This window comes from Rosa chinensis, chromosome 1 (assembly GCF_002994745.2).
Source record: "Rosa chinensis cultivar Old Blush chromosome 1, RchiOBHm-V2, whole genome shotgun sequence".
NCBI lineage: Eukaryota > Viridiplantae > Streptophyta > Magnoliopsida > Rosales > Rosaceae > Rosa > Rosa chinensis.
Window position 1 is genome coordinate 49,974,181 of NC_037088.1, and position 121,896 is coordinate 50,096,076.

At 37.8% G+C, this 121,896-nt stretch overlaps 19 protein-coding genes, 1 non-coding gene and 1 pseudogene across 23 annotated transcripts; 13 read left to right on the top strand and 8 right to left on the bottom strand.

The window, feature by feature from the left end:
* Positions 1 to 6,896: 6,896 nt before the first annotated feature.
* Positions 6,897 to 10,937, bottom strand: LOC112181804. The gene is made up of 9 exons (XM_024320206.2): positions 10,721 to 10,937; positions 10,351 to 10,609; positions 9,871 to 9,993; positions 9,688 to 9,770; positions 9,401 to 9,517; positions 9,065 to 9,200; positions 8,337 to 8,982; positions 8,014 to 8,210; positions 6,897 to 7,756 (listed from the first exon to the last, which is right to left on the bottom strand). The coding sequence occupies exons 1-9, from the start codon at positions 10,840 to 10,842 to the stop codon at positions 7,640 to 7,642; spliced, it is 1,800 nt and encodes a 599-aa protein (XP_024175974.1). The 5' UTR covers positions 10,843 to 10,937; the 3' UTR covers positions 6,897 to 7,639.
* Positions 10,938 to 11,731: 794 nt separating this feature from the next.
* On the bottom strand, positions 11,732 to 21,171 carry LOC112181803 (exocyst complex component SEC10b). 2 transcript variants are annotated; one of them, XM_024320204.2, is made up of 25 exons: positions 21,021 to 21,171; positions 20,227 to 20,322; positions 19,870 to 20,127; positions 19,707 to 19,781; positions 19,056 to 19,157; positions 18,873 to 18,923; positions 18,684 to 18,789; positions 18,104 to 18,214; positions 17,629 to 17,720; positions 17,147 to 17,315; positions 16,994 to 17,070; positions 16,814 to 16,912; positions 16,633 to 16,723; positions 16,000 to 16,085; positions 15,740 to 15,913; positions 15,066 to 15,119; positions 14,849 to 14,977; positions 14,635 to 14,727; positions 14,385 to 14,531; positions 14,086 to 14,183; positions 13,366 to 13,450; positions 12,858 to 12,916; positions 12,666 to 12,764; positions 12,498 to 12,581; positions 11,732 to 12,257 (listed from the first exon to the last, which is right to left on the bottom strand). In XM_024320204.2, exons 2-25 carry the CDS (start codon positions 20,320 to 20,322, stop codon positions 12,179 to 12,181), a joined length of 2,514 nt encoding a protein of 837 aa, XP_024175972.1. In that variant the 5' UTR covers positions 21,021 to 21,171; the 3' UTR covers positions 11,732 to 12,178. The 2 variants fall into 2 exon arrangements, with proteins under 2 accessions (XP_024175972.1, XP_040365395.1); XM_040509461.1 differs by having other exon boundaries at positions 20,227 to 20,336; positions 21,021 to 21,108.
* An 18,267-nt stretch (positions 21,172 to 39,438) lies between these two features.
* LOC112181808 (WRKY transcription factor 22-like) lies at positions 39,439 to 41,214 on the top strand. The gene is given in 4 exon segments (XM_024320209.2): positions 39,439 to 40,044; positions 40,149 to 40,259; positions 40,381 to 40,751; positions 40,754 to 41,214. Coding segments are annotated over 4 exon segments (960 nt in total). The 5' UTR covers positions 39,439 to 39,646; the 3' UTR covers positions 40,834 to 41,214.
* A 1,096-nt stretch (positions 41,215 to 42,310) lies between these two features.
* Positions 42,311 to 44,845, bottom strand: LOC112181807 (pentatricopeptide repeat-containing protein At3g61520, mitochondrial). The gene has a single exon (XM_024320208.2). It carries the CDS (start codon positions 44,843 to 44,845, stop codon positions 42,311 to 42,313), a length of 2,535 nt encoding a protein of 844 aa, XP_024175976.1.
* Positions 44,846 to 45,717: 872 nt separating this feature from the next.
* Positions 45,718 to 48,464, bottom strand: LOC112182973 (3-methyl-2-oxobutanoate hydroxymethyltransferase 2, mitochondrial). The gene is made up of 5 exons (XM_024321555.2): positions 47,870 to 48,464; positions 47,427 to 47,633; positions 47,199 to 47,345; positions 46,402 to 46,455; positions 45,718 to 46,317 (listed from the first exon to the last, which is right to left on the bottom strand). The coding sequence occupies exons 1-5, from the start codon at positions 48,272 to 48,274 to the stop codon at positions 46,078 to 46,080; spliced, it is 1,053 nt and encodes a 350-aa protein (XP_024177323.1). The 5' UTR covers positions 48,275 to 48,464; the 3' UTR covers positions 45,718 to 46,077.
* Positions 48,465 to 55,552: 7,088 nt separating this feature from the next.
* LOC112168960 (3-methyl-2-oxobutanoate hydroxymethyltransferase 2, mitochondrial) lies at positions 55,553 to 57,738 on the bottom strand. Its single transcript, XM_024305895.2, has 5 exons — positions 57,214 to 57,738; positions 56,670 to 56,876; positions 56,455 to 56,601; positions 55,877 to 55,930; positions 55,553 to 55,786 (listed from the first exon to the last, which is right to left on the bottom strand). Exons 1-5 carry the CDS (start codon positions 57,607 to 57,609, stop codon positions 55,553 to 55,555), a joined length of 1,038 nt encoding a protein of 345 aa, XP_024161663.1. The 5' UTR covers positions 57,610 to 57,738.
* Positions 57,739 to 60,250: 2,512 nt separating this feature from the next.
* On the top strand, positions 60,251 to 69,591 carry LOC112168980 (annotated as a pseudogene).
* On the bottom strand, positions 61,510 to 62,455 carry LOC121051020. 2 transcript variants are annotated; one of them, XM_040512811.1, is made up of 5 exons: positions 62,335 to 62,455; positions 62,095 to 62,202; positions 61,911 to 61,980; positions 61,726 to 61,815; positions 61,510 to 61,627 (listed from the first exon to the last, which is right to left on the bottom strand). In XM_040512811.1, the coding sequence occupies exons 1-5, from the start codon at positions 62,412 to 62,414 to the stop codon at positions 61,532 to 61,534; spliced, it is 444 nt and encodes a 147-aa protein (XP_040368745.1). In that variant the 5' UTR covers positions 62,415 to 62,455; the 3' UTR covers positions 61,510 to 61,531. The 2 variants fall into 2 exon arrangements, with proteins under 2 accessions (XP_040368745.1, XP_040368744.1); XM_040512810.1 differs by having other exon boundaries at positions 61,726 to 61,824.
* Positions 69,592 to 72,076: 2,485 nt separating the features above from the next.
* Positions 72,077 to 75,653, top strand: LOC112182230 (proline iminopeptidase). The gene is made up of 10 exons (XM_024320674.2): positions 72,077 to 72,435; positions 72,924 to 73,060; positions 73,145 to 73,318; positions 73,648 to 73,884; positions 73,990 to 74,090; positions 74,177 to 74,249; positions 74,336 to 74,404; positions 74,528 to 74,635; positions 74,975 to 75,100; positions 75,265 to 75,653. The coding sequence occupies exons 1-10, from the start codon at positions 72,114 to 72,116 to the stop codon at positions 75,457 to 75,459; spliced, it is 1,542 nt and encodes a 513-aa protein (XP_024176442.1). The 5' UTR covers positions 72,077 to 72,113; the 3' UTR covers positions 75,460 to 75,653.
* A 179-nt stretch (positions 75,654 to 75,832) lies between these two features.
* LOC112168983 (mitogen-activated protein kinase kinase kinase 20-like) lies at positions 75,833 to 76,471 on the bottom strand (the record flags this gene model as incomplete). Its single annotated transcript, XM_024305922.2, has 1 exon — positions 75,833 to 76,471. A coding segment is annotated over one exon (639 nt), but the record flags the coding sequence as incomplete, so codon positions are not given.
* A 2,955-nt stretch (positions 76,472 to 79,426) lies between these two features.
* Positions 79,427 to 80,895, top strand: LOC112182626 (probable WRKY transcription factor 24). The gene is made up of 2 exons (XM_024321134.2): positions 79,427 to 79,955; positions 80,619 to 80,895. The coding sequence occupies exons 1-2, from the start codon at positions 79,453 to 79,455 to the stop codon at positions 80,794 to 80,796; spliced, it is 681 nt and encodes a 226-aa protein (XP_024176902.1). The 5' UTR covers positions 79,427 to 79,452; the 3' UTR covers positions 80,797 to 80,895.
* Positions 80,896 to 84,656: 3,761 nt separating this feature from the next.
* Positions 84,657 to 86,847, top strand: LOC112182484 (desiccation protectant protein Lea14 homolog). Its single transcript, XM_024320976.2, has 2 exons — positions 84,657 to 85,214; positions 86,279 to 86,847. The coding sequence occupies exons 1-2, from the start codon at positions 84,790 to 84,792 to the stop codon at positions 86,625 to 86,627; spliced, it is 774 nt and encodes a 257-aa protein (XP_024176744.1). The 5' UTR covers positions 84,657 to 84,789; the 3' UTR covers positions 86,628 to 86,847.
* A 4,090-nt stretch (positions 86,848 to 90,937) lies between these two features.
* On the top strand, positions 90,938 to 91,790 carry LOC112181814 (desiccation protectant protein Lea14 homolog). The gene is made up of 2 exons (XM_024320213.2): positions 90,938 to 91,230; positions 91,342 to 91,790. The coding sequence occupies exons 1-2, from the start codon at positions 91,025 to 91,027 to the stop codon at positions 91,592 to 91,594; spliced, it is 459 nt and encodes a 152-aa protein (XP_024175981.1). The 5' UTR covers positions 90,938 to 91,024; the 3' UTR covers positions 91,595 to 91,790.
* A 183-nt stretch (positions 91,791 to 91,973) lies between these two features.
* LOC112181813 (desiccation protectant protein Lea14 homolog) lies at positions 91,974 to 93,708 on the top strand. The gene is made up of 2 exons (XM_024320211.2): positions 91,974 to 92,691; positions 93,242 to 93,708. The coding sequence occupies exons 1-2, from the start codon at positions 92,408 to 92,410 to the stop codon at positions 93,516 to 93,518; spliced, it is 561 nt and encodes a 186-aa protein (XP_024175979.1). The 5' UTR covers positions 91,974 to 92,407; the 3' UTR covers positions 93,519 to 93,708.
* Positions 93,709 to 94,115: 407 nt separating this feature from the next.
* TRNAA-AGC lies at positions 94,116 to 94,188 on the top strand. The gene has a single exon. It is a non-coding gene; the product is annotated as a tRNA-Ala (tRNA).
* A 506-nt stretch (positions 94,189 to 94,694) lies between these two features.
* LOC112198093 lies at positions 94,695 to 95,333 on the top strand. The gene has a single exon (XM_024339142.2). The coding sequence runs from the start codon at positions 94,695 to 94,697 to the stop codon at positions 95,331 to 95,333; it is 639 nt and encodes a 212-aa protein (XP_024194910.1).
* Positions 95,334 to 99,867: 4,534 nt separating this feature from the next.
* Positions 99,868 to 100,793, top strand: LOC112197626. The gene has a single exon (XM_024338378.2). It carries the CDS (start codon positions 99,921 to 99,923, stop codon positions 100,578 to 100,580), a length of 660 nt encoding a protein of 219 aa, XP_024194146.1. The 5' UTR covers positions 99,868 to 99,920; the 3' UTR covers positions 100,581 to 100,793.
* Positions 100,794 to 103,758: 2,965 nt separating this feature from the next.
* LOC112186831 (RING-H2 finger protein ATL67) lies at positions 103,759 to 105,409 on the top strand. 2 transcript variants are annotated; one of them, XM_040505852.1, is made up of 2 exons: positions 103,759 to 104,628; positions 105,197 to 105,409. In XM_040505852.1, exons 1-2 carry the CDS (start codon positions 103,955 to 103,957, stop codon positions 105,273 to 105,275), a joined length of 753 nt encoding a protein of 250 aa, XP_040361786.1. In that variant the 5' UTR covers positions 103,759 to 103,954; the 3' UTR covers positions 105,276 to 105,409. The 2 variants fall into 2 exon arrangements, with proteins under 2 accessions (XP_040361786.1, XP_024181135.2); XM_024325367.2 differs by having other exon boundaries at positions 103,761 to 104,628; positions 105,192 to 105,384.
* A 212-nt stretch (positions 105,410 to 105,621) lies between these two features.
* LOC112186821 (probable methyltransferase At1g29790) lies at positions 105,622 to 107,672 on the top strand. The gene is made up of 2 exons (XM_040505835.1): positions 105,622 to 105,683; positions 105,837 to 107,672. The coding sequence occupies exons 1-2, from the start codon at positions 105,656 to 105,658 to the stop codon at positions 107,309 to 107,311; spliced, it is 1,503 nt and encodes a 500-aa protein (XP_040361769.1). The 5' UTR covers positions 105,622 to 105,655; the 3' UTR covers positions 107,312 to 107,672.
* Positions 107,673 to 109,716: 2,044 nt separating this feature from the next.
* LOC112181815 (reticulon-like protein B5) lies at positions 109,717 to 111,810 on the top strand. Its single transcript, XM_024320214.2, has 5 exons — positions 109,717 to 110,040; positions 110,487 to 110,667; positions 110,758 to 110,899; positions 111,147 to 111,216; positions 111,317 to 111,810. The coding sequence occupies exons 1-5, from the start codon at positions 109,818 to 109,820 to the stop codon at positions 111,481 to 111,483; spliced, it is 783 nt and encodes a 260-aa protein (XP_024175982.1). The 5' UTR covers positions 109,717 to 109,817; the 3' UTR covers positions 111,484 to 111,810.
* Positions 111,811 to 112,212: 402 nt separating this feature from the next.
* On the bottom strand, positions 112,213 to 118,509 carry LOC112181816 (golgin candidate 4). Its single transcript, XM_024320215.2, has 14 exons — positions 118,158 to 118,509; positions 117,162 to 117,260; positions 116,898 to 117,026; positions 116,275 to 116,436; positions 115,885 to 115,981; positions 115,729 to 115,793; positions 115,358 to 115,513; positions 115,046 to 115,252; positions 114,130 to 114,426; positions 113,976 to 114,041; positions 113,472 to 113,674; positions 113,231 to 113,285; positions 112,885 to 113,064; positions 112,213 to 112,785 (listed from the first exon to the last, which is right to left on the bottom strand). The coding sequence occupies exons 1-14, from the start codon at positions 118,389 to 118,391 to the stop codon at positions 112,468 to 112,470; spliced, it is 2,268 nt and encodes a 755-aa protein (XP_024175983.1). The 5' UTR covers positions 118,392 to 118,509; the 3' UTR covers positions 112,213 to 112,467.
* Between the last annotated feature and the right edge of the window lie 3,387 nt (positions 118,510 to 121,896).

Genomic DNA, 121,896 nt, shown 5'->3' on the forward strand with positions numbered 1-121,896 from the left:
CTTACGGTTTTTAGAGCAAAATATTTAGAGAGTAAACCCAGAAGCATGCATCGATCAAATGGACCTGGAACTTTCTAACCAAAAAAATCAACCTGAAAACAGGAAAAATGAGACCCGTCGTCGGCGGCCTGTAGCTGGAATAATAATTTTGGAAACCCTTGGGCGATGCAGACCTTGTAATGTTTGTTGGGAAACATGCACGTGAAACCACCCTGCCATTATGTTCTTCAACATAATGGACCACAATTATCGCCTACACTAATTAATCATATATTCAGTAATTCATATAATGTTCATGTGAGTCTCGTAGTTGAAAGTTTTAAAAGTTACTGGACTCGACCATTAACACATTACTTTAGGCAATTAGAGTTCCATCATGCATGACACAAACACAATCATATATAAGTAGTGAATACATGCAATAAAACTAAGATAGTGAAATTGGAATCATTCTTCCATATATATATATATATATATATATATGTATGTATATATATATATATTTTTTTTTTTTTGCAAACTACACACCCTCTTTCTTTTTGCACAATTACACCAGTATTAAACACTCAGGCCATGTTCTTAACATGTAGGTAGTGTGGTTTGCAAAAACTAATTAAGGATAGCTCGATTATGATCTTTGGGAAGAAAGAAATGAAACAGAGGGAAAATCAGAGCGCGAAGCATGTATATTCTTACTTCTCATTATTCTAGGATTTCAATCGAATTTCATGATAGATATGTTACCACATTTTCATAGAGATTGAAAAATGAACTACATACCCATATCGATCATGCAATATACATTCACAATGTGGGTGACAAGGAACGTTGTGACCATTCGGTTTTCACACGTCATCCGTTCTATCATGATGAAAAATTCTGAATGGCCAACCCAAAACTAATTAACAATAGGTGGAGGAGAAAGTCTTGTGTCCGGCAGACGCAAGGAATATGTGGTACGGGCTGATCAATCAGACCCTTAGTAGGAGGTATTTTGGGTATTTCACTTTAAAAAGCAGGGGCAGTTTCAGAATGAAAGAAATTTTTGGTGGGTTCTAATTGGTCGACAGCCGCACGGCCACATGGTGTAGCTGCCGTATGTAAGAATTTTTCTAGGTGGAGAGGTTTAAATTATTGTAAACTCTTAGACAAAGTCACATTTCTCCGATGTCGTCAGACAACACTCTACAGTTCGACAATAGTGGCTGCCAAACTTCTAGGTGGAGAGGTCTAAATTCTTGTAAACTCTTAGACAAAGTCAAATTTTTCCGATGTCGTCGGATAACACTTTACAGTTCGATAATAGCGACTGCCGTATGTAAGAATTTTTCTAGGTGGAGAGGTCTAAATTCTTGTAAACTTTTTAGACAAAGTCACATTTCTCCAATATCGTCGGACAACACTCTACAGTTTGACAATAGCGGCTATCGTATGTAAGAATTTTTCTAGGTGGAGAGGTCTAAATTCTTGTAAACTCTTAGACAAAGTCACATTTCTCGCTCCGATGTCATCGGAGAACACTCTACAGTTCGACAATAGCGGCTGCCAAACTTCTAGGTGGAGAGGTCTAAATTCTTGTAAACTCTTAGACAAATAAGTCACATTTCTCCGATATCGTCGGACAACACTCTACAGTTTGACAATAGCGGTTGCCGTATGCAAGAATTTTTCTAGGTGGAGAGGTCTAAATTCTTGTAAACTCTCTACAATTCGACAATAGCGGCTGCCGTATGTAAGAATTTTTCTACGTAGAGAGGTCTAAATTCTTGTAAACTCTTAAACAAAGTCACATTTCTCCGATGTCGTCGGACAACACTCTACAGTTTGACAATAGCGGCTGCCCTCTGTAAGAATTTTTCTAGGTGGAGAGGTCTAAATTCTTGTAAACTCTTAGACAAAGTCACATTTCTCCGATGTCGTCAGAAAACACTCTACAGTTCGACAATAGCAGCTGCAAAACTTCTAGGTGGAGAGGTCTAAATTCTCTTAAACTCTTAGACAAATAAGTCACATTTCTCCAATGTCGTCGGAGAACACTCTACAGTTCGACAATAGCGGCTACCAAACTTCTAGGTGAAGAGGTCTAAATTCTTGTAAACTCTTAGACAAATAAGTCACATTTCTCTGATATTGTCGGACAACACTCTACAATTTGACATTAGCGGCTGCCGTATGTAAAAATTTTTCTACGTGGAGAGGTCTAAATTTTTGTAAACTCTTGAATAAAGTCACATTTCTCCGATTTCGTCTAACAACACTCTACAGTTTTTGACAATATTACGCAATCGTTGCGAATTGATTTCATTAAAATCATGTGTCATATATTCCGTACAGATGGGTCCGCACTCTATTGGTGTGCATATATCAAAATATATTCAAAGGGAGACCAGTACTAGACCAAAAAACAATGTGCTGCCTGCTTGCCTGCTACGGATGCATGCATGCATATAATGCAGGTCGTCGGGTGACTATCATTATCAGCTACCGGCTTCCTTTCTTCTTCTTCTCCATGATTGTAGCTTTTTTCTTTCTTAGATATCTACTGTACGTGTAGAATTTGTGATCTTGACTCCTGAACCGAGCTCGCGTCAAGCATTTTGAACTTTGAAGCTAAGTTAGCTAGCTCCAGCTGCATATGCACCTGCACCAGAGAAATTAAGTAGCGCAGATTCAATCTACTACTGATGTCAAAGCATGCATAGCTTTTACACCTAAGCAATTAACTCATATATCACAAATTTTCAACAAACAGTACAATCGAGTCGTGCGAAAACAAAAAACAAACTGATCGTCTTAACGTGCTATGCAGGCTGGGACTGCTCTTCATTAAATCTTCTCAGAGTATGTGGTTGAGAAACTAGTAAACAGTTAAGACCAGTAGTGTTGAAAAGAGAAGCAATCGTAGTTATTGATCTTTAATAATCTGTACTACTGGGTTTTTAAAAAAAAAGTAATCTGTACTACTGGTACTTGTAATTGATTTACAGGTAACTTCTAACTCTTTCCCTTTTATGATTATTTTCCTTTTTTGCCTTTTGAGAATCCCATGCAATCAACATTAATCTCACACAGAAAAGTGGGTGGGATCAGATTTTACGGTTTCCCATTAACTTGAGGACTTTTGGGCGATCAATTGACCACGAATCTGTTGAGAAGTACGTGAGAAATATTTGTTCAGAAGTACATGAGAAAAATTTGACATTGTCTATGAGTTTAAGAGCATCTTTAGCAGATTCTCTACTTTGATTCCTTAGCTATTTTGGACTGCATGTTTAGCTTTTTATCTATTTTTGCAGCTGCACCAGACTCCTAAGTGGATCTCTATGATAACTTTTAGCTATCTCGCTCCTAAATATAGAGAGCGAGATAAGGCTCTCTATAATTTAAAACATTCATTTTGAGTTATTTTATGTAGTTTGTAAATACATTTAAACTATTGAATCTTTATTTAAAAAATAATATAAATTCAAAACTAGCTAAAATAGAGAGTAATGATACAGACGTATTTCTAAAATGGCTAACCAAAATGATTTTTTAGCTATTTTGGCTCAAATTTGACTCAAAAATATCTAGCATTGCTAAAGATGCTCTAAAAGTTTGAGCCACTCCATCCATTGTCAATCAGTTTTGGATGTGAACCTCATATTACTTTATCATGGTATCAGTGCGGATTTTCCCACGTGTGCATACCTCACGTCTACACGGACTTCACATCATCCAAAGTTCTCCATGTATATGCCTTGAAAATTCGCCACACGTGAGAGGGCGTGTTGAGAATATATATATATTTTATATGAAAAAAATGGGACATTGCCTATGGGTTTATAAAAGTTTGAGCCACTCCATCTATTGTTAATTAGTTTTGGATGTGAACCTCAGATTACTTTATCATAATCAACATGCAATGTGTATCCGGCCAACTATTGTTTTACACATGATCAATGTTAATACGAAGTTGATTATTTGGTCATATCCGAAAACTTTGGAATTGAATCCTAATCCTTAAGCAACGAATGAAATAACAACAAAACATACATCCGATACACAACTAAATATTGTCAACGGAATTTTCAGTATGTTTCATGGCAGAGAAAATAGGAGAGGTGTGGCCGGCAGCCCAGATGACCTCTAAGGCTTGAACTGGTTCCAGGAAGTTGCAGAGGCCGTTGATTTCTAACTTCAAAGGTTGAAAGCATAGACTAGAGTGGTCTAAAATCACGAAAAAAGGGTAAATCCATCGATAAGGACTGTTTGATTCCAAATCCTTGTTATCGTTGGACTCACATGAAATCGTCATTGTATAAGATTATTTGTAATTGTGTATACATAAGAGAAAAGCCTTTTAGGATTTGATTGTAACCCAAAAAAACAAAAGAGGGTACTGATCTGAAAACTTGTCAGTCAAATATATAGACACCAATTATTTACGGTGGCAAATTAAGACTTGCTTGCTATCATGGTCTGCCAAAGAAATTGTCATCTGAGTTGCACTTTTTTTTTGGAAGTGAAGGGTTTCACTTGGACCCGCTAAGTCTGGTTGTCTTCCACTAACTGCACAATTGACATTGTTTCTAATTTTGTGTTTTCTGATTAGAAAAAAAAGTTAGATCCCTACATTTCTTGACATCTGTGATTTGTAAGGTGAGAAACAATTCCATAAATTTCTTGAACAGCATGCCAATTAAAGTTAGATAAGCACTTCTAAGTGAAATGAGCTCTTATCAATCCATGATAGAAAACAAAACGTGTCTTTCATAAAAATTGACACATTATCTTCTAATTTACATTACAGAGAGATTATTCAGTGCACCGCTGTGCACTTGCACCAACATAAATGAACATAGAATAATTTCCATACATTACACGCATCAACTAGTTAGTTTTGAAAATAATGATTTTTTCTATTGGCCGAATGTATAATATCGGATATAAGTGTAAGCGACAACTCATTTAAACTCAAATGTAAAGGTAAGAAAATAAAATGCACTCTTATTTCTAAAAACCTAGATGTTCCTAAACAAATAACATGGGGATTGACAAACCGAATGCCCACAAATGATTAGAAGAAGTGAAAACATGTATTGTCTTCACTTATTCTTATCTAGAAATAAAGGCAAATGGCTTTCTAGACGAAAAATTTTTGCCTAGAGATTTTTTGATGAACAATTACTCTCCTAAGGTTTTTGAGAAGAAGTTAAAGTCCAAAGAGTTTTCTTTGCCCGTTGAGATTAATAGTTTATCTGAAGAAAAGTCAGAAGAATTTCTAATGGAAGATGCTCCACAAGAAATCATCCGTCATGACCAAGAAGAGGTTAAAGATGAAATTGTTCATGTAGACATGGTTATTAATAATGAAGAAGTCTTGGAGCCTGAAATAAATCACTCAGAACTAGATATCATTCAAGAATGCAACCTTGAGAGCCGAGATGAATCTACTAAGGTTGTGTATGAGAGCCAAAATGCATATGATAGACTCATCTTTGGGGTTGGGTTCATGATTGTGCCATCAAAATTTGCAGAGGATCAGGCCAATAATCCACAGGTTCAATTGTCTAATTTTTTCTCAGGTTTTTTATCTACCTATTCTTGTTCTTTATTAAAGAGGAACTCGAGGGCGAATTCTTTCATAGTGGAGGGGAATGAGGTAGGACGAGAATGGGTCTGGTTTAGCCGGAAAACTAGAAAAATAAAGAAGCGGCGTGGAATCAAGAAGAGTGATTGGAAAATAGGTAATTCACACATATTGAGGTTACTAGCCGTTGCAATATCCAAGAAAATTTGGTTTTGGATTTTTCGGGTTTCTCGTGCGAAAAGTCAGGTTCTGGATTGTGAATCAGATTGGAGTAAAATTTGGCTAGAATGTCCATTTGAGACGCATGATACATTTTCAGAATAGGAACGACGAGATCTTCAAGACTTACTTTAGTGAGCCCTAACGGATTTAGGTCAAAATATGTCGTTTTAATTATCCGATTCGGGATTTAATATTTTTAGGCTAGTTTTACATTTGTTTTAGAATTCTTTTATTTTAGGTTTTAGTTTCTTTTTAAATTTGGATTCTTTAGGATTTCTTGTTAGATTATGATTTTAGGTCTTGGATGCCTATATAAGCACCATCATGTTTTGTATTAGGATCAGTTTATCATATCAAATTTAATAAAAATTAGAGATTTTTCTCTCTTTCTCTGGTGGATTCCAGAACTATATCTTTTAGGGTTTATCGCTTTTAAACCCAGATTACTTCCGACTGCGTCACTAAAACTCAGTAAGGCAAAACTCTAAATGAAGAGTAGCGTTTCAACATCAATCTTGGACTTGCCATTATCTATCAGTTGTTGAAAAGAAACAGAAAAGCTACACTAGCTAGTTGGCATCTAATGAAGTTGTCTCTCTTCTCAGAAAAATAATAATAAGTCCGAAGTTGTATCCAAACATACCTTACAATTTTAGAATAATATGATAAGTTGGAAGAACAAAGATGAAGTATTAGTTATTTTAATTACCCAATTTCTAATTTATGAAACCAACTAGCTAGGTTCTCTTCAATTACCAAAAAGCTCGTGTCAAGCATGACATTTTTCCGGTCAAAAATCCAGAACGAACGTGCCTTTTTGGATCAAACTCGCCCAAAAGACTGAATTCTGCCCGTTTACTAATCCTGTTGGACCTAGCAATATTTTCCAACCATCTAATATAAGCAAAATATAACAACTCTAAATTGTAGTCTTCGAAGTTGAATTTGAATATATCCATTCCTCTCCTAGAGGAAATTAAAAAGAATCGAGGTATGTAAGAAACACAACCATGACAATTAGGCCTGCCTAAAGAAACTTCAAAACTGGTGCGCAAAGCATATGATAAAATAGTATACCAAAGCATCATGCTTTAAGCATGTAAATCACTTGTGGGTAATTGCATCATTACTTACATCATTAGCCAGCATGCAGACAGCAAGTCAGCAAGTGCTACACTGTAATCTTCAAATCATAATTCACGAATTCGATCATAAGACATAATGAAAAGTATTCATCAATCATCATTCTTACATGAAGCTAGAAGTCTCAACATCTACAGGAAGACGCGGGGTTACAACAGAAGAAAGGTGATTCCATCAGCTACTTATTACTTGATGTACAAAGCTCCCTTTTCTGAGTTGTTCTGACCAAAATCTATCACATTCACTTCACCAACTGGAAGGATGCAAGACAAAGTCCATTTTCAACAGAAGAATTCCATTTGCAATAGTTCAAGAAATTTGTTTGGCCTTAACTTCAACACTAAGCAATAATACCAGATCCAAAGAAAGATTCATGATAAATGGCTTTCTGGAAACCTGAATAGGTTCTGTTTAGGCTAACTACTAGGATAGCAAGGCGAGCCTAATAAGAAACATGATTTTCTTCAAGAAGACGGAGGGGGGAATTAAGACAAAAATCAGAACTAGCAAAACTCAAAGTTCAAAAGCAGGAAGTACAAAAAATGCCATCAGCTTCTTCCATTTGATAGTCTCTTAGCATACGTTGGTTGGGGCATAACAACTGAACTTTTTTTTTTCTCTCTTCTTGGCTCTAATAAATCCTAGAAACTAGAGCATTACAATCTTGCAGATATATAATATGCACACCTCTAAACACTTTGATTATTGACCAGATCTTCCGAAGAAGTGTTCCATTTGCAAGCACCCTTGGGACTGCAGTCTATTTGTCTTAGCTCCATATTTGCATCTCTTTGGTCCCCGTGAATTTGACTTACTATCCTGCAATAATAAAAAAACAATGCTTACATGCTTAGCACCTGAAACATTGGTAAAAGATATACCACTATAACATTAAAATTTCATTACAAGCAAATTTTCCTGGTTCCAAGTAAATATGAGCAAAAACAATCAAATGACTTATTAGAAAAGAACTGTGATTAGAACTACAAAAATAAACTTTTATATGCAGTTAGCTACTACCAATCTGATAAAGCATTTTGGACCAGAATAAAACAAATAACACTTGATGACCTCACCAATGTTGATTGATTATGAGATCTCAGAACTTTGATTCTTCCACCTCTTCCGTCAGTTCCTACAGCAATCAAATCACTTTTATTTGCCGTTGAGTCTTGCCTTGTTACAGATCCATTGTTTACAGTCTGCTTGCACCATTTTCCCAACCTGTTTGCTCCATCAAGACCAAGCAAGCCACCAGAAGAGCCTGCAACCCCTGCATTTTAAGAGAGGAACTCAAAATCAAAGTTAAAATTTTATCTGGTAATGTTATTCAGGTTAATGTAACTCATCTGTACGTGAAGGAATCAAACTCAATTGACAATATGCATCAGTGATATACCTTGTCTGGGAAGTGCTTGTGTGATGGGAGATTCCTGTATAATGTTAAGCACCGGGGAGACTTCTTCTACATCATCAAGAATCACAACATCAGCAGCAGGAGACTTGGAAATATGAGTCATTTTACCAGTTATTGAGCCCAAAGGCTCGTCCAGATTTCTTAGTCTACAGACTGAAGTTTCATTGATTGAATCAGAAGCAGCCCCTGGTCTCAACATACTAGACTTCTGGCTAGTTCTATGCTCACAGAGTGGGTTTTTCACATTGGCATTTGAAAGTTCATGTCTAGTTGTGGAAAATTTTGAAGCATCATCATCAATTAAGGAGTAGGGATCTCTTTCTTCATCATCAGCACTGGTACTTGTACCATCTTTAGTAGAATTTGCATCCATAGGGCTAATGAAATTGAAGTGTACTGTCTGGCACAGTAGATCATTTGGCAAGCTTCCTATCCTATCAAATTTATGCATTGGAGCAAACTGTTTGCTTTGATCTTCTGATGAATTGTTGACGGATACAGAATCAGATTTACAACTAACATTATTCTGAATAACTCTTTGCCCTCGAGTTTCCCTTGAAGCTTTTAAAGCCCTCAAAACTTCATTGTCCTTGACTTCAACCGCACTCTCCAATTCTTGTACCCTTGTCTGATAAAGGGCACAAAATCACTAATCAGGATTCACTCATCTATACGAGAGTTACTTTAGATGATCTCATCACAAAACTCACCTTTAATGTATTCATCTTTTCTTTAGCCTTCTCTAGTTCTTCACTAGAACGAGCCTTTTCATGTGCCAGATCTCTGTGCTTTTTCATCAATTCATTGTATCTAGCCGTCATTTTTTTGGCATGGACCTGGTAAACCCTATTAGAAGTATGTGTACACAGAAACCAACATCAAACTTGAGGGAAAAAAAATAAAGGTATACAAGAGTGAAATGAGTAGGCAATAACTGCTTAAGTTATATTTGAGATACGATAACTCAAACACAAGTTAAACAGGTTGCTTCATCCACACAAAAAAAATGATATATCTATATAAAGTTTGAAGGTCATATGGCTAACCTTTCACGCGACAACAAGGACTTTTTTAGGCTATCTATCGATTCTTTGTTGTTCACCCCATTACCAAGAGCTGCATAGTTTAAGACATCCTCTTCTTTTAGATCAAAGTCAGATACCCTACAGTTAAATCCATGTAGCTATGTTAGGGGTGGAAAAGAAACAGATAATTGAGAGATTAATCTGATTACAATAGCTGTTGGGGCTTGGGTAATAGCCTTCAGGTAAATGTTACATTCAAATTCTTCAGTATACACAACCGAAATAACTAATAACGCAAAAGCACTCACAATTTGAATGCTGCAAGCTCCTTGGCCAATTTCATATTCTTTTCTTGCAACCTCAAGCACTCCATAGTTACCTTATCAAGCTCCTATGAAAAGATGACAAAAAACTTCATAAGATTTTCCTTCTTCATAACTTGATCTACAGTATTTCATAATACAAGTAAAGAACCACAATTGACAATTCACCCCAGATTTCATACGAAGCATCCGTTCCATGGATGCTTGTTGTTTCAAGGCTTCATTCTTTGATGCCACTGCATCATTCTTTGATGCTACTTCTTTCTTTGCCTGCTCCTTGCACAAACAAAGCTGAAAAAGAAAATTGCTGCCCAAGTAAGAGCCACATGAAGGAAAAGCAAGATGCTTCAATCTTAAAGAATATTGTTATATGACCTTCCACTTGATTTTAACAGTTAAGTCTCAGCTCATATTAGAGGTTCCCATCATATTAGAGGTTCCCATTTCCTATACAAAAAACATTCAAGAAACCACAATTTCAACCCTTTTCTGCCTTCCAGCTCAAATTCGGAAATTCCACAGATCAAGAGAGTAAAACGAAAACCCCTAATGTGTGATCTATCAATAACATCAGCAATGGCACACAAAAAAAATTGAAATCAAAATTTCTCAAAAATCCTAACCCCCAGCATAATGAGAATCCAATACCTCGTCGGTGAGATCCTTGAGACTCTGCCCCTGCCGGTCCAATGCCGAAGTAAGCACAATCGTCTTGGACTCCAACCTCTGCACCTCTTGGCGCAATGCCGCGGCGTCCTCGTCCTCACACTCAACAACCGGTCGCTGAGTGCTACTCGGATCCACCGACTGGAAATAAAGCCGGCCGGCATCGCTCGCCTTGCAGCTCTGCTTGCACACCGGGCAACTACACTTGTTGTTCGACGAGTACTCGAACCACTGCTGCAAACTAGGGTTTTACAGACAGAAAAGAAAGAAGAAAAAATCCGAAAATTCAGTACTGAAAATTAACGATTCGATGACGAAGGGAGAAGATTTGATGATGTGGAAGAGATGTTACCAGAGCTCGTGGAAGACGTGGCCGCAGAGGGAGATGGATTGGAGATCCTCGGAGACGGGGTTGAGGTCTTCGTAGCAGATGGAGCAGATGGTTTTGGCGAAGGCGGTGTTGGAATTGGTCATATCGCTGTGGGGAGGTCTACGGCTCTCTCTCTGGTTCCGCCATCAGGTCTGCTTCTGGGTTTTCGGGATTTTTTTTTGTCGGGAAAATGGAGCGGATTTTGAAATCGTGAGCGGGAAGGCGATGGAAGGGGAGGGAAAAACATTTTGAGAGAATTTGACATTTGAGAACACGGTAATATATTTTCGCCCGTCTCCGAAGCACGTGCAAACCACGTGAATTTCTGGGGGGAAAAAATCACAGGTTTGGTTCAGAAATGTGATGAATGAAAACTCTCAAAGAGAATTTTTAGCAAAAATTTGCCTATACACCCCCAGTGTAAGTGACCTAGTATTTATTCGGTGATCTGAGTTCATGACATTTGAAGTTTACTTTTTTTTTTTTTTTAATAACTAAAAAGTGGACTTGACGTTATTCAGTTATGCATTCCTCTTTGTGTAAGTGCATGTCGGTGCTTTGAATCCCTTCTCACTTTTGAGGGACTGTAAGGGACAAGTGCATCTAACAACTGAGGTTAAGTTGCACATTTAAAGTTGTTATAATCTCACAATTTAGATTTAATATATATGACTGAAATGCATTTATTCCTTACAATATCTAAAAAAACTGTCTTGACATATAAACACTACACTCAATATAAAGGTGGTCTATAATTGAAGGTCCAGATTGATGACCTGTTAGTCTGTTACCTGGATCGTAACTAATTAGTAATTACCTGGATGTTAGTCTGTTACATACATATTTTTTTAACAATTATTAAGTTATTATCCAATCTATTTTTGGCTTAACCTTTTACGTTGCTACATATATGTAAAATTTAAGAGGTAATGTGCAAGACAAAAAATTGATGCATGAATGCACATGGAACGCTAATACCGTAATGCCGTTCCCAATGACTTCCTCCACAAAGCAGTGCAAGGAACAAACTAGTGATTTCAGAATAATACTATTCGGACTGCAATCAAGCAACACAACTCTGTGCAACAAATTCATCACTGGTACCATTTACAAAAGGGCAAAAACCATCAAATCATCGAATGAAACTTGCAACCCTAGCAAATAAATTAGAGACCTAAAAACGAGTCTTCCAGGTCCTCCTATTTGTACCTTCAAAATATACACTCAACAAAATGGAAAAGAGAAACAATATGCAGTTCAATGATCTGTCCAAAGATCAGCTCTTTAACCAGACCAATAATGCAATTTAAACCGGTTCCCCTGCTTGATGTCTGTGCCTCCAAATAATTTCAACTCGGTGTGTCAGTTTCCTCATCTCTGGAGCAACTTGATGCCACACAACATTGGGAGGTCATATTTAGTCAACATACAGCTCCTGAATCAACCTGAGCTTGCCCACAAGGAACTAAGTCTGGCAGCAAGTTTTGCACTCTTGTAGTCATCTCTAAGCTCAATAAACCTGATTTAGTATCCAAATCAAAATTGTATCAGAACAAATGGATTATTTTCTGAAAAAAAAAAAAAAAGACGAGACATCATTAAGAAATAAAGCTTCATGCTTATCACCATGTTTTGAAAAAAGAGAAATTTGGAAAATTCTTCAATCAACTGCAAATTATTCATCGTCTTTAATGGGAAGATAAACTGAGCTTCAATATGTGTGTGGTCTACACTTTTTTTTAAGAGTGAAGTGTGTTACCTCTGTGCATCTTTCCGTATACTGGGGGTACCCTCAAACAGAGTTGAGAGACTTTCAGGAGCAACAATAAAGACATTGGCCATTCTGCAGATGAAAGCTCATCATACATTCATGTTCAAAAACCAAAATGGGTGGAACTGGAAATACAGCAATTTCAAGGAAACTCACATGCCAAGCAATTCAAATTTTTCATCAACAGAAGGAGCATTAAAACTGCGCACAAATTCTCCATATTCAGTTATGTCACGCTTCAGCCGTAATCCTCCACTGAGAAAGGGAAACAAATTGAACTCATCAATTAATGTGAACATTCAACTGAACTAGTTTCGCAGGTCAAGAATCATGAGAAAGTCCATTTACCTGGGATTGAAAGTGAACTTCTGCCAATGTGTTAGTAGCCCTTTATGCAAGCGATTTCCCTGGCAAACATTCAACATAATTTAAGTTCAAATGTGTTGGTGTCATCATAACCATCTTTATTCAAAATGCCTAACCCCTATTCAGCCCAAAGATATCAAGTTAAAATCACATGAACTAAAATACAGGTGTGACGAAAATGAAAAATATCATCTATGACTTATATCTTAATTGATCCAAGTCATCCAGCAGTTGCTGCAGATAGTGTTAAAGGCCTTGTATCATGCAAGCATTATGCACTTTTGTCCGCTAGAAATGTTGATACAAATTTATCATTGTATCAAGCCAGTTGAAAGCATTCATCGTTGTATTCATGCCCTTGCAATTATATGCAAACAAGCAATTGCACAGTGAGTTGTGCACTTGCCCGCTATTCTACAATAATCAAGTCTAGTTCTAACTCAGCGACCGCAACACATAAAAACCATCAGGAGAGACAGCAAGTACTTACTAATTCAGTCAAAAATGCTTGCTTGTTAAGACCCTCAAGTGCTGAGAATGCAGATTCTAGTATACGGGAAAGATAAGCTACAACTCTAGCCAAAAGAAAAGAAACACATTATCAACAGCAATCATTTTATTGATCAGGGTAACATATAAACACATTAGAAAAGAAAGAACAAGGATAAAAAATATATATATATAAAAAATTAAAAAATTAAAAAAACTCGCTCGTTAAAATGATGTGGTCACGAACCAGAATTATGATCCTGAATTGTAAACCTATCCAGTTCAGTTGGTATCGACCAAGAAATTCTTGTTTGAATAGTCCAAAAATGGAAGCAATTACTAATCCAGTATACAGGATACTCTTGCAAGGGAAAGGAAGAATGAGAGAAGCCCCTATATAGTTGGCTGATCATTAATTATTGTAGAACTGGTTGAGAAATTAGCATACATGCCACTAAATATCCCATAAAGACAGTTCAATAGTTTGACCCCAAAAAAAAAAAAAAAATCAAAAACATCAGACAGACAGCTAAATGCAGGTGTCAAATTGTGGACTACAGAGCTTACTGTTAACTTCCTAAATCTCTGGTTTTCGTTCATGCCAAGCTCCATCTCCATTTAAAAAGTATAAAAAATAAAATAAAAAAAATAAAAAGAGATCAAACGACTCATTTTGCAGAAGTCCTAAAAATGCAGGCTTTAATTATTCATTGATTGTAACCTCGTGCAGGCATTTGTCGGCCGATGATCAGGAGCAAATCCATCTTCTGGTGATCTGTAATCTGTTGCCTTCTGTTCAGAAGAAAGTAATCGCTCCACCTGAATAGCAGGGGTTTCAAATGAAAAACATTAGAACATTGGGCAAATGACAGAGTGAGAAGATGCACATACAGGACCCACATACATATAACCCAGCAGCCACCAAGAAGCCAAGTCATGACTATACTTAATTGTTACTAAAAGGTGGAATCATTAACCAATCTACAAGCTACATAGTAGGTCAAAAATTTAGTAACTGACCTCAGCCATCACAGTTTCAATACATTGTTGAAGCCCTTTATATGCAGCACCCTCCGCACTTGACATAGCTGTTGCCATTTCTTCACATGAAGCAGCATGCGCTCCATCAACAGGGAGTAGAAGCCGAGAGATAGAATTTGAAAAATACTGACGAGTAAAATCCCAATCAATTTAAGTGCTCAAAACATATCAGGTCATTCCATCAAGAACAACATATACACATTTAGACAATGGCAAATGGCCAACATACTTGCTGAACTATAGCCACACTGCTACCACAACGTTGTACAGCAACCATGAAAGATCTGAAACTGCTTTCACCAGCAGCAGCAGCAGCTTCTGCCTACACATCAGCCATTCATATTCCTTAGTCTACCGTATTGGAAAAACTGTGCATTTAGTTGAATCAAGTATTCTATAGTTCACAATTTAGAATGCATCAAAAAGTATGATCAGGTACGTACAGCAGAAGCAGCTGCAGCAGCCACCCTTCTACTCATACTAGTACCCAATACAAATCTTTCCCTTAAAGATGCAGCTTCAGTCAAGCTGTCTCTTGCTCGTTCAAGACCTTCTGTTATATATTTACTGACCTATAAAGGAAAGAAAAAGAATATCATGAATTTCATTTAAATAAAAAATCCTCAATGTGTATGTTATTTTAATGAGCAACCAACTTACTTGGCCTAGGAGGGAAGTGAACACCAATTTTACATTTGCTGCAAGGGTTGCAGGCTGAAGGGGAAAAAAATTATATTATATAAATCTATAAAGAATAAAAATGAAAAAACTAGTAATATATCTGCAACATAAAAATCTAGAATAATTGAAACCCTAAATGTATACCTAAAAGAGCAGAGTAATATATTGTTTAACCACCGTTCATATTATATTGCCCATCTCCCAATCAGTTTTATGAGGCATGTCAAAATTTCATACTTAACAATCTGCTATAACATGTATGCACCCATGCAGGTGAATTTCCCACTCATCCACAGGGGAATGATACCTGTGTCCTTGAAGTCATTTTCTATGAATATAGGTATTTAAGATACCTCATAAGAATCTCCAATTTCAAGTTAAACAAAGTAACTTTATGAATGCATGTTAATGAGATATAATAAAGAGTTGAAGTGTAAACACCAACCCACATAGAGGAGAACAGAGAAAATACTAGACAACAATGGCAAACATTCAAAAGAAAACTTGGGAAAAAAAAAATATATATATATATATATAATAACTTTAGAAGATACTGAGCAAATAATTTCCTCAATCCCAAGTGAATCAGATTATCAGATACGTATTTAAAACTCCTGAGTAGAAAATGTATATAGTGCAAGAACAGATATTACTTGGGATGAGAACAGAGTGCATCTGGTAATTGCTTCTTCATTCCAACGAACAAACTCTGTCACAACAGTGACAGATATTTGCTGGTTGGAAGATGCTACTGCTGCCCCTTTTGAGCGCCCGATTGTTCCACTTGATTCAGATGTCTGCTGGCTTTCAGCGCGTAGTTCTGCCATCTGCGCAGCATATACATGTTAATCATTGTTACCAACACAGAATGATAGCTGGAGCTTGATTGAATAATAATGCATTTGATGCAAACCTTAGCTTGATATAGTTGTTTAAGAGAGGCCTGCTCATGTTCAGGATATCCATCCTTGTGAGCAGAAAACAAAGACTCTGTGAGGCCTGAAACATCAGATAAAGTTTCTATGAAGATCCCATAGTTGATAAGTAGAAAAAAGCAGTTTCATTGAACCAAAGCAAATATGAATAGTAACTAAAAATGCTAATATTCCTATTTTGTAAGAACCGGCTAGTTAAAATTTGTCAGCCGTGAGACTAGAATTTGTTACATAATGTGATTTCTGATCTTTTTATTAAAATTAAACATAGAAATTTTTTGGAAGAAAAAAGGCAAAAGGCAGGTTCATTTGAGGTACAGGAACCCCAATACAGAACCATCAAATTAGAACCCCGCTGCCCCTAACCACAGCAAAAGTAGACATGTAAATTCCTAAAAAACCCTGGCATCTTGAGGTAATGCCTATTTCCCAAACACTTGCTCTTTTTCCCTTTTTGTTTTTGCTTTGTTTTGTCTTTTTTATTTTTTCAGCTGGTAAAAAACATTGTCGACATCATGACCCTTCATTCACCATCACCATAATATCCACACTAGTATTCCCATGAGAAGCAAATCCACTTATAGAGAGACCGCAAAAGGTTAATTCATTACCCTCGACATCCAAGTCACCACATCCCACGGCTCGCAGGTCCTTAGCAAGATCTTGCGTCTTCTCATATGCCACCGCTAGCATTCTAAGATACTGCAGTCACAGGTAAAAAAATAAGTAAAATGAAGAACTACACGAACATTTTGTAAGCAAGGAAGGAACTGCCCAAGTAGTTTTACTCACTAATAGAAGGCCCCCTTCTTCCATAGGAGGTAGGTTCACGAGAGATGGTTTTACCAATAATTTGTCCAATAAAGCTGTAATTCTCTGCTCTAAAACTCGCTGCACCAAAAAACAGAATATTAAAAACATGGAGCTGAAAATGGAGAAGAAATATAAAATAGAAGGGGTCCTGCATGGTACCTGGACTAAGATTGACATAACTTCATTAGGAGAAGGGAATACAGCCATAATTGTTGCTGCTTCCTTCCGTACAGTATCTGCAAAAGAAACAAAAATATAACAAATATATTGAAGAATTCCACCTCTCGATTTCAATCAATGACATTCTTTAACCTGTGATTTCTTTGTACAAGGAAGAAAGTCCACGAGAAACATTGCTAGGACTAGCCTGGGAACCCTCGTCACCAAGAACCAATCTGGTATCTGCATTCATGACTTCCACATCAATAAACATTGGACGTGTTGCCACATAATGTTGCATGGCACTAGTTCCCCTGTTAAACTGCATCGCAATATAAATTAACAATATAAGGAAAATGGATTCATGAAATGAATAAAATCCTTAGACCAAATCTCATTCACTGTGACATTTGGTTTTATGTGTGGGTGTGTGTGTGAGAGATAGATAGAGAGAGAGAGAGAGAGAGAGAGAGAGAGAGAGAGAGAGAGAAAGGCCATATGTTTAGGATTTTTTTTTTTAATTTTTTTTTTACAATATATGTTTAGGAGTTCAATGCTAAATACGATGGTACATGTTTAGCGCATTCTATATACTAGGCATATTTAGGTGTTTAGGCCATGGAGTTTAGGTCTACCTGAGATAAAATTTTAGCACATTCTGCCATGGTAGACAAATCTCTTCTCTGTGATGCGGCATCAAATCGAGCTAGCAGTCTGTTCTCCAATTCTATTACGGTAAAAATAGTAACAAAGAAAAATAAAAATAAAGAACTTGATTAAAATATATTCCATAAAGTTTGTAAGAGACTGAACGAAGAGCTTCCCCTACCAAGACTTTTAACTGTAATCCCAGAAATTTTTGATGAAATCATTAAAGAGGTGAGCCATCCATAGGTTTTTTTTTTCTAATAAAATACCGGGAAGGGTTGTTGAATAAGGAAACCATAAAATAATAATAATAAATAAAAAAGAACGAAAGAAATAGGCTAGAGACCAGAAAATAACTGCTGTGGGGACACAAAGAATTCAAAGATTGCATGTAGACCATGGTACAAAATTACTCAGTGAAATGAGACATAGCATGTTTAAGACTAGTCTATGTAATCATACCGTTACAGTACTCCTGAAGATTAGCAACTGCAACTTCTAATCCTCTGCTAGCGGCTGCATTGCCCATGACCGATGGTACAGTTCTTCCAATATCTTCCTCAGCAAATGCCCCTATCATCAACAGAGGCAAGCAAGGTAATTATCACATATTGGCATATTTCCCTGAACGTTATTTGGCAGTATGAGCCTTATCTACGATTTTATAGGCTGCTAGACACTCATGGGGGAATGTTATATTTACATATACTCATAAGGTAAAAAGGCAGCACAACTTGATGGCCACTTACCAGATTACATATTATATGATTGCATAGGAAATAACAAGTAACAGTTAAAACTTCACTGATTCAGTTCATGGAACCTACTAGCATGAGTTAGATACAAATTCATTACGGTTTCATCTACCCAAACATATATCATGGCCACAACTAAAAACAAATGACAGCTACTCAGTGCCATTACTCCCCTTTCCAGAGAAAAGAGGAACAGAACAGGGGGAGAGACAGTGAAAGAGAGATGATCTTAATATTTTGCCATAATAAAATAACAACAGCTGTTTGATAAAATAATGTCATCTTACGCAGTTTTTGTGCAATTTTAGCAGCCTCTGCAACACGACTGTCATCGGAAAATAGAGGTGAAAGTTCCATTAGATCGCCTGGGCTGCTATTAAACTCCATCAAGTACTGCAAGAATAAGTGGCAACATTGTGTTAACTGTTAACTTACTACCAAAAAAGGGTAGAACAGACCAAATGTTCCGTGACTACCTTTATGAGCTCTATTGATTGACTAGCAGTTTCCCGCTGAGCATCTGCACTCTGACAAGGAAAATCCAAATAATTACAAACATAAATTACTAAACTGTAATGAAATAATGGTACTAGAGTGATCTCAATTACAACTTTGGAAGCAAACAGTCCATTAGCAATCAAGCATAGGACAAACTTCACCTGCAGATGATCTCCTATTTTTGCAGCAGTCTGTCCAACACTTGATATACGTGAATCCAACCTGGCAAAGCTACCAAACAAGCCGTCTACTCCTTTTTCAAGCTGACAAATAATATGTAATCTAATACAGTCAAATTTGTAATTCAATATCCAAGTCAGATGCATCTAATGCTTGAAACTGAAACCACTGAATAGATATCCTCACTTAACTTGTAGATAGCTTAAATGTTTTTGCACTAGGATTGGTAGAATACCACATTAAAAAGCTTGTTATAGTGGTATACAATCAGTTTTATCAGACTAGAATGAGAAACATTTTATCTTAGTTTCATGAATTCCTCACATATCATACTCATTGAATAAAGACAGGTGAAGGGCCAGGTGCAATAATTTCCATATCACTAAAGATGGGAAACATTATTCACAGAGCTACAATGTTATTGCTGGAGAGTGCATGAAGTCCAACCCCAATATGCAAGCAGTGATAAAATATTGTATGAGCTCTGACAATAACAGCCTAGTTAGAAAGATGTGGTGGAAACTATTGCAACTTTAGATCTTTGGTAAGGACCACTGCCTTTTCTTGGAATGCAGTGTGAAGAACATTTTTGAGATATATTAACATAAAATGTAAGGCCCCTGCTAACTAACCTCAGTAAGTGTCTTGCGGTGCTTAGAATCTTGTACAGAAACATCCTTCTTAAGATTTAATAGCTTTCCATCAATCTTCAACAGGAAGAATGGCAAATCAGCAACTTCAAAAAAAGATGGAAATGAACTTGGAAGTCCCATATTTACACTGTTCCTGAAATACCTGTGTCTGGAGATCAACCAACTCCTTACAAGAATCCTTGAACAGAGATAAGATCTTATCTACTTCTGGAAATAAAGGGTCAGACACTCCCTGCGCAAATCTTGTTGCATCTGACGGAGCTCGCATATGTCCATTTGGCAAAGAGTCAGTCCCGCTGATGTTGCTATGACCCTCAGATGAATCTGTTTCATCTTCTTGAAAGGATGGGAGGAGATCATTTACCAGGTTTCCAAACAATGCATCAAATGAAAATTCACCCTACAAGTTTAAAGAATTTTAGTCCTCAGTTTACCTAAATTCCCAGCTGTAAAACAAAAATTACAAAAATCTCATATTTTCATTCTTCTTTTTTCCCACCTTAAAGTCGTCTATGTCCAAGATGAGTGGAAGTGAGCTAACTGATGAATTTTTCGCACGTCTGTCGCTCTTGATTCCATCTCTACTCTCTTTCATCTAGTTCAAGAAAAACTAAACAATGTAACAGAATGAATAAATTCACCATTCAAACTCACAACATACAGCCAACATCCAGCAAAAACTTCCATCCATTACAGGCAGACTAACCACAATATTCAGTCAATAGCCAAAGTTCAGTAGCTCAAACAACAAAGTAACTCAACGCTACAATATACCCGACTCTTAAGCTAAGCTCAACTCAAATGTGCATATTTCTGCAGTCACATAATATAAGAATCCCTACTTTTACGCACTATATAGCATCTAGGCTAAAAGCTAATCACTTTAACTGTCAATGGAGCACAAAGACCAAAATTTCGGTGCCACCATTGTGACGAAATGAATTTGAAAACTGAAACATCAAAACCCTAAGAACACATTAATTCAATTAGCGTAGACTTTTCTAATGACTCCATTCCAGTTTTACATTGGTTTCCTTCACAGATTAAAAAAAAGTAAAAATCACAAAACTCACCATGCGATTCAATTCAGAGCTCAATTGACACAGTAAACTCTCATTCAAACCCCGAAAATCAAACAAATTACTAAACATTTTCTACATTTCGCTCCAAGCTAAAGCTCAAATCGATAACTTCAGCTCCTAATTTTGCAGTTTCTAAAATTTAAAAAAAAAAAAATACAGAAATATCAAATCCAAAGAAAAATCAAAACAAATCCGGAAACGAATAGTGCACCTCTATTGGAATTGAGAGAGTAGCAGAGACTCCAAGTTCGCCTCTTTCTTCTTCGCTTGGTTTTTGGTTGGGCTAGATCGAGAGCCAGAGAGAGAAATAGTTCTTGGAACGAAGACTACGATGAATATTAAAGACCTAAAGTGACGATTTTACCCTAGTAATGTGGTACAGATATGGAATTGATCGAGGGTGAAATTGAGAATTCGAATACTTCCGGACAAACAGAGCTGGAACAAGGTAGCTTTGGATTTTTATTTTTATTATTTTGCCAATGTTTTTGTATTTTGGTTTCTTGTGTTTAACTGGCTCGGTTACCTGCCCGTCCTCTATTGCAGCTTGCGCGGTTGAGAAAAATTACTAGTGTTTGTGCTTCCTTGAAAGCAAAGAATTATTTGCCTTGATCAAGCGAAGTTGTCAATTTGTATCTAATCGTTGTCGATTTGATTTTTACTCCGCAACATGATAGAAATATTGTTACAATTTATGGATTAAGACGCAAGTTAGAATAATGCTATATGGTAGGGTTTTCGATTCAGTTAATGGACTAAAGCCCAATTTGGGACTAAGCAAGCAACTTATTGCAAGCTACTACAAGGTGCCCAATGTTTTATGCTATAGAACATGGGCAAATTCTACAATATGTTAGCGTATGACATGCATACAATTGCCTTAAAGTGGTAAAATGAGTCATCAAAATAGTAATATTAGTCCTCAAAGTGGTAACATGAGTCCTTAAAGTGGTAAATTTTCTTAGTTACAACATGAGTTCTCAAGTGATAAAATGAGTCCTCAAACCGGTAAAATGAGTCCTCAAAGTGGTAAAAAAAAGTTTATGTATGAGAAACATTAACATACCATAGCCTTACCCATAGAACATGATGCTAGGTGGTGTTTCTATATTGGTTCTTATATGTGACTCATGTCATCTTGTTATATTCTCATTCAAGGGAGTCATTCTAATAAATGAGGACTACTTGAAAACTTTTGTGTTAGACCCACTTTTTTATCACATTTCTGCATATCAACTGTTAGATATTTAGATATTTATGTGTAGATCATTTATGCAATTTTTCAACCAACTTGAAAATCGTTAAGGCATGCATAATTGTGATTTATCAGTTATGAACATGAACGGTTCATGCTTGATAGATTTAGTCCGTCCATTGATTTGATCTAGTTCGGTACCTTAATGATTATCAATTTGAAAGAAATTTTTTAAAAGTGATCTACTCATGCATACAAAAACATCTAACGGTTGATTTGTCGTAATGTAATCGAAAAATGGGTCTCTTAATCCGTTGCTTTTTCTCCTTTTTTTAAAAAAGAGGATCAAAGGGTTTCACTCTTGCCCCCATGGTGACACTCGAACCCACGTCTGTACGTATGCAATTGAAAGTCCTCAACTGGTCCTCATTATAGTGGGAAAATTGTTGTTGTGGTTGGTTTCGAGTCTCCATATTCAAGCATATCGCACTACAAGCTCACAACTTTGAGAATCAATGGCAATGTTGTTCCTCACAAAAAATAACAAATTTAATGTATTTGGTTTACCAACAAACTACAAAAGAAGCTTGTAAAATTATACCGAAACAATAAATTTGACAGTAAATGATCGAACAATCGTTCATTGACCAATTTTGATAGACATGTTTGGTGCTTTGGTGATATAGGTTGCAAGGACCTAGAAATTTGGTGCTTCCAATCAGTAAATTGAATAGTTGAAACTGGAAAAGATTTACAATAGACTAGTAGTTTAGTTTGTTTTTTGTAAGACATTTTTATTCAAACTTTTTGAGTAATATGTTTTATGTTTCTTTTTCTTTTTCTTTTTTTAAGAAACTCAGGTGCTTTGAACGTGCTATGGAGACGTGTACTACATTTTTTGAAATTCACCATTTGTTCTTTCTCCAATCTTAAATTCTATTTTCCTCTTCTATCGTTTTCTTGCTCATTTCGCTCTACTTTTCAAATGTCACTCCGTTTTCCTCGAAAAATTCTCAAGAATACATAAATACAAACAATTGTGGCATAAGTGAAACTTGTATCTTAAGGGCAAGGAGAAAATTTAGTTTATTATCTTTTGAACTATGCCTATTTACTTGTCTTTGTAACATAGTTTATAGGCTTTCTTGAATAAGTGAGCATGAGTACCGTCAAATGATCTGACCTAATCTATATATCGATGTGGTTTAAACTCTTTATCTACCCATAGAGGGTAGAGGAATGATATGTAATGATTCTTTCTGGCTTGAGTTTTAATATATCGACATGATATTCTTAAAAAAAAAAAAATAGATAAAAAAGTGAAACTTGTATCTATTTTTTTTTTAAGGGCAATGGAAGAGTATTCCATTGATATAAAATCATACCACATTACACGGTCAAGCTAGAGTGATCCAAAGAGGACCTCTCAATATACATCACAATGCTTAATCATTCATCAACTAAAATACAAAAAAATAAAAAGCTACTCCTACACTACCATAAATCAAAACAAATATTTTCTAGGTCTAACAGCGAGACTGTGAATACTATTTATGTTTTGAGATGACACTATCGTGAACAAAAGTATGTACTATTCTGGGTACCAAATGCTTATGAGAATGTGTAGAGACTAGAAAATATTTGGTATAGAGCTGAATCAGGTTACCCGCCACATCTAGTTGAAGGGGGCTTGAAGGGGCAGAAGATAGAGATCGATATAGAAACAAATGCAGTTGCGGAATTCGCATTTAAAGGTTTGGTACATACTGCACTAAACAATCGATACAATGATAGAATGCTTATAGTTTTTTGTATTCTCAAAGGAGGAATTAGGACAACTAGTATCCTGGAAAAATAGAGAGCTAGTGTCAATGTTTGAAGAAACTAACATTTGAGAGTCCTCCCAGCCGCTTTCTAAAATAGAGAGTTTAACCATTCATGGCTGACGAATCAGACTGCTAAATGCCCCACCGCAACATTCAGTGTGAGGAGATGTTAAGGGTTTCTTTCGGGATGGAGAAGTTCGACGGAGTCTCGAAGGAGATGGCGTCGTCAGACTAGGAGATCGAGGAGTCGTCGATAGACTTGAACAAACTAGGGGTGGAGCTCCGCCGCGTCATTGGACCAACTGGCCATATGATCTGCCTCGGTCTGCTGTGGCATCAACTGGGACTCGGACCCATGATCCACAATCTCATCCACAATCAGAAAAGCATTGGAAAAGCCTTGGGGGAAGTTGCAATGGGCGGCTTGATTGAGTCGGGTACCACCGTTTTTGAGGTTCTATTGTCACGAACGAACTCAGAATATGATGGCTCAAAAATGCTCATCATTACTATGAGTGTTATGAGCTTTCTAGTTTGCTTGCAGGTGTAGGTAACACATCCTCCTCAGCTCAAGCTCGAGGTTGTTTTTGAGTTTGTCGCTAGACTGTTCAATCTTGTCCAACTTAGATACATGTACAAGGCGTATCCAAATACCAATAAAATGAAGTTGTGTGAGCTGATTTCCAAGGTGGCTTTTATGTATGGGGGAAAATTTTCTCATGCGAGCTAGTAACCGACTCCACATGCACTACCGAAACAGGAATTCTAGCCAAACGTGGATTCCGACTAAACCATCTCTACTAATCCAATCCTACTCCCAGTAGCCTAACATTAGCTCTAGTAGTAGTAGTTACATGAATTCATTTATTGCTACTGTTATTTAATTTTAAAGAACACTGTAATTCAGTAGGTGTTGTTTTGAACTTCTTGCTTTTATTAAAAAAAATGACTTTTTGATTGGTCAGGATAAGGAGAAGATAGTCTTCTTGATAGTTGATAAAGTCCATGAACAATTAATCCTAACTCATAATGACTTTCTGGATCGCCTAAACAAGCAACATCTACAAGGTAGGGATCTCCTAATACTACATTTGTTAATTGGCTCGGAGTAAGAGAAGTTTTGACGGCAAGTGGAAAAACAGAATGGTTGGTGTATCAAATTATGTTCGACAAAGTTGAAGATGCTAAAAAATGATTTTCTTATTGTGCAAAGTTGAATCTCATTCGGCGTTTCCAATTTACTATAAAGTTAAATATGAAGCAATAACTTCAACTGTTTATGCAACGGATTCGGGATCAGAACTTACAGCCCACAATTTGTTCGTTGAATTACGAAAGCAGTACATGGAGAAGAAAAACTCTGGTATTGAGTTAACTCTCAAAGAAATTGCGGATTATGGTTTGAAGCATGCCCGGACAATGAAGAATACTAGTAACTCGGCTTATGTTTTTATTGGAATTGAAAATGAGAGGCCTGAAGCTTATGGTTTTGTTGTTAATGAATATTACACGGATAGTAGTGATCATATCGAGACATGGTGGGCAACTGGCAGTGGTTCAAAGTATGTTAAGCTAATACTCCAAGCTAATTACAAAGATAACTTGTCTGAGCAACCTACATTGCAATTGGCTGAAGTGTCTTTATTAACTTCAGCCTGGGCGATTCCTACGTGTATTTGTATTTGACTCAAATGGATTAAGAGATGTGTATTCCAAGCCTACATTGGAGGTGTATTTGAGTTACCACAAACACTCGGATGAGTTCCATTCATGAACATTTTACATCTTTTTTATCGGCCAGATTGGTGACACTGTAGTGACTCGGTGGTTTAGTTTTGGATGTCTTATTCAACCAGTTGATGTGATGGTTGTACATCCTATGAGACATGTTAGGGGATATATTATTCGTCGTGTGGTTTTGAAGAACAAAAATGCTTCAACCATAATTGAAGAAGTGTGAGACCAATGTGGAAGATATGGATGTCATAATCGAACCAATGAAAAAATTACTGATTTTCCATGTCTTCAAATTGTTAATGAGAGATTTTATTTCGCATAGTTAACAAAAAAGGAGCTAAGTGATCTTTTGGGATATAGCATTGATGATTGACTTTGTATGGATAGTTTGTTTAGATCGTATTTTGTTGATTATAAAAGATCAATTTTTTCTGTAAAAAAGAAAAAGAAAAAAGGAAAGGTCTTGCTAGACGTTACATGAGGTGTGCCTCTCGAATCTTAGCAAGTAGCATAAATACCATGAACTTTTTCAAGGACTTATATGAGTTAGCATAGCTATTGACAATTGATTTGATTGCGTTACGCGATCAAACATGGATTTGATTTCATGAATATTGTTTTAGATTTTTGGTTGGAGTAAACATTATCTTAAATTTATGAATACTATTTGTATTGTTTCATGTCGTATTTTTTATTTTTTTAAGCATACATATTAAAAACCATAAAATATATGAGAGTTTATAATTTAAACCTCAAACGATTGAAGTTGGAAAAATTATAGATCTTACTATTTGGATGAATAATACTTTTTAAAGGTTTAAAAATTTAGACTATAGTCTATTTTAGACCACAAAGATTAGAGATGGCCCTACATCCGCCATTTGTTCATGTGTATCTTTGTGGTTTTGTATAATCAAATTACCATATAATGAAAAACAAATAAGTGAAACGCATAAGTCAAGAGTACCGATCAAAGCAACTTGTATAAATGAATAGAATATTTCAACTATTCCTACCACAATTGAAAACAAAAATGTCAATTTTGAACATTTGTATGATTGGAGATCAGGATACATGGAAAGTTTAAGAGCAGGAGGAGCACAAACATCCCTTTTAACTTTTCATCTTGTGCAAAGGATGGATGTTGACAAGTTAAGTCTAGTTTGAAAAACAATTTTACTGAGGGGCCTAACAATTGTTTGTAAAATTCAACTAATTTAGTTTATTATATTTGGAGAGTTCAAAAGAAAAAAAGATAACAAATGATCAAACGATCTATCGTTCTTCGTGGTAGTCATGTGGAAAAATCTTAGTTGGCCTGGGGAAAAAAGATTAGCAAACTCTAGTCGTGCGGATCAAATGATCAAACGGGATCGTTCTTCTTGATGTTTCCTATATAGTAGAGGAATATTATCCCAAAAAAAAAAAATTGATTGAACGATCGTTCATTAATCAATTTTAATCATGAACATGATTGCTGACAGAGGTTGCTATCGGTCCAAAAGCGATCTAGTGATTCCAATAATTAAATTGTATAGTTAGTAAACCATCAAAATTTGCAATGCTTTATTTTGTTTTTTGATTGAATGATTCAATTTATCACATTTTTGAAAATAAAATATTTTGTGCTTCATTTTTTTTCTTTTCAAAAACTCACATGGTTTGTACGATAGTGAATTCGTGTTTTTAGGATAGCAAATTGAGGTCGATTCACCTAATTTGATGTCTTTGATTTATGAAACTCTAGTTGCGATTTGGATCGAAATCTCTAGTTCATGAGGATTTACAATCGAGTGATCTTATTAAGAATAAGTGGTTGGAAATAGTAGTTTTTGAAATACTGAGGAGGCATACAAGCACCCTAGAAGTAGGTTTTGATGATTTGGTTACAAATTTTAAGCAGGATGATTTGCAAATGATGTTTACTTTATGGGATATAATTGATGAGGGCTTGGAAGTGTTTTTTGAGAAGTCTAGTACGATGTCTGAACAACTCAAACACATATGGATTTTGGCCGGTAGAGATGGAATAGGGTTGTGTATATTTGTTTTGATAATCATCCTATCTTCCAATTAAAAAGTTGTGTGTCCCAACTTAAGGTATTTGCAGGAAAGTGTAAAGTAAGAGTTCTAAGTCATCGAAACTCATCGTTGCTGCAAACCGCTACAAAAAAAAAAAAAAAAAAAACTTATGTGCAAATCCTTATTGATCTTCATGATCAAATCTCATTATAAGTTACCAATCAGTTTGTTAAAGCTTTCAAAGATGCAAATATACAACTCATGCAAGTTTTCTGTACATGGGAAGTTTTTTGACAGTCTTAGTTGTAGGTTTATGTGACAAGATGATCCAAAAGAGTGGGGAAAGTAGAATGAGTAATAAGGAGGAGATGGGAAAACTTAAGAAGGCTTTGAGCTTGCTTCATACATCAAATGTTAAATTAGTGGATTGAATTTGCGTGTATAATTGACCTATTACTTGTCAAGGTTGAAAAATGCTTGAAAAGGGAGATGACATGGATAAAGTTTCTAAATACTTACATTCGATCAACCACTAAGCAAAAGTTGTCGGACACAGTGCAACATCAGTTGGTGGTGAATCATGCACGCCAATTCTTTAACCAAAGGTATTATGGATGTCTTACTGATTTGCTTAGAAATAATAAGGTGGCTGATTTGACGTGTATGGTGTATAGGTTTTACTATATGATACCTAATGGCTTGGATGTTAGGTTTAGGGCTGGCCTTAGTACTAAACTGAGGCATTTTTGTGCCAACAGTTTGGCGAACGAACTTTTATCGGTAATAAAATATGAAACCATTACCAATTCGACATAACTGGTATACCGATCCGACTAGTTGGGGTTCACGCTCCGAGCCCAGCATCAAGACTTTAACACTGATCCCCACTAGTACCACCACTCCGCACCTAGCTCCGTGCATTCTCGAATTGACCCACATCGAAACTCATTGTTTTCTCACTAAATTTGAAAGCTTTGTTAGTATTCCAAATCTAATAGAGCTTCTTCATTCATAAGTTGAAAGTCTGAAACGAAGAAGAAGAAGAAATGGTTAAACAACGAGAGAGATGTGTTTTCACAAAAAGGATGAAGATAGATTAGTTAAAGGAGAAGACTCTTTTGGCTATATGTAATAAATTTTGGCTATATATTAATTTGTTTCAGATGTACCAACATTCTGCAAGTGGCTTGGTGGTTGGGCTCTTGCAGTGCACATACGAGTTATGGGTTTGAGCCTCCCCAACCTCATATTTGATGTTTATTTTTCATTTATCAGTACTCATGGCACGTTTACTTAATTGGAATGGAAAATAATCATGAATCGGAGACAAGTGGAATGGGAGAAGAAAGGAATCAGTATTAATTCCTGAGGATTGATTCCTAAACTCATCTCCCCCATTCGTAATCAAATTCCTGAGTATTCAGGAATCGATTCCTGATAAGGAGGTGAGACCTATATCCATTCTGATTCCTTCATGTGTTAGTAAATGCATGAATTCTTTTACCCGAAATCATTCTGATTTCTTTACGTGTTAGTAAACGCATGAATGCTTTTACCCTGTAATCATTCCTTCCCATTCCAAGTAAGTAAACGTGCCATCAGTTTGGTTCTGCAAAACTAAGATCTGGGAAATATTAAACTGTTGCTAAACGGTTTAGTGCATACTCTATCATTGGAGGAAATATTTTGCATGTGATGAATGCGTGTTATTAATGGTGAAACCTCATGCATGAAAAAAAAATGCATGGTTATGTGTATGCATAGGGACTCAATGCGTGGTGAAGGACTCATGGTTCATTAATGGTGGAAGATTCGTGAATGGTTCGAAGTCTAGAAGGATCATGAATGGATGGATGTTGTAGAGTGTTCATGAATAGATACTAATAGGAGGTTGTACAAGGTTTCATGAATGAATTAATGAAGGGTTCTAGGAAGTTTCATCTCTGCCTATATAAGGAGGAAACTTTGGCCTCATTTGGAAAGAAGAAAGAGTGAGGGAACAATTTTTTACAGGTCTTCAAGTTATAGAAACACTGTAAGTTGTGTTCAAGAGTGTGTATAGCTCTTCGAGTAGAGTGATCTGCTAAGTTATGTTGGAGATGAAAGCTCCCACATTAGAAAAGTGACAAAAGAAAATATAATTTATAAGTGGGTGACTCTTACCCAATTGTACCGAGACATTTTGTAATTAAAACCTAACACCTAACAGGTGGTTAAGTTGGAACAGTATCGGTACAATGGTCGGCCACGAGCCACGCTTGTCGCTGTTTAACAAGTTGCATATCGGATGTATAAGGGGTATCTCATTTGGTACAAAGGCTCGAATTAGGAATAAACTTGAGTCACCAGTGGCGGACCTACTTCAAGGCCCGACGCCCCCCCCCACCCCTCCCCCCCCCCCCCCCCCCCCAACGTTTTGCTATACAATTAACTGAGTTTATCAATATGGCTTCCAAGGTCCAATACAATGGCTTAATTGGACCTCTCTCCATTCTTCCAAACTGAAATGAATATTTTTAAGAAACCAAAGTTACTTCTTTTGTTGAATTTGTTCTTGCAATGAGGTTTGATTGTAATTAAACCAAAACTTCATTACTCAGTTCTTTAAAGATCATTATCAAGTATTAAATTTGTCTGTTCGATCTTTACTATTATTGATATTGAGTTCATTTATAAAAAATTCAAAATCGTTGAGTTAAAAATTAGATCTCTATAAATAAATAAAAAATTATTAATTTCACCTATAAAATTTTGTATATATAAATTTTATTTCTCGACCCCCCAAGCTTCAAATCCTGTTCCGCCCTTGCTTGAGTGCTCGGTTTGTGTATAAATTTGAGCGTAATCATGTACTAATTGTGTATATCGCTCGTAGTGCAGATGAAAACTCTCCGTTTATAACTACGTACGTACTTTCAAGACCACTGAGTCTTTCAATCTTTCGCAAGGCTCTAATAGAGGCCTTTGACGTCTTTTACAATAAATCTGTTCAATCTCGGAATTACTTGCTGTTTTCTTTGACAATATCATCAAGAAATGTGGGAAAGGTGGGAATGGTACCACTTGAAGCTTTGAATGGAAAGCCCGGTAAACGGTGGCAGTAACTCTTAACTGTCCTAAGGATCGAAAGCGCAATTCCTTGTCGCATAAGTAGCAACCGGCACGAGTGGTGTAACGAGATCACCGCTGTCTCCTACTTATGAGGACACAGAAGAAACTATTCAGAAGGCTCTGAACTTGCTCCCTTGTATCAATGGAAAATACCTCTTTTGTAGAGTTCTTCTGGGAAAAACTTACCCTTAGACCGCTCTTTGATCGGAGTACGTTGTTGCAATCACGAGAACCGTATGATATCAAATCTGAAGCGGCAATGTGGTCAACTGCTTAAACTTACCTAGCTATAAGATGGAAATGATGGTTAGTTCACTATTTTTTTTTTGTTGTTGGTCGTCTTTGTGCATGTTATTCTGGTGTTAATATATGTTGCAGGTGACAGATACAATCACCTTCTGCAACCACACAGTGGTTTGCTCTGAGCATTCTTCCGTTCAGTAGCAGAAGTATTGGTATTTGAGTATGGTTGAGAGAAGCAGAAACCCAGGTTCAAAAACATGCTTAATTATTCTATCATTTCCAGATGAACCGGCACGTGAAAACAAAAGGATTGCACCAACTAAAACCATTAAGTACTTTACCTGAGCAATATAGCTGTGCATTTAACCATCACCAATTCATATGAAAGGTGTTTTGGACTGCATTAGGCCGATGGACTCAGATCTAGGAAAGTTTGGGGATACCTGATTTATCGATAGTCAACTTTTGCTTGGCCCTTTGAGCATTAGTCTACTCCAGTTTTGGGGATCGAAGCCTGATTCCTCTTTTTCTTTTTTCAAAACATCGTAAAGGTGGAAAGACCATAACGTTGATTAAACGTAAAGTGCTGTTTTCTCTTACTAGCATCTTTTCATTTTTGCTGCTTGTATCTAGTAATTTGAAAGGTCTAGTTAAAGAGCTCAACTTCTGACAGATTACTGAAATACAGAACTGCTTTCCATTTTGTCAAGTGTATATTTTGAAGGGACAAATACTAGGACCTGAACGATTTGTACGTAGTCTTTTTAATAGCTTTATTTATTTGCTAGGAATACAAACTTGGATCCGATGATTTGAGGATATGATACGCTGTAAGTGTTTCCCCTGGCCTATTTTAAATAATACCAAAAATGATTTGGTTGAACCAAGTTCTGTTTCTTTATTGCATTTGAAATCATGTTGAGGAACTGTTCTTTTTCTTACTATTGATTAGTTACTGGTTTTCAACTTATATAGCATCTACACTATTCCTAAAGAAAATCCGTTTTACCATTATCGTTTCAAGTTGATTACTATTGGCAAATGAATCAACATCAACTTCTTTCAGAACTTGATCAACTAGTAGTGGTGTTGATTCTATTTTGTAAGGGTGAAAATGGTTCAACTCATTATTGGTTGAGTATGAATTGGTTTTCACTCACAACTTATGCTACTTATAATGGACTCTGTTAATACCAGAGGCCACAATTGCTTCTAATAATAAGAGGTACAAAAAGGAAGGTCCAGAATTTAAGTGGCTGTGGAGTAAAATACCCTAAAATAAAATAACATGTAGGAATGAAGCAAAAGGTAAAGCAAGTGATGGAGATGCATGGCAATACCCCTTTGTGGTGGGCTTTCTCCTATAAATTTTGCTGGCTATAGGCACCTCCCTCCCTTATAAAGTGCTGTCTTTCTATCTCTTTCTCTTAGATTAGGGTTCTAAATAGAAATAGTGATTGATGTAGAAAGTTCAGTGGGGGGTGGCTGCTGCTAATACCATCTTCATATTTGGTTGCAAAGCTACCTGCCTATCTATCTATCACACATGTCACTATTTGTGCCAAACCCATTATAAATTAACCCTCTCCTCTTCTCTTAGGATGGACCTAGTGAAAGCAACCAAAGATCAAAGAACTGGTGCAAAGATATTGAAAATGCCACATTCATATCATATCAGATACTTGTGGCCCTGGGGTTTGCTCTTGTTTCTCTTCAGCCTTGCATTTACACGGAGAATCAAACATTTTTATAGAGCTCACGAGAAGCATTTCGAATAAGTCTTTTGTTTTCATTCCTCTATATAGCGACTTCAATTCATACCGATCGAGATTAGCCTCATTTGTTTACAATGATCCAAAGACACCCTAAATAATTTCCATGTTCTTTGATATTCATAGACACCTATGTAAATCTACTCAATTCCGGACGGTAGTAGTCTTAATAGGAATGATTCATGTTCACCATATTTTCATTTCACCATTTCTTCTCCACTTTTCTACGTGATTCAAATTTAATAAACGCACCCTAAATAGTAAATCCGCGTAGTACAAGCTTAGCAACTGAGGATCCCTACATCCCTTTCAATATAATCAAATGGATAGAAACGAATACAGCACAGCGGATCCGATGATTGACCATTGACAAACCCAAAATGGAGAATGAACTGAAAAATGTTCTAGTCAGCCGTGTGTATATATATATATATATACAGATTCTATCCAGAGCGGAGCTCCGCTTTGAAAATTAACGTGTGAAGTTCAAGTTTTGGGTCACTTTTCGGTCGCATATCCACATCTCGACCGTTCAGTTTTTAGGTCCTAGTGTATAGATCGTCTCTGCAAATTTTCAGCCAAAATGATGATCGTTAAGGCATTGATAACTGCCTTAAAGCTAGTATGGTTTAGGTTGACAGATTCAGTCCGTCCATTGGTTTAAGTGAGTTAGATACCTTAACGATCATCAATTTAGCTGAAAATTTGCAGAGATGATCTATACACTAGTACCTAAAAACTGAACGGTCGAGATGTGGATATGTGACTGAAAAGTGACCCAAAACTCGAACTTCACACGTTAATTTCAAAGCGGAGCTCCGCTCTGGATCGGATCTGTATATATATATATATATATATATATACAAGAAGTCAATCTAACTAGGGTAGTGGCTAAAATAAAAGTAGATTATATCTCTGGCAGCCAAACCCAAACCCAATTCTAATTCATAGTGCTTAACAGCTCTCAATCAAGATTATCAAGTTTTAGGAGCAAAGAAGAATATTGACGGCAGGCATTGTGTCATTATTAAGTTGTGGTGGCGGTGGTGGTCCAAGTCTAAAATGCTTCCCCATCCTTGAATATGAACCGTCATCATCAGAACTCTCCCTTTGCTTCTTTTTCTTAGCCAAAAAAACGGTGCTGTTGACACCATTTGATCTTTTCAGTTTGATACCAATCCCTTCAAAAAAGAAAGGGAGAAAGGAGGAGGAACCTGGTTTGGACTTTGGATGAGTGAGACTTTCATTCAAATCCAATCAATAGCGCTAGATCTCAATCAAAGTCATTTATACTGTCAAAGTAGGAAATTAAGAGGATTTGACCTCATATTGCTAGAAAAGAATTGAGGACTATATACGACGACATTTCAAAAAAATAAAATACGACAACATATACTAGTAATTGAATCAATAGTTTAAAGTTGCATATATATGCCGTATATGTATTTCAGAACTTCAAATTTATATTTTTCCGGGGATTGGATAAAGAGGTTTAGCAAAGTATAACATTTTTGTAAAACTTGTAATAAACCTCACATTAATCAAAAGTTTAGAGTAATATGTGTATAAGCGATCACATCTCGAACTTATTTTTATAGTTTTTTCATGAGGGACTAATTAAGAACTTTTGGTTTTTTTTAACTCTTCTAAGTCTTCTAGCTCAAGCTGGAAAAAAAAGAAATGGTTTTTTCACTTGGCAAATTTAAGTCCAAATTTCACCCAAAAGATTTCTCTATAACTCCTATCCTGTAAGATAATAACTTAAATTTAAGTCATCTCACTTCAACTTCTACTGGCCACCTGGTACAGAGTAAGAAGTATGATTACATGTTCAACTTATTAGGTTCTGTTGTTTTTCCAAGATTAGTCAAAAGATCATTTGCCCAAAATTGTATGGCCAAAAGGAGCTTTTCCCAGACTGTGATTATTATTTATTAGCATTAATTAGCCTACACATGTAAATAAGGTGTGCATTGGAGCTTTTATAGATTTGTCCCCATGGCATGTGGGTATGCATATTTATACAAGTATCTAGCTCTATGTCTACACAAAAACAACAAAATGAGATAATGTATTTTATACCACTTCTGGGTCTTCCCCATAACTTGCTGGAATTGAGGGGAGGCAGGCAATAGCAAATGTCAAAGTCAAACAATTATCAAATTGTCTTAAAGAAGAAATACAAGCCAGTTCGGCTTTAATATTTTAGTGATGTAAGCCTGACCAAATTGCTCACACACTGGCATAGTGGCATAGATAAGAGTCCCTCAAAGCTTGGGGTCTTTTTGTTTGTAAAATAACCTAATATCTCAGGTGGACTTCTGGGTTTGGGTACTCTTAGGCTGGTTTTCCATAAACCAAAAGAGAAATTACATGTATAATTTTGTAAAGAAAAAAAAAGAAGAAGAAGACTGTTTTTACATTTTAAATTTGCTTATCTTTACATTTTGGTATTGTCATTGCTTAGTTGCATAAGGAACAGTGATTGTCGGAGAAAGCCTGCAAATTTGGTGGTTAATTCGATAGCGTTTGAAAAGAAGACAATAAGAAAAGTAATGTGGTGGAGAATCATTTTGACGGCATTTATTTGATTTTGATGAAGCAAAATATTCTCTTTCGATAATTTCAAAAGAATGAGTCAATTGTTCTTTTTTTTTTTAACCTTTCATAGTGAGAAATAGTTTCCGTCATATTATCCCATTTTGGACTTATTTACCCTTCTCATTGATTATGTTAACTCCGACGGACACAAGGTTTATTTTTTATTTGTTTCCTTTTCCTTGGTCACAAAAAAGAGTTGGCTGACTTGTAAGTAAACACTATGGAGACTTCAAAGGATACATTTGTCAACATTAATAAGAGGTGAGATTGACATATTTCTCAACCATATCCATATATATATTGCTTGAAAAGACTACACAAAAATAGATATGTAAAAGAGTAATGCTTATTGAATCACTTTTTAGAATACCACATACATCTCATCTTATGCTAGGTGACATGATATAACTATATATGTAGAAAATGAGATATTTTCACATCCATTCTAGTGTTTAATTTGGTTTCTCCATTTCTTTTCCAAATCCAAAAATAGATTCTTCGATCTGTGATGTTTAAGTTGTTCACCTCCCATTAATCATATCGAAGATTTTTGAGACAAAATTTGTACTAGATTTAAATGGCATTTAATCCATTTATAACCTCAAGTAGGCGGCCTAGATTGTTAAGGTAAAATCTATATCAGAAGGATAAATGATAACACTAAACTTAAGCTTGCCTTAAAAACAAACACCACCAATAAGACTTCAGATATACATACTCTAATGATGTTTTTCTTTCCTTAAAATAATTTGTCACATGCCTCTCATTTTCTTATTTTTTTAATTCTATATTTTATTTTATATAAATTCTTCTTAGTCTCATACTTGTAATGGGGGAATGACACTATTTCTTCCCCTAAAATAGTTTGTCACATGCCTCTCATTTTCCTATTTTTTAATTTTTTTTTCTTTCTATTTTATATGAATTTCTTCTTAGTCTCATTTCCCCCATCATTTTCTTTAACTACAATTTGAGCCATTTGACCCCACACGCTTGCAAATTCAATGCCTCGTGCCACCCACGTCGACCCATCGTCAACCTCACATGTCCTCACTCACCTCGCACCACCTCACTCACTCAAAATCAACGGTGCAGATCAAACCACAAAGGCCATATTAATCCGGGACCACAAAATCCGCTGCCGTCACACCACGTCACCCTCACCCCTTGCGCCGTCGATTCTCGGGAACGCTCTGAGCCGTTCCTTTTTCTTTCCGCGTTTATTTTTGTCCTTCCAGCCGTTAGATCACCGCTTTGACTTTTTCCAAAAACTTTGACATCCCCATCGGGCCTTGTCAACGGTGCGTGTATCATACGCGCTGACGCAAAATAAACAGCCTAATCGCCGCGGCCGCCCGACACGTGGAGGCTGTGGAATCGGAAGTTCAAATCACGTGCCGGTCACGAGGGATTCTGGCGCCGCGTGCTGGTGGTGGCTTTTGCTTTTTTATGAATAAAGTGGGGGAAGGTGGAGACAGGGACTACAAGAAGGGAGACGTAGGGAATCGAAACCCCAAAAGAGGGAACAGATGCCTTTCTCCTTTATCAATGGGAATTTAAATTTGCCAATGCACAAAAACAGATGAATTGTTTCCTTAAGAGTGTTTTAAGTGAGTGATTATGAAAGCCTAATTCATTCTCCAAAAAAAAAAAATGCATCGTGTGTTTTGTTTAATGAGGGTTCGTTTGTGTGTTTAAAATTGAGTTTTTCCTTAAGTAGAAATTGACAAATAACCGCCATTAGTTAAGGAAAAAACATAATCTATGGCTTCCATTATCAAATTTCCATATTTAGAGGTGTATACCCCTTGACTGATTCCATCTGACATGCAAGTGATCAAGTAGTTTCTAATTTTTAGCATAATTTAAAGGGAAGAAAATATGAGTAAGATATTCAATTTTGTGAATCACAAGTTAAGGCAATATGATATCAAATGCATTATTTAGTCACGAAATTGTATCATAAAAATAGTCACTCGTTTAGTACTTCCTTATATCTCGTTTTTTCTCTATTTAAAGAAAAATATAGGTTTTTTTTTTTTTTTTGCTCAAACAGCTTTCCTTTACCTATCTCTATTTTAGAAAAAAGTGAAGAGAGAGAAAATAAAAATTTATATATTTACAGAATTACAGTAAACCCTCAAAACTTTAGGGGATATGATTTTTTTTACTATTTTCTCTCCTCTATGTTCAAATTATATTTATTTACATAATTAATTACATGATTACATTCATGAGATTTAAAAAATATTACTATATTTAATCATGCATAATAAATTACAGAGAATATAATGAGAAGCTGTTGGAATTGAGGAAAAAAAAAATTATAGAGATTTTAACTTTTAAATCCGCATAATAGAGATTTTATAAGGAAGTTGTTGGAGATGCTCTAACATTTCGATTCTCATGACAAGTGATTATATTTGTTTTATATAATGATATAACTAAACGATTTTCAATTTACATTAAATGTTATCTTTATAAAATAAAAGCCAATTGAAATTGTTGATTATGCAGGCCTACAAGTTAACATCATTGGCTATGACTTGAGTTTTAAGTGATGAGAAAAAAGAAATTACTAGTTGATGTGTACTGGATAAAAATTATGTGCTTGAAAAAAGAAGAAGACAAGATTGGAAGTTTTGTACGAATTTTAGAAGGGGAGGTCCAAATGCTAATTTAGGAGGTATGAATAGAAGCTCCCTATTGTATAATGTGAATAGAGAAGAATAATGAAAAGTTGAAAGAAAAAATAAAGAAAAAAAAATTTAAAAAGAATAACTCAAGCGAGAGAGAAGTTATTAATATATTTTCGACAATTACCTCGGGCCTTTAGAGACACTCCACGACTTGATCCTATATCAGGATTGAGCAATTTTGAATCAAAGTATAAAACTCATGAATCTTCATTGATTTGTAAACATTGCTCCAATTAATCCAACTTGCAATTGGAATTCAATCTAATTTCCCTTGACTTGATGGTATTGGATGATCCATATTTTAGAAACTTCAACCCAACTATAGTGTGAATATGTGATCTAACTCAAATTCAAACACAAATTGTAATGGAGTCAAGTATAACAAGAAATATTGAAGAGTAAGAGAAAGTGCATTGGTTGTAAAGTCATGTATCAAATCATAACTCTGCCCAGGTTAATACCCACCAATTTTCTCAACCAAAAAAAAAAAAAAAAGAAGAAGAATAAGAAGAAGAAAACATAGATATTTGACTTGGCATTCAACTTGGATTGATTCAACTTGGAATTCTGCTTGAATTGATTCAAGTATGTCATTTAGTGATCCCTTGGTGGCTAGCTCGATCGTTTGGTCCACTCAGTTTAAGAAGTCCTAAGTTTGACTAAAATACATAAGTATTCAAAGTTTTCTTTTTATTTTTTATAATTTGTAGCCAATTAAGAAAATAAAATCTGTCAATTATTGCTCATTCATAAATAAATTGATAGTCGTTTATTACAACAAAAAACAATCGTGCAAACCAAAAAATATTACGGTACACATAATATTGAAACGCTGTCCGAAATCCATCAAAAAACAATAATAAAATGGATCAAAACTCATTAATTTAATTATTTATAATTCATTAAATCATCATCTCCCAAAAGGATTAAGTCCATCCTAATCCAAAAAAATAATCAAAAAGGTCATCAATTCGGCCACAAATTCATCCCTTAAAAGTTTCTAATTGTCATTTGCCAACCTAACGAGAACGAGAATTAGGCACTAAAACTTTGTTACCTACCCACTAAAAAAATCTCCGGCAAAAAAGCATATTTTGACAGCAACCCCCCTAATTTACTGGCTTCCACTTTTTATCTAATTTCTTTTTCTTTTTTTTTATAAAAAAAATCCCCCTATTATCTCTACTCTTCTTTTTGTCGGTATAACTCACGAGCACCACTCCCTATAACACCGTGTGGAAGAACCACTTTTCATTTAATTAATCAAAGCCCCTCCTTTGACATTTCCCCAATAGTCAACCCCAAAACCAGAAACCACTCTAGTAAAGCATAGAGATGCCAAGCCCCTCTCTCTCTCTCTCTATCCCTAAATCCCCCCACTCTTTCTCTCTCTATAAATATACATCGTCTTCAACTCTTTATATAAATTCCTCCCCTCACCTCATTACACCCCTATCAGGCTATCACTCACCTCTCTCTCTCTCTCTCTCTCTCTCTCTCGATCTTTAACAAGTGAAAAAAAAGTCAGCGCCTTCTTTTGTCTGTCTTTCTTTCTTTGTGTACAGTGATAGGCAAAAGAAGGAGCAGAGACACAAGGTACAGATTCACAAGCCTTGTCTCTTCTTTATCAAATGGAAGACGATTGGGATCTCACCGCCGTGGTCAGAGGTTGCTCCACCGTCCCAACCACCACCACCAACAAGCCAACCAACCCTTTCATCACAGATCACTTCCACACAAGCCCTCTCCTGTCTTCATTTGGTCAACAGGGTTATGTCTCCGACAACACTACTCAGACCTTCTCTGTTCTTCCTCTTCCTCCAGATCCCATTAAACCCACAAGTACAATTGAGGAACTGCATGATCTTTACAAGCCATTCTTCCCCAAATCTCAACAAACCCCTTCTCTTCTTTCTCCACCCCCACAAATCACACCACAGCCCAGTTTCTCTTCCCCTCAACCTCTCCACAGACACCAACAACATCAGCCGAAGCTTTCTGCTACTAATCCCCAGCGCTCCAAAAAGAGGTACATGATTGCAACTTTGCTCTTAGATCACTACTTTTCTGTTTGCTTTGCTTCATGAAGTTGGTTTATTTATGGTTTCTGAATCTTTTCCATTTCTTTTGCAGAAAGAACCAGCTTAAGAAGGTGTGCCAAGTACCAGCGGAGTCTTTGTCTTCTGATGTGTGGGCATGGCGTAAATACGGACAGAAACCCATCAAGGGCTCACCATATCCGAGGTGGGTTTTCATTTTCATTTACTAATTTTAAATCTTTCATGAAAAAAAAGTTAAAAAAATTTCGGAGAATTTTGTAGTGGGTTTTTGGCTTTAATGGTTTTATGGCTTTTGAATCCTACAGAGGTTACTACAGATGCAGCAGCTCAAAGGGTTGTATGGCCCGGAAGCAAGTGGAGCGGAACAGATCCGACCCGGGAATGTTCATAGTCACCTACACGGCGGAGCACAACCATCCTGCACCGACTCACCGCAACTCGCTTGCTGGGTCCACGCGTCACAAGCCCGTCTCTTCTCCCCAGTCGGGCTCCGTCACAGGCGGTGACAATACCAAACCCAAGGGCTACTCTCCGTCGCCGGCCACGTCGGCGGAGGAGGAGCTTGGTCGGAGCACGACAAGGATGGAAGCGAAAGAAGAAAAACAGAGTCCTACGGCGGATGAAGACGAAACAGAGTACTTTGGGGTGTGTGATACGATTGTGAGCGATGATTTCTTTGTGGGTTTGGAAGGTCTCGCCGGAGATTACTTTTCCGATCACTTTACGGCCAGCTTCGGCGGCCCATGGAGTTCTGGTAATGCTGCCACCGCCGCCAGTAGTATCTGATGCTCATAGAAAAGTCAGCTATTTGGACAAAAACAACTGTTTTTTTTTTTTTTTTTTTGGGGTGTCTTTTTTGGGTTAGAGAGAGAAAGGGTGTAACTATGGGTGGAATCTTTTGATTTAACAGTGGTTAATTATGAGGGTTATTAGTAGGGTAAAAAGGGGCTTCTAATTTTAGATGAAACATCTTTTCTTTAATTATTGGTTTATTTTTGGTTTGAGACTTTTGGAGTAAAGTTAATGGTAGTGATTAACTACTACAAAGAATAGTGGAACTTTGTTCATCGCTCTTGCTGTTCATTTGTTCTCATGTGTATCTATTTTGTGATAAGCAAATTTTGTAATTGGTTGGTTAATATGATCCCAGTCCTTTTCTTTGACAAATATAATTAGAGTTGAGCTATATTTAAACGAACTATCAACATCATGTTACTGTCCGTAGCTAGTTGGTGTCATGAGGGGGAAAGGACTTAGAGTTCCTTTGTGATTAATACACAAAAATCAACTTAGAGTTAAGGGTGAATAGTTTTAACTCCAAGGTATGATTGTTATTACTCAAGTTACATTAAACTGCAATAGTAAAGTTTTTTGGATTCAACCAACATGTTGCAGCTTCTCATTTGAAACGGCTTCTTTAATCAATTGCCTATCCAATGAATGCATGGTAAAATAGTTAATGAGATAAATGTGCCGATTCTGTATTGTAATCAGTGTCGCAACCCTGCTTTTCAATGATCACTTACCCATGTTGCACAAAATGATATGATGATATGCAGAAGGGAATCTTGCTCCTTTACCGTGTTGCTAGGTAAAATCGGTGATGAAAAAGTTATCATGTTAGTTAGGAATATGATGACATGAGGGTTTCTAGAACTCAAACTTCTATTGACTTGTAACAAAAGCACTGTTGGGCAAAAACGCCTCACATAAAAGCACTCTCAAAACAGTCACTGATTATGACACAAGATTTAAGAACATATAGATTTCACAAAACTACGAGATTTTAAAAAAGCTACCAGCAATGGAACATCGAAAAGTAGATTCAAACAAGGAAATAAACAAACTCATTCTCTGCATTTTGCTGTTCTGTTTCGTTGTAAAAAAAAACAGATTTCCTGCCGCAGTTTAGCATACGTGACGAGTACCTAATCTCCAAACTGGAAGGATGGAAGCAATCAATTAGCATAGACTCGGATAAAGCACACTCATGTGAAGTCAGGGTTCTCCAATCACATACTCCAAACAAGCTAACATAATGGAAACCAGAACATAACCACAAGGCTTGAAGATTAGAATCATCTATGCTTTTCTCTGACCATGAACAACTTAAATAATGTTAGCATTGCCTTTTGTCAGCACCGCAAAGTTGCCTTCTGTTGGCACAATGGCTTTGCCTTCTGTCGCTTTGAAATCAGCGGGTTTCTCTTCTGTCGCTTTGAAACCATGAACAACTTAAATAATGTTAGCGTTGCCTTCTGTCGCTTTGAAACCAGCGGGTTTCCCTTCTGTTGCTTTAAAACCAGCAGCTTTGCCCTCTGTCACTTTGAAACCAGCGGCTTTGCCCTCTGTCGCTTTGAAACCAGCGGGTTTCCCTTCTGTTGCTTTGAAACCAGCGGCTTGGCTTCTGTCGCTTTGAAACCAGCCGCTTTGCCCTCTGTCTTTGAAACCAGCCGCTTTGCCTTCTGTCTTTGAGACCGGATATCCTTGAACAAACTTTCTCAACCTCCGTATTTCACCAACACAAGAAAGCCATTCGGTAAGAATTTCCATTGTTATATAATCAGGATTACAGGCCTGTTCAACCATTCGATCCATAAATTGAAATGCCTTCTCTAATAAATTGTTCTCTCTAAGGCCTTTGAACAAGGCATTGAACGTTTGGGTATTAGGTCTCACCCCCTTATCCTTCATATCATCCATCAAATAAAGAGCTTGTTCCACATCATTCTTCTTACAGAGAGAATTTATTAAATCATTGTATATTACTGTATTCGGAGGTATCTTTGACTTAGAACCCATGTCTCTGAAGATTCTCATGGCTTTGTCAATATCACCATCCAAGCAATGTGCATGAATCAATGTACCAAAAGTGACCACAGTGGGAACAATACCCTCATCCCTCATCCTGTCAAGTACTTTATGTGCACTTTTGAAGTCCCCAGCTTTGCTTAAGTAGGCAAGCAAGGTGTTGTATGTCACACTATCAGGCTTCACTCCAGACGCTTCCATTTCCTCAATCATCTCATGAATCTTATCAGGCTTATTTTTACTGGAGAACCCATTAATCATTACATTGTAGGAAACATTATCCATGGAGAACCCAGCTTCCTTCAACTTTGAGACAACAAAGCTGGCATCCTCCATCCTTCCGGCTAGGCTTAAACCAGAGATCAAGCAGTGATAAACTTTTGCATCTGTGGGACATTCAGCGCTCAACATCTGATCAAACAACTCCATTGCCTTGCTAATATTGTTCACATTACAAAAGGAAGTGATTAAGATAGTGTAAGTAACGGCATTGCCTTTCAGACCATCCCTCTGCATCTCCTTGAAGAACTCAAGTGCAGTGTTGAGTCTCCCATGCCTGCACAAACCATCAAGCAAAGTATTGAGGGTGACCACATTTAGCGGTATCCCTTCCTCCTTCATTTTGTCAAAGAGCTCACGACCCCTCTCAATGTCCCCAACTTTGTTGAAACCATCAATCAAACAATTGTACGTAACAGTATTGGGAACACAGCCATCTTGCGATCTCATCTTTCCCATCAAACACAATCCCTCTTCTGGCCTTCCTGCTTTGCAAAGTCCATCAATCAAAGTGTTATAGATAATCACATCTGGTTTAGCTGAAACCCCCTTTACTCCTCCACTCATCTTCTCAAACACCTCCAAGGCAGCATCTAGTCTCCCAGACTTACATAAACGATTGATAAGAATACCAAAAGTAATAAGATTCGGCTTAATGCCCACCTCTTCCATCTTCACCATAAGCTCACTCATCCTCTTAAAATCATTACCTCTTCCCAAAGCTGTCAAAAGCGCATTGCAAGAAGCAGCTTCTACAGCACCACCCATATCCATAACATCATGCAACACATCCCAAGCGCCACTAACCTTCCCATTCCTACACAAAACAGTCACCAATTTCGTAAGTATCGGGCTATTAGGAAACACACCATGCTTACCAAATTTCGACACCAACTCCACAATTTCCTCCACACTGACTCTCCTCCCTTTCTGCTCTTTCCTCAACAATGAGCCAATCACAATATCCCCGGTAAAGTCGTCAACCCGGAACTTTGCTTCTGGGTCAAGCATTTCGTCGAGCACCTTCAGTGCATCATCAACTCGCCCCATGTTCAGCAACACCCTAATCACCACATTGTGAATATGAGTGTTCTTCAACCCCGAATCGAGTTCATTAAACACCATGACAGCCTCGTCCTCCATGCCAGCCGTCCCCAGGGACCGAACAAGCAGAGCTGCGGTGTTTACATCAAGCGCCACATTCCGCTTCTTCGCCATCTTGTAAAGCTTAATGAGCTTCTTTTCCGATGTGGGTTCTCGCAATGTGAGCTCCAGAACGGCCTGGAATGCGGAGGAGAGCAAACCATTGGAGCCTGGAGGGGTTGTTGTTCCCACATTTTCGGAAATGTAGTCGAAGAATTTGATGGCTTTGGACGGAGCGCCGAGGCGGCGAGTGATGTGGAAGACGGAGTGAGATGAAGGAGAGGTTGAGTTGGAGAAGAGGAGGGTGTGGAGTTGGTCGAAGTTCCAGTCTTTCTCATTGGGTTGGAGGAGTTGGAGCACTTGGGTTATCAAGGTGTCGTCGTCTTGGGGTGGTTGGTTCGGATTGGGGCTGAGGTTGGTGCAGAGGTGGTGGGTGAGGATGAAGACTGGGGATTTGGGTTTTGGGGTTTGGGTTTTAAGAAGGTGGAGGAGGGGTTTTGAGTGCCGTGAGGCTGAGCGTGATAGATTGTAGTTCATTTTGATTTGGGAGGGGTTTGGTCGCTTTGTTTCTTTGCTCTATTTAGTCGCTCTCTAATTTCCATTGAAGGATAGTTGAGGCATCTTCCAAATGTGTTTCTCTTATTTTAGAAACTCGAATGTTTTTTTTTTTTTTTTTTTTTTGAAAAAAAAAGAAAAAAGAAAAAGGGTTTGGAACCCAGTCAAGCTGGGAGGCTCATTCCCACACCTGACTTATTATATTAGAATTATTAGAATGCGTCGAGGGGATATAGCATCTTGACCTCGAGCATCAGTACAAAAGTCCTCTTAGAGTACATCCCAAGTGTTTCTAGTTTGATATGTTTGTGTTGAATTGCCTCGTTTGTGCTACACAATTGCATGAAAAAGATCATTTGTTCATGCGTGTTAACAAAACACTAGCAATCTCGTAAGAACCAAGTCAAAGATATTTTGAATACCGAAATTAAAAAATAGCTTATTCGGAACCAATCTCTTACCTGATGGATGTCATTTGTGAGTGATTGTAAGTTTATCTCGAGATTTTGTAGTCCAAAAAGAAACTTGGCAAAACCAGCCGTAAATGAATTGTGAAAATTTTCCTAGCCGAAGAAATGATATTGAAATGATTTTTGTCATATTTGAAGTGGAAAGAGCTAGGATGGTTAGTTTCAGCATGGTTGCTGTCCTTTATTTGGAATTGAGTTGGAGTAGATTGAGCTTTGGATTCGCTGAACATGTTCAATTGTTTAGACAGCATATACATCTCCTCTTGGCAATGCAGCCTTTCTTGTCCAAAGAAGTGGGGAATCTGAAAAAGCAAATCCTGCTCTCCGTACTCAGAGTAATCACGTAGAGCTTGAAGAACAAATATTACAGAAGGGCGACTTGTATGGGCAGATCAGGAATGATTCTATTAGTGACTTCATATCTTAATAGCTGAAGTTGCTTTCGAATTCTAAAAACAACTTTAAACAAGAACAACCTTTCTTTTACAACTCAAAATGGAACCAAACTTCATTCATTGGATACCTAAACTGTTACAGAGAAATGTCAAAAGGAAAGGAAGGTGGCATTCTACTCCTTCGAACTATTCTAAGATAACCCTGATTATTGTGAAGACAAGGCAAGAGTCATTGGCGTTTGACATTTTTGCATTGCGATCCCTTACTTCAGAATCCAACTTTTGACCAAATGGTTTTTTACCTACATTAACCTTGCCTAAAAGATAAATTAGGCTGGATCATTGCCAGTTACTTTGATTTGTTTGAATTTATCTTCTCAGCTGCTTCAGCTGCCGCAGATGCAGCCTTGTCCAAACCCATTTTTTGTAACTCACTTAAAAAGCCATCAACATCAGCAGGGTTAATCTTGTATGGGCTGTGGGCAGCGCCTGGGAATGTCCTACTAGTCACTTCTTCCTTGTAGTCTACAAGAGCTTTGTTGATGACATCTCCAACCTGTGCAAACTGCTTACAGAATTTAGGGGTAACCTGCGAAAGAGAAGATATTTCTTTGTTTAAACAAAATTCATGAGAGGAAATAGATTAATAAGGAGAATTGACTGTTGAATTAACCTTGGCATGATGTGGGTGCTGCATCATTCCAAGAAGATCATGGTAAACTAGCACCTGCATCATAAAAGGACATAAATTATGTAACTACGTATTGCCCATAAAAAAACAAAAAAGAGAGAACTATTTCAATGAAGAAGACAGAAGAACTGGCATGCCAAAACCCTGAAAAAGAACAAAAAAGGGCAAAAAAAAAAAAAACAAAAATTCTAGACCAAACCCACAGATTATCAAGGAGAAAAAATAAGTTGGAGCTTGATGCCTACAACCATTTGAATAAATTGTGACGAGTTTTTGGTTTGAGGCTTGTTACAAACTTGAGGCTGAGGTCAGATTAGTAGCTTTGAGCCTACCTACCTGTCTGCCTGAATCTCTACTATTTGCAGCCAGTTGCATCAGAATCAGAATCAATATATGCCGACTAATGCATCAGAATCAATATGTGCCGACTAATGCATTAGAATCAATATGTGACGACTAATGCATCAGAATCGATATGTGACGACTAATGCATCAGAATCGATATGTGACGACTAATGCATCAGAATCGATATGTGCCGACTAATGCATCAGAATCGATATGCGCTGACAGTGCAGTCTTAAAGAAGAATACAGTTCCTAAAGCCTATAAATGCCAAAAAGTTCTTTACCAAGCAAAAGCTGAAGTTGCAGTACGACATAGATATCAAACAAATTACTAACATATCTTATGAGACAAACTTTATCAAAAGGGATTACACACAAGAATATACAAAGCACATGCATCAACCATGATCAACATGGCTACATAAAGAACTGACCTGTCCACTGCAAAAAGGCCCTGCTCCAATGCCAATTGTAGGAATCTGAAGAGCAGACGTTGCTGCAGCCGCCACAAGTGGCGGTACACATTCCAAAACAACAGAAAAGCACCCAGCTTCTTGCAGAGCCAATGCAGTCTCCACAACCTGCACCAAAAATCCAATAGAATCACAACAATGCAAAACACAAATAGACAAACAACTAACCAATATTCAAATTCCACAGACCTTTACAGCACTAGCAACATTCCTTCCTTGAGGCCTAAACCCCCCGAGAACGCTAATCGCCTGCGGAGTAAGTCCCACATGCCCCATCACAGCAATTCCAGCCTCAACAATAGATTTTGCCGCAGTAATTCTCGAAGGTGCCCCTCCTTCCAATTTTATTGCATCCATTGCTCCTTCCTTCAAAATCCTCACCGCTGTATCGATAGCCTGCTCATAATCGAAACTGCAACATCACCAACCCATTGCTCACTTATACAAACCCAAACCCAATCCACAACCACATTCTCATTACACCAATCCATAAAAGGGTTGCTATAAAAGTTCATAGCTTTGAAATCAAAGGAAACTCTCAAGCCCAAATTGTAAACCTTTCACTACCAATAACAAGAATCAAAAACCGATTCTTTAAGAATCAAACAAAGAAAACCCAAATCCAATAATACCTGAATGGAGCTAGATTCGTAGAATCCAAACGGCAAGTCCCCAACCAAAAGCGGGCGCTTGGCCCCACGCGCCACAGCGCGGCAGTGGACGAGCATCTCTTCCAGCGTTATAGGGAGGGTGGTGTCATAGCCGTGCACGACCATGGCAGCCGAGTCGCCGACCAAGGCAATGTCAATTCCGGCGGAGTCGAGGTGGACCGCGGAGGGGTAGTCGTAGGCGGTGACCATGGTGATGGGGTCGCCCTTGTTGTGCTTCTGCTTGATTTGGGTGACGGTGACTCGGTGGTCCGGGCTCTGGGACTTTGGGCCGCCGTAGACGGTGTTCTCGGGGATGTTGCTCATGGAGCGGATGATTCCGGCACGGGAAAAGAGCGCGGCGCGTGAAACGGCGGCCATGAATGCCATGAGAGATAGAGAGATTCAAGTTTGTTTGTGGGTTTGTTTATAATGATAATAAAGAAGGAGGCGGCGGGTGAGTTATGGCTGCGCCACCTAAGAGGAAGGAAACGCAAGTGGAATGAATGAGAGTGAGACTGATGACTGTGAAGGTGGCTCTTGGTGTCATCTGCGCGCCACATACTGCCGCTGCGGTCTTTTGACTCTCGTTTTTAAAACGGAAAGTGCTAGCCTCCGTGTGTACATACAACCGTGACTCGTTGTAATGGACCACGGCGAAAGTATAACATGGTCTCAAAATATAATGTACGTGGTGGTCCGGAATGATCATTGATGTTATAGTTTTTCATTTTGAGAAATTATTCTGTGGTCTTAAGAGAGTATGTATTATTTATTTATTTATTTATAATTATTTTTTAAAGGGAGTCGAGTTTGGGACCTCAGTTAAATGGGTTAAGCGGGTTGGAAACGGGTAACCCGTTTAATAAATGGGTTGGGTTTGGGTTTAAATTTTTGACACGATTATTAAATGGGTTGGGTTTGGGTTTGTATCTTGCAACACGATAAATACCTTGACCCGACACGAACCCAACCCGACACGACCCATTGACAGCCCTAATTGTTTGTGTGACAAACTATATGATTGGGTTGCCTGACTGAAAATGCATTTCTTCGTAAATATAATGATATTATTATATCCTGCGCCTTATTATGACAAATTAAGTGATTTGACTGTCTAAATAAAAACGTTGTTTTTATAGACATAATGATACCTACATTCTACATCCTGCGTCCTTTTTTTTTTATATATTTTTTTCCTTTCTTCCTACACCCTACCGTCTTCTCACCTCCACGAATCCACCTTTAACATCGTCATTCGACATCTTGTTTAAACCAACTGCCGCCTCTGATAAGGCAAATTTAAGGTAAAAAGTCGTTGAAAAAATGGTATTGTTTCGACCATCTTTGAACTAATATTCACATAAATTTTGGTGGCTTTCCATGAAATGTTAGATTCGGTGAATACTAGTCGAGATTGATCATAATTTTCGATAGCCTAAACATGTGAGTGAAGGAGATACTAAGGAAATTCATATCCGACTCCATGATCAAAGAAGCCACCCTTGAGGGAACTTTCAACATTGCCCAAATCAAACCACATGTTAAACCAATTGCTTTAGCATTGTGATTGAACCATTATGATCTCTACTCACAAAACCTGCAAACACTTCACCAGAAGATTTCTGAGAATCGCATCAAAATTAAGTTTATGTAAGAAGGTTTCCAACCTACTAAACGTTATGTTTTAGCTATTTTCTTAGAGCCATATTATTCAAAAGTCCTGAATGAATGTATTGCTTAATATGAATCAGCACGAGAAATTGCAGGTTGCGTTACTTGGTTTCATTGCAAACATAATTTGTTCCCTTTCATCCTGTTAGCGTGAGTCACGGTTTAGTATTAGGAATGGAATATATTGTAATTATTTCATAGTATAGAATATATTGTACTTACCTATTATATTCTTGTAACCCTCTTTATATACCTCCACTGTGAGATGAATAAGATATCAAACAATTCATTCTCTAAATCTCGTATTGTTTGAGTTGGTATCAGAGCGAAGATCCGAAAAGGACTTTGTCTCGTCTTTTCCTTTGGTCTTCTCTCAGTCCAAAGAAGACAGTTGTGTTTTTGAACCCATTTATTTGGGTCGAACTGTACGACGTCGCTACCCATCTTAGCGGACGTCAATTTCTCTTCCAGGCCGGCTTCGTCTTCATCCAAGGGACCGCCGGTGCTCTTCTCCTGTCCAGGTGACCTCGTCGTTCATCCAGGGGCGACCGTCCACCCATCAATTCACACAACCGTCATCGTTCTTCCGGGTCGGCTTCGTTTTCAGTTCACCCAGGCCGGCTTCGTTTTCAGTTGCTCACCTGCCAAGACCGGCGATCTCCTCAATTCCGACCGCCTTCGTCTTCAGCCCAGACACTCCAAGCCGCTTCAACCCCAGTCGCCGTCGTCGCTTTGCCCAGACCAGACCCGGCAAATTACTTTGGGCACCCACCCAAATACCGATCCTCCATATCTGTGTTTCCAGACCGTGATCCTCTTCTCCGCCACCTTTTTGTTCGTCAGTCTTCACACAGGCCGTGCCCAGACGACCCACCTCCGGTCGTCTGCTTCAATCTCCGGCCTCGAACAGCAGTAAGCAAATCGCAACTCAACCCAGTCGACTCAACTCGGTCAACTCGACCCAGTCGACTCAACTCGACCCGGTCAACTCCAACAGGTTAAAAAAAAAAAAAAAAAAAAACTGTTATTATTTGTTGGAGTTGTTTCTGTTCTTATTTCCGCTGCATACTTTGAGATTTGTGTGTTTGTTGCTATTGTACTATTGCAATGGGTGGTGATGACAGTCAAAGTTCTAAGGCCAATGATGTGCAGAAGGTTGAGGTCTCTGTCAAGAGCTCAGAAGGTGGTTCTTTCGGGGGTACCAAACTCACTGGTACCAATTTCCGCACATGGAAGAAAATTATGTCAGTTTATCTCCGTGGAATCCACAAAATGGGGCATGTGACTGGAACAATCAAGGCTCCTAGGGAAGATGATGTGGAGGCCTATGCCAAGTGGGAAGATGATGATGGATTTGTGATGTCAATTCTATTTCGAGCCATGACTGATGATGTGCTACAGATGGTGGAAGAATGTGAAACTGCTGAGGCGATATGGAAGACATTGGGGGATTTGTATACCAACGAGTCTGATTTTATACAGGTTCATGAATTGATGTGTAAAGCTGCTAATATGCAACAGAATGGGCAACCAGTAGCTGTGTATTTCACCAAGCTGAAGAATGTATGGGCTGAAATTGATCAGAAGCGTCCTTGCAAGATCAAGAATCCGGAAGATCTTGTGTGGTACCAGAAGGAGAAAGAGCTGGAAAAGGTCCATGTATTCCTGAGAGGGCTTGATGAGAAGCATAGCAGTGCTAAGGGAGAATTGCTCAGAATGACAGACCCGCCTAGTTTGAACACTGTTTTTACATACATCCGTAAGGATGAGTCTCAGCAGGAGAGTGTCAAACATGCACAGGTTGAAGCTTCTAGCCTAGCCATTCAGTCCAAGTCACCGGCACCGTTCCTTCATCAGCAGAATTCAGCCCCACTTCTTCAGCAAGGTTTCCCACAAGGCTTCACCAACCGCACTCGTCCTCAATGTTCTTATTGCAACGACCTTGGGCATGTTCGAGAGACATGTTGGAAGCTGAACCCACACCTTAAACCTAAAAAGCAAGGCTATCGTCCTAAGGCGAAAGCAGCAGCTGTTCACTTGGTCCAAGAACCAGACTTCTATGGCGTAGTTGGCCAAGATCATCATACAGCAGGTGGAGTTACTCCTACAGCCTCTATAGCTGGTCGAGGTAAAATTGGTATGGCTTTAAAGGTTTCTCACTTTGTTGGTTCTGATACATGGATTATTGATTCTGGTGCCTCTGACCATATGACTTATGATAAATCATTTTTTACTGAGTTGTCTCCCCCACCAGTGTCCTATGTCACCAATGCCAATGGTGAGGCTTTTCCTGTGTTAGGGTCAGGGTCCGTGCGTATTACTCCCACTTTAGAACTTCATAATGTGTTATATGTGCCTGACTTGTCTCATCACTTGATATCTGTTCCACAGTTGAATACTGAGTCTAAATGCTCCGTAACCTTTTATCCTATGTACGTGATGTTTCAGGATCTTCTCACCAGGGAGTTAATCGGTCGGGGGTATCTGAGGGGCAGATTGTTCCATCTGGATCAGACATACGCAGGGGAGAAACCAGGAGCACCGTCTCGCGCCGCTTTGACTTTGAATTCTGATAAGCTAAGTGAGGTTTGGTTGTGGCATCGCCGTTTAGGGCATCCATCTTTTAGTCTTATGAGAAAAACCATGCCTACTCTGTTTATTGGTGTGGATGAGTCTGTTCTACATTGTGAAACATGTGTCTTGGCCAAAAGTCATCGTGCTACTTATTCTCCTAGTATTTCTAATAAAAGTGTTATTCCTTTTGAGTTGATTCATTCTGATGTTTGGGGACCTTCTAGAGAACCCACTGTGTCCGGTATGAGGTATTTTGTGTTGTTTATTGATGATTGTACGAGATTGACATGGGTTACTCTTCTTAAAACCAAAGATGAAGTCTTTCCAGCTTTTCAAACTTTTCGTACTCTTGTTCAAACACAATATCATAGCACCATTAAAGTCCTTCGTTCTGACAATGGGGGAGAATATGTTAATCATGTTTTCCAAGAGTTTTTCAAAGCCCATGGGATTGTTCACCAAACCACATGTCCACAAACACCAGAGCAAAATGGTGTGTCTGAAAGGAAAAACCGTCATTTACTTGATATGGCTCGTGCCCTTCTCTTTAGTGCTCATATGCCTAAGTATCTTTGGGGCGATGCTATTCTTGCTTCTTCCCATCTTATCAATCGTCTTCCATCTAGTGTCCTTCATGGAAAAATTCCATTTGCGGTTCTTGCCTCTCATGTTTCCTTATCTTCATTTCATAACCTGCCAGCTCGTGTCTTTGGTTGTGTTGTTTTTGTCCATATTCCTAAAAATCAGCGGTCTAAGTTGGATGCCCGAGCGCTTAAGTGTGTGTTTGTGGGCTACGGAGGTTATCAGAAAGGGTACAAGTGCTATCATCCACCAACTAGAAAGTACTATGTCACTATGGATGTTACTTTCTTTGAGGACATGAGTTATTTTTCCTCCTCAGATACCGCTCTTCAGGGGGAGAATTCATTTTTTGAAGAGCTATATCATGGAGAGGGGAGGAGGAATCAGAAAGCGAAGGAGAAGTCGCACAGACAGGAGATATTTTGACGGATCCAGTTGAAAGCATTGACTCATCACTTCCAGAAGTAGAAGCTCCAAACATCCAGACACCAGTTTCAATCATTGAACATGCAGTTGAAGACACAACTGCCCCTACTGTCATCACTTCTACCCCTGACCCACAACTTGCTGGTGCTGAAGATCACTCGTTTGAGGTATGTCCACCCACTAATACTAGCAATAGTGAGTCTAATGTTGAGCAATATGTGTTACCAAATAGAACTACTCGAGGTCAATCAGCCAAAATATATGAACCTACTCTTACTGCCAAGTCAAAATACCCAGTAGCCAATTATATGTCCACTAGGAGGTTGTCTAAGTCATATGAATCATTTGTGAATCAAATATCTGCTGTATCAGTACCTAACAGAGTGCAGGATGCATTGGGGGATCCAAAGTGGAGGAAGGCAATGGATGAAGAGATGGAGGCGTTGCAGAAGAACAATACTTGGCAACTTGTGCCTCCACCACAAGGCAAGAAAGCTGTAGGCTGTCATTGGGTTTTTACTGTGAAACATAATGCAGATGGATCAGTGAATCGATACAAAGCACGCCTTGTAGCAAAGGGGTTTACTCAGACGTATGGTATTGACTATGATGAAACATTTGCTCCTGTTGCCAAGATGAACACTATTCGGGTTCTGTTATCATTTGCTGCTAATTTAAATTGGCCACTCCGACAGTTTGATGTCAAGAATGCATTTCTTCATGGAGAGTTAGTCGAGGAAGTATACATGAGCCTTCCACCTGGGTATATAGTTGCTTCTCCTGGTGATTTTGTATGCAAATTGAGAAAGTCTCTGTATGGTCTTAAACAGTCGCCTCGTGCTTGGTTTGGGAGATTTTCACAGTTCATGCGGAAGGTTGGTTACAAACAAAGCAACTCAGATCATACATTGTTTCTCAAGCATCAACAAGGAAAGGTAACAGCTCTAATTATTTATGTGGATGATATGGTAATTACTGGCAATGATACTATTGAGAAGGATAGACTGCAGAGACAGCTAGCCTCTGAGTTCGAGATGAAGGACTTGGGTGAACTTAAGTACTTCTTAGGAATTGAGGTAGCCAGGGGGAGAGAAGGAATCTACTTGTGCCAGAGGAAGTATGTTCTTGACTTGCTAACAGAGACAGGTTTGTTGGATTGCAGACCCATTGATACTCCTATTGAGCAGAATCATTGTTTAGCTGAGTATCCAGATCAGGTACCTACTGATCGAGCTCGCTATCAGAGGTTAGTTGGGCGCTTGATTTATTTGGCTCATACTAGACCAGATGTTGCATATGCAGTGAGTGTGGTGAGTCAGTTCATGCATAACCCAAGTGAAAGTCACATGGATGCTGTTATGAGAATTTTAAAGTACCTGAAGTCAGCTCCAGGAAGGGGAGTGTTGTTTTCTAGACATAACAACATCCTTGAGGTCTGTGGTTTTACAGATGCAGATTGGGCTGGAAATATTACAGACAGGAGGTCAACATCAGGTTACTTTACCTTTGTGGGAGGTAATTTGGTTACATGGAAGAGTAAGAAACAAAAAGTTGTGGCACGATCTAGTGCTGAGGCCGAGTATAGAGGTATGGCTCACTGAGTGTGTGAATTGCTGTGGCTAAGAAATCTGGTACGTGATCTGGGTTTCAAACTCAAAAGTACTATGCAGTTGTATTGTGACAACAAGGCAGCCATTGACATATCACAGAATCCAGTACAACATGATCGTACTAAGCATGTGGAAGTTGATCGTCACTTTATAAAGGAGAAGCTAGATGCCAAAATTATTAGTTTTCCTTTTGTTCCGACGGAAGAGCAACTTGCAGATATACTTACCAAAGGAGTTTCTAGGAAGGCGTTTTATGATTCACTAAGCAAGTTGGGCATGATCGATGTGTATGCGCCAACTTGAGGGGGAGTGTTAGCGTGAGTCACGGTTTAGTATTAGGAATGGAATATATTGTAATTATTTCATAGTATAGAATATATTGTACTTACCTATTATATTCTTGTAACCCTCTTTATATACCTCCACTGTGAGATGAATAAGATATCAAACAATTCATTCTCTAAATCTCGTATTGTTTGAGTATCCCACAATTTCCAACAAAGAATAAGAATCCCCCTTTCTTGAAATTAATGGCTTCAACATTCAAATACTAATTACCACTTCAAGTTTTTTCCAAAAAATTACCATTTCAAATAAGATGAACTTTTCTTCTGCTACTCAAAAGGATACCTCATACCTCATTGCCACAAAGAAATCTCAATGGGATAGGAAGGTGAGATTCTGCTCCTTGAAACTCTTTTGAGATATTATTATGAAAAAATTGCTAAACACTTGTTTCAAAATGCAACTTTCAATCGTAATGGCTTACTGTAAAGTGTAGAGTATGTTAAACTATTTAATTTCATTTGCTTGTATTATTCTTGTCAGCTACTTCAGCCGCCGCAGATGCTGCCTTGTCCAAACCCATCCTTCGTAACTCACTAACAAAGCCATCAACATCAGCAGCATTGATTTTATATGGGCTATGGAAAGCGCCTGGAAACGCACCATTGGTGACTTCTTCCTTGTAGTCTACTAGAGCTTTGTTGATGACGTTTCCAACATGTGCATATTGCTTACAGAATTTTGGGGTAACCTACAAGAGCAGCCGTGATAGTTTGTTTAAACAAAATTCACGAAAGTGGGCAGATATAGATTACTAAGGTAATGCAACTGTGAAACTGACCTTTGCATGATGTGGGTGCTGCATCATTCCAAGAAGATCATGGTAAACTAGCACCTGCATGACGTAGGAAAAGGAGGTTATGTATTGCCAGGAAAAAAAGAAGATAAAGAGAACTATGTCAACAAGGAAATGGCATGCCAAAACCTAATGAAGAACAGTAAAGAAGCAACAATTCTAGGTGAAACAATCTCATCAGTAAAATTTCAGCGAAGTTGCTAAAAATTTCGAATCAATTATCGGAGCTTAAAGCCTGCTATATATATCCTAATCACCATTATACTGTTACATATATGCTTTGGTTCTAGGCTGGTCCAAGCTGAGACTGAGCTCATAGTAGTTTTCAGCCAACCTACCTGGCTACCCGAATTCCTACTATCTGCAACCTGTTGCATATGTATGCATGCAATGCAGTAATCTGGAACAATGCAAAGTTGTTGTTGAACTCCCCACCTACAAATGCCTGACATATCTATACCAAAGATGCTAATATTTGTTTAAGACCAAAAGAAATTACACACGCGAACATCTAAGACATCTGCATTAAACAAGATGAACATTATGCTTCATCATCAACTAACCTGCCCACTGCAAAAAGACCCTGCTCCAATGCCAATTGTAGGAATCTGAAGAGCAGATGTTGCAGCAGCTGCCACTAATGGTGGCACGCATTCCAATACAATTGCAAAGCACCCGGCTTCTTGCAAAGCCAGCGCTGTCTCCACAATCTGCAACGAAATCATTGTTACAATAATCAAACACGAATAGAGAAACTGACCAACACTCAAACACTGACCTTTACAGCACTAGCCACATTCCTTCCTTGTGGCCTAAAACCCCCGAGAACGCTAATAGCCTGAGGAGTAAGTCCTACATGCCCCATCACAGCAATTCCTGCTTCAACAATAGCTTTTGCCGCAGTAATTCTTGAAGGTGCCCCTGCTTCCAACTTTACTGCATCCATTGCGCCTTCCTTTAAAATTCTCATCGCTGAATCGATAGCCTGCTCATATTCGAAACTGCAGCATCACCAACCCATTGCTCACTTATACAAACCCAAACCCAATCAACATACACATTCTCAATACAACAATTAATTCTAAACCTGTTGGTTTCAATGAAATTTTGCGTCTCTAACGTAAGAAAGTTCATAGCTTTAATTGCAAATAATAAAAAGCAACATTTCAAATACAACATAAATTGGAAAAATGAATAAAAAGCTCTTTCAATATGGATCATTATCACTCCAACTCAATATTCAAACAGATTTTTCTCGAAATAAAAGAAGAAGAAAAAAATACAAAATAACATCCAAATCAAATTTACCAATGCTGGTGTACCTGAATGGAGCTAGACTCGTAGAATCCGAACGGCAAGTCGGCAACCAAAAGCGGGTGCTTGGCCCCACGCGCCACCGCTCGGCAGTGGACGAGCATTTCCTCCAGCGTTATGGGGAGAGTGGTATCATATCCGTGAACAACCATCGCGGCCGAGTCGCCGACCACGGCAATGTCTATCCCGGCCGAGTCCAAGTGCACCGCCGAGGGGTAGTCGTAGGCGGTGACGGCGGTGATGGGCTCGCCCTTGCTGTGCTTCTGCTTTATTTGAGTGACGGTGACTCTCCGGTCTGGGCTTTGCGACTTTGGGCCGCCGTAGACTGTGCTGTCAGGCACGTTGTTCATGCAGCGGACGACGAGTCCCGGCGGGGAGACGAAAGCGGCGGCCGTGAATGCCATTAGAGGTTTGAGGGTTTAGAACTTTAGATGGAAACTGGCGGAAGGCGTTTAGGCTGTTCTACCTAAAACTAGGAAAACTCAAAGTGAGTGAGAGTGTATCATTCATAGTTTTGATTGACTGGTTCTCACAAAGTTCGTTTCTACAGGTGACAGATGTTAGTTATCTGCGCGCCACATCATGCCCAGATTTTCAAATGTATGTAAATTTTACTTCTCACATTAGGTGCTTTACCCATGTCCTTCCAAAGTCAATCACTAAGGCCTTAGACAGAGAAGCTAGGGACTTCTTTTGGGGAAAAGATAATAAATCCCCTCCTGTGTCGTGGCAACATGTGTGTTCGCCTAACGCTGCTGGAGGGATGGGAATTAGTCCTGCGGCTTTCTTTAACAAGGCTGCTTTAGCCAAATTAGGATGGAAGGTCTTGACTAAACCCGACAATTGGTGGGTTGATATTGTTAGAAAGAAGTACTTAAAGAGACACTCTTCTCTCAGAAAACTCAAGCTAATCATTCGATGGCTTGGAAAAGTATCCTTGAGTCTAGAGATCTTATCTTAAATGGCATGAGATGGATAGTGGGGGATGGTCGAGATATAATGTTTTGGACCTTTAATTGGGTCTTTGCCTTCCCTCTGATTGATCTTATTGATCCTAATTCTATTCAGGATATTAACTTAGATGAAAAGGTTTCAGATTACATTTTAAATGGTCAGTGGGATTTATCCAAGCTTGCTTCTGTCTTAGATCATCACACGGTTCTTTCCATCAGAAGTATTCCTCTTCCTTTTACTGATATGAGGGATGAGTTTGTTTGGGGTCCGGCTTCTAATGGCCAGTTCTCTATTAAATCAGCCACTTGGCTGCAATGTCAAGTAAATCCTCATCGGAATGTTAAATTCATGAACGTTATTTGGAAACTTAACATCCCTCCCAAAGCTAAAATTTTTTCTTGGCTTTTGGTTCAGGGTAAATTGAATACTAAAGCTAGAATTTCTAGATATAATATTAGTCTTGATCCCCGTTGTAAATTATGTGATGCTGGTATTGAAGATTTGGACCATTTGTTTTGCTCTTGTCCTTTCACTTCAAGAGTCTGGAATTTAATTGGCAATCCCTATGATTTATCTGCTCCTTGTGTTTTTAATAGTTTCACGGAGTGGCTGCATCACTCCTTTGTGATCTCTAAAAATCTTGCTTTTATTGAGAATGCTTTGATTACTTGTTGGAAAATTTGGGAAGCAAGAAACCATTTAATTTTCAGGAATAAAGAGACTTCTGCTATTATGATTGTCCATGCGGCAGCTGCTGCCGCATATAATTATCGGGCTCACAACTCCATTCCATCTATGTCTTGTGCAAGAGATTATGGCCTAATCAGATGGGCCCCTCCTCGGGAAGGTTCAGTCAAGCTAAATTTTGATGGTTCAGTTGATGGCTCAAATATGGCAGCTGCCGGGTTTGTGATCATAGATCACTTAGGCTTTCCGATTGTGGCAGGAAGTAGAAAGATTGGTTTCTCTTCTGTGCCGGTTGTAGAGTGTAGCGCCCTCAAAGACGGTCTCCTCCAGGCGCTGCATAGCAACTTATCCAAAATTTCTGTTGAAGGTGATTCAAAGCTGGTCATTGACTGCATCAAGAAGATTCATGCTCCCCCTTGGCGTTTGAGACCTTTGATTAGAGACATTCAGATTATCTCTTCCTTCTTTGAGGACATCAGTTTCTCTCATGTTCCTCGTGAGGCGAACTTTGAGGCAGATGCGGTTACTTCCTTGGGTCACCAAGCGTTTGAACCAACTATCTGGAGAAACAAATTTCCTCTCTCGACCAGTTCTACTTTCAGTTTAGATCAATTAGGGTGTGGTGTTTCTAGAGGTTTTCAGTTGTAGTGTTTGTTTTCCTTCTCAAAAAAAAAAAAAAAAAAAATTAGGTGCTTTACCCATTATAGCTAAATTATTATTATTAGAACACATTATAACTAGTTTTTTTTTTGTTTTTTATTTTATTTTTATACATTATAACTAGTTAAACTTTGCAGGTTACAAGAATCATAACTAACTAAGTTTCTGATGTTTTGTTACTTATGGCCTGTATTTAGACCCCCTGCAACTGTCTAATAGTCATAATCAGTGATCATCAGTTCATCACTATAAGATCAGACATTCACCAAATTGTATAGATTGAATTGTATTTTTTCATTTAAATCTCCAACGTACGGTTATATATGAAATCTGATATCTAAGATTTAGGACAAAAATCAACGACTTATATTAAATAAAAAATTATTAATTTTATAACAAATTACCTCAAAATTCAAATTATATATATATATATATATATAAAAATGGAAACAAAAACTCACAAAATTAAAAGAAAAATAAATTAAAGCCAGAGGTACATTTTAATACCTTATTCAATTCCCCTCAAATATTCCCTTATTCCCGCTGTTAATATTGTTCATAAACGAGTCCTCATTTATTCACGCAATATTCCATTGGACTCCTAATCCCGATAGACCTGGACTTGCTTTCTCCCCCTATAAATACCGCCCTCTCTTCTTCCTCCATTTGCATTAACGACATTGCTAGAGACTCTCTAGCAGTTCATAAAACCAAGGGTGTGTTTGTGCTTCTTGTTCTTGATAAATGGCCGGATTTGTGGTGGTTTTTGACTTCGACACTACCATCATCGACTGCGACAGCGACAATTTGGTGGTCGATGGGTTGGGTGCCACCGACTTGTTCAATGAGCTCCTCCCCACCATGCTATGGAACTCTCTCATGGATAGGATGATGAAGGAGCTTCACTCACAAGGAAAAACATGAGGACATTGTGGAGGTACACTACACCAATTTTTCAATCAGACGACAGTTTTTCACTGTCGTCTGAGTATAGGGTTTGATGTTGTCTATCTCAATGCGGTCTGATACATGAATCAGACAATACCAAAAAACTGTCGTCTGATAAAGTTTACTACAACAGCGACTACTATACTGTTTGTTGTCTGAATACCATGAAGAACAACAGCAATTGGCACCTTAACTCTTGTGCAAAGTAATTTCAGTTGACAGACCCTAGAAGAATGTAGACGTGTAATGAAAATTTAGAGAACATTGATTTGTAAAAAAACTGTTGTCTGAAGGAAGCTTGTACATCTGTAAAGTAATTGAATACTATTGACTGACTTTGAACAAGACAAGAGCAAAACTATTAAAGCCATTGTGTATCATTGCTTCATACTATTGCATCCTAAAATAAACTGTTGTCTGAGATTTTCTTGAACTACAACTTTCTTGCTTTATGGATTCTTAAAGTCTCTTTTCAACCATATGGCCTCCCAAGATGCTGTACTAGTTGATCAATTCATACAATTGTAGCTTTTCAATTCTTTGTGGTTTTCCTTTTCATCAGACAACAGAACATATTATTATTTTTGTGTGTTATATCTTGTTAGACAATTGAATATGTTTAATAACTATTGTAGATAGATGATTCAAACAACAGATTTTTCTTTCTTTTTTCTTCATGTTCATTTGTTACACAATGGTTTGCTATTGGTTTTGAATTGTCTGAGATATAAGAGAAGACATACATTCTGTACAATTGAACACATCCTTGATTCCAAAAGCCATTATTTCATTCCATCAGCAATATTCATCCCAACATTTACATAAGAATTAACATTGCCTAAGTGCCTATAACTGCATAAAGCCGGAAAACATAAACGCGTCCAATGCGCATTAACTATGCCTATAACTAAAGCAAAAACTAAAACCAGCTAGCAGGAGGCTCATCAAAATACCAAAATAAAAATGCCTTCAACTGCGCATTAACCATGCCTATAACTAAAGCAAAAACTAAAACCAGCTAGCAGGAGGGTGATCAAAATACCAAAATAAGAGTCCTGCCTTGAACAACTATCACAGCTATGAAATATGATACTTCATCACAAACTTAGCCCACTCTGACCTCACAACATCAATATCCTTTTGGGTGTAGATCAATTCGGATCGTCGCTGCCACTGAAACAAAAGGCATAGTACAATCTCAACATCACAAAATCATGCAGCAACAAGAACATTAAGTTATAAAGCTGTTGAACTAAAATTTATGGCTTTACCTTTGAAGCAAAACCCAGGTTCTTATCCTTAATTATTTCCTTCATGTACCGCATGATGAATATGCCACAGTCCTTCACATTTTGTTGTGCCTGAATACCCTAAAAACAATCATTACAAAATCTCAGCAGTGCACTAACCATAGCATGTACAAAATCTGAACCTACAATTATGAATACTAGCATACCCCCATGTTTTGCCACATTATTGATTTCCGGCCAGACCTATTTCTTTGAGCATTGTAAATTTTGATCCCACTTCAACAATAAAATAGAAGATAGCAATAAGTTTAATCAATCAGCGACAAACAAACCAACATAAAAATCATCATTCCAGTATTTTATCAAAATCAGATACTTAGGCAGACTTACTTTTCTACAACAGTTTGCCATTCTCCACCAACTAGTCGACGCCGCAATGGATCCATGAAATAGATAGTTTCTTCCTCCGGATTGACAACAGTCAACATCCAATGGTTACTTATAATTTTATACCAAGAAATTAAGTCAGCTCCAAATTTTTTTATTATATATATATATATATATATATATAACTTACTAAACGACATGTTTGAAGTAATTAATTAAACAAGTTAAAGATAAGTCATTCACCCTGCATTATACGGTAACAAAAAAATCTGGCCCTTCTCTACAGTTGTGAACCTATTTGATAGAAAACGCGATCTTTCCATTGTATTTCCACTTCCAGCTGCTCCAATCTGTGAAGGGTCCACAAGGCTAACCATGTGTGACATCTTTGCTCTCTTCAAGACTTCATGCAAGTAGCTGTAAAAGCACATAACCTTAATACATTTGAAAACAAATAAGAGTATACATATTGAATACATTTATGAGATAATAATTCATCGGAGCCTACTGATTTTTCCAACTTACCATATATACATTGAGATTACTCCACCTGATAGTTCAGTCATTGTACACAATGCATGAATGTCTGACTTAAATAGAAAATGCTTCCTGTCGATGCTAAACACTTTCTGTTCCAAATTGAAGGAGATTGTCCTCCCATTTGCCAAATTGTCCCTTGCCCAAATCCACAAGCACTTCAAAGGTGCAGGGTAATCTTTTGGTAGCTTCTTCATGTCAATATTCTCCTCTTCAGAAATGCCTACTTGCCTTTTCCTCTTCTTCAAACCCTTACTGGACTTATTTGGTTTTAGTTATTTCTACATGATAACATATCGAGTTATTACTAAATACACAATGGAAGAACATGCATGCTTCAGTTGCAGTTTCAGTTAGTTTACCTTCATAGTGTCGGGAGAGGATTGAAGTATGAGGTCCCTCGGCCAAGCAATGTAAGTCCCAACAGCATCTTTGACAGTAACTATCTCATGGTTGACTGGGAATGGAACCTTAGCTTGAGGATTAATTGGACGCAGAATCGACACTCGTACATTCCCTTCTTCCAAAGCAAGACCATGAAGTGTCTGGTTTTCGCAATTAGTGTCTACTTCAACAATGGTAGAAATAGCAACAATATTGTAGATCGACCCTAAAGCCAATCTGCACTCGAACTCTTTAAGTTCCTGTTTTATGCAATAACACATATTTCAAGAGAAACCAATTCAGCCATCTAGGACAACTCGACATATCAACACTGATTATTAATATACAAATCAAACACATGCATCAAAACAGTTTAATTAATTTATCTACGTCGTAGATTAGAGCATATATACCTGTTGTGTAACTTCAACCAACTCAACAGCCTTCTCATGAACTACTGCAGCAGCTGGTTCTTCCACCGGAACCTGTACAACCTTATCTTCTTCCACTTGCTTCGCAATGTCATCCACTAAGTCTAACCGCTTCTTTGCAGAGATACCAGCAGCGTCCTCAATCTTTTGTAATGCACACTTATCCCGCAAAGTGGAGCAACTACCTTGTCCAGAACCAAGGTCCTTCTGGCCTGCCGTAGGGGACTCAATGGCAAGGGTTTTCCTTTCAAGTTTTGCTTCCAACCTCATTATTGTTTCAGCCCAATGTGCTCTCTCTTGTGCCACAATTTTCTTTGCCTCCTCCTCTATTAATTTCTTGCAGCCTTCCTTAATTATCTCTTCAACAGTTTTCCTTTTTTGCCTCGGTAGGTTAAAATATACTCTGGGCTTGACATGACCCCCCACACCATGCACTCTTCCATGGTGTTCAGGGTTACCTAGAGCCTTTGTCAATACATCATCAGTGCCACAAGATGTCATCTCACAGTCACTCACTTGCCTCTTCAGCTTTTCCTAAAAGAAGAATTTTTTTTTTTAATTTAAATCAGTTTTTGATTTAAAGTTGTATATCTTGTAATATAGTTGTAGTAAATGGCTTAGATAAACTAAAACAAGTATAACACTTTACTTACTATGTCTGCGGCACACTTCTCTACCTCAACATCTTTGAAGTTGCCATGTTTATCTTGCCGTGCCTTGATCCACATTGTTGCACGGTCGATTTCCGAATCAAGATTGATTTCAGACTACAAAATAACATAACTATAAGTAACCGGCCATTTAACCTTAACAGCATGCAAGATATAAAAGTAAATAACTCTACATATGCTCACCAATTCAGCCTCCAGATTTGCGTATCCCTTAAGCGACATGCGATGAAGGTACTTGTTCTTAGACCTTTTTCCCTTTTGCACCTTGTGCATTTCCTATAAACCATCAAAGTAATAACCATCATAACTCAATTCACTATAGTTATAACATGAGTAGTTATAATTTATCCAAATTCTGAAAACATGAAAATACAAATAAACTGTACCTGAAATTCCTTAGACAATCGATCAGCTACAAAGATGTCCCAATGAGACTTCTCGATGAAGTTGTAATCAGCTGGGGGATACTCTAACAATTCAAGTTCATCCTTATGTGGGATGATGTACTGTGTAGTAAGCTTGCTCTTAAATTCTCTCCACTTCTGTGAAGCTAAAGATAGGACCATTCTCCTTGCCTCCAGAGGTACCTCAAATGCCATCTAAACAAATGATAAAGCAAAAATTAAAACCAGTCTATGAACATGGAGTCTTTATATTAATCAAGAAAAGAAGGATCAGTATTTTTATACCTCGACACACCGCCAAATCTTATTTTTACGATCCTTTGGGACCTGCTTCCAAGAAGGTCTCCATATTGGTGCCTTAGTACGTGCTAGTTGTTGAGACAAAAAAGTTCAAAAGTCCAATTCGATTAACTCCTACAAATATGTGGTCGTGGTCTTTAGTAGAGGTTGGAAGCCAAAGCAATCCACCAGATCAATAAGGCAATTTAATTTGAATTGTTTGATCAAAGGAGTTCAAAGCAAAAAAGACGGGAGATTACAGAGGATGTATGAGTCGGTCAAAGAAAGAAAGAAAGAAAGCAATCAACCTAACGTGAAGGCATCAAATCCGCCTCTTACAAACTCGAGACCGAGTCAAGATGAAAGAGATTTGTACCTATCCAAAGTTTGAATAAACAAAGCTACCAGTTCAAGCTTCCAACGTGAAAATTGGAGTTTTGTTGCTGTGATCATCTTCAAAGTGACAGATTATAGCTTCAAATTTGAATTTAAATTGCATGTTATCCTCATCTCCAACCAACCGTTTGGGTTCTCAGCTGCCTATAAAAGGGCTCAACCTCACGAGCAAAGGGGGGCAGCAGAGAAAAAGCAGAGAGGCGGGGCAGAAGCAACAAACGAGGAACACCAAAAGAGAGAAAAAAAAAGACTGGAGAGCAAAGGAAAAATAGGTGAAAGCTCTGCAACATTGAGGCACTCAAGAGAGAGGAGAGCAGAAAGGAGAGAGTTCACTCAACACCGGAGTCCTACAGCATTCCATTCTTAAAGCTATCCAAAAGAAGCCACATACAGAGAACCACGTTTCAGTAGAAGAAGCTCCATAAGTCACAGGTATATAATTATGATTATCACCTGAAGTACTGAACTTTTCCTTTCATGGTGCAGACATTGTCAAGTGATAAGATCCATGAAGCATGGCCAAAAATCTCCCTGGAGTGTCTGTGTTGCTCTCATCCTCATAATCTCCTGCTGGTGACCAAGGTGATTACCACATCAGCAATCACGGAGAAGTCGAGCTGCTGCCCACAATAGTCTCTCTGGCACAAATCAAAACCACAGTGCCATTCTTGCCTCACTTTGCTTCCCGATGCCTATACTGCGGTGCGTCCTGCGTATAGGTGGCGAAAGCAAAGTGACCATGATGGTGCTCTCCTGGTGAAAGACTGCTGCGTCAACAAATGATGGTGCTCTCTAGGAGAATAATAGATGCGTCAAAACACATGAATCCCACAAGCAACTTGATCACCGATGAAAGCCAAGCATAGGCAGTGATCGACGAAGCCACGGAAAGCTGAAGGAACACAGTAATTAATTAAAGCCACAGCTTGGTCGTCACCAAAGAAGTATTTGACTCGGCTCACCTTCGATCATTACGCGACAACAACAAAATGGAGCAAGGATGTGAGTTCCTTGGCACCTGCACAAAATAAAGCACCCATGGTCATCATCAAACCCAAATGGCCGCAGAAGTGCTTGAGCGGTGGAGGCAATTAATATCAATGCTCACAACCTTTTGCGAATGAAGTAGACCAATTGGCACGAAGGATGGAAAAAGCTCGATCGATCCCAAAAGATATGTCAAAGCTTCAGTAGTTGTGGAGCAACGGTTTGGATGGTGTATGCAAGGCAACATTATAATCAAGGCAAAGAAAGAAAAAAAAATAAAGCATTTGCTTTGGTTTCATGTCGTTGTTCAAGACATGCACACAAGAACAGAAGCTGCAAAACATAATTGAAAGTGTAATTGTCAAAGTATGCCTAGCTACGTGGCTCCTTCTCAATCAAAAGGAAATCATGCAAAATCAATATTCAAGGCATGGTACAACACTACCAGACTACCTTAATGCTTAATATATATATATATGGTTTGAATTGATGTCTACACACCTGAAATAAGTAATCATGGTTAATAAAATCTTTGGCAGCAAAGAGACAAATATCAATGGAAAGAAAGGAGACCAACAGTGAAATTCCTTGACTTTTCTACTCTTGTTAAAATGGTGGTGACGCAGACAAGTATGACCAAGCCCAATCAATTGCTCTTGAAAAAATAATCTCAAGACATACATGACAGCAAGAACTCAACCTGATGATCATCACGTACAAGGCTATTCTCTAAAAGAAGCTTACCAATTCTTTCAAAATATTTAGAGGATGTTATCAGATGACATCGGGGACTGAGTTTGTAAGGGAGAGATATAAGCCAAAAAGAATCGATGATGCTACACATTCCTTTTTAGAGTTCCGGGCTTCATCAAATTACCTGCAGCCAACTTCAGAGCATCAAAAATAAAGCAGTGCAAGGCCCATTCTTAAGTCTCAAGGCCCAATTGCAGAGCTCGACAAGGCAGCTACCTGAATCAAAATTATGGAAGACTTCACCAAAATTGAGGTGTCCACCCAAAATGTTCGACAGACAAAAAAGATCTGTTGTTTACTCGGTACAAAACCAGAAATACAAATTTTGATGAACTACAGTGGTTTGATCCCTTCACAGGGTATGTAGGCAGTCTAGCGACCCACTAGATGCAACCACAACTCCAAACAGAATCCCTGACTCCACCAGTCAAATTCGGCCAGTCCCAAATGAATCACTGATTCCAGTCAAATTCTCCCAATAGCATAAAAAATCAAATCCATTCCAAATCACACAAATAAAGTCCGAACCAAATTCAAGGGCTTTAAATCCTCTCCCAAACACAAATTCAAAATAAATGGGTCATCTACCCATTTAAATCTCAAATGCCGGAACTACATGTGGTTTGATCCCGCAAAGGGTATGTAGGCAATCTAGAACCAAATTTATCTAGATGCAACCACGTCCTAAACACAAAATCGAATCTCTGGTCCATTTAAACCAAATTCGTCCCAAACACTACTCTCATTCCAAAATCAAAGCCCTCCAATGAGTCATTCACTCATTGGAACTCTTGAACTACGAGTGGCTTGATCCCTCTCCAAGGGTACGTAGGCAACCCATTCAAATGTCCGGGTGCAGCCGCAAAAACAAACAAACACACATCTCATCAATTGGTTTCTTCATAAATGGAATCAAAGGGTGTTTCCCTGTAACAAGGGATTGTAATTAAGAGACACATTCTGTCTTGAATGGGTCGAACCCGAAATAATAAAAACTCTATTCACTAAATGAATACGAGTGAAATTATGTTGGGTGACATTTACGCTTACTGTGTGCAATTTTCTCTCAACACTAGTACCCCAATATATGACTACATTTCCTTGGCTACAGCACCATAAGGCGTCCCCTTCTGATTAAACAAGACTTTCAACTATACACCTAACTCCGGATTATATTTTAGCAAATAATAAACCAGATTGCAAAGATAGGCTTAATCATTGACAAAATCAATCACCAAATGGAAAGGCATAAACCTTGAACAGCTAAGAGAGAGAGAGAGAGAGAGAGAGAGAATGGAAACACATACATAAGTGTTCAACTGCCTCATGAAACTAGAGAAGTTATTGTGCTTGAAGTACTTGGGCAAAAGGTCCCTGACGAACTTCGGCGGGTTCCAGACCATGAAGCTGTTGTTGATGGAGGTTAAGTTTGAGAGGATCTGCCTTCAAACTGCTTAGTAGAGACAGGTTCGTGGTCTGAGAGAGGGATGAGGGCGAGGCTAAGGGAGGGCTGAGGGCGGGACTGAGGGATGAGAGAGAGAGAGAGAGAGAATGATTCTCAGCTGGAGGCGGGAGTGGGTGTTTTGCTCGATGGAATGGAGAGGGAAAGAGTTGAAAGTGTTAAAGTATAAGTCAAACCTAACTAAAGTCAGTTATTGATTGTATAGAAAAAAAAAATCTAAAACTCAGACGACATCAAATAAGGTGCATTGTCTGATACTCATGTGACAACAGACAAATTAAAAACCATTGTCTGAACCACTTAAATCAGACAACATCTTTCAGTAGCCATTGACTTACAAGGTATCAGACAACAGACACCTAATAACAGTTGTGTGACTGAAAATAATCAGACAACAACAAAAATCAACCATTGTAGAAATGAACCTTGGACAACATCACATAATAATTGTTGTCTAAATTAATTAATTTAGACAACATAAAAAAAAAGCAACCATTGTCTGAAATGCTATTGCACAAGAGCCAAGAAAAAACTGTTGTCTAATTCGAAAACTTAGACAACATAATATTTCTTGCTGTTGTCTGATTTAATCAGACGACAGTTAAAATGTTTGCTGTTGTCTGATATGTGTTGTCTGATTCTGAAATTGGTGTAGTGGTGCTCAAAACGACTTCAATTTATCACAGAACTGTGGCAGCCATTAAAGCAGCTCATGCTTTAGGATGTGATTTGAGGATTGTGAGTGATGCGAATGTGTTTTTCATTGAGACGATTTTGAAGCATCTTGGCTTGGAGGAATATTTCTCAGAAATCAACACTAACCCAGGTTATGTTGATGAAGAAGGAAGGGTTAGGATTTCCCCTTTCTGTGATTTCACCAGTTCCCCTCATGGGTGTAGCATCTGCCCTCCTAACATGTGCAATAGTGTGATAATTGAGAGAATCCAAGCTTAACTGAAGGAAGGAAAAGGATGATCAACTTGGGTGATGGAGTTGGTGATTATTGCCCTAGCTTGAAGCTGAGGGAAGGAGATTTTGTGATGCCAAGGAAGAATTTCCCGCTTTTCGATAAGATTTGCCAGAACCCTCTGGCTCTTAAGGCTAAGATTCATGAGTGGACTGATGGGTAAGAGTTTGAGCACATTTTGCTGAACTTGATCAACACAATCGCCATTGAAGAGAATGATGCTGCTTAGTTCATTACAACGACTAACTGCAAGTTACAGACCATCTCTGTTTCTGGCATGAGGCCTTCCCTAAAGCTCTCCCAGTTTAGAAGTAGTGGATTTGAATGGTCATTTTGTATTGTGTAATTTTGCTGGAAAAATGTTGTAGTAAGCTAAATGTTGCAAATTCAGAGAATCCCTTGTTTTCTTGGTCAAGAAATTTTTGTGATTTCTAATTGATTAAGAAAATGTTGCAAAACCTAAGTCTTGATAAAAAAAAATAAAAAAACAAAACAAAAAAAACCTACGACCATCTCCAACGGAGTGGTCATTTGCCACCTGGAATACCCATCGATAATAAAAGATCTTTGATATCACCCCAACCATATGTCTAATCTGACGTGGAAATAACATCTTCACTTCATCTGTCAAATTTGACAAAGGCAAACTCACCAATCTTTTATTTTATTGTTTTTATTGTTTCTCTCTCCTTTCTTTTTCCTTCTCCCTCTTTTCTTCTCCTCTATCATTCTTCCTACCCAGACCAAAACCTTCAGATTCCTACCCAGATCTCTTCTCACCACGAATAGCTCATTCTCACCATGAATAGACCAAAACCTCTATGTCCTCAACCTCACCACGAGTAGCTCATTCTCACCGTGGATGAGTTTGATTTCGACTAGAAAATCAGAAGAGAATAACAAACAGACCAAAACTCTCTCTCTTGCATCTTACCCAGACTAAAGCAGCTCATTCATGAATCCTTCTTGTCTCTCTATTTACCCAATTATGTAGAAAATCATATATCATATCTTATTTCCTTTCTAGATCTGATCTTATTTTCTTTCTATATTTCTGGGTTTCTAAGCCTTTGCCCTCTTTCTAATGAAAGAAGATGGAAACAAAACGGCGAGAGGATAAATTTTTGTCTCAGTGATTTGAAGATGGTGGGTGGTATGTTACAGGTAGTAAATCTCAACATTTGATTATAGAAAGAAAGATTGATTAATGGGTAGTTGGGTGCCACTTGATTACAGAGAGAAAGAAAAGAAAGAAGATGCTGAAAGAAACAGAAGAAGCAGAGATAAAGATGAGGATGCCTGATCTGTTTGCAATTTGGACCTCCAATTTTTTTCAATTATTAATAGATTTTGTCAAATCATATGAAAAGACAAATAAGGACAAAGTGAGAAAAATGAAAAAAAAAATATATATATTCTTCTTACCTCCCCAAATATAACATTCAATTTAATTATTTTTTTCTTTTTCCGGAATTTCCTTATATTGCCATATAGTTTTATAATTTACCTAAAACAATTAAATAAAAATAATAATTTCTATACATGGCCCATCATTTAATACAAAAGTAAATTCAAAACAATCTGATTTAGAATTTTCTTAAACTAAATTAATTGAATATTATGATATAGTTATTACTCAATCTTCCAACCCAAAACCCTTGAAATCATTCTTTCAGCAAATTCAAAGTGATTCTAGCAACATATCAAGATCAATAACCAACCCTCTGATTAATTTTGGTGGAGGAGAGACATACTCATAAGAAAGCAATATCATGTGATTTTAACTCATTCTTCTTCTAGTGGTTGAAGATAGAGATAACAAGTAAGAGTAACAGATTATTGTATCTCATGTTCAAGGGTGTTTTGGTAAAAATAAGGAGGTTTACTTAGCTTTTTAAGTATTATAAAAAGTAAATTAGAGGTGTACTAAGTATAAGAGGTCCAAATAGCAAATTTGGAGATCCAACTACAACCACCCAAAAATTAATTCTTCAAGCCAAAAGAAAAGAAAAGAATAGACTATATTAAAATAACAAATAATTTTGACATATTGGTTGGAGTATGATTAGCATAAAAATGATGGTTGCCATGTCACATGTCAAATTTGAATTTGACACAAGCCAAAAGAAATATCCATTGGAGATGCTCTAAGGAACCTAATAATAGCTAAGGTTACAGTTTTCTGAATTCCTACTTCTCTAAATAAATGCCAATCAGGGTTATCAGGCATTCAAGCCAATATTAATATTAACAAAACCAAACTCTCCAATCCAAATGCACCTATATCTCATTGTTTTTTTTTTTCCTCTTTCTAAAAAAAAAAATATCTGGTATTGTAAGATTAGTTGAGTAGCTTAGCATGGATGAAACTTTATGTCTAGCTTCTAGCGTTTGAGTCTCAATTCTCACTAATTTGTGGCCAACAAGTTTAAAGAATATTTGAGTTCGTGTGCCTACGACGAATGATTAATTTGGCTCGGCTCGAATACTCTCGTAGACTCTAGTTTGGTTCCTGATACTAACTCACTAAAATAACAACCTGAACATCAATGTAATTAATAATTAATAATTTGGTACATGTGTTGCTATTAAAGTAATTGATGACTCCCTAAAATAATTGACATGACACCACAATTGTTAAGAATTTCATGTTTGCCTTTTCTTTTGTATAGCACAATTATAAGATGAGCGGCCCGCAATTATAAAGCCACGTGTTTACGTAACAGAAAAACCCGCAACTCGCTCCTCAAAATGTTGGCAACTCACGCGCAACCCGCTTTGATAAACTCGCTCCTCCTCCGCATTCCCTCTCTCTTTCTTCGCACACTTCAAGCTATTCACGTAACCAATCTTCGCTGCTTCAACCATCCACGCACCTCGGCGCGTAGATTCACGTCCATGTCCCTACCTACCGCCACCTCCGGCGACTCGCCGAAAGACCACGTCGCCGGGGACTGGTTTTCCGTACCGGAGCTCCGACTTCGCGACCACCGCTTCTCTGTACCTCTTGACTACTCCGCCGATCCTAAGGCTTCGTCTAAGATTTCAATCTTCGCTCGCGAAGTTGTTTCAGGTAAATTTAACTTCAATCGGATCATCAGTGAAAATTAATCAGTGTAATTGTGCTGTTTGATTGGTTTTGCAAGTGAACTGTGCGGTGCATTGAGCTTAATGGATGATATTAGCGTTTGAATTTCCATTGTTCTCTGCATCTATGTGGTTTAAAAATGTAGGGAAGGTAAAGAATCAGACTTCGAATTAGAAGAGTTATTGTAATCCAGGCGAGTTACTGAGAACATGGAATTAGCTTTTCTCAGTAACTAAAGTCAGTAAATTTTGGAGGAAAAAGTACAACTGTGAAGTAAATTTCTGCTGATGTATGTATGTAAAGTGTATCTTATAGTTATGACTAGTGAGCTATTTCTGTCTCAACGAGGAGGAAGTAGTAATGTAATGGCAAGCAAACTGTTTACCTATATATTGTGTTGCTCATATTCTTTGTCTGTATAGTCATATTGGTGGCTTTATAACTCCCCTAATGAACTGCAATTTGTGTTGTAGTTGGCAAAGAAGAGCAACCACTACCATACCTATTATTTCTACAAGGTGGACCTGGATTTGAAAGCCCGCGACCAACTGAAGCCAATGGTTGGGTGCGCAAAGCCTGTGAAGAATATCGTGTCATATTGCTGGATCAGGTATGGCTGTTTAGGCATAACTTAAAGTAACTGGCTTTCTTGAGGGGATGTGCAATGCCTTAATAGGCTTTTATCTTATTGCAGCGAGGAACAGGTTTATCTACTCCTTTGACACCTTCATCAATGTTGCAACTGAAGTCTGATGTGAAGTTGGCTGATTACTTACAACATTTTCGAGCCAATAATATAGTAAATGATGCTGAGTTTATTCGAGTACGTTTAGTTCCTGATGCAGGACGTTGGACAATTTTGGGTCAGGTATAATTACTATTTCCTTTTGGTAATTTATGTGTGCTTGTAATCTGTCAACTACTGTGTAATGGTCCTTCCCCTTTGCAGTTACTTGTTATATGCACAAATACCTACTTTATCTGTATATCATTGGAGAACATTCTTAAGATAGGATAATTCCTTCATGCTTTCAATATTATTCTCCTTGTACATATTCGAAGCCGTTGCTCTCATGTTATGCTTTTTTGCTTCAAGAGAGTGCTTATGTGTTAAGTCATTCCATATAGTTTGCTTGTAGTGGGCTGTAGCCTTCGGTACTTAACTAGGATTACAGTTAGTTCCTTTTCCTTTTGCAGAGTTATGGTGGTTTTTGTGGGGTAACCTATTTGAGTTTTGCACCGCAAGGACTAAAACAAGTCCTATTAACTGGAGGTATCCCTCCAATAGGAAATGGATGCACTGCAGATATCGTGTACAGAGCATGCTTTGAACAGATTATACGTCAGAATGAGAAGTACTACAAAAGGTATCCTCAAGATACTGAGATTGTTCGTGAAGTTGTTAACTTTTTGTCAGAATCGGAGGGAGGCGGGGTGAGGATCCAGAACACATGATCTTGGTGCTGTTCATGATGCTGAGAGTTAACAAATAAAACTAATATTTTAAATCAACAATCACCCACCTTTCTATTTTTGCAGGTGCCTCTTCCATCTGGGGGCATCCTAACCCCAAAGGGATTGCAAACACTTGGTCTTTCTGGCTTAGGATCCAGTACTGGTTTTGAGCGCTTACACTACATGTAAGGCTTTTTGGTCAAGAACCTAGATTTGTATATGCTATAGTGATTTCATTGTATAATTCAGTTATTTCTTTACTTCAACCCAGGTTTGAGAGGGTCTGGGATCCTGTACTAGTTCCAGGATCACCGAAGCAAATCAGTTATTACTTCTTGGATGCTGTAAGAAAATCTCTGCTTTTCATTCATTTTGAATCCAAGATTTCAAATATTTGTGGCATCAGACTCGAACCATTTCACCTATGCAGTTTGAGAAATGGTCATCTTTTAATACAAATCCACTTTATGCTCTAATGCACGAGTCCATATACTGTCAGGTAATTGCTTTATTGTCTTCCAATTACAGTACTTAATGTTCTTAATATGCCTTAAACTTTATTATCTTCCTTGGCCCTTAAAAACAAAAAAATTAAATTTGTATAGTTCTTCATATTTTGAAGGGTGCTCCATCACGGTGGTCTGCTCACAGAGTAAGGGCTGAAGATGAGGGCAAATTTGATGCAGTCCAGGCTGCAAAAGAAGGCCGTCCTGTATATTTCACAGGGGAGGTAGTCATAGGCTCGAATATTCTCTTTTCAAAATGACAGCAAGCGATAGTTTACATCCAGTTATATGAGTTTATCAAATGGATCTCTGCTGATCATAAATATCGTTATGATTCTAGTTGTTCATGAAAGTAAATATACTTGCATGATGGCATAAATAGATACTTGGACCAATCTATGTGGTCGATGATGAATATTGTGTAAGACGGTTGACCTATAGCTGTCTGGCAAATAGGACAAGTGTCTCATTGCAGATGATCTAGAGCCTAGCTTCCTGCATGTTGTTGCTTCTTGCTATTGAATACGATCTTCTAAACACAATTTGCACTTTTACTACTGCAGATGATCTTCCCATGGATGTTTGATGAGATTCATGCTCTAAGACAATTCAAAGGTGCTGCTAATGTGTTGGCTGAGAAGGAGGATTGGCCTCCATTATACGACATAACTGCACTAAATAATAACAAGGTGTGCTACCTATATACAAAGCTAATCTTCTTGAATGACAACTGGCAATAACATTTGCAGATGGAGATCTAAACTCTCTTGCTTTCCCTTTTTAACCGGCAACAATGTGAATAATCAACAATTTCTTCCGTTAGTGAGTAAATTCTGTTTGTCAACATTGTCAGGTGCCTGTTGCAGCTGCTGTTTATTATGAAGATATGTATGTTAACTTCAAGCTGGTGATGGAGACAGCTTCACAGATAGCAGGGATTCGGTTGTGGATAACTAACGAATATATGCATTCTGGTCTACGAGATTCAGGGACCCAAGTTTTTGATCATTTGATGGGAATGCTAGATGGAAAGAGGCCTTTGTTCTGATTTCCATTGCAGTTGGTGCATTAGTTCGTTGTTCTGGATTTGATTTTACATTCATTTTCTTTGTACTTTAGTTTCGCGGGTTTGTGACTGGGCAGTCTGTTTCTTACAGTTCGAGTTGAGGCTTGTATATTGCGTTAAAAACTTTGTTCTAAAGTGTTGTATCAAATAAAGCTGCCCTTCATTATAGGTGCAAAGTATGAGGTTGTTTGAAACTTACAACCTACAGTCTACAGATAAGAAGAAACAGAAGTGAACATAAGAAATAGATTTCTTCAAACGATTAAGTGCAAACTTTTATATATACAACTTTCTTTGAATCCCACAGAAAGCCGGATTACAACTCATGCCTTAGAACTTACAAATGGAATTTCAATTACCCTAACATAACTTCTAAACTAGGACTAGATCGGTACCTAACAACATTTGCCACAAAGGGATGAGATAGAAGCTCTTCAGCTGTCCACCTTTCCGGAGTTTCCTTGGCTAGGCAAAACCCTGGAAACTCCCTAGCAAGACTCGAGATCGTATCAGGAATTTTAGGCTCCATTCCATCAACAATGTAGAGAGTATCGCTCTCATGATCGTAGAAATGATTCCCGGGGCGCTCTCCAGGAAGCATTTCAAGAACAATACACCCCACAGCCCAAATATCACTGGCTTGTTCTTGCTCATTGTACAAGACAGTCTCCGGAGACAAGAACATGGGAGTGCCTCTCCACCTTTCTTGAACCTCCTCCTTCTTGGCCAACCCCAAGTCACCCACTTTGGCTACCAAGGTATAGGCACTATCATCTTCATTTTCCACAAGCAAGATCTTATCTGGTTTCAAATCACAGTGAACATACCCACTCTTGTGTAGGTGTCGAACCCCTTCAAGAATGTCGCCGGTGTACCGCCTCACATCGGATTCTGGCAACCCATGACCGATAATCTTTATCAGCCTCGCAAGGCTTCCCCATGCAACTTCCAAGGCCAAGTTATAGACCTCGATCTTCCCCGTCGTCACTCCATGTCACCTCTTCACCATAGTGCTCAATGATGAAGGGGCAAGAACCACCCTTGTTATTCAACTCCCTAAACACCTCGAGCTCGTATCGAATGGAATCTGAATCCTTGATCTTTGCCGATTTCATGGCCATGGCCACGGGCATGTGGTCGATCTTGATATAGGGTCTCTTGGAAAATGCAACGAACACGGAGCCGAAGCCTCCTTCTCCGATCTTGTTTCCTCTAATCCACTTGTAACCTCAACCAAAACTCACTTCCGCCTTCCTCTTCATATCGCTGCTCTCTTTTCTTTCGCTCTGCTTTTCTTGCAAAGAAGATTACTACTCCTTTTTCTCTATCTCTGCTCTGTTTGCAGCAAAGGGCGGATGACTCATTTATGGATTGTAGGACTAAGATTCTATATAATAGCTAGGAATAGGAAAGTCGGTGGTGTTTGGAAGTCCTTATTCCTATAGGAAATGGATATAGGAGAAATGAGGAAACTTTGTTATCAAGTAAATAAGTAATAAGTTGGAAAGCCGTTGGATGTGCGTGGATGCCAAGCTACTAGTCTCCCAATCAGAAAGGAAAAATAGAAATTGACAAAATATATGAATGAAAACGTGTATTATTCTGTTACTAGGACATGTTGATCCTAGCATAGTCTAATACTCTAACCCTAGCTAGTAGCTACTAATCATATCAATGCACCCTAGTTACTGCTGATGACTGATGACCAATCAAATAAAATTACAAAATCTTCATTGGTTTATATTTGTAAAACAGTTGATAACAATGAAAAATAAAATGAGTTGGGAATGGAAAAATATATCAAAAAGAAAATAATATTTGAAATGATGCGCCAAGATCAGAGCATAGATCTCTCTAATCGTGCCTAATGTATCAATGCTCATACAATTATAGTACCAAGTGATGTGATGCACTAACAAATTGCCCTAATAATTCTTGTCAATCTAAGAAAATGGCAATGACCGTTTTCAAAAAGAAAATGGCAATGACATGCATAATAATCACGTGGTTTCAAATTAATCTGAACAATTATTTAGGACGAACAATCAAACTCGTATTCTATTATGGGTTTCTAAGGTTTTATCGAGTTAAAGTATTAACTTTCCGGTGAAATGATTGACTTCCAAGTTAAAAGGTTGACTATTAAATTTTCACCACAAGATCTAAATTATGAGTTCCTGAGAATTTTACATTATGTACCGCTAGGGTGAAATTTATGATCAAAAAGAAGAGATGAGCACGACAACTCACAAACATCACAATAGAGTGATACTAGACCTACTAAGTACGATTCATCACAAATGAAAAAAAAAGTGAAAAAAAAAGATAATTGAGTTGGACATCTAAAAACGACAAAAGACTATTGAGGTTTGCATGGTTTTACACACTGGGAGCTACCATAGGGGCACCTGTGGAATGCAATGACATGTCAAAACATGTTAAACTTTGTTGACACTATTTTTTTATTGAATCTTGTACCATAAGCTCATCAACATAAGTAGAAATTTAAAACTGTATCAATAGATGGATCACGGAAACCTCGAACAATTTTTTTTTTTTGAATATGAATCTTATTGTTTTTTAACTTTGAGAATTATAAAAAAAAAAAAAAGTAAAAAATCGTCATGATTTTGAGTTTCATAAGTTTGACTGTTTGAGAGGTGCTTAAAAATCATTATTTAATGGTGCAAAAATTTTAGTGAGAATAAATACATGTAATTTTGGTAAAAAAAATCGTGTGCTATAGTCCACAATTTTTTGTAGAAATCATTGTCTTGGAGAACTTTTTATTTTTTATTCTTGAGAAAGTTAGAGGATCTAGTTTTCACATGGTTGGGGCATGAAGTTTTAGTTAGTTTATAGTTTTAAACTTTTTTTTCACCTTAATAATAAATAAACAAATTAGTTTGTAATATTGTAAATTACTAACTGGAGCCTCAGTAACAAGTTAAAAAAATTAGAGCCTTAGGTACCATATATGGAGCATCAATAAATCTGGTGCACCGTAGAATTTTCGGTGATTAACAGCAAAAATTGATTTTTGTTTTGTATTTTGTTTCTGTTTGCTTGTTTGTGAGGATAATCTTGAACATGAAGCTAATATACAAGACATGCTACGTACTGTACTCTTCGGTATGCTATACTCCACATTTTTCATTATTAATTAAATTTGATTTTTCACTAAATCTAACTATGGAAAAAGTATATTACATTTACCATTAAAATTATATTTCATTGACAAGAATGGTATTGAAAACAGTTGAAAACGGTTGTGCTAAAATGAAGTGATCGACTTACAAATCTAAGACGTTTCCCTCCCTGGGCGGGTCTCATTAGGTCGGTAAACAATCTAATCAAACTAAAGTTTGTAACCAGTAATTTGGAACATGTGTTATAATTAAACTAAATTCCCAACATATAAAATTACATAAACACCTGTCCCAATCTATATATATATATATATATATATATATATATAGAGAGAGAGAGAGAGAGAGAGAGAGAGAGAGAGATTAATTGTAGTTTTGGGGGTTGGAAGGTGTGGCTAATGATCTTGAAAACTTGAATATGAAGCTGATGTTTGTTTCTATGTATGATCGATTTTAGCAATGCTAGATCCCTATCTTGTATTCTTGTAGTGCCCTAGGGTAAAGGCCAAAGCCAACTACATCTCAACTACTTCTGTTCAACTGCCCTTTCAGTTCAGAAAAGGAAAATAGAAGACGTGCCTTACCATACATATCGTTATCATCTATGCATGCAAATGCATGCTGTCTGTCTCTCTATCTCTCTCTGTGCTCTCTCTCTCTCTCTCTCTCTCTCTGAAAGTGGGTAAGTCCAACTTCTTCTCACCTTCCACCACCTTAATCTACTTGTTAATTGAAAGCTTTATATATAATCCATTATCCAACATTCTCACTTCTCGATATGCTCTTCTCTCATCATTCTCACTACATTTAAGCATACCTTCCAATTATGGAAGGAGGTCAAGAACATATGAATCCACCTCCAACCTCATCATCAACACTGCCGCTATCATTACCGTTAATCTTGCCGCCGCAAAACCCTTCCTACCAGCTCTTCACACCCTCAGGATTGAACCCTCCTCCTCTTCCTCTTCTACAGCCTCATGATCATCAATCCCTTAACCCTCTAGACATTGACTGGATCAGCCTTCTCTCTGGTCAAGCAGGTCATCACGGGCTAGTCAGTCATGATCAGATTAGTAACTATAGGGCTGTGACGGGTATGGTGGATCTCAGTACAGCCACTGGCTCCGCTGGTGAGAATACTATTGAAGGTGATGATGATCCGGAACAAAAGGGTTGTAAGAAGAGGAAAGTTGGTGGTTATAAGATGAGGAAAGCGACTCGGCCTAGGTTTGCATTTCAGACTCGGAGCACTGATGATATTCTTGATGATGGCTACCGTTGGAGAAAATATGGACAGAAAGCCGTCAAGAACAGCTTATATCCCAGGTAATTAATTCTTTAATTAAGTTTATCTATCAAATACTTATGGCTATAGACCTATAGTTTTCTCTTGAAAAGAAATAAAAGAGAAACAAAAGTACATGAAAATATCATCTAGCTAGACTCTAGACTTTGAATAGTTGAATTAGGTAAAGGTAACTAAGCTAGCTAAATTTTAGTAGGTAAAACTGTTAGAGACAGGAAAGATATTGCATACTAATATATATTGTTGCTCAACTCTTTTACATTCTGAAAGAAATGGAATCCAGTTAGATACTTTACTTATTGTTCACAAAACAAAAAAGTTAGAAACATTACTTTAATGAAATATGATCGTTTTCTTCTAGCAAAACATAATTGATCTTCTACTTGTTCAAACAAGCAAGTTGAATACATAATATGTACGTATAGGGAATCTGAAATCCGAAATGGTTAAATATTTACAAGACGAAACAACCATTAAATTAGTCCTAGTAAATCTTATGAAACAGTATATCCAAAAACTCACATCAACTCATAGGGTATATATTGTGACAATTTGGATCCAAATGTTTAAAACTTTAGTAAGTTGTGTGATCGATCTTCGTTTTTTGTTGCGTTGAGCATAAAACATATATCATATATAGTCGATCTGATTATTTCTTTGACATCGAACACGGTCATATGTAGGAGTTACTATCGCTGCACGCATCACACATGTAATGTGAAAAAGCAGATTCAGAGGCTATCAAAAGACACAAGCATCGTGGTGACAACATATGAAGGAACTCACAATCATCCCTGTGAGAAACTGATGGAAACCCTAACTCCTCTCTTGAGGCAAATGCAATTCCTCTCTAGGTTCTAGTTAAATGTGTATATAGCTCCCTAAGGTTTGCTATATGAACATAATACGTACTGTGATTAACTGATTATGACTTTCTCTTGAACTGTTATAACACGTTGTAACCCCCTCACCAACCAAGATCAAATTTCCAACCTCCTTTCATCTCATTTGTGGCACCAACAAAAGTATACGGCTCTTTACTTTTAAGATATTCAAATGTATAATAGTTCTAAAACTCTCTAATTAAATCACGTCTCTTTTATTTGATGTTGCACGAAAACAGAAAAGAAGATCCCTATGAATTTGTAATTTATAGTGTTCTCTAACCCAAATCCAAAACGCAAGTTTAGCTATACATGCATGTTAAAATAATAATTACTATACCAAATTATGAGTGTTCGTAACGATGGCATGCATAAACATTCTTCTCATCTTCTCTAATGATTCTATTCAGACTTCCAAATTTGCTACATGGACCTCCACTAATTTTTGTACAAATTTAATTCCTCATTTACCTCTATCGAAAACTAAATAACAAAAAAAAATATAGAAAAACCACAACCAATTCTGTCTCCATCTTCTTCTCCCTCACATGTCTATTGTTATATATTAATAATTAAGGCCCAATTGTTAGAATTTAATTATTGATTAGTAATTTGATATATATATATATATATATATATATATATATATGTGACTGATAACTCTTCCCCTGCGTTTCCACTGTTCTTGAAAGTTTCAACCCTAAGAACCAAGCTTCTTATTGAGGTTTGTGATCTAGTCCAAGTTTTTCTCTTTATCTCTGCCACCATTCAAATTCAAGGAATTCTCTTCGTTTAGACAATTAATCATTATTCCATTACTTGAGTTATGGAAAAAAAAACATACTCCCGTTGAACTTCATACCCAAAGCATGAATTAAATATCTAAACTTGGATTCTTGGAATATAGTACTATATGTCCTTCCTCCAAACGATTAAACAGTAGGCTATAAAGATGTAGCTAAGGCAGCAGATGTAATCGCAGGATATAGCCAGAACCTAGAGAAGTGGTGTGGAGGTCGACAAGAATAAAATATAAAAAAAAGGGATAAAACTGGAAGATTATGGGAGAAATATTGAAGAAAATGTCCAAATAGTAAATGAAGAGGTCTAATTAGAAGTCTAGAACCACCCTCTCTATATATATTATAAAAAATAAAATAAATTGTTTTTACTCCCACAAAAATAGCCATATTCATCACACAAGTATGAATTATTTTGAAAATAGTTTTTCTAAACGGGAAGATGCTCTCTCTTTCTCTCTCAAGTGCAACCCTAAGGTCGTCACCATCGTTGATTGGCGGCGGCACTACAAACTCCCTGACTCTCGACAGAGATATTTCTTGGCTACGATGTGGCCCTGTACTTTGGGTATGGAAGGATGGCTGCGCTGCTCTTTCTACTCATCTCCTTGACGGCAACGGCGATTTGATTCCACGGTGCTCTTCAAGTTTTTCGATCGGGTTCGTCTCCTTGGGGGATCGAAGCCTCAGATGACGGTCATCTGGGCCGTGATGGTACGTGGCTCCTCGCCTTCACTCTTGTCAGTGACAAGCGGATCAAAGGCAACCAGTGACTGGGTTTGCTCAAGGCCGGCTTTGATGAGCGATAATGGTTTTGCAGGTTTGGGTCTCTAGTGTTTCCCTACCTGCAAAGGTAGTGGCGGCGACAGTTTGTGGTGGTGGCTTACCCATGATCACACCGGCGGCACCATTGTGGGGGAGACTTTTTTCTCTCCTAGGGTTTGCTCCCGTGGGCTTGGTTAGGCATGGTATTGGGGTAATCAGTCCTTCTGGGCCTTGGAATGGAACAAGATCAGTTTGGGCTGTATGGATTACATGGGCTTCCTTTTGGGTTAAGGTGGATTGGAAGCTCTCTGTTTGGGAGGTCCTGATGAATGAAGAGGGAGTACGTGGATGGCGACCAGTCATCCTCTACTCCACATGTTGCTTGATTTTTGATCTTGGTCGCAAAAACCAGTAGCTCTGAGGGTTATTTTACTTCACTGCTTCGGAGTTTCTAGGTTTTTGTTTGAAATAATGGTGCATGGATTTTCTAAAAGGTGGGTGTACGGGGGTTTTCTGGGTTCTTGTTCTTGTTTAGAATAGAAGTCTTAGGGTAGTCTGAGGAACGATCTTTCTGTCGACCCCATAGGGGTGTTTCGTTTTTGTACTGCTTGCTGAATCTATATAATGAGCTGACCTTTTTTGATAAAAAATAATAATTACACAAGTATGAAACATAAGACAAATGATCAACAAATGTGTTGAACAAGTTCTTTGAATATATATATATATATATATATATATATATATTTGTTCTTTAATAAATGAGATACAAGGCCAATGAGGGTTGGCAAGATTGGAAGGCTTGAGTTTGAGTGGAACCCCACCCAAACTGAAGCTCCAACAATTTAAAAAGTTTTTATTGGTATGCAAGCAGGTTAACACTTCTGCAGCCACCATCGGAGAACACGGTGGGGCTCATGAGTCCACCAGTTTGTTGACGAACATAAGGGAGAAACATCGGTCCAGAGGGGGCCATCGGCAGATGGCTGCAGCCTGCAGGTTCTTCAAGTGGGGAAACCTTGGGATCAGCAGGATCTGTCAACTCTCATAATCTGCCTGCGGTCAACTGCTGTACGTATTGGAAGTTAGGCTCTTACATCGCTGACCTTGGTGGTGGTTCAACGAGGCCTTAGTTGGGGAGCAGCCTCTCCCTAAATTCTTTGCCACAAAAATAGTAGTAGTAATAATAATAAGAAGAAGAGGATAGACTTTTCTTTTTATTTTCAAAAAAGAAGAAGAGGATAGACTTTGCCAACTATAACACTCAAATTATTTTCCGTATTAAACTTCATATGGAAATTGCTAAGATTGGTTAGTAAATAAAACAAAGGATCACAAAATACCACCTTCGATTCACAAACGTGAAAGACTTGATTGACAGATATACAATAGGTGTGTCAACTTTAGTTTCGTATATTCTTTTTATGACGTTTATCTATAGGGATTTTATTTATTTATTAGCTAGCCATTCCACTAATCTTACATTTCCTTAAAATTAAACAAAACCATAATGCCAACCGCCAACGGTGTTTGCAATGTTCTCCTATGTTTACGAGATAAGTTAAAAATAATAATGTCAAAATGTCAATTAAATAATAAAATCGTAATATTAAAAAAGAGGAAATTGGTTGGTGGAGCGTACGTATATGGAAAGGCTTCATTTGACCTAAAATACAGCCATATCACTCACCCTTGAGATATGGAAAGAGATCCCATCTCAACCCTGACTCAAATAGACAATTGAAAAACGTCAAAATGATTCCTTAAAAGCCATAAATACACACAATCCCGGCCAAAATTTAACAACTAGCTAATTCTCATCGCTAGCTAGAGAGCTCTCTATGACTCTATCTCTTGGTTAATAATGTTGAAGTCGACGGAGGAGATAGAGAATAGGTGTGTGAATTTTGGATTCGAATATTCTTTTTATGACGTTAATTCATATTGATCGAATTTTTTTATTTAGTAAATTAGCTCGCCATCAATAGATATTCGAATCTTACATTTCCTTAAAATCAAACAAAACCATACAGATATGCCAACCGCCAACGGTGTTTGCATTGTAGTCCTATGTTTACAAGATAAGTTAAAAAACAATAATGTCAAAATGTCAATTAAATAATAAAACGTAATAATAAAAAAGAGGAAATTGGTTGGTGTAGCGTACGTACATGAAAAGGCTTCATTTGACCTAAAACACAGCCATATCACTCATCACTCCCCACCCTTAAGATCTGGATCTTTCCAATCTCAACCCTGACTCAAATAGACAATTGAAAAACGTCAAAATGATTCCTCAAAAGCCATATATATATATACACAATCCCGGCCAAAAGTTAACAACTAGCTAATTCTCATCGCTAGAGAGCTCTCTATCTCTTGGTTATTTGGTTTGTGCTTTGAAAATGTTGAAGTCGACGGAGGATGTGGAGAAGGAGGTTAATAAGGAGGAGGACAAAACGGAGAGGTCGCTGATGAAAATGGCTAAGACGACGGAGGAGACAGCGGAGGAGGTTAAGGAGGAGGGGGATGAGGGTAAGAGGGACAGGTCTTTGATGGGAATGTTTAAATCGAAGGAGGAGGCGAAGAAGGAGGTTGAGGAGGAGGCGAAGGAGGCTAAGACGGAGGAGTCGTTGATAGACAAGGCGAAGAACTATGTGGCAGAGAAGATAGCAAATGTGCCAACGCCAGAGGCAAGTCTGGTCGATGTTGATTTCAAGAAGGTGAGCTTTAATTCTGCCGATTACCTTGCCAAGGTTAACATAAAAAATCCCTATTCACATTCCATCCCCATCTGTGAGATCGATTACACCCTCAAAAGCACTGGCAGGTAATTCATTACTTCATTTAACTCCCTAATGTAATTATTTCCCACATCGATCTGGTTTTGGTTTTGAAGATATATGTAGCATGAGATGCCATGCTATCATGGTTAGATCTAAAAGGGTTGGTAAATCTCTTGCCTTTGATTAGCATATAATTAGCGATACCAGAGAGAAAATGTAAACTTAAAATTTCTGGTATGAGGAGAAATGTTCATCTCCCGCGAGAGTTATATATATATATGCCCTACGATCCAGTCTTTGTTATTTTGCATAATCCCCATGTCATTTTTCTAGTGTAGACTTTTTTTTGAAATGGACATAGCTTGCGTGCCAAACCGAAGTCTAGGCTTTCATGTTTAGGTTGCGGATGAGTGTGTCTTGGATTCTCTACAATACTTGTCCATGTATTTATTATCTAGATTGTTTTATAATGTAATTATTGAATTCTTAAAAAAAAAAGGGAGAGACCAAAAAACCAAAGTCTAGGGTTTCATTTTTAAGTCAAGGCTTTCAAGAGAAAAACATAGGTCATGTGATTTGGTGAGTGTTCTGTTATATAACACGGCAACTTGTCCAAGAGTTGTTTTTTTAATTTTTTGAAGGGAGTACAAGAGTTGTTCAGACTTCACGGTCTCCGTTCTAATTGTATAGATGCCCAACTTTATCGATTTGTAGTCGGCTTCATTTGTTTGCTGATTAGTTGCTAATGTTTCTTTATATTAATAATATGTGTTCATTATAAATTTGAACTATGTTATCAGAATTAGTTACAGTGATATCTTTTGGTATCTTCACATATATGTTCATTTTCACAATAGACTTTCAAAGTCTTAAACTGTATATAAAAAACCTCAAATTGGCATGAAATTTCATTCTGTACATTCAAAATCAAATCCCTCAAGCCACCTACAAACATAATGCTTGGAGGAGAATTAGGGATGCGAACTTGGAACTTCATTCAACGTTGACGATGACGCCAATAATTAGTCGATACTGAAAAATGATTTCCAGAATCTAGAATTCCCATCTTAAAATTCGTTAATGTTGTTTCTGATCAATTACTGTGCAGTGTGATCGCTTCGGGGAGAATTCCAGACCCTGGATCGATAAAGGCTAGCGGTGATACTCAGGTGGATGTACCAGTGAAGGTGCCACACAGTATAATAGTGACTTTGGTTAAGGACATCGCTACAGATTGGGACATTGACTATGAGTTGGAACTGGGTCTCATCATTGACCTTCCTGTAATTGGGAACATTACCATACCACTATCCAGGAAAGGTGAGATCAAGCTTCCCACCTTAAAGGAGTTAGTATTTGGAGCAAAGGAGGAGGAGAAGGATTCAAAAGAAAAAGACATGGATTCAAAAGAAAAAGAGAAGGATTCAAAAGAAAAAGATAAGGATTCAGATAAATAGACTGGTGAGGACTGATCGGTAAAGGAAGTGCTAGAGTCGAACTCTTCGATCTTGTGAATGAATCAATGATCGAGTAACTTAAGAAAATTTTATTGTAGGCCAAGAAACTTGGTTTATGGTTTTATAATAATTTCGAAGAAATTGTTATATGTGAACTGTTCATTTTCTTCGGCATTCAAGAAAGCAATTTATATATTGTAGGTTGAACTTTTCCTCCTTATCATTTTTCTCCAGAATTACTTTCTTATTGAATCTTAATTCGTACTTGGTAAAGTAATTAACTAGTCTCTATTAGCCATGTAATCACTCCATAATTTGATTTGTCAATTTCTCTAATTAACTTATAAATTTGGTGCTAATCAGTCTAAACATGTGCCTTATGTGTAACTTTTGTATCATCCTTACAGGGTCAAAGAACTCTTAATCCGCTTTTTCCTTTGCCTCCGAGGCTCGGAAAGTGTCCAAAAATGTGTCAATGACTCAATGTTATAACAATTCTGGTCGAAAGTTGGTGTGCTTTGAAAATCAAAACTAATTTTGGGCAATTTTCATCGGCCAATGTGGGAACTAGATAGTTTCATATATTAAGGAGCCCAAGATCCAGAATTAACAGTGTCTTTGCATTTTCAATTTCTTTATTTTCCTCAACTTAAAAAAAAAAAAGAAATAAGAAAAGAAAGGGAAACAACGGCGCCAAAAACTTGTTAGCTAAATAGTCACCCTCAAGTATAAGGGCTAAGTTATAGTGTAGGGGATTATGAGTAGGGGATATCGTACGCAAACGATTGGAAAACTCACTCTAGCTAAGAAAAACCTAAAGGATGCTAGATGAATATGCAAATGTACAAGTCGTAAACAAGGGCAGCTCACAAGTGAACCAAAGTTCATGGTGAATATATGCAAGATGGTGAGTGGTTTGATTTTTTTGGCTTTGGAAATGGTTTCGAATCAAATTAACACACAATAAAAACTTGAAATGTAAACTAGGCTATGCTAAACTAAATGTGATAGATTGGATGGAAGTTAGAGTTATAGGTTGTTCACCATAGCCTCCCTTGCATGCATTGATGTTCAAACTATAAGTAAAACAATCCCAAGTATCCAATTACCCTCATAGCATCCGGATAAGACTACTAAGGCCTAAACTCCTTTGATTTTATCAATTCCCACCGGATAAGTGCGAAACTAACTACCTAAGAACAAGTTATATACCGATAAGTATCAATTCTTTGCTCCTATAGATGCATAAAGGTTTGAGTTTAGATAATCAAGCAAGCAAACCAATTCTAGGTCTAGGTGATTTTAACTCACTACCCTCACATACACACCTAGTGTGCTATCATACTATTAATGTTCAAAGCTAGCTACTCTCTAGATATTGTTCATGTAATGACAAGTGCAAAGTAATCAAATTAGCTAGATTCAAATACAAGTATTCACTTCTTGAATTAGAATGTGAAGATGATCATGGAAAATGCATCAAATAAGACTCAAACATCAATTCATTACAATTTTGGCTAGGGTTTTCAACCCTAGCCCCAACAAATTAATTAACTACTCACTCATAATCAAATACATAAGCTTCAACATGTTTATGAACATCAAACTAAAAAGTAGGGATAGAGAGAGGATTAGTGATAATCAAGTTGAGGATGGTGTAGATGAACTCATAATTAAAGGCATTGACATTGTTAAAATGGTAATGGTGATGATGATTCCTCAAGTAATACTAGACTCTTCCCTTCTTCTTCAAAGGTTGATGTTGGAATATGAGATGTAGAGATGATCAAGTGGTGAAATGGTGGAGTGGTGAAGCTTTTTGTCTATGAAATGGAATGAGTAGATGAAAAAGATGACGAAGGTTGTGGTGGTGGTAATGGAGGTTATGAATTGATGGTAGTGGTGATGGAGGTTTTGTGGAGGAGATGATAGTGGTGATAGAGGTTTTGTGGAGGAGATGATAGTGGATTGTGTAGAGAATATAGAGAGAAAAAGATGTTATATATTGAGTGGTATGGGTGGTGCCTTAAGAGTGTAATGAAGGGATGCTTATAAAGAGAAAAGAGAGAGAGGAGTAAAATGATGAATGGAAGCAAAAAAAAGCAGCTCAAGCATTGTAAGAAGCATGGAGGTAGAGTATGAGAGTGATAATAGATCCTAAAAACAAGGGAAAGGGGTATGGAAAAGATTGAGTAAAAAGAGAGAAGTAAGGATGAGCTATGAGAGTGTAGAGTAGAAAAGATGACTTAGGAGAACAGAGGAGAAGCTGCTCTCTTTATTGTGCATGGGAAACATGAAAATGAATAGTGTTTGGGTGGTTTTGGGTCACCAAAGTCAATTTGGCAACCAAAGGAGAGAATGTGCATAGAGATGCCTATTATCCAAAGGATAATATGATGGACTAATCTTGTTATAATCTTGTAGGATTCTTCTAAGGCTCTCTTTGATAGTTTCAGCATTATAGACCTTCCAAAAATGCACAAGAAATCCGTCCAAATAAGGTTCTAGGCTAAACTGCCATGTTTTGACTTTGTTTTCTGCTCCTGAGGCTTCCTTCAATTGAATCTCCATCGAGACATCAAAATTAGCCTTCGACTTCTTCATACCAAATGTTCCTTGATAAGTGTAGATCATCCTTGTAAAATTTTAGAGCTTAGTTCGCCGTGGTTTGGCAGAAAATGCTGCCGGAATCCGTACAGTTCCGTTATTGCCCGTTTTTCGTCTTTTAGTCAGAAACTTGGACAGATATTTTGAAGGCCTTACACTCCGAAATAGCTCTTGAACTCTTATAATAAATGATCCTTAGGATGTCTAGAATGGATTTGGAAAGTTTCAACTCATTTGGAGTTCGTTTGATCAAGTTACCACCACTCCTTTCTTGTCTAGCTCGCTTTCTCCTAGCCGGAGTAGAAAATGTGCTAAGGTTGACTTTTTAGTGCTTTCCATGCTTCTCCATCATTTCCTACCATGATAAGGAAAATAAATATATATAAATAAACACAAAGGTTAAGTAAAAGTACAAGATTAGGGGAATAATGGAATTGAATTAGTCAACATTAAATTGGACTTTAAAACAAATAATTTCCATGTTTTAGAGCATAAATATGTATGTGAATTATGATCCAACAAAATCAAGTTAGCTAAACATACTTGTCTAATCTTTAGGTTGTAATTTTAAAAATAAAAAAGAAAATCTATTAGTTGGGTTACAAATTTTAAACTTCTACTTTTAGGTTAGGTTGCAAGTAAAACAGAAAGTTACTTTTAAAATATAAAGTTTAAATTACCAAAAAGTAAATATCACATTCACTTAAATCTATATAACCTTTGAATTCAAAAAATTATGTAAAAAAAGATCCATAATTCTAGCAATCATGATGAATTTAATGAAAATTGCTATAATAATGGGACCAATGAAAAAGATCTACAATTAAGGTATTTAAAGATAATGTTAATTTTGCTAGTTGACTTATGTTTGTCAGATTTAAGTTATGGAAATTTGTGTAATTCTTCAAAAAATAAAATCTAATATTTTATCCTAATTGACAATAATTAGGTGTAGATTGAAAAGAAATAATAAGTGGGTTTTTCCATTAAATTTTTTTGAAATTCGGTGTATAATGAAATGCCCCTTAAATATAAGATCTATTTTTTGGCAACTGGGTCAAAGAGGTTAGAGAAAATTTTCAACTAATGTCACTTGTCTCATAAATTGGAGTTTCAATATTGATTTTCTTTCGATATTCAACATTTAGACTAGAGTCCATACAGAAATCAATACGTAAATAATACAACGTATAGTAAAAAATGTCAATGTTTTCGCATTCGGAAGTCCCCTATGTTACCCAATAATTAAAAATGAGAGAGAATTCTGTTAGCCGGAAAACTAATTCAGCAATGTAACTTTCCGGTGCTCCATTTTCGGAGCAGTTGGTTTCCTTAGGTCAATAAGATCTTTCTTAGCCAAAGGCATTAATATCCTCCCCACCCCACCCCAGAAGAATAGTGGATACCCATCGGATGGGGAGCCTGCGTCGACATGAGGGCAAGGACCCAGTAGATGCTAGACCATAACTCGTGTAACGTTAACGATAAGAAGGAAAAAGGCATTTCCAAATCTTAGCCCCGACTTCTATCTTCTTTAATTTTTGGTCGGCCGGATTTACAGATCTCTAAACACGGAGCCACCACGAGCGGACACGTACACTGTCACGCGTCTTCGCCGCAACCTCATCGACACGTGTCAGAAACCCACATCTTCCACTACTGCCCCCTCCACCTGTGTGTGTATATATAATTCCCCGATCACAACTCTAATCCCCAAACCACTCCATCTCTCCTGCTTAAATCTATCTTCTTTTCCATCTCACTCTTTTGTAACTTCAGTGCTTGAGAAAATGGCTCAGTTCTTTGACAAGGCCAAGAACTTCGTGACAGACAAACTGGCCAACGTAGAAAAGCCAGAGGCAGATCTCACAGATGTTGACTTCAGGAAGGCGAGCTTCGATTCCGTGGAGTACATCGGTAAGGTCCATGTCAAAAACCCCTATGATCACTCCATCCCCATCTGCGAGATCTCCTACACCCTCAAATGTGTTGGCAGGTACTAATTTTGTCACTCTTTCTTTCCTAATGTTCATGTTCAAAATCGGGTTTGATTGCTTGGCGTAGAAGAAAACCTGGGTTTGATTGGATATGATTGTTTTTTATTCAGGGAGATTATATCTGGGACAGTTCCGGACCCCGGATCAATTAAGGCAAGTGATGTTACCCTTCTGGAGGTACCAGTGAAGGTGCCACACAGTGTATTGATGACATTGGTGAAGGATGTTGGGGCAGATTGGGACATTGATTATGAGTTGATATTGGGTCTCACCATTGACCTTCCTGTGATTGGGAACTTCACCATACCTTTGTCGAAGAAGGGAGAGATCAAGCTTCCCAGCCTCACCAGCCTCTTTGCTTGAGCTCACAAGTTTCGAGCTTTTTCTATCTTTGTATGTTGTGCTTCATATCAAGATTATGTTTTAGTCGAAAAGATATGCTTTGGCTGTAATACCCCTACCGGTTCTGACTCCTGACTCTGTTCAGCTGATCACAGTTTACACTTTGTGGGTAAATATATTGAAGTTATAACTACAAGGATGAAATCTTGAAAATAAATTTACAGAGTTATAGAGATGAATATGGTTTACGAATTTGTGTGTTTAACACTATCACCATGACTACCTTGTGGGGTGCATCGTCCCATTCGTGATTAGTATCTGCACCATTTTTTGTTACCATTACAACAATCACCTTGTTGTATCTAACATTACTACAATGAAGAACATTATAATGAGGCAAATGTTAGATTATGAACTTCAAGAATTGTTAAGTATGAAGACTTTGGTTGTAGCAAGTCTTAAAGTAGGAAACTTTTTTTTTTTGGTTTTAAGTAGGAAACTTCAGTTGTGAGAAGTCCAATGTATCAAACTTCTCTTGCAAGAACTCTAGCCCTTTTTATTCTTCAAAGGGGTTAATAGTCAGAGCAGAGCAAAACACCGGACATGTACCAAAACAGGAACCAATAGGATATTAGACGGGAAAGCAATGAGGAATATAATTGCCCTATTAAACAAGAAAACTTCCACAAATTGCTTCCATCGGAATGTTTAAATCATGGACTGCAAAAAGGAGAGTTGCAAGGAAAGCATCATTTCTAACCCAATTAGTGCTTCCTAACATATATATCACCTAAAACCATGCTTAACAACCAAACTCAAAATCAATTTCAATAAATGTCTCTGTTTTTATCTTCAACAGCGAACATTTTAAGCTCTCTGTATTTGAAAGTGTCGGAGTTATTGGGCACTGCCAAGAACTATATTGTGAACAAGGCCAGGGGTTATGTTTTGGCAAGGTTGGTTGAGATGCAGAGGAGGTCTGCGCTTATTGTAGACCTTCAACTTGAGGATATAAGCTTCGAGTCCATAGATCTCCTTTTCAAGATCTCTGTGTACAACTCATTTCAGTTTTCTCTGCCTGTCAGTCAAGCCTCCTTCAAAATGAAAATCGGTGGCAGGTTTGATCAATGTCTTGTTTTTGAAAAAAAAATTCTTGCATACCATCATATGATCAGATTGTTTGACCTTTTTTTTTTCGATCTTGCACTTGTAAGACATTCAGATGTTGCATACATGTTGTAGTAAGAAATTTAAAGAAACTCTTGCTTCGGATTTTCCATCCTCATCTACTTTTTTTTCCTACTTAAAAAAAAAACATGGAAACATCTCATGCTTCGGAGCGTGGTAGAAGCTTTGCGAATTCCATTATTTCTGGTGACATGTAGAGTGACTGCAAATGTCCTCTCCCTCCACATGTTAATATTGAATTGCTAGACCGTCTTTATTTTCTATATCTTTTATTTGTTCTCTTTTGTAAATAATCGGTCACGCATATTGAATAGGTTATCAAAGTGGAAATTTGTACCATGAATTACGTTGATTTTGGCCAAAATCTTTGGTCCAGACATCAAACTCCCAAACCTTGAAGTAACAATTTAGCTTTTTAGCTTCACAGTTTAGTAAAGTAAAATTCTATTCTAACATGGACTGTTTCTCCGTTATGTGCAGTGAACCTTTATTAGGGAAATTGAAGGAACCTGTGTACATAAAGGCAGGAGCAGATTCTATATTGCTTTTGTCAGCGAAGGTGCCATTTAGTATGCTTATAAATTTGGCAAATGACATTTCTGTAGATGCAGACGTTGACTACCGGATCGATTTCCAACTCACAATTCACCTTCCTATCATCGGCAACATCTCTTTACCACTTCCTTGCCAACAAGGCGAGACCAAGATCTCCGATTTGTTTAGCAATTTGATGGATCAAATCATGATGAGTTGGTGATGCCTTGGAGCAGAAACAATAAAATACTACAACAAGATGCGAATGAAGCTAGGTGCTTAATCGGATGAACTGATAAAGCTGTATATTTTGATGCGAGTATTTTGACGTATATTTATGGTTCTTATTCCTGAACTCTGGGATGTCCAATTCATCTTTATGTGAAAATTCAAACTCTTATTGATGTTTTTCTAATAAGTATATAATGAAATTCTGATCACTTATAAATTTAAGAGTGAGAATTTGACCTCAAAAGTATTACTTTCCACGTACAATTGGATTAGTGGTGCATATCTAGTTCTCTTTCGGATTCACCATTAATGAGTCGTTTCACTTTTCCTTTTCGGTAAAAGGAAATGAAAGTTGTGGTCACAAAATTGAAATACAAACTTGAAGGTGACAGAGTTTGTAAGATTGATTGGATGAGTACCCCAATCGATTGCCAATATGTACAAGGACTACAATATTTTCATTCTTCTGACTCCTTTTGGATTGTTCCCAATCTAGGGGAAGCATCTGTATGGTATAGACGAAATATGGCTGGCTTCTAGTACAGATCTACCTGTTTTATAAAAAATGTTTAGCCTCATCAGATCATATGGGGATGTAGCTCAGATGGTAGAGCGCTCGCTTAGCATGCGAGAGGTACGGGGATCGATACCCCGCATCTCCAATCTCTTTGTGTTTTTTTTTTCCCTACGTTTCGGACAACGTCAAACTCTGCTTCTCTGTTTTAACTTTTATAGCTCTCTCCACCTGCTCCTCATTCTGCCTTGAAAAATAATAAACGTCATAATCTGCACCAGTTAATGTCCTTGTGGTGGTCGTTAAGCCATTAAGAAGAATTTTCCAATCACTAACATGACAATCTTTGAAATATATTTCGAATGCATGGTTGAATAAACTAAGCCAGATGAGTTAATACCCCGTAAGACTTCTAAAGGCTACTGTCAAAGTCAATACCCAGCAAACAAATCCATCATTCTTGTTATTCAACGAAGTACCAAACCCGGAGCAAGACATATAAACCTGTATGTTTTCATAACAGAACTTTCAAAGTCATGTGCACTTTGTTCACTAAATTCTTTTCAAGCCCTTTTACTTTTGGCTCCAAAAAATTAGAGCAACAGAGAATATAGCACCCTCTTCCTCCATCTTCAGCCTCTCAAGAAATCAAACATGGCGGAGAAGAAAGATCATCATCAACGTCTAAATCAACTGAATGGCTCCAGGAGAGAACTAGAAGCAGAAGAAGAAGAATTCCAGATTCTTTCTCCAAAGGCTATTACTAGAGGGAGAAGAAGGCTCAAGTACTGTGGGATTGCAATTGCAGTTGTTCTCCTCCAAGTTGTTGTTCTAGGTGTGCTTTGCCTCACTCTCTTTCGCTTTAAGGATCCGAACATCAAGTTGGATTCAGCCACTGTGGAGAATCTGAGCGTGGGCTTGACGTCTACACCCTCCACCATCAACATGACTGTGAATCAAGTAATTCTGGTGAAGAATCAGAACTGGGGAGGGTTGAAGTATGATGAGAGTGCTGTGGTTTTTTCCTATGGGGATGTTACAGTTGGTCAAGGCACAATTTCTAAAGGTTCTATTAAGATGAGGAAGAGCAAGAAGGTGACAGTTGTGGCGGAGGTAAAGATTGAAGGGATAGGCAGTGAGATTAACTCAGTTTTGGGTTTGAAGAGCTATACAAAGATTAGTGGGAAGGTCAATATGGTGGGGGTGGTGAAGAAAAGAAGAAGTGGGGAGATGGATTGCAGCTTGAGTATTAGTTTGGCCACCCAGAGAATTGAGGACTTCAATTGCCACTGAATGATATTCTGAGTTCAAATTGAAGCCTCACCAACTTGTTGCTTTCTTCTTTTTGGTCTGAATTTTTTCTACCCTTTAATTTAGTGCTGTTTTATTTGTATGCCTTGTATTTTTTGAAAATATGTTTCTGATTGTCTTATAGTTACTTAGTGATCTTAAAAATAGATGACTGAAATTTAGTATTTTTCATCCTAAACCCTGTTCCTTTTTGCTTAATTTTCCCATGTAGAGGATTATCTCTGCAAAAAAAATTTCAACTTTCTGTTCTCTTCCAATAAAGTCAAGGAGGGCGTTCCTGGGTTTAGTCAAGGATGAAAAATTCAAAGAACATATAGTAGGTCAAGTAGAAGCTTCTTTGAAAGCAATGGGATAACTAGGATAATATATATAAACTGATGCTTGCTGGTTTACATTTCTAGTTTCTGTTCTCTTCCAATAAGTTTCCCCAACTGGGTCAAACCACTCAAAACATTTCAAGTTGGATCTGAAATCTGTATAACTTAACAAACAAAATCTTGCAGAAACAATATTTCTGCAAGCTAATATTAGTTATCAATATTCATTTCTGTTTGTTATTCTTGGAAAGTCAATGGAAAGTTGGTAACCTACATATTAAGTTGTAGAAGTGGCAAACAGGCCAGCCCGGCCTGGCTCGGCCCATTTTAAGCAGGTCTAGTCGTGCTTCGTGCCGTGCTTGGGCCGGTCTATTTATTATTGTGTCGGGCTCGTGCAGGCCTATTTACTTAAACATTAAGCCCGACCCATGACCCGAGCCTATATCGTGCCAGGCCGTGCTCGTGCCTACCCACTATAAGGTACGATTTTACAATCTTAATTTGAACAAATAAAAATTAATTTTATTTAATTATTTAGAAAATTAAAATAAATTAAGTTCTATAACGTTTTTCTTAATCTTAGCTTTTTAAGATTAGATTTCTAATAATTTTTTATATTCCACTATAAGAAAGAAAGAAAAAACTCAAAATATATTGTTTTTAGTATATTATTGTGAGATTAATTTTTATTAATATAATGAAGATTTAGTATCTATTATTCTTTCATTCATTCTATAGTTGTATTATTATGATCGAGATTAGTTTTTATTAATAAATATATATTTAATATTTAGAAAAAATACTTATGTAAAAACAAGGATATAATGTTTTATTTCATTATTTTGACAATATAAAAGAAAGCATTGGTGTAATTGTCATGAGATTTTAAATAAAAATGTTTTATATTCAAATCTCATCATTGTAGTTTTAAAACAAAATGAAATTTTGTGTTTGTAACGGGCCGGCCCACAATATGTTCTGCTCGGGCCTTGGCGGGCCCGGGCCAATGGGCCAATATTCTTAGGCCCAGCCTGACCCGTTATTTTAACGTGCTCGGGTCATGCCGGGCCACTAACGGGCTTGGGTCGTGCCGGGCTGCTTTTAAGCGTGCCAAGCCCGTGCCGTGCTCGTGCTTAGTGGCCTGTTTGCCACCTCTATTAAGTTGAGCAAAACATAATAAAGTACCAATTTCCAAGCAGAATTAGCAGTTTAGCACCACTCAACAAACTTGATATACCCATTTGTCTCATAAGACTTACCAGTCTCTCCCTTTACTGGGTCTTGGTGAAAAACTGAAAACTGAAAACTAATTGCATAGGTTACAGCTCTAAACAGGCCAAAAATGGTTATAATGAGGCAGATTTAGTTTGATATGGTATAAGACTTGGCAAATGATGACAAGCCCAAGACCAAGAGGTAGGAACATGGGTAGGGCTCGATAAGCACACGCATTCTTTTTTCTAAAAACATTTTCAGTGAGATATTACACCTCTGTCAAGACACCTATTAAGCTTGTGTTAGAAAACTAAAAAGGGATACACTGGTTCCGACAAAAATTTGTCGCAAAAGCCTCCAACATCACACATGCAATGCTCACAAATTTGAAATTTGACAAGTTTTTACCAGCAATGTATTCGTCGCCAAAATTGTGTCCATTTTTTTTTATAAATTTTTTGTGTGGAAGGATCTTATATTCTTACAGATGAATCATTCTTTGACAAATGTGCATAAAATGAAAATAATTCCTTAAATTTTTCCTGGATGCAATTTCTGATATAAACATCATAAAATCATAATTCCAAAAAGTTAAATCCATCTTTCATTTCTACCTTCTATCACCCAACGTAAAGTGATGACAAGTGACAGAAATACATTAACCATTTTAAATATCATAATCATGCATAGTGACAGTGGTAGATTTAGAAATTTTTATAGATTAGAAAAGACTAAAACTACGAAACTTACTCAAATAAGTGAAAGAAAAATTTAAACAAATTTTTTATTTTCTGATATATTTTCATCATAAGCTAATCAAATAATATAGGATTATAACATTTATGGGTCATTAAAGGTATCATTTATTAACTTTTTTTCTTTTTCATGAGTCATAATTGAATGTTGACCTTTTTAATGGAATATTTAGTACAGAAAATTAACATTGATTGCAAACTGATTCTCCTTCATCAGATTAGCCCTTTTTTTCTTGGATGTTTTCTGCAACTACCTTCTGGAACATAATCATATATTCATATACCTATAGCCTCAGATATCGAGTTGCCAAAGCTCGAGCCCTCTGAATCCGCCCTTGATCGTACATATACTTAATATAGAAGATTGTAACTTGTATCTGGGTAGACTTCATAACTAAATAAATACTATTCATCCCAAACAAACAAAAACTAACTCCGTATTAAAAAAAAAAAATTAATTAACACTCTATTTACCTAAACACGCGATCGTGATACACAATCACTACATCTTAGCGAACAGGCAACTTAGAAATTAATATACCCAACGTGTCTCTTAAATTGTTAAAATATGATACATGTGTACACGGTGGAACTCCGTGGAAGTACTATAGTAGGGAAATTTGGCAACTTCTTTTGAGTTTAAGTCTTCCACTTTCCAATATCATGATGTCTTTACTTTCTGGGAATTTCATATCAAGATCGGTTTTATTTAGAGTTATTATTGATTGGTAGGGCTGTCAATTCCGACACGACCCGATAACACGACTCGAAACCCGCACGAAATAAAACGGGTTGAACCCGCACGATTAAAAAGCGGGTCGGCCGCGGGTCAACTCGCCATGACCCATTTAATAAATGGGTCGGCCACGGGTCAACCCGCCAACACGAAGTGAACCCATATAATTCAATTATGATGTACTTCTTGTTGAAATTTTGGACGTTGGGAGTATTTGATCATAGGATTAAACAATTTGAAATACTTTGCTTTTATAATTATTGGATTTAATTATTTATGAATTATATATAATTATTTATATTCTTTGTCTTTTGGAGTTTTTAGCGAATTTAATCAATTTATGCATTTTTTTAGTTAAATGGGTCGTATTGTTAACCTTTAAATGAGTTATTTTGTCTAACACTACACGACATATTTATTAAATGAGTTAAGCGGGTTGGAAATGGGTAACCCGTTTAATAAATAGGTTGGGTTTGAGTTTAAATTTTTGACACGATTATTAAATGGGTTGGGTTTGGGTTTGTCTCTTGCGACACGACAAATAACTTGACCCGACACGAACCCATTGACAGCCCTATTGATTGGTACGCATATACTTGACCACTTAATTTTAATCACATGTGGTGCACTAGAACTCGTCTATACTTATCTATAATTCATTATGATGCCTTGAATTTGTAGTTATGCTGGTAGATGTCACAAAATGTTTAACTAAATCTTTGTCAAAATCAGAGCGCCGGGAAAGGAAAGGCTTCTTCCACATTTCTTATTAATATGGTAGATATAAGTTGCTAAGAAGTTGGTGGTGAACACACTTGGGAATAAATATTAAGAAAATATTTTATTTGACATGATAACAGTCAATGGCAAGATATAATGATCATATGGAATTTTGTGTTGCTACTCTCGTTAGGGCCCTACCAATACAACATCACTACCATACTTGAGAATTTGACAACGATTAAAATATGACATCTTTTCCCAATAAAATCAATCCAATTTATATCTAAAATTAATTTTTTCAAATGATACATGATTCAGCATAAATATCAAGACTTATAAACTTTTTAATATTTAGCAATTAGCTTCTTAAGTTTAAATCTCTCCACCTTAAACCGGTTGCAGTTTTTGACTTTTGTGTGCCATATAATTTTAGAGTGATATATCATAATACCAAATACCAAATGGTTTCCATGGATTTTGGACCTGTAAATGAAGAGCTAAATCCATCTTTGGTATCTAGTCAAAAAAAAAAACACATAATAATATCAGGTCAGACAATCAAATAGTATCTGTTCATGTATCAGTGTATCACACTTCTATGTGAACATTAATCATGTTTAATATAGTGTAAAATTAAGGTCAACTTTCAGCAGCTTGAAAAAATCACGGGTAGGCAAAACCCACATAATTTCTTATTGTCAACATTTGTAGAAAGTAGGACTAAACCGCATCACACACTCCCACTCACAACTCAACCTTATAAGACACCAGACCGTCCAGACATCCTAGCCTCATTCTCCCTCATCAACAACCTCTAGCCACCATGGTGGAGAAGGAGCAGGCAAGACCGCTAGCCCCGGCCGGCTACCGACCCAGCAGCGACGACAATGAAGCTGCCCTCCACATAAAAAGAGCTCGACAAAAGAAGTTCATAAACTGCTGCGGGTGCATAACAGCCATAGTGCTAATCCAAGCCGTTGTTATCATAATCCTAGCTTTCACCGTGTTCCGAGTCAAGGAGCCGAAAATCAACATGAACAAAGTCACAGTCACAAAGCTCGAGCTGGTCAATGGCACCACCCCCAAGCCGGGCACCAACATCTCTTTAACGGCTGATGTTTCGGTGAAGAATCCAAACGTGGCTTCGTTCAAGTACAGCAACACCACCACCACGCTGTATTATCACGGCACGGTGGTGGGGGAGGCTAGAGGTCCGCCTGGACGATCTAAGGCCCGACGGACGATGAGGATGAACATCACCGTGGATATTATCACCGACATGCTGATTACCAACCCGAACCTGAAGGCGGACGTGGATTCGGGGCTGTTGACGATGAGCAGCTATTCTAGGATTCCGGGAAGGGTGAACATGTTGAATATAGTGAAGAAGCATGTCATTGTGAAGATGAACTGTACTATGACGGTTAATATTTCTAGCCAGGCGATTCAAGAACAAAAGTGCAAGAGGAAGGTTAATCTATAGGTGGGTTTCGATCCTTTGTACTTTGTTTATTGAAATTGATCGATTACATCATAGCATATGTAGCAATGATCTATGATTATACGTAAGATCGTCGTTAGTCGAGCTTATTTCTATCATAAAAATGATCTATTTTTACTTCGATCCCTTGTATCCGATCTGTATTTACCAAACCAATCTCAATGAAGAGGAAATCTTGTGTCCCAAGTTTGTTAACCGATTTGCCGCAAAATTAGTTTCTCTAAAGATGTGTTTGAAATTGATGTCTTCAAATGATGAGCTAAGAAACTCGATATCTGCTATAATATAAATGATTTTTCAGGGGATAGAGCAGGTGTCATTGATGCAATTGATGAGAATCTTGGAGTCACCTTGTTCTTGAATCTTGTTAAAGTCATGATCTAGTTTCACAATGATTCTCCATCAATTAATAAAGCAACTACAACATATTCATCACCGGAAACTCATAGATGGATCGGAAAATTCATAAATTTTTTCACAGAAGCAAGCTCCGAAATGAATTTTTGTTTGTTCTCGATTTTTTGAAGCATTTTATCAAGCAGCTTGCATTACGTACACTCTTAATTAACTTGCAAAACTAAATTTTTTTACCAATTTAACTTTTATATATTAAAAAACTATGAAATATAATTAATCAATAAGGATAATATGGTAAATTGTAAAATAGAAAAAAAAATTTGAAAATAAGAAAATGTGATAGTTGTATGAGAAATTTTTCCACTACATTTAACTTCTCTTCACACACATTTTTGAATCAAACCAGACAACTTTCATTTAACTCAAGCCAGAATGGCACGGATACATACACTCCCTTGCCATTTATGGGCAAGTCTAGAACGTGGCATGCTAGCACCACTTATTAGACAATCAGTGCTCACAAATGAAAGCAAGCCTATAACTATGAAAAAACTAGAACATAGTACATAGGCATAGTTCAACAAGAAACTAAAATCTCTCCTCGCCATCCAAGTTAGGACTAAGATGTTTAGTTGAGTCCAGCCTCCTGGATCCCAAATTCGAAACCCCCTAGAATTAGATCCTAAAACTTTGATCTTCAATTCTAGAGTAAGTTTTGGCACCCAAAAGAAATTGGACACCCAAAAACAATTGGGCCACCAAATCGATTTGGGCCATACAACTGATCTGGGCACCCAACCAGATTTGGGCACCCCTCCACCGGCCGCACCACCATTCCTGGCCTTCGACCTTGCCGGCTTCGGGTACGATCGAAACACAGAAGGTCTCGTCACTACATGATCCAGACGATGTATACATTCACCCTCTGCCACAGCCATTGAATGGGAGTTCGTCGCTGTCCCCTTTGCATATCGGACACCATTTGCCCCGCCAGCTTGCACAACTCCGATCGGCCTAGCGACCGCACCGGTCACGTTTACAGGTTGGAGTGCACCAATGCCCCTCACTCTGGTATAGGGATCGGAAACTTGTCTCCACCAGTCACCTATAGTTTTCAGACCACCTTGATCAGCACCCCGGTTCCTCACAGCCGCCATAATTGGGTCGAATAAGAGACTAGCCATCGATGCTCCAGTATATGCTCCTTCAACCCAGATCAGGTCTGATTTGAGCCGCGCCCTACCCGGGCGAATCGAAAAATCCCATTCTCGCACCCATCCAGTCTTGGGTCTCATCGGAATAGACCCCCAAGTAATCTCCACTTCATCTATTGTACTCCGATGCGAAGCAAACATTGTGATGAAACAATGCAGGCTCGATTTGGTGGTCACCGCATAAGATCGGCGTTGGAGGGCCATCAATAAATGGCTTAGGAGGGAGGCCGACGCCGGCCGCCATTGGTGAAGCGCAGAGCTCCAGAGCTTAGGGTTTGGGGAGAGTCGAGGCATTAGACGTATTTTCATCCTAAATGTACTGTAGTTGATTACAATTTGTCAGAACATTTAAGACATTAAGAGCAAGACATTTTGTAGGTCATGCTAGTTAATTATGTAATCATTTTTGTTGTGATTTAGCTTCAATATAGAATCACTTAAATCTAATAACTTGCCTGTATTATGGTTGGCCGGTTCTTTATAAATGAAATGATGATCTATGTGTGACGACTTGTTATGTAAGCCATATATACAAATATTATTGCCAACGTGCTTCATTTGATTTGGCGCTGCCAAATCCTATCTTATTAGATCAAAGAAGATTCGTTGACCAAATTAACACTATCATAAAGAACTATTCAAAGAAAGAAAAATACTAGTACTGTTATGCATCTTATTCAGTCCTACGTTATAATTAGAAAAATACAAGTACTGTTATGCATCTTATTCAGTCCTATGTACAAATTAACATGTTGAAGGAGAAGTTTGACAACTACGTTTATACTCGATGCCTTTCGATTGCTAGCTTTTATGAGGGTTACATTATATTGTCTGTTGGGTTAGTTTCAACTTTCAACCAGAAAGGTTCAACTATAAATGCATAAACTTCGTGTATATATATGTAATACGTTTGATCTCAAGAATTGGATCCATTGTCTTATGTATATGCGACTCGCTCGATCTGAAATCTTAAGAAACTCAACGATATTGCTGAAGAAAAGAGTGTACGTATGGTTATGATGGATTGATGGTTGCTTCCTCCAATGATTGTCTTTAACTTAAGCTAATAACTTGGTTAAAATTCAGTCACTATTTATTATGAATCTTAACTTCTCTTTATCTGTAATTACAATTTCAATATTTTTCATATATAAATATTTTCTATAGGCATTTGGGCTCGTTAGAAAATTTGTGTAGTGGAAGATCATGATCGAATTGATACTTTCAATCAATGTAGCTCGTAACTGACCACACGAGCTTAATAGTTTGTAGCTCTGGAAGAAGAGGTCCGCCCTCGCAACCTAAACCAAGGCAAGCGAATCTCACCAATACCATTTTGAATATCCCGCCGAAACAACCACAAATTAAGTTTGACGCAAGCAGAATGTGATGGTCCTACTCAGCTTCGCATCTTTAATTCCACACACTAATTTTGCGAATTCAATTATGAAAGCACTTTACAGTCGCCCTCAACAGAAATCCCCGATTAACCTGCCTGCCGAATCACATTTGAAAAACTAGTCTTTACAATCTTATACCTTCATGTTCATGCAGTTGAGTTATTTTCATTACAAGATTCTCCAAACCCTAATAGGCCAAAGACTAGCATCTTACCCCGGTAAGATGCCAAGAACCCCAAACACAAACCCTTGAACCCCAAAAACTCCACAAACAAACACACCCAAAAGAACTGCCCAAAAAGGAGAAGAAAAAACTAGTTGTCAACACCACTCACCACTCACTCTTTCCCACCAAATTTAATGCAATCCCCTCTGTGAGTATTAAATGCAGCAGCTGGGAGCACCCTACAACTTTCTCAATCTCACCCCCAAAAAAATCCCAATGGCTAAAACCCCTTCATCCCTCCACCACCACCTCCTCCTCCTCCTCCAATGTCCCCCCTCCCTCCTCCCCTCCTCAAATTACCTCACTACCCTCGGCCTCGGCTACGCCATAGCCATCGCCCTTGGCTTTCTCGTCCTTCTCTCCACCCTCCTCCTCGCCTCCTACATCTGCTGCCGCGTCTCCCGCCACCATCGCTCCCAGCCCCAAACCCAAACCCAAAACCCCAACTCCTCCTCCGAGGGCGTCATCCTCCCCCGCATCATCTTCGTCGCCGAGGACGACGTCGAGAACCAAGAAAACGACGATGAGAACTCCGTCGTCGGCCTCCACCAGAACGTCATCAACTCCTACCCCAAGTTCCCCTTCTCCAAGGAAATCGGCGGAGGCGATGCCTCCACGTGCTCCATCTGCCTCTGCGACTACCACGAATTCGAGATGCTGAGGATGATGCCCGAGTGCCGCCACCACTTCCACCTATTGTGTCTCGACGCGTGGCTCAAGCTCAACGGCTCCTGCCCCGTCTGCCGGAACTCGCCGCTGCCGACTCCGCTGTCGACGCCGCTGCAGGAGGTGGTGCCGCTGAGCCAGCACGCCGCCGATCGGAGATGGAGGAGGTGATTGATTTTCTGGGTTTTTGATTTTTAGTTCTGGGTCTTTGTTCTAATTGTGTTAGCTTTGTTGGGTTTGGAGTGGGTTGTATAAATTTTTAGGGTGAGGATTGAAGAGTTTCTCAAGGAGAGTTTTTGTTTGTTGTATAATAGTTTTACCTTCATTTTGTGATGATAAAGCTTTTGGGTTTCTTACACTCCAAGCTTTAACCATCCTTAAGTGTACCAATTCTAATTATTTTTTCATCTTAGGACTTTGATTTCACTCAAAGGATTCATCTTTACTTGAAATGAACAAGCTTTAGCTTTGTGTTGGTCTTTCTTGCTTGTTCCTTCTGAAAATGCTTAGTTCTGGTCTACAAGTTGATATAACAGTGATCTGCAACTGGGTTTTGGGAACAGTCCCCTGAATTTTGAGCAAGGGTTTTCTGGATCTTGTTTTGACCTTGCTTGTGCTTCACTTCTGCTTCTGCTTCTGATAAGATATAATTTAATTATTCTGCGACATCAACTAGCTGCCAAACTTTATATATTTACAAGCTGTGTTCCTGCTTCCATTTTTTGTAAAGGGAAGACTTTCGAAAGACAAAGTCAATCAAAGCACTGAGAGTAGCAGTGAAGTGAAGCACGTGCTTTGTCAGTGTTGCCGTTAATCCTCTATAAATGTCTCTGATTCACACTACAACATAAGAATGAACGACCAGAAGTCTAATCAAGGACCATGAAATACAACTGTTGCAACTGTATTTTCCATTGACTAATTCATCCTCTGTTATCATTATTATTATTTTTTACTTTCTCAATTGTGAAGAAAGTTGAGTAAAGAAGTGATTATGAAGGAAGCTCCTAGTTGCTTGGATTTGAATTTGCCTCCCACTTTTGCTCCAGTGGTGGCATAGGAAAAAGGGTTTTAAGCTATCAGAAGCATTATAAATTCAGTACTCTGATCCCCAGATAAATCGATTACTGTTATTAATTTTTGGTTGAGTGCTCAGGAAATCCGCCCAATTATCTCTTGGATCAGATAAAACAAATGGAGCCTTTGGACTTTGATCTCAAAGGTACCAATCTCCACGCCTCTGACGTTTTTAAATAGATCAATGCCAGGCAACAGCTTCAAGCTTCAGTTAAACTATTAAAATAAGCTGTTACCCTTTTGATTTCTGTATCTGATTTAAGATTTGAGTTGTTGAAAATCAATGTTCTTTTTTAAGATAGCTTTTCAGCTTTTCATGTCATTGAGATAGATATGAGGAAACCGAGTGTTGTTATGAAGTTGGGAACATGGAGAGGAGTTCAGAGGTCAATTTTTATATTGGGTAGTTTTGCTCTTCTCATCTCAATTGTTACCTTATCATCCAAATTCTATTCTCTCAAATCATTTCATGTTACTGATACCTTCTGCAATTATGTAAATACTGATAGTCAAAGCAGGATTGACAGTCATGTAAAAGTCACTCTCGAAACTGTGATTCAGAAACTCCAACAGGAACTTAAAACGTTCAGAGATTCAACAGCAGATTCGTCGTCATCTGTGCATTTGTTAAAGCACAGTACGTTTCTTGCTGATATTTTGGGGCTGATCGAGTCGGTGCACGAATCTCTGGTGCAGAATGATGAGTCGACTCAGAAGTTAAGCAATGATGTCGAAGACATCCATCCTCTGTTAAAACCGAAGCAGCACTCTGATGAGCCTGCGGAGTATTTTCTAATAGAAGAGATTCGGAAGTATGTCAAGATCAAGCCGAACAGATTGGGAAAGCAGAATTTCATGGGAGCTAATGGGACTTTCACTAGCATTGGCCATGCTTGCTTTGCTATGAAGACAGAACTTGAAGAATACATGAACTACGACATTGGCGATATCTGCAATGACGATTGGAAGCTAGCTCAGAAGCTCATGGTTCATGGATGCGATCCACTTCCGAGGAGGAGGTGCTTTGCTCTGGCCCCGAAGATATATAGCAAGCCATTCCCAATCCATGAGTCCATATGGAAGCTCCCAGACAATAGAAATGTCCGGTGGAGTCAGTATCGGTGCAAGAACTTTACTTGCCTGGCAAGTAATTCCGCTCCCAAGGGGTTCTTCAAATGTGCAGATTGCTTCAACCTGTCACACCACGAAATGCCTAGATGGATGCAACAAGTAAGTCTAGACTCAAAATTGAATCTGACTGCAGATTTTCTTATCCCTGAAGTTCTTCAAATCAAGCCGGGAGAGATCAGAATCGGACTGGATTTTAGCGTAGGGACTGGGACTTTTGCAGCTAGGATGAGGGAGTTCAATGTCACCATTGTCTCGGCAACTATCAATCTCGGGGCACCTTTTAATGAAATGATAGCTCTTCGTGGACTCGTCCCTCTTTACTTGACAATCAATCAACGGCTGCCATTCTTCGACAACACTCTGGATTTGATTCACACCACAAGATTTCTGGATGGCTGGATTGATTTTGTGCTGCTAGACTTTGTCTTGTATGATTGGGATAGAGTTTTGAGGCCTGGGGGTTTGCTGTGGATTGATAGCTTCTTCTGTGTGAAGGAAGATTTGAATGCTTATTTGGAGTCCCTTAAGATGCTGAGGTACAAGAAGCACAAATGGGTTGTTGTTCCAAAGATTGATAAAGATGATGATAGAGAGGTTTTCTTTTCTGCTGTTCTAGAAAAGCCGCCCAGACCATTCCGGTAAACACATATTGGTCAGCTTATGCCACCATGTTTTCTACAATATAGCTTGTAGTTTCGAATATTATGTCATGTCAGTCAGAATTTACAAGGGAAAAATTCATCAGAATTCAATTTTTTTCCCCTCCTTGTGAATGCAATAAGGATTATATAGGGACAGAGAAACCCCATTCCCACCAGAAAGTAGAGGAGTTGGCCCCAAGCCAATTTGAATTGTTGGAGGGACTTGTTTGTTAGTTTCAGGGTGTCCCCCAAGATATTTGGTCCACTAATAATTTTAAGGTGAAGAAAAAGACACTGAAATTGGGGTATATTGTGTAGCAGTACATAATCATGAAGCTGTAAATGTTATGCTGTGAATTTGAATCCACACTGAAGAAATATGAACTTGAAATAAACTGTTTGTGTTTTACAGCAAAGAACTGGACTATATATTTCACAGGGGTGAGTTCACTTTTCTAGTTTCAGCAAAATGGTCAGGCATTAGTTTGTACTTTGTAGGAGATCCATGGACCTCACCTTCATATATATGCCACTATGCCCGTTTTAGAGTGGACCTCCATTGTTTTTGCACTTTGAAACACATCCTCTTTAGTGTAGTTCGATAACGAGAGTTTCTCTTTAAGGATCATGTAGCACACACCAATCAAGAATAAACAACAACTATTTATTCGTGAGTTAAACAATTTTTCATCTCATCCAAACAAACATGGCAGCCAAAAAAAAAAAATTACCATCTTCAGCTTGCAAACTCGAGCTTGGCCTCCGCCAAAACTAATGTGATTAGACCAAATAATATTGAAGGGTTTGAGTTAGATTCTTAGCGTAAACTAAATTATTCTTAAAAGTAAACTTGAAACATTGAGGCTCAGACCAATAAGCGATAAGCCGGAAAGAAAGAGTTGAATCATGCCTGATCAAAATAACTGCTTCTTTTTCTAAACAAATTAAAAGCTGCATTATAAAGGTATGTATCATTCAGAATTTCAGAAAAGTAAATTGATGGGGTGGTTATCATTCTAGGGTAGGTTTAGACATACTGACAGTGACTCTCTAAGTTGTCACAGTCGCTGCACATTTCTCTCAGCCCGATCAAAATCTGACGTATTCTGGCAGGCCCACTATGAAGATTCTTTTGGTTTTGGTCTGGGCTACACCATCAAGATTCTAAAGGTTCATAAACAACTGTAAAAAATAAAAATAAAAAAGGTTTAAAACTCTTGTAAAGTTTGCATAATTGCCAAAACCCCATCTCGTTCATCATGCTTTGAAAGAAAAATTGGTAAATATTACTTTGAAAATCAAGGTATATACCTTCAAATTCTTTTCAGTTTTTTTGGTGTAACGGATGGTGGCTGAGTGAGCTACTACTCCAGAGTTGAGAGCAAGGAATGCTTTTTACAAGTTGGGGTCTAAACCAGAGACCTCTTATTATTATGAGAAGCCATGCAGCGTCCGCCCCACTTGCAGTCTAACATGCTTCAATTAGACCAATCCCATTAAGTAAATTCTTTTCAGTTCTTCACAATATCGCGACCAATCCCATATACATGAAACTATTATAATTAAAATTTATATATCGCGACTTATAGCTTTAGTGATAATATATCGAAATTATGATAGAAAGTAATTTTCCTTACAAACAAACTCTTTAATTTAATCGTCCATTTTAATGTTATTTTATATTTAATCCTAAAATTTCTTATTAAGAACAATATGACGGCAACAAACAGACCCTAATTATGTGTGAGATTGGTTTGTGCTATGGTGTTAGAACATGAAAACATATATATGTTAGAACATGAAGATAAAATTAACATTTCCTGCTTCTGTCTTGAACAGCACATATTGATTCGTGCTATATTCATTTTTATTTTAACTGCATAATATTAATCCTATATTCACGATGTACTAGATTCATTCTTCTTTTTAACTGCAAACATTCACGACAAGAATTTGCGTCTTAATTTTATATACTAAATATTAGGAGGTGTAGATTTTTTCTCTTCCTTAGAAATTTGTCCCAAAGATTTTCTCGACGAAAAAAAATTATAAAATAAAAAAAGTCCGAGCAACAAAAAGTTTACCCTCCGTGATAACAAATGTGGGAAGCACAAAGCGCCCAGCTGGATCAGCCATCACCTCCTCACCTCCCTAACGTGGAGCCCACTAATAACATGGAGCCCACCCACAACGTAAAGTCACATAGACCGTCCAAACCACTCATGTCTCCATGCCTCCCCGCCACGTGGTTCGAACTCTTTAAACCAGGTCGGTCACCTTCCCAATCTTTTCAAAATTTTCCGACCCACTTCCTCCGGACCCGAAGCCCAGCCTCGATCCCAGCCAAACCAAACGGACGGCCCAGATCTGATCTAGTTTCCCGCACCATTATATATCCCCCGCTCTTATCCCACTCCCAAAACCCTACTGCTATTATTTTTTCGGTTCAAGAAAGTTCGTGAAATTCTTTTAACCTTTTTCAAAGTTTTCGGATCGGATCGGAGACCATGGCCGAGCACAGTGAGAGCGCCGATGCGAAGGTGGAGCAGACGATGATGGACAAGATCAGCGAGAAGATCCACGATCATCACGACTCTTCGTCGTCGTCGTCTTCGGATTCCGACACCGAGAAGCCGGCGCCGGCCACGGAGGAGTCGTCGGTCAAGGAAAAGGTGTTCCGTCTCTTCGGAAGGGAGCGTCCTGTGCATCATGTCTTTGGCGGTGGAAAGCGTAAGTTTTTTATTTCTACTATATCTCTGTGTAGTTGGTTTTTTACTGTTAGACATGTTTACTGGAAGTGCTTGGTTATAGTTTCAGTAAGTCAGGGTTTTTGGAGACTGGATTTTTTTTTTTTTGGTGGTTTTGGAAGTTTTTGTAGGTTGATCTATGATTAGGTTGGTGCGATCTATTTTTTTTGTTTTTAATTTTTTAATTTTAAGCTTGGTTTGAGTACACTGAATAGTATGAAATAGTTTGAATCGGTTAGTGTTTGTGTGTTAGTAGATAAATTATGAAAATAGTTCCGATCGGCAAGGATCCGATCCGTTATCGATTAGTTACTGATTTACTGAAGATTTGGGTCTTCGATGATTTTTGGCAACTATTAGCTACAGGAATGAAGCATAGAACTTGAGAGTTTAGGGATTAACGTGTCTTTGGATTATTGAATATTGCAGCTGCTGATGTGTTTTTGTGGAGGAACAAGAAAATTTCAGCTGGGGTTCTTGGAGGAGCTACTGCTGTTTATGTCCTTTTTGAGTTGCTTCAATACCACTTGCTTACGCTTATTTGCCACATTCTGGTTGGTACCCTAGCAATCTTGTTTCTGTGGTCCAATGCCCATACTATTATCCACAAGTAAGATTCTGATACTGGTTTTTTTTGGTTCCATTTCATACTTCAATGTGATTCTGTTATGTTTCTTATATGGATACTTCACTTTTGTAGGACTCCACCGCGTATCCCAGAGGTTTGTCTTCCTGAGGAGCCATTCCTGCAGGTTGCTTCTGAGCTGAGACATCAAATCAACTGGACTTTTGCACAACTTCATAACATTGCATCTGGAAGGGAGTTGAAGAAATTCCTGATTGTACGTGTATATTGATCTCTGAAATGCTTTAGTACACTGCATTATATGCTTCCATTATGCATTCCTTGTTTCATGATTTGTTAGCGTTTATAGTTAATTTCTAATGTGGTAAATACTATAACTTATACTTGGAAGGTCCTAATGTGGAAGATTATATTATAATGATTCCCAATGTGGAATATTATTTTTGAGCTATCTTTACTGTTGTCTTTATCTGTTTGTAGTAATAATGTACTATGAATTTCAGGTTATTGCTGGCTTGTGGGTTCTTTCCATTGTTGGGAGTTGGTGCAATTTCTTGACCTTGTTTTACATTAGTAAGTATTCTGACATGCTCTGTGTGCATGCTATATGTCTATGTATAATGCCTTCTTTATATTGGTGTTGAGTTCTGATAATTTTTGTTTTGGTAAACAGCTTTTGTTTTGCTGCACACTGTGCCTGTTCTGTATGAGAAGTATGAACACAAGGTTGACCCACTTGCAGAGAAGGCAACAGTTGAGATCAAAAAGCAGTATGGAGTGTTTGATGCCAAGGTTTTGACAAAGGTTCGCGAAACAGTGCTGAAAAACAAGAGATCTTAGAAAGTGTGACGTTCTGTTGTGCCCTAAAAGCTCTAGGTTTAGTGGTTGAGCTTCCCATTATGTTCAAGTGTTTGGCTTTGTTGGTTGACTATATGTGGTTTTAGTTTTGAGAATTAGGCTTTATGTTTATACATTATCGTGGGAAGCTTTTTCAAACATCACCTTAGCTAATACGTTTATTCTGACAACTATGTTATTCAACCGTGCCTTGTACATGAGTTGTCTTAATACTCCAACTATGGTGTATGTTGTTTCATGCTTGTTCTACTTTGATTGTGAGCATGATGTTTTGGTGCTTCATTTATGAAATTTCTAGTCACTCCTAGATTGAAATCTTGAAGTATATGTGATATGTTGCTCTTGTTTAACTTTTTCCCTTACGCAATCAATTCCCGAGGTCTGGCATGGCATGCTATGCAAGTTTGTTACATGCATATTTTGCCCAGTGTCCAAAGTAGTGCATGTTCACTTTTTGACTAAACTTTAATTACAATGTGGCTGCAAGCCACCACTGGCTTAGAAGAAGTCTGGTAGGGAGCCTTGTATTTCTCCTTTGCAAATTCGAGCCTGCAATGAAAAATGTCGTGTTCGTTTGCTCCAGGAGGAAAGTGTCCAAATGAAGTCCAATTAATAGCGATATTGTAACCACCGAATTATCTCTTTATCAAGCACAACGCAAATCTGACATTCAACTGGCAATTTAAAAATCAAAATGGCCAATAAATACAGTTTTGAGCATACTTCTGTATATATTGCATAGTTTTTACAGTTCCTTGTATGATTGTTGCACATTGATTGACATCTGTTCTCCATTTTCCAGTTAAATTGTCAACTTAATTAGACAATTACAACTTGGCGAAAGGATTGCGCAGTTATGTGACTGCACGAAATCAATGTGTAAAAGAATTGATTGAACAAGATTGCACAGCTACAAAATCAAACAATGATCTATACCTTTGATTAATTACATAATGCAACAAACTTTTAGTATCTTGGAAGCTGTCTTGGGGCATAAGGATTGTTCTCTGACGATGTGAGAGGAACAGTGGAAAATTCAGAATCAGAATGTTCTGGCTGCCGAAAATTATTCCGGAAAGGTGGAAGATTTGAGTTCTGGATTGGAGATAAATTTGTTCTCGAGAAGTCAGCTGCAGAACCAGTGGTGGATGGCTTATGGTCAGGTTCCAATGGATTTCTTTTATATGTATCTTCCTGAGACTGGCCCGAATCATCTGCAGACTCCCTTCTCTCTCTTTCTTCAGTTTCTTTGAGAAGAAAATCAACCCACAAATCTGCGAAGGACTGAACTTGGAAGAGAACAAGTTAATGGAACAGATTCAAGGGGAAGATGCTAATAACTAGAGGATAATAAGTCAACAATTGAAAGGAAAAGGAATATACATGGTTCTCAGATGCCGCATTTGCAGATCCTCCAGCTGAACTGCCTCCCAAAATGCCGCCAACAAGGCGGCCAGGCAGGCCTAAAACACCACGAACAACACCTTTGCCACCTTGAGCAACACCTATTCTCTGCTTGTCTTCATCAGTGAATCCCAGCATACGAGTCATAAGATCCAAAACCTGGCCACATAAGCACAATAATCTACATGAGCCCTGTCATACTAAAACTCAAGTGACAAGAGGCAGGGGAAGGGGGCTGGGGGAGGGGGAACATTTGTCGATCAGAATTACTAACCAAACTTAACAAAAAGGGATGAACATTGTTTTTGTAGCTCCCGATACATACCTCTTTACTGTGGTTTTTCTGAAAGTATGTTACTAGTAACTTGATCACAATGCGCCTGTAAATAATACCAATCATCATTAAGCTTAGAATGTCCTCTTGATAAAAACAGCTTTACAATTAATCAAGTATCGTAAATAAAACAACAATCCTGTCCTACAATACAAAAAAGGACCAAATAAAAGAATAAAAACCCCATGCTCAAAGAACACAAGCCATAGCTGTAATTTGAGGGCAGACGAACCTGTCAACAAGAAAGTCTGAATCTATTGACATCCTATTAAGCCTGGTCATACTCTGCTCAACAGCTCGCCGTAGTTTTGCATTATCTTCCTCAAGTTTATTCACTCTGCTTTTCCAATCCAGTACTATCTTTTCAGCTTGTGAAAGCTTGGACACAATTTCTTCCTTTTCGGCCTTTGATACCTCAGCCTGATGATCTGCATCCTAGTACCAGCACATAACTTGTAAATTCTATGTTTATAGAATTCAAGCAGTCAATTGACAAAACATATTAACATGGCTTGAATTTTAATGAAATTAAAACAATGTATTTCCAATGAACTTATATTCGATAATTGCTGCAACTCTATACGAATTACAAAATCAAACAAAGACGGTTTGCACAATCATAATTAAGTGGTCAGAAACCAGTGTAAAAGATTGTAAGTGTCATGAATAAGGCAAGAAGCAATTCCATGGTAAAACAAAATCGTATTTGACATAAAAGGGAACATGAGAATCATACTTTCAAGAGACGAGAAAGCCTAGCTGATTCCTCTCTTGCCCTAGCCAAATCTCCTTCCAAATGTTCCTATTCAAAGAATCAAACTCGCATATTAAATTAGTAGTCTGACTCATACTCCTAAACAAGCAGGCAGACAAAATTTACATGTAGTTACCTTCGCTTCAATTTCTGCATAGTATTGACCAAGAGCAGTTTGAAGATTCAACAGTTCAACATTTTTGGCATCTATTGTGGTCATACAACTTGCAAGTCTTTTATTCAGATCATCAATAAGTTCCTTTGATTTCTGAAGTTCATTGTTGTTGATCATCTTGACATCCTCCTGACTTGCAATTGCCTTCTTCAGAGCTTTCTCCAAATGTAATATTTGAGCTCTTAGATGTTCATTAGCTTGTCGAAGTTCTTCAATGATTTTGCTGTCTTCATCCATTTTCTCTGATTCTTCAGATTCCTAGATAACATAGCCAAAAAGATATTTCATGATAAATCTTTACTGGATGTTTGAAACATGTAAGACATGGTAACTTCAGATATTCCAATTCCAGCCGAAAATAACCCTCGTAAACAAAGAAAACAAGGAAAAGAAAAGAAGCTCCGAATACAGAGTAAGAGATTTATTTGTAGACAGTAAATAAAAACACACTCGTACACAGAGATATGAGGGAAAAGGCAAGAAGATCAAAAGTTGAACATTATATTAAAGCTTTGGTAAAATAATATGGACTATGGAGTGTCAAGACCGAATTATTGTTCTCTGACAATGGTTCACTTTTTACAGCCCTTTGGCCCTCTAAACACAAAGTGGTCAATGCAATTATCATTATTAACCTGGTCCTCTTGCATTAAAAACTAATTTAGGCGAAGAAAGTAAATAAAATAAAAATACATTGTCCTATGATAAATATGCGTTTCATGGTCTTTTCGAAACACAATCTTCAATCATAGTATCAATATAAGAGTCAATAAAGTACAAAGATGGATGAAAGTTGATTTAGTAGTCAAAGTTTCATGTAATATGTCATGTACGGATGTACCCAATGCAAAATAATGAAAATTTGAAACAAATGTACCTTTTCTAATAAATGCTGTTTGAGGCGTTTCAATTCTTGCAAGGCTTTGTCCCTTTCCTGGCGTGCTACCTTCAAATCACTATCAAATTTTCGCAAAGATAGCTCCATTTCCTCCTTCCCAGGAAAACTTTCTGATGCATCTAAGGGTTTTTTATCAGTTGAGGTCCTGCTCGTTCTCAAAGCTGCCTCAAGTTCATTCTTCTCCATCTATACAATGACATAAGTTGGAATTATTTAAGGGAGGAATAAGTAACAAAACAAATTTTTAACAATAAAGCATGACATGTTACAAATAAGAGTGACAGTAGCAACCTTAAGACTATTGTTTTCCTTCTCCAGGGTTGCGATCAATCTTTTAAAGTTCTCTGCATTTACATCCTCCCGCCTATTCAATTCCATTTGCAATCGACTTATCTCAGACGTTTTGTCATTCAATTCGTTGTGTATTTTGCTCATCTCAATGGAGGTCTGCCAAAACAAAAAAGAGCACGTACCGAAAAGCATGGGTCAGAGAACCAGAAACACAAACTACACGTACATCACACACACACACACACACCCACATACATATGTCCTAAATCATGATAATATAAAGCCATGGGGCAGCATGAAAATCTGCACTAGTATTGCCATCCAGAGTACATAGCATTCTATAATCAACTACATGCCAATAATAAACTCACTTTTTCTCTATCCAACTTAATAAATTTGAGCTCTTCCTGGATGGTCCCATTCAATTTCTGCTCCTCTGAGAACAAATGAAGAATAAGGAAATTAGACAAATTTCAAAACTGACGGTTGAAAAGTCACTTCCGAATCTTCAGTTTCCAGCAGTGTACCTTGTAACTTTCGCTGTACATTTTCCAACTGGTTGTGTTCTTTTTCTAGCTCCATCCGCAATTGCTTCATCTCAAGTCCTAGTAAATCTGCAAGCTCCTAGAAGGCATTCATACATCTGTCGTCAAGTTCTTTCATCACTAAAAGAAACCAAGAATACTACAGCAGACTAAGGCTTTCTTTTGGGTTTGGGGGGGGGAAGGTTGATTCTTATAGACCATAAAATTTTGTTTGGATGACAATTATAGCAGAATCACAACTAGAAAAATTCTGATCCTAAATCTACTAAACTTACAATGTAGGAAAGTGCAAAAAAAAAAAATATATATATATATATATATATATAAAGCTTTTAAAAGCTAAAAGATAAAACAGAAAACAATGTGCATTACCCTTTCATTCCCCTGCATGTCTGAAAGATGCGCAATCCCATTGCTTATCCCATTCCCATCCTGTGTATAGACAATACCATTCTGTTTCTGGTGACCAGAATAGCTGGTTTTTGCTTGACCTGTCGATCTTTGCTGTCGGTTGGGTGACTGATTACTACTTCCCTGAACAATCCAAGCTTACTTAGCTCAAGCATTGTCTCTTATTGATTAAAAAAAAAAAATACAACAATAAAGAAGGAAGCTAAAATGGTGTACATGCTCACTTAGTTGATGCAGAATCAAGACATGCAAAAAAATAATAATAATAATAAAAAAAAGCAGCAATTAAAGGAAATTTTTTCCTTTTTATTATCTCTACTACTATAACAAAAAGATGCAAGAGCAAGGGATTCTATTATGACATTGCCAGATAGCTAAAATGCTGGTCCAAACCAGCAAAACTAGTACGGAGTTTCTTAGTGACATACTTTTCTGACTACACACCCATATAGATATTGATAATAGATATGTCATCAAGAATTTTGACGACTTGAAGCAGAATTTTAATAGTGGCAAGCTTGCAGCACATATTGAGAGGAATTGATGTTGACTGATGCAACTTAACTTCATATATAAACCACTACCTTGTGCAAGTTGGTCCCATTTGCTGCCACTTTGTAGTTTTCAATTCTAGAGGCATTTAGAGATGCAGTAGTTGTGTCCAGATTTTGTTTCAATGAGCCATTTTCTTTATTCAATCTAGAAATTTGATCCTGTCAAATGCCAAAAGCCATGTATGGAAATTTAGTATCACGGGTGTAGGATTTACAAATTCAATTACTTAAGTGAACAAGTTAAACAAAGAAATGAATTGAACACTGTAAGTTGATAGAAGAGCAAACAGGTACCTCCTTTTCCTTTAACAAAGCTGCATAGTTTTTTGATAATGCTTTAATTTCTGCCTCAGATTCCTGAAGTCTCTTAATCTCAGCTCGGTATTGTTCAATCTAAAAGGACATAATAATACACAATAAAAATATTCCGTCAAATAAGATAAACAAAACAGCAGCAGCAAGAAGACACAAACCATAACAAAGAACAAAAGACGAGCAATGACCAGCAACCCATCAAGACAATATTCAAATGCATACACAAGTCGGATTTTCCACAGGTACAGACATCAAATTAACAAGGACATACAGGCAACAGACTGCTGCCTCATATTTAAAAACTATCTATCGTCCCAGGCAGCATCACATATAGACTACTAGATTATATCCATACTGCTAGTCATGCTTTTAGATCTTGTAGCTGATACACACATCGCATACCAACTTTCCAACACCTAACTTCCTAGAAGTTAAAACTGCTGCTGGTAGTAAGATAAAACCCTAACCAGAACTTGCTCCAGCTCAAGGCTTATTAGACTCAACCGATTATTCATCTTACTGTTATTCTCAGTAACTGATAGACTGCTCCTAATTTCGACAAAATGTAAACCTAAAAAGAAGACTCGATTGCACTAGAACTACAAATTAAAGCAAATGAGCTCCAGCATTCGATTCGCACATCCCTCGTGAGTCCAGTAAATGCCAGTTCCTATGTAAATTCTATTACTTTCAACCAAAACTTCTAACTAATACGATTCCGATAACGAAAATAAACAACATTCAGCAAATCTACCTCCAGTTCAAAGTTTCAACTTCTCAGCCACAAGCAGGTTCCAAATGATTCAAAGGCTCACTAACATTAATAATCTAATTCTCAGCAATCGACATAATTTCTTAACTCTCCAAAGCATTACCAGCTATTCAATCCAAAACGCATGAACATCACCGACAAAATTCTCACACCAAAAAAAATCCGAAAACCGGAGAGAGCTTAGTAAAAAATCAATGCCAAACCTCTGGACTAACACCGGAGCCGCCGACGCCATTCGACACCGGCGAGCGCGACGACGGCGACTTGGAATGAGCGAAGCTGTGGGAGTTTCTCCGATCAGAAATGGACGAACCTTGGCCGCCTCCTCCATTGGTTGAGGCGTAGATCTCAAACTCCTCTTCGTCGCTGTCGTCGTGCACGTCCTGCGCGATCTTGTTGAGATTCTCTTTGAGGTTGGCAATCGTCCCCCACATCATTCACAAATACGAGCGGAGAGAGTGTTTGCGAAGAATTTGGGGTCGGAAAATAGGGGGAAATCGGCGACGGTGATCGGAGCGGCGTCGGCGGATGGAGAAGGGGGAGTGGGGGATTGGAATTGAAATTCGGTAGATCTGAGAGGGAAGGAGACAGGGGAAGAAGAAGAGGGGACGGAGGTGGTGGTGGAATTTTAGTAAATTAAATATAATAAATAAATAAAACTTGGAATTTAAAAAATAAATAAAAAATTGGTTCTAGAGGACACGTTATGGGACCAATGGCATTTTATTGATATACTCACAAGTCACATTGTCACCAATAAATTTGTACCTTTCATCATGGAAAAAACATAAACTTGTACCTATTCCTTATAATACAAAGCAAAGGTGAAGATAATGCAAGGAATTGGGGAAAAGGGTAAGACATTTTTGAGGAATGGTCAAGATGAGAAGGTAAACTGAACAGTCAAATTTTGTGAAGTTTCTATCTAGAGATTGTTTTGATGAAAATATAAGTAGATTCGAATGATGTAGATATTGGTTATTATTTCTATATTTGTTCTTGTTTTTCGTGAGCGCTTGCAGAACTTGAAGGTAAATACAAGATTTATGAGTAGTGAATTGTCATAACTCGTAACTTATAAGTTATAACGTAAAATTTTGTTTTTGTTATATGAGTGTACATGTTTTTAAATGTAACTTATCTTTAATCAATGTAAGAAAAATATCATAATTTTTTTTTGGTCTGAAGAAAAAGATCATATTGACATCTTATTTTTGCTCATTAGTTTGTCACTATTTATTTTTTTAAATTTTTTTTGGGTCTGAGCTCATAAGGTTGTCATGGATAATACTGCTTTCGAGAAATTTCTCACAATATATATGCGCTCATATTGTTAACATGAAATAAACCCCAATATATATGTGCTCATATTATTATATTATTTACTTTTAGTATGCTATGGCTCTCTGCCAGTAATAATTCCCTATCACTTTTGGTTAGGGTGAAATGGGCTTTGTCCAGGTATGCACATTTTGTGTGCCTTGTCTGGCCTAGCGAGGCGGCGAGTTATTTGCTTGATCAAATGGACGCAACCTCCTAATGGCAGGATGAAATTGAGTATCGCCGGATTTATTTCAATGCGGCAACATAGTGGGAAGGCTGTGCTATTTGTAATGATGTTTTTTCGTAATAGAGTTATCTTTCCGCTATGTCAAAGCAAATAGAGTAGCCATTCATGCACTCTGTGCTAATTGGTGCTTGTTAGAATATATAGGTTTTGTGGAGAATCCTGATATTATTTCAGGATGTTCTCTTTATGCTTATTGTAATTTGGGGTTCAGGCTCTACCCCCCCCATATTCTGCAATTTCATTAATCAAGGTTTGAGGGCAGCTGCACCAGCCCCATTTCAAAAAAAAAAACCCCCAATGAAAAACATATGGTATATGTGTTTATAAGGTAAATAATAATAAGAATAGATTAGACTGCATCCTTTATTTTAGCTATGTTATCATGGTGAATATTATGGTGAGAAGTGAGAACATGCCACAAATCCATAAAACTCATTACTTTGCATGAGATATTGGGAAAAACTACTTAATGTTGTAGAGAAACTGAATTTGAGAGAAATTTGTTGTGTATTCTCATTGATAATAGGGGTCTCTTTATATAGAGGATTACAATGCATAGAATCTCAATCATACAAGGAAAGTAATCGTATATTTAATAAGAATCTAGATTCTTCTAATTTAATCCTATTACCACTAGAGCAAGTAAACTAGAGTTTGGGCCAAATACAAATTAGGGTTTGCTTGAACACTCTCCCTTGTGGCGCCCAAACACGGTACTTCTCTAGTTGTCTCGTTAAAAACCTTGCCGAGTAACAAAAACCCAGTAGGACAAAAATAACCTCGGTCGAAGGGGAAAAAGAGCACAACACACCATTCACGATTCGAGACGAACATGTAAACATCTCCCCCTGATGACTACGATAATGGGAGTTCAGATAATTTTCGCAAGCCAATTCTTGCCACATGTTTCTTGAACGTGGATTTGGGCAATGACTTAGTAAACAAGTCTGCCACATTGTCCTCAGATCGAACCTGGTTCACTTTGGTCTTGAGGAGCTTCTGTTGTTGCTGATTGTAGAAGAATTTAGGCGATATGTGCTTGGTGTTGTCGCCTTTGATAAAGCCTTGCTTCATTTGTTCAATGCAAGCAGCATTATCCTCATAAATGCTTGTTGGCTCATCTGTGGTAGACTTCAGACCACTATTGCTTCGAATATGCGTAACTATGGACCTAAGCCATATACATTCACGAACTGCTTCGTGAAGAGCAATAATCTCTGCATGATTTGAAGAGGTAGCGACTAAGGTCTGCTTTGTAGACCTCCAAGATATCGCGGTCTTTCCCATGGTGAAAACATAACCAGTTTGGGAGCGACCTTTTTGCGGGTCAGAGAGGTACCCAGCATCAGCAAAACCTTCCAAAACACTAATATCGTTTTGGGATGGGGAGAGGGAACTAGATGGGTCCGAATCCATCTTCTCTCTGTAGGGATAGAACATGCCCATATCGATCGTACCACTTAGGTATCGAAAGATATCTTTAACACCAGTCCAATGGCGCCGTGTTGGGGCAGAGCTATATCTAGCTAGCAAGTTCACAGCGAATGAGATATCCGGTCTTGTGCATTGTGCTAAGTACAATAATGCGCCTATTGCACTTAGATAGGGCACTTCTGCCTCTAGCACTTCTTCGTCGTCATCTTTTGGACGGAATGGATCATTCTTTGGATCAAGACTACGGACGACCATTGGGGTGCTTGAAGGCTTAATCTTGTCAGTGTTGAAACGCCTAAGCATCTTTTGGGTATAAGCTAATTGATGAATCAGGATACCATCTCTACGGTGCTCAAGTTCTAAACCGAGGCAAAACCGTGTTTTCCCAAGATCTTTAATCTTAAACTCGGATTTCAAGTGTTCAGCGGTTTCCCTTAACTCTTTAAGGGTGCCAATTATGTTCATGTCATCGACATAAACTGCTACTATTGCAAATCCGGAACTTGTCATTTTTATGAACACACATGGGCATAGTTCATTGTTGACATATCCCTTTCCAATCAAGTAGTCACTTAGACAGTTATACCACATCCATCTCGATTGTTTCAATCTATATAGTGAGCGTTTCAATCTAATTGCAAACGCGCTCCGTGGTTTGGAGCCACTTGATTTGGGTGGTTGAATTCCATCTGGAACTTTCATGTATATTTCCGTATCTAGATCCCCATATAGATACGCTGTAATCACATCCATAAGCTGCATGTTCAGTTTTTCGGAAACTACCAAACTGACAAGGTAGCGGAATGTTATGACATCCATTACGGGAGAATAGGTCTCCTCGTAGTCGATTCCAGGGCGTTGTGAGAAGCCTTGCGCCACAAGGCGAGCTTTGTACCTTACAATCTGGTTTTTCTCATTACGCTTTCTAACGAATACCC

What these genes read in the sequence shown, in the direction of transcription:
- LOC112182973 (XM_024321555.2), bottom strand. Translation starts at nt 48,274, where the DNA reads ATGGCATTCATGGCCGCCGTTTCACGCGCCGCGCTCTTTTCCCGTGCC. An exon ending in ACGAATCTAGCTCCATTCAG is followed by an intron (nt 47,634 to 47,869) that starts GTATTATTGGAT and finishes GATTATGAGCAG; the next exon opens with GCTATCGATACAGCGGTGAG. An exon ending in AGCACCCACATCATGCCAAG is followed by an intron (nt 46,318 to 46,401) that starts GTTAATTCAACA and finishes TCTCTTTCGCAG; the next exon opens with GTTACCCCTAAATTCTGTAA.
- LOC121051020 (XM_040512810.1), bottom strand. Translation starts at nt 62,414, where the DNA reads ATGGAAAGATCGCGTTTTCTATCAAATAGGTTCACAACTGTAGAGAAG. An exon ending in TGGCAAACTGTTGTAGAAAA is followed by an intron (nt 61,981 to 62,094) that starts GTAAGTCTGCCT and finishes TTATTGTTGAAG; the next exon opens with TGGGATCAAAATTTACAATG. An exon ending in TAATGTGGCAAAACATGGGG is followed by an intron (nt 61,825 to 61,910) that starts GTATGCTAGTAT and finishes GATTGTTTTTAG; the next exon opens with GGTATTCAGGCACAACAAAA.
- LOC112186831 (XM_040505852.1), top strand. Translation starts at nt 103,955, where the DNA reads ATGCAGCAGCTGGGAGCACCCTACAACTTTCTCAATCTCACCCCCAAA. An exon ending in GCCGATCGGAGATGGAGGAG is followed by an intron (nt 104,629 to 105,196) that starts GTGATTGATTTT and finishes TGTAAAGGGAAG; the next exon opens with ACTTTCGAAAGACAAAGTCA.
- LOC112186821 (XM_040505835.1), top strand. Translation starts at nt 105,656, where the DNA reads ATGGAGCCTTTGGACTTTGATCTCAAAG. An exon ending in TTTGGACTTTGATCTCAAAG is followed by an intron (nt 105,684 to 105,836) that starts GTACCAATCTCC and finishes TTCTTTTTTAAG; the next exon opens with ATAGCTTTTCAGCTTTTCAT.
- LOC112181804 (XM_024320206.2), bottom strand. Translation starts at nt 10,842, where the DNA reads ATGACCAATTCCAACACCGCCTTCGCCAAAACCATCTGCTCCATCTGC. An exon ending in AAAAGATGAATACATTAAAG is followed by an intron (nt 8,983 to 9,064) that starts GTGAGTTTTGTG and finishes GCCCTTTATCAG; the next exon opens with ACAAGGGTACAAGAATTGGA. An exon ending in CTCATAATCAATCAACATTG is followed by an intron (nt 7,757 to 8,013) that starts GTGAGGTCATCA and finishes TTATTATTGCAG; the next exon opens with GATAGTAAGTCAAATTCACG.
- LOC112182484 (XM_024320976.2), top strand. Translation starts at nt 84,790, where the DNA reads ATGTTGAAGTCGACGGAGGATGTGGAGAAGGAGGTTAATAAGGAGGAG. An exon ending in ACCCTCAAAAGCACTGGCAG is followed by an intron (nt 85,215 to 86,278) that starts GTAATTCATTAC and finishes ATTACTGTGCAG; the next exon opens with TGTGATCGCTTCGGGGAGAA.
- LOC112182626 (XM_024321134.2), top strand. Translation starts at nt 79,453, where the DNA reads ATGGAAGGAGGTCAAGAACATATGAATCCACCTCCAACCTCATCATCA. An exon ending in AAGAACAGCTTATATCCCAG is followed by an intron (nt 79,956 to 80,618) that starts GTAATTAATTCT and finishes GGTCATATGTAG; the next exon opens with GAGTTACTATCGCTGCACGC.
- LOC112181815 (XM_024320214.2), top strand. Translation starts at nt 109,818, where the DNA reads ATGGCCGAGCACAGTGAGAGCGCCGATGCGAAGGTGGAGCAGACGATG. An exon ending in TGTCTTTGGCGGTGGAAAGC is followed by an intron (nt 110,041 to 110,486) that starts GTAAGTTTTTTA and finishes TGAATATTGCAG; the next exon opens with CTGCTGATGTGTTTTTGTGG. An exon ending in CTTGACCTTGTTTTACATTA is followed by an intron (nt 111,217 to 111,316) that starts GTAAGTATTCTG and finishes TTTGGTAAACAG; the next exon opens with CTTTTGTTTTGCTGCACACT.
- LOC112181803 (XM_024320204.2), bottom strand. Translation starts at nt 20,322, where the DNA reads ATGAAAGAGAGTAGAGATGGAATCAAGAGCGACAGACGTGCGAAAAAT. An exon ending in AATCAATAGAGCTCATAAAG is followed by an intron (nt 18,790 to 18,872) that starts GTAGTCACGGAA and finishes TTATTCTTGCAG; the next exon opens with TACTTGATGGAGTTTAATAG. An exon ending in CCGACAAATGCCTGCACGAG is followed by an intron (nt 13,451 to 14,085) that starts GTTACAATCAAT and finishes TCTTTTGGCTAG; the next exon opens with AGTTGTAGCTTATCTTTCCC.
- LOC112182230 (XM_024320674.2), top strand. Translation starts at nt 72,114, where the DNA reads ATGTTGGCAACTCACGCGCAACCCGCTTTGATAAACTCGCTCCTCCTC. An exon ending in CGCTCGCGAAGTTGTTTCAG is followed by an intron (nt 72,436 to 72,923) that starts GTAAATTTAACT and finishes TTTGTGTTGTAG; the next exon opens with TTGGCAAAGAAGAGCAACCA. An exon ending in ACGAGTCCATATACTGTCAG is followed by an intron (nt 74,405 to 74,527) that starts GTAATTGCTTTA and finishes CATATTTTGAAG; the next exon opens with GGTGCTCCATCACGGTGGTC.
- LOC112168960 (XM_024305895.2), bottom strand. Translation starts at nt 57,609, where the DNA reads ATGGCATTCACGGCCGCCGCTTTCGTCTCCCCGCCGGGACTCGTCGTC. An exon ending in ACGAGTCTAGCTCCATTCAG is followed by an intron (nt 56,877 to 57,213) that starts GTACACCAGCAT and finishes GAATATGAGCAG; the next exon opens with GCTATCGATTCAGCGATGAG. An exon ending in ATGTGGCTAGTGCTGTAAAG is followed by an intron (nt 56,602 to 56,669) that starts GTCAGTGTTTGA and finishes ATTTCGTTGCAG; the next exon opens with ATTGTGGAGACAGCGCTGGC.
- LOC112181807 (XM_024320208.2), bottom strand. Translation starts at nt 44,845, where the DNA reads ATGAACTACAATCTATCACGCTCAGCCTCACGGCACTCAAAACCCCTC.
- LOC112181813 (XM_024320211.2), top strand. Translation starts at nt 92,408, where the DNA reads ATGTCTCTGTTTTTATCTTCAACAGCGAACATTTTAAGCTCTCTGTAT. An exon ending in AAAATGAAAATCGGTGGCAG is followed by an intron (nt 92,692 to 93,241) that starts GTTTGATCAATG and finishes CGTTATGTGCAG; the next exon opens with TGAACCTTTATTAGGGAAAT.
- LOC112197626 (XM_024338378.2), top strand. Translation starts at nt 99,921, where the DNA reads ATGGTGGAGAAGGAGCAGGCAAGACCGCTAGCCCCGGCCGGCTACCGA.
- LOC112181816 (XM_024320215.2), bottom strand. Translation starts at nt 118,391, where the DNA reads ATGATGTGGGGGACGATTGCCAACCTCAAAGAGAATCTCAACAAGATC. An exon ending in AACAGCATTTATTAGAAAAG is followed by an intron (nt 114,427 to 115,045) that starts GTACATTTGTTT and finishes TATGTTATCTAG; the next exon opens with GAATCTGAAGAATCAGAGAA. An exon ending in ATGCAGAAATTGAAGCGAAG is followed by an intron (nt 114,042 to 114,129) that starts GTAACTACATGT and finishes TTCTTTGAATAG; the next exon opens with GAACATTTGGAAGGAGATTT.
- LOC112198093 (XM_024339142.2), top strand. Translation starts at nt 94,695, where the DNA reads ATGGCGGAGAAGAAAGATCATCATCAACGTCTAAATCAACTGAATGGC.
- LOC112181814 (XM_024320213.2), top strand. Translation starts at nt 91,025, where the DNA reads ATGGCTCAGTTCTTTGACAAGGCCAAGAACTTCGTGACAGACAAACTG. An exon ending in ACCCTCAAATGTGTTGGCAG is followed by an intron (nt 91,231 to 91,341) that starts GTACTAATTTTG and finishes TTTTTTATTCAG; the next exon opens with GGAGATTATATCTGGGACAG.